Source organism: Oncorhynchus kisutch, unplaced genomic scaffold (genome assembly GCF_002021735.2).
Source record: "Oncorhynchus kisutch isolate 150728-3 unplaced genomic scaffold, Okis_V2 Okis09a-Okis19a_hom, whole genome shotgun sequence".
Classification (NCBI taxonomy): Eukaryota; Metazoa; Chordata; class Actinopteri; order Salmoniformes; family Salmonidae; genus Oncorhynchus; species Oncorhynchus kisutch.
Genome location: NW_022261985.1, coordinates 13,685,280 through 13,829,458, shown reverse-complemented (window position 1 = coordinate 13,829,458; position 144,179 = coordinate 13,685,280). Strand labels below are relative to the sequence as shown.

The 144,179-nt window shown below is 46.4% G+C and overlaps 1 protein-coding gene across 1 annotated transcript; it reads right to left on the bottom strand.

Moving 5' to 3' along the window:
* Positions 1-47,760: 47,760 nt before the first annotated feature.
* LOC109876912 (rho guanine nucleotide exchange factor 39-like) lies at positions 47,761-135,794 on the bottom strand. The gene is made up of 11 exons (XM_031815463.1): positions 135,668-135,794; positions 132,697-132,876; positions 129,468-129,562; positions 119,481-119,601; positions 113,820-113,938; positions 96,620-96,690; positions 73,575-73,703; positions 64,960-65,189; positions 52,648-52,736; positions 52,166-52,408; positions 47,761-50,184 (listed from the first exon to the last, which is right to left on the bottom strand). The coding sequence occupies exons 2-11, from the start codon at positions 132,844-132,846 to the stop codon at positions 50,151-50,153; spliced, it is 1,281 nt and encodes a 426-aa protein (XP_031671323.1). The 5' UTR covers positions 132,847-132,876; positions 135,668-135,794; the 3' UTR covers positions 47,761-50,150.
* Between the last annotated feature and the right edge of the window lie 8,385 nt (positions 135,795-144,179).

Sequence of the window (144,179 nt, the reverse complement as noted above, 5' to 3'; positions counted from 1 at the left end):
GGGGTGGTAGATGTATAGCCTCCCTTATGGCTCTAATCTGATAGTGGTAGTGGGGTGGTAGATGTCTATCCTCCCTTTTGGCTCTAATCTGATAGTGGTAGATGGCTAGCCTGCTTGATGGCTCTAATCTGATAGTGGTAGTGGGGTGGTAGATGTCAAGTCTCCCATATGGCTCTAATGTGATAGTGGTAGTAGGGTGGTAGATGTCTATTCTCCCTTTTGGCTATAATCTGATAGTGGTAGATTCCTAGTCTGATTTATGGCTCTAATGTGATAGTGGTAATGGGGTGGTAGATGTCTAGTTGCCCTTATGGCTCTAATCTGATAGTTGAAGTGGGGTGGTAGATGTCTATTCTCCCTTTTGGCTATAATCTGATAGTGGTAGTGTGGTGGTAGATGTCTAGTCTCCCTTATGGCTCTAATGTGATAGTGGTAAAGGGGTGGTAGATGTGAAGTCTCCCTTATGGTTTTAATCTGATAGTGGAAGTGGGGTGGAAGATGTCTATTCTCCCTTTTGGCTATAATCTGATAGTGGTAGATGCCTAGCCTGCTTTATGGCTCTAATCTGATAGTGGCAGTGGTGTGGTAGATCTCTAGACTCCCTTATGGCTGTAAACTGATAGTGGCATATGCCTAGTCCGCTTTATGGCTCTAAATTGATAGTGATAGTGGGGTGGTAGATGTCTATTTTCCCTTTTGGCTATAATCTGATAGTGGTAGATTCCTACTCTGATTTATGGCTCTAATCTGATAATGGTAGTGGGGTGGTAGATGTCTAGTCTCCCTTATGGCTCTAATGTGATAGTGGTAATGGTGTGGTAGATGTCTAGTAGCCCTTATGGTTCTAATCTGATAGTGGTAAAGGGGTGGTAGATGTCTAGTCTCCCTTATGGCTCTAATCTGATAGTTGTAGTGGGGTGGTAGATGTCTAGTTTCCGTTATGGCTCTAATCTGATAGTGGTAGATTCCTAGTCTGATTTATGGCTCTAATCTGATAATGGTAGTGGGGTGGTAGATGTCTAGTCTCCCTTATGGCTCTAATGTGATAGTGGTAGTGGGTTGGTAGATGTCTACTCTCCTTTCTGGCACTAATCTGATAGTGGTATTGGGTTGGTAGATGTCTAGTCTCCTTTATGGCTCTAATCTGATAGTGGTAGTGGGGTGCTAGATGTCTACTCTCCTTTCTGGCACTAATCTGATAGTGGTAGTGGGGTAGTAGATGTCTATTCTCCCTTTTGGCTATAATCTGATAGTGGTAAAGGGGTGGTAGATGTCTACTCTCCTTTCTGGCACTAATCTGATAGTGGTAGTGGGGTGGTAGATGTCTATTCTCCCTTTTGGCTATAATCTGATAGTGGTAAAGGGGTGGTAGATGTCTAGTCTCCCTTATGGCTCTAATCTGATAGTGGTAGTAGATGTCTAGTCTCCTTTATGGCTCTAATCTGATATTGTTGGTGGGCTGGTAGATGTCTAGTCTCCTTTATGGCTCTAATCTGATATTGTTAGTGGGTTGGTAGATGTCTAGTCTCCTTTATGGCTCTAATCCGATAGTGGTAGTGGGGTAGTAGATGTCTAGTCTCCCTTATGGCTCTAATGTGATAGTGGTAAAGGGGTGGTAGATGACTAGTCTCCCTTATGGCTCTAATCTGATAGTGGTAGTGGGGTGGTAGATGTCTATCCTCCCTTTTGGCTCTAATCTGATAGTGGTAGATGCCTAGCCTGCTTGATGGCTCTAATCTGATAGTGGTAGTGGGGTGGTAGATGTCAAGTCTCCCATATGGCTCTAATGTGATAGTGGTAGTAGGGTGGTAGATGTCTATTCTCCCTTTTGGCTATAATCTGATAGTGGTAGATTCCTAGTCTGATTTATGGCTCTAATGTGATAGTGGTAATGGGGTGGTAGATGTCTAGTTGCCCTTATGGCTCTAATCTGATAGTTGAAGTGGGGTGGTAGATGTCTATTCTCCCTTTTGGCTATAATCTGATAGTGGTAGTGTGGTGGTAGATGTCTAGTCTCCCTTATGGCTCTAATGTGATAGTGGTAAAGGGGTGGTAGATGTGAAGTCTCCCTTATGGTTTTAATCTGATAGTGGTAAAGGGGTGGTAGATGTGAAGTCTCCCTTATGGTTTTAATCTGATAGTGGAAGTGGGGTGGAAGATGTCTATTCTCCCTTTTGGCTATAATCTGATAGTGGTAGAAGCCTAGCCTGCTTTATGGCTCTAATCTGATAGTGGCAGTGGTGTGGTAGATCTCTAGACTCCCTTATGGCTGTAAACTGATAGTGGCATATGCCTAGTCCGCTTTATGGCTCTAAATTGATAGTGATAGTGGGGTGGTAGATGTCCATTTTCCCTTTTGGCTATAATCTGATAGTGGTAGATTCCTACTCTGATTTATGGCTCTAATCTGATAATGGTAGTGGGGTGGTAGATGTCTAGTCTCCCTTATGGCTCTAATGTGATAGTGGTAATGGGGTGGTAGATGTCTAGTAGCCCTTATGGTTCTAATCTGATAGTGGTAAAGGGGTGGTAGATGTCTAGTCTCCCTTATGGCTCTAATCTGATAGTTGTAGTGGGGTGGTAGATGTCTAGTTTCCCTTATGGCTCTAATCTGATAGTGGTAGATTCCTAGTCTGATTTATGGCTCTAATCTGATAATGGTAGTGGGGTGGTAGATGTCTAGTCTCCCTTATGGCTCTAATGTGATAGTGGTAGTGGGTTGGTAGATGTCTAGACTCCCTTATGGTTCTAATCTGATAGTGGAAGTGGGTTGGTAGATGTCTATCATCCCATATGGCTCTAATGTGATAGTGGTAGTAGGGTGGTAGATGTCTAGTCTCCTTTATGGCTCTAATCCGATAGTGGTATTGGGTTGGTAGATGTCTAGTCTCCCTTATGGATCTAATCTGATATTGGTAGTCGGTTGGTAGATGTCTACTCTCCTTTTTGGCTCTAATCCGACAGTGGTAGTGGGGTGGTAGATGTATAGTCTCCCTTATGGCTCTAATCTGATAGTGGTAGTGGGGTGGTAGATGTCTAGTCTCCCCTATGGCTCTAATGTGATAGTGGTAGTGGGTTGGTAGATGTCTAGTCTCCCTTATGGCTCTAATCTGATAGTGGTAGTAGGGTGGTAGATGTCTAGTCTCCCTTATGGCTCTAATCTGATAGTTGTAGTGGGGTGGTAGATGTCTAGTTTCCGTTATGGCTCTAATCTGATAGTGGTAGATTCCTAGTCTGATTTATGGCTCTAATCTGATAATGGTAGTGGGGTGGTAGATGTCTAGTCTCCCTTATGGCTCTAATGTGATAGTGGTAGTGGGTTGGTAGATGTCTACTCTCCTTTCTGGCACTAATCTGATAGTGGTATTGGGTTGGTAGATGTCTAGTCTCCTTTATGGCTCTAATCTGATAGTGGTAGTGGGGTGCTAGATGTCTACTCTCCTTTCTGGCACTAATCTGATAGTGGTAGTGGGGTAGTAGATGTCTATTCTCCCTTTTGGCTATAATCTGATAGTGGTAAAGGGGTGGTAGATGTCTACTCTCCTTTCTGGCACTAATCTGATAGTGGTAGTGGGGTGGTAGATGTCTATTCTCCCTTTTGGCTATAATCTGATAGTGGTAAAGGGGTGGTAGATGTCTAGTCTCCCTTATGGCTCTAATCTGATAGTGGTAGTAGATGTCTAGTCTCCTTTATGGCTCTAATCTGATATTGTTGGTGGGCTGGTAGATGTCTAGTCTCCTTTATGGCTCTAATCTGATATTGTTAGTGGGTTGGTAGATGTCTAGTCTCCTTTATGGCTCTAATCCGATAGTGGTAGTGGGGTAGTAGATGTCTAGTCTCCCTTATGGCTCTAATGTGATAGTGGTAAAGGGGTGGTAGATGACTAGTCTCCCTTATGGCTCTAATCTGATAGTGGTAGTGGGGTGGTAGATGTCTATCCTCCCTTTTGGCTCTAATCTGATAGTGGTAGATGCCTAGCCTGCTTGATGGCTCTAATCTGATAGTGGTAGTGGGGTGGTAGATGTCAAGTCTCCCATATGGCTCTAATGTGATAGTGGTAGTAGGGTGGTAGATGTCTATTCTCCCTTTTGGCTATAATCTGATAGTGGTAGATTCCTAGTCTGATTTATGGCTCTAATGTGATAGTGGTAATGGGGTGGTAGATGTCTAGTTGCCCTTATGGCTCTAATCTGATAGTTGAAGTGGGGTGGTAGATGTCTATTCTCCCTTTTGGCTATAATCTGATAGTGGTAGTGTGGTGGTAGATGTCTAGTCTCCCTTATGGCTCTAATGTGATAGTGGTAAAGGGGTGGTAGATGTGAAGTCTCCCTTATGGTTTTAATCTGATAGTGGTAAAGGGGTGGTAGATGTGAAGTCTCCCTTATGGTTTTAATCTGATAGTGGAAGTGGGGTGGAAGATGTCTATTCTCCCTTTTGGCTATAATCTGATAGTGGTAGAAGCCTAGCCTGCTTTATGGCTCTAATCTGATAGTGGCAGTGGTGTGGTAGATCTCTAGACTCCCTTATGGCTGTAAACTGATAGTGGCATATGCCTAGTCCGCTTTATGGCTCTAAATTGATAGTGATAGTGGGGTGGTAGATGTCCATTTTCCCTTTTGGCTATAATCTGATAGTGGTAGATTCCTACTCTGATTTATGGCTCTAATCTGATAATGGTAGTGGGGTGGTAGATGTCTAGTCTCCCTTATGGCTCTAATGTGATAGTGGTAATGGGGTGGTAGATGTCTAGTAGCCCTTATGGTTCTAATCTGATAGTGGTAAAGGGGTGGTAGATGTCTAGTCTCCCTTATGGCTCTAATCTGATAGTTGTAGTGGGGTGGTAGATGTCTAGTTTCCCTTATGGCTCTAATCTGATAGTGGTAGATTCCTAGTCTGATTTATGGCTCTAATCTGATAATGGTAGTGGGGTGGTAGATGTCTAGTCTCCCTTATGGCTCTAATGTGATAGTGGTAGTGGGTTGGTAGATGTCTAGACTCCCTTATGGTTCTAATCTGATAGTGGAAGTGGGTTGGTAGATGTCTATCATCCCATATGGCTCTAATGTGATAGTGGTAGTAGGGTGGTAGATGTCTAGTCTCCTTTATGGCTCTAATCCGATAGTGGTATTGGGTTGGTAGATGTCTAGTCTCCCTTATGGATCTAATCTGATATTGGTAGTCGGTTGGTAGATGTCTACTCTCCTTTTTGGCTCTAATCCGACAGTGGTAGTGGGGTGGTAGATGTATAGTCTCCCTTATGGCTCTAATCTGATAGTGGTAGTGGGGTGGTAGATGTCTAGTCTCCCCTATGGCTCTAATGTGATAGTGGTAGTGGGTTGGTAGATGTCTAGTCTCCCTTATGGCTCTAATCTGATAGTGGTAGTAGGGTGGTAGATGTCTAGTCTCCTTCATGGCTCTAATCCGATAGTGGTATTGGGTTGGTAGATGTCTATTCTCCCTTATGGATCTAATCTAATCTGATAGTGGTAGTGGGGTGGTAGATGTCTACTCTCCTTTCTGGCACTAATCTGATAGTGGTAGTGAGGTAGTAGATGTCTAGTCTCCCTTATGGCTCTAATGTGATAGTGGTAGTGGGGTGGTAGATGTCAAGTCTCCCATATGGCTCTAATGTGATAGTGGTAGTAGGGTGGTAGATGTGAAGTCTCCCTTATGGTTTTAATCTGATAGTGGAAGTGGGGTGGAAGATGTCTATTCTCCCTTTTGGCTATAATCTGATAGTGGTAGATGCCTAGCCTGCTTTATGGCTCTAATCTGATAGTGGCAGTGGTGTGGTAGATCTCTAGACTCCCTTATGGCTGTAATCTGATAGTGGCATATGCCTAGTCCGCTTTATGGCTCTAAATTGATAGTGATAGTGGGGTGGTAGATGTCTATTTTCCCTTTTGGCAATAATCTGATAGTGGTAGATTCCTACTCTGATTTATGGCTCTAATCTGATAATGGTAGTGGGTTGGTAGATGTCTAGTCTCCTTTATGGCTCTAATGTGATAGTGGTAATGGGGTTGTAGATGTCTACTCTCCTTTCTGGCACTAATCTGATAGTGGTAGTGGGGTGGTAGATGTCTAGTCTCCTTTATGGCTCTAATCTGATATTGTTAGTGGGCTGGTAGATGTCTAGTTCCCTTATGGTTCTAATCTGATAGTGGAAGTGGGGTGGTAGATGTCTAGTCTCCTTTATGGCTCTAATCTGATAGTTGTAGTGGGGTGGTAGATGTCTAGTCTCCTTTATGGCTCTAATCCGACAGTGGTAGTGGGGTGGTAGATGTATAGCCTCCCTTATGGCTCTAATCTGATAGTGGGGTGGTAGATGTCTAGTCTCCCTAATGGCTCTAATCTTTTAGTGGTTTATGCCTAGTCTGCTTTATGGCTCTAATCTGATAGTGGTAGTGGGGTGGTAGATGTCTAGTCTCCCATATGGCTCTAATGTGATAGTGGTAAAGGGGTGGTAGATGTCTAGGCTCCCTTATGGCTCTAATCTGATAGTGGTATGTGCCTAGTCTGCTTTATGGCTCTAATCTGATAGTGGTAGTGGGGTGGTAGATGTCTACTCTCCTTTCTGGCACTAATCTGATAGTGGTAGTGGGGTGGTAGATGTCTATTCTCCCTTTTGGCTATAATCTGATAGTGGTAGATTCCTAGTCTGATTTATGGCTCTAATCTGATAATGGTAGTGGGGTGGTAGATGTCTAGTCTCCCTTATGGCTCTAATGTGATAGTGGTAAAGGGGTGGTAGATGTCTAGTCTCCCTAATGGTTCTAATCTGATAGTGGTAGTAGATGTCTAGTCTCCTTTATGGCTCTAATCTGATATTGTTAGTGGGCTGGTAGATGTCTTGTCTCCCTAATGGCTCTAATCTTTTAGTGGTATATGCCTAGTCTGCTTTATGGCTCTAATCTGATAGTGGTCGTGGGGTGGTAGATGTCTAGTCTCCTTTATGGCTCTAATGTGATAGTGGTAGTGGTGTGGTAGATCTCTAGACTCCCTTATGGCTCTAATCTGATAGTGGTAGTGGGGTGGTAGATGTCTAGTTTCCCTTATGGTTCTAATCTTATAGTGGTAGTGGGGTGGTAGATTTGTAGTCACCTTTATGGCTGTAATCTGATAGTGGTAGTGTGGTGGTAGATGTCTAGTCTCCCATATTAATCTAATCTGATAGTTGTAGTGGGGTGTTAGATGTCTATCCTCCCTTTTGGCTATAATCTGATAGTGGTAGATGCCTAGTCTGCTTGATGGCTCTAATCTGATAGTGGTAGTGGGGTGGTAGATGTCTAGTCTCCCATATGGCTCTAATGTGATAGTGGTATATGCCTAGTCTGCTTTTTGGCTCTAATCTGATAGTGGTAGTGGGGTGGTAGATGTCTAGGCACCCGTATGGCTCTAATCTGATAGTGGTATATGCCTAGTCTGCTTTTTGGCTCTAATCTGATAGTGGTGGTGGGGTGGTAGATGTCTATTCTCCCTTTTGGCTATAGTCTGATAGTGGTAGATTCCTAGTCTGATTTATGGCTCTAATCTGATAATGGTAGTGGGGTGGTAGATGTCTAGTCTCCTTTATGGCTCTAATGTGATAGTGGTAATGGGGTGGTAGATGTCTAGTCTCCCTTATGGCTCTAATCTGATAGTGGTAGTAGGGTGGTAGATGTCTAGTCTCCTTTATGGCTCTAATCTGATATTGTTAGTGGGCTGGTAGATGTCTAGACTCCCTTATGGTTCTAATCTGATAGTGGAAGTGGGGTGGTAGATGTCTACTCTCCTTTCTGGCACTAATCTGATAGTGGTAGTGGGGTGGTAGATGTCTATTCTCCCTTTTGGCTATAATCTGATAGTGGTAGATTCCTAGTCTGATTTATGGCTCTAATCTGATAATGGTAGTGGGGTGGTAGATGTCTAGTCTCCCTTATGGCTCTAATGTGATAGTGGTAAAGGGGTGGTAGATGTCTAGTCTCCCTAATGGTTCTAATCTGATAGTGGTAGTAGATGTCTAGTCTCCTTTATGGCTCTAATCTGATATTGTTAGTGGGCTGGTAGATGTCTTGTCTCCCTAATGGCTCTAATCTTTTAGTGGTATATGCCTAGTCTGCTTTATGGCTCTAATCTGATAGTGGTCGTGGGGTGGTAGATGTCTAGTCTCCTTTATGGCTCTAATGTGATAGTGGTAGTGGTGTGGTAGATCTCTAGACTCCCTTATGGCTCTAATCTGATAGTGGTAGTGGGGTGGTAGATGTCTAGTTTCCCTTATGGTTCTAATCTTATAGTGGTAGTGGGGTGGTAGATTTGTAGTCACCTTTATGGCTGTAATCTGATAGTGGTAGTGTGGTGGTAGATGTCTAGTCTCCCATATTAATCTAATCTGATAGTTGTAGTGGGGTGTTAGATGTCTATCCTCCCTTTTGGCTATAATCTGATAGTGGTAGATGCCTAGTCTGCTTGATGGCTCTAATCTGATAGTGGTAGTGGGGTGGTAGATGTCTAGTCTCCCATATGGCTCTAATGTGATAGTGGTATATGCCTAGTCTGCTTTTTGGCTCTAATCTGATAGTGGTAGTGGGGTGGTAGATGTCTAGGCACCCGTATGGCTCTAATCTGATAGTGGTATATGCCTAGTCTGCTTTTTGGCTCTAATCTGATAGTGGTGGTGGGGTGGTAGATGTCTATTCTCCCTTTTGGCTATAGTCTGATAGTGGTAGATTCCTAGTCTGATTTATGGCTCTAATCTGATAATGGTAGTGGGGTGGTAGATGTCTAGTCTCCTTTATGGCTCTAATGTGATAGTGGTAATGGGGTGGTAGATGTCTAGTCTCCCTTATGGCTCTAATCTGATAGTGGTAGTAGGGTGGTAGATGTCTAGTCTCCTTTATGGCTCTAATCTGATATTGTTAGTGGGCTGGTAGATGTCTAGACTCCCTTATGGTTCTAATCTGATAGTGGAAGTGGGGTGGTAGATGTCTACTCTCCTTTCTGGCACTAATCTGATAGTGGTAGTGGGGTGGTAGATGTCTATTCTCCCTTTTGGCTATAATCTGATAGTGGTAGATTCCTAGTCTGATTTATGGCTCTAATCTGATAATGGTAGTGGGGTGGTAGATGTCTAGTCTCCCTTTTGGCTCTAATGTGATAGTGGTAATGGGGTGGTAGATGTCTAGTTTCCGTTATGGCTCTAATCTGATAGTGGTAGTAGGGTGGTCGATGTCTAGTCTCCTTTATGGCTCTAATCCGATAGTGGTATATGTTTGGTAGATGTCTAGGCTCCCTTATGGATCTAATCTGATAGTGGTAGTGGGGTGGTAGATGTCTACTCTCCCTTCTGGCACTAATCTGATAGTGGTATTGGGTTGGTAGATGTCTAGTCTCCTTTATGGCTCTAATCTGATAGTGGTAGTGGGGTGCAAGATGTCTACTCTCCTTTCTGGCACTAATCTGATAGTGGTAGTGGGGTGGTAGATGTCTATTCCCCCTTTTGGCTATAATCTGATAGTGGTAAAGGGGTGGTAGATGTCTATTCTCAATTATGGCTCTAATCTGATAGTGGTAGTAGATGTCTAGTCTCCTTTATGGCTCTAATCTGATATTGTTAGTGGGCTGGTAGATGTCTAGTTTCCCTTATGGCTCTAATCTGATAGTGGTATATGCCTAGTCTGCTTTATGTCTCTAATCTGATATTGTTAGTGGGCTGGTAGATGTCTAGTCTCCCCTATGGCTCTAATGTGATAGTGGTAGTGGGGTGGTAGATGTCTAGTCTCCCCTATGGCTCTAATGTGATAGTGGTAGTGGGGTGGTAGATGTCTAGTCTCCCTTATGGCTCTAATCTGATAGTGGTAGTAGGGTGGTAGATGTCTAGTCTCCTTTATGGCTCTAATCCGATAGTGGTATTGGGTTGGTAGATGTCTATTCTCCCTTATGGATATAATCTGATAGTTGTAGTGGGGTGGTAGATGTCTACTCTCCTTTCTGGCACTAATCTGATAGTGGTAGTGGGGTAGTAGATGTCTAGTCTCCCTTATGGCTCTAATGTGTTAGTGGTAAAGGGGTGGTAGATGTCTAGTCTCCTTTATGGCTCTAATCCGACAGTGGTAGTGGGGTGGTAGATGTCTATCCTCCCTTTTGGCTATAATCTGATAGTGGTAGATGCCTAGTCTGCTTGATGGCTCTAATCTGATAGTGGTAGTGGGGTGGTAGATGTCTAGTCTCCCATATGGCTCTAATGTGATAGTGGTATATGCCTAGTCTGCTTTTTGGCTCTAATCTGATAGTGGTAGTGGGGTGGTAGATGTCTAGGCACCCGTATGGCTCTAATCTGATAGTGGTATATGCCTAGTCTGCTTTTTGGCTCTAATCTGATAGTGGTGGTGGGGTGGTAGATGTCTATTCTCCCTTTTGGCTATAGTCTGATAGTGGTAGATTCCTAGTCTGATTCCTAGTCTGATAATGGTAGTGGGGTGGTAGATGTCTAGTCTCCTTTATGGCTCTAATGTGATAGTGGTAATGGGGTGGTAGATGTCTAGTCTCCCTTATGGCTCTAATCTGATAGTGGTAGTAGGGTGGTAGATGTCTAGTCTCCTTTATGGCTCTAATCTGATATTGTTAGTGGGCTGGTAGATGTCTAGACTCCCTTATGGTTCTAATCTGATAGTGGAAGTGGGGTGGTAGATGTCTACTCTCCTTTCTGGCACTAATCTGAGTGGTAGTGGGGTGGTAGATGTCTGTTCTCCCTTTTGGCTATAATCTGATAGTGGTAGATTCCTAGTCTGATTTATGGCTCTAATCTGATAATGGTAGTGGGGTGGTAGATGTCTAGTCTCCCTTTTGGCTCTAATGTGATAGAGGTAATGGGGTGGTAGATGTCTAGTTTCCGTTATGGCTCTAATCTGATAGTGGTATATGTTTGGTAGATGTCTAGTCTCCCTTATGGATCTAATCTGATAGTGGTAGTGGGGTGGTAGATGTCTACTCTCCCTTCTGGCACTAATCTGATAGTGGTATTGGGTTGGTAGATGTCTAGTCTCCTTTATGGCTCTAATCTGATAGTGGTAGTGGGGTGCTAGATGTCTACTCTCCTTTCTGGCACTAATCTGATAGTGGTAGTGGGGTGGTAGATGTCTATTCCCCCTTTTGGCTATAATCTGATAGTGGTAAAGGGGTGGTAGATGTCTATTCTCAATTATGGCTCTAATCTGATAGTGGTAGTAGATGTCTAGTCTCCTTTATGGCTCTAATCTGATATTGTTAGTGGGCTGGTAGATGTCTAGTTTCCCTTATGGCTCTAATCTGATAGTGGTATATGCCTAGTCTGCTTTATGTCTCTAATCTGATAGTGGTAGTAGATGTCTAGTCTCCTTTATGGCTCTAATCTGATATTGTTAGTGGGCTGGTAGATGTCTAGTCTCCCCTATGGCTCTAATGTGATAGTGGTAGTGGGGTGGTAGATGTCTAGTCTCGCCTATGGCTCTAATGTGATAGTGGTAGTGGGTTCGTAGATGTCTAGTCTCCCTTATGGCTCTAATCTGATAGTGGTAGTAGGGTGGTAGATGTCTAGTCTCCTTTATGGCTCTAATCCGATAGTGGTATTGGGTTGGTAGATGTCTATTCTCCCTTATGGATATAATCTGATAGTTGTGTAGTGGGGTGGTAGATGTCTACTCTCCTTTCTGGCACTAATCTGATAGTGGTAGTGGGGTAGTAGATGTCTAGTCTCCCTTATGGCTCTAATGTGTTAGTGGTAAAGGGGTGGTAGATGTCTAGTCTCCTTTATGGCTCTAATCCGACAGTGGTAGTGGGGTGGTAGATGTATAGCCTCCCTTATGGCTCTAATCTGATAGTGGTAGTGGGGTGGTAGATGTCTATCCTCCCTTTTGGCTCTAATCTGATAGTGGTAGATGCCTAGCCTGCTTGATGGCTCTAATCTGATAGTGGTAGTGGGGTGGTAGGTGTCAAGTCTCCCATATGGCTCTAATGTGATAGTGGTAGTAGGGTGGTAGATGTCTATTCTCCCTTTTGGCTATAATCTGATAGTGGTAGATTCCTAGACTGATTTATGGCTCTAATCTGATAATGGTAGTGGGGTGGTAGATGTCTAGTCTCCCTTATGGCTCTAATGTGATAGTGGTAATGGGGTGGTAGATGTCTAGTTGCCCTTATGGCTCTAATCTGATAGTTGAAGTGGGGTGGTAGATGTCTATTCTCCCTTTTGGCTATAATCTGATAGTGGTAGTGTGGTGGTATATGTCTGGTCTCCCTTATGGCTCTAATCTGATAGTGGTAGTGGGGTGGTAGATGTCTATCCTCCCTTTTGGCTCTAATCTGATAGTGGTAGATGCCTAGCCTGCTTGATGGCTCTAATCTGATAGTGGTAGTGGGGTGGTAGGTGTCAAGTCTCCCATATGGCTCTAATGTGATAGTGGTAGTAGGGTGGTAGATGTCTATTCTCCCTTTTGGCTATAATCTGATAGTGGTAGATTCCTAGACTGATTTATGGCTCTAATCTGATAATGGTAGTGGGGTGGTAGATGTCTAGTCTCCCTTATGGCTCTAATGTGATAGTGGTAATGGGGTGGTAGATGTCTAGTTGCCCTTATGGCTCTAATCTGATAGTTGAAGTGGGGTGGTAGATGTCTATTCTCCCTTTTGGCTATAATCTGATAGTGGTAGTGTGGTGGTAGATGTCTAGTCTCCCTTATGGCTCTAATGTGATAGTGGTAAAGGGGTGGTAGATGTGAAGTCTCCCTTATGGTTTTAATCTGATAGTGGAAGTGGGGTGGAAGATGTCTAATCTCCCTTTTGGCTATAATCTGATAGTGGTAGATGCCTAGCCTGCTTTATGGCTCTAATCTGATAGTGGAAGTGGGGTGGTAGATGTCTAGGCTTCCTTATGGCTCTAATCTTTTAGTGGTTTATGCCTAGTCTGCTTTATGGCTCTAATCTGATAGTGGTAGTGGGGTGGTAGATGTCTAGTCTCCCATATGGCTCTAATGTGATAGTGGTAAAGGGGTGGTAGATGTCTAGGCTCCCTTATGGCTCTAATCTGATAGCGGTATGTGCCTAGTCTGCTTTATGGCTCTAATCTGATAGTGGTAGTGGGGTGGTAGATGTCTACTCTCCTTTCTGGCACTAATCTGATAGTGGTAGTGGGGTGGTAGATGTCTATTCTCCCTTTTGGCTATAATCTGATAGTGGTAGATTCCTAGTCTGATTTATGGCTCTAATCTGATAATGGTAGTGGGGTGGTAGATGTCTAGTCTCCCTTTTGGCTCTAATGTGATAGTGGTAATGTGGTGGTAGATGTCTAGTTTACGTTATGGCTCTAATCTGATAGTGGTAGTAGGGTGGTCGATGTCTAGTCTCCTTTATGGGTCTAATCCGATAGTGGTATATGTTTGGTATATGCCTAGTCTGCTTTATGGCTCTAATCCGATAGTGGTAGTGGGGTGGTAGATGTCTAGTCTCCTTTATGGCTATAATCTGATATTGTTAGTGGGCTGGTAGATGTCTAGACTCCCTTATGGTTCTAATCTGATAGTGGAAGTGGGGTGGTAGATGTCTATCATCCCATATGGCTCTAATGTGATAGTGGTAAAGGGGTGGTAGATGTCTAGTCTCCCTTATGGCTCTAATCTGATAGTTGTAGTGGGGTGGTAGATGTCTAGTCTCCTTTATGGCTCTAATCCGACAGTGGTAGTGGGGTGGTAGATGTATAGCCTCCCTTATGGCTCTAATCTGATAGTGGGGTGGTAGATGTCTAGTCTCCCTAATGGCTCTAATCTTTTAGTGGTTTATGCCTAGTCTGCTTTATGGCTCTAATCTGATAGTGGTAGTGGGGTGGTAGATGTCTAGTCTCCCATATGGCTCTAATGTGATAGTGGTAAAGGGGTGGTAGATGTCTAGGCTCCCTTATGGCTCTAATCTGATAGTGGTATGTGCCTAGTCTGCTTTATGGCTCTAATCCGATAGTGGTAGTGGAGTGGTAGATGTCTACTCTCCTTTCTGGCACTAATCTGATAGTGGTAGTGGGGTGGTAGATGTCTATTCTCCCTTTTGGCTATAATCTGATAGTGGTAGATTCCTAGTCTGATTTATGGCTCTAATCTGATAATGGTAGAGGGGTGGTAGATGTCTAGTCTCCCTTATGGCTCTAATGTGATAGTGGTAAAGGGGTGGTAGATGTCTAGTCTCCCTAATGGCTCTAATCTGATATTGTTAGTGGGCTGGTAGATGTCTAGTCTCCCTAATGGCTCTAATCTTTTAGTGGTATATGCCTAGTCTCCTTTATGGCTCTAATCTGATAGTGGTCGTGGGGTGGTAGATGTCTAGTCTCCTTTATGGCTCTAATGTGATAGTGGTAGTGGTGTGGTAGATCTCTAGACTCCCTTATGGCTCTAATCTGATAGTGGTAGTGGGGTGGTAGATGTCTAGTTTCCCTTATGGTTCTAATCTTATAGTGGTAGTGGGGTGGTAGATTTCTAGTCACCTTTATGGCGATAATCTGATAGTGGTAGTGTGGTGGTAGATGTCTAGTCTCCCATATGAATCTAATCTGATAGTTGTAGTGGGGTGGTAGATGTCTAGACTCCCTTATGGTTCTAATCTGATAGTGGAAGTGGGGTGGTAGATGTCTATCCTCCCTTTTGGTTATAATCTGATAGTGGTAGATGCCTAGTCTGCTTGATGGCTCTAATCTGATAGTGGTAGTGGGGTGGTAGATGTCTAGTCTCCCATATGGCTCTAATGTGATAGTGGTATATGCCTAGTCTGCTTTTTGGCTCTAATCTGATAGTGGTAGTGGGGTGGTAGATGTCTAGGCACCCGTATGGTTCTAATCTGATAGTGGTGGTGGGGTGGTAGATGTCTATTCTCCCTTTTGGCTATAGTCTGATAGTGGTAGATTCCTAGTCTGATTTATGGCTCTAATCTGATAGTGGTAAAGGGGTGGTAGATGTCTAGTCTCCCTTATGGCTCTAATCTGATAGTGGTAGTAGGGTGGTAGATGTCTAGTCTCCTTTATGGCTCTAATCTGATATTGTTAGTGGGCTGGTAGATGTCTAGACTCCCTTATGGTTCTAATCTGATAGTGGAAGTGGGGTGGTAGATGTCTACTTTCCTTTCTGGCACTAATCTGATAGTGGTAGTGGGGTGTTAGATGTCTATTCTCCCTTTTGGCTATAATCTGAAAGTGGTAGATTCCTAGTCTGATTTATGGCTCTAATCTGATAATGGTAGTGGGGTGGTAGATGTCTAGTCTCCCTTTTGGCTCTAATGTGATAGTGGTAATGGGGTGGTAGATGTCTAGTTTCCGTTATGGCTCTAATCTGATAGTGGTAGTAGGGTGGTCGATGTCTAGTCTCCTTTATGGCTCTAATCCGATAGTGGTATATGTTTGGTAGATGTCTAGTCTCCTTTATGGCTCTAATCTGATAGTGGTAGTGGGGTGCTAGATGTCTACTCTCCTTTCTGGCACTAATCTGATAGTGGTAGTGTGGTGGTAGATGTCTATTCTCCCTTTTGGCTATAATCTGATAGTGGTAAAGGGGTGGTAGATGTCTATTCTCAATTATGGCTCTAATCTGATAGTGGTAGTAGATGTCTAGTCTCCTTTATGGCTCTAATCTGATATTGTTAGTGGGCTGGTAGATGTCCAGTTTCCCTTATGGCTCTAGTCTGATAGTGGTATATGCCTAGTCTGCTTTATGTCTCTAATCTGATAGTGGTAGTGGGGTGGTAGATGTCTAGTCTCCCCTATGGCTCTAATGTGATAGTGGTAGTGGGGTGGTAGATGTCTAGTCTCCCCTATGGCTCTAATGTGATAGTGGTAGTGGGTTCGTAGATGTCTAGTCTCCCTTATGGCTCTAATCTGATAGTGGTAGTAGGGTGGTAGATGTCTAGTCTCCTTTATGGCTCTAATCCGATAGTGGTATTGGGTTGGTAGATGTCTATTCTCCCTTATGGATATAAGCTGATAGTGGTATTGGGTTGGTAGATGTCTAGTCTCCCTAATGGATCTAATATGATAGTTGTAGTGGGGTGGTAGATGTCTACTCTCCTTTCTGGCACTAATCTGATAGTGGTAGTGTGGTGGTAGATGTCTAGTCTCCCTTATGGCTCTAATGTGATAGTGGTAAAGGGGTGGTAGATGTAAAGTCTCCCTTATGGTTTTAATCTGATAGTGGAAGTGGGGTGGAAGATGTCTAATCTCCCTTTTGGCTATAATCTGATAGTGGTAGATGCCTAGCCTGCTTTATGGCTCTAATCTGATAGTGGAAGTGGGGTGGTAGATGTCTAGGCTTCCTTATGGCTCTAATCTTTTAGTGGTTTATGCCTAGTCTGCTTTATGGCTCTAATCTGATAGTGGTAGTGGGGTGGTAGATGTCTAGTCTCCCATATGGCTCTAATGTGATAGTGGTAAAGGGGTGGTAGATGTCTAGGCTCCCTTATGGCTCTAATCTGATAGCGGTATGTGCCTAGTCTGCTTTATGGCTCTAATCTGATAGTGGTAGTGGGGTGGTAGATGTCTACTCTCCTTTCTGGCACTAATCTGATAGTGGTAGTGGGGGTGGTAGATGTCTATTCTCCCTTTTGGCTATAATCTGATAGTGGTAGATTCCTAGTCTGATTTATGGCTCTAATCTGATAATGGTAGTGGGGTGGTAGATGTCTAGTATCCCTTTTGGCTCTAATGTGATAGTGGTAATGGGGTGGTAGATGTCTAGTTTCCGTTATGGCTCTAATCTGATAGTGGTAGTAGGGTGGTCGATGTCTAGTCTCCTTTATGGGTCTAATCCGATAGTGGTATATGTTTGGTATATGCCTAGTCTGCTTTATGGCTCTAATCCGATAGTGGTAGAGGGTTGGTAGATGTCTACTCTCCTTTCTGGCACTAATCTGATAGTGGTAGTGGGGTGGTAGATGTCTAGTCTCCTTTATGGCTCTAATCTGATATTGTTAGTGGGCTGGTAGATGTCTAGACTCCCTTATGGTTCTAATCTGATAGTGGAAGTGGGGTGGTAGATGTCTATCATCCCATATGGCTCTAATGTGATAGTGGTAAAGGGGTGGTAGATGTCTATTCTCCCTTATGGCTCTAATCTGATAGTTGTAGTGGGGTGGTAGATGTCTAGTCTCCTTTATGGCTCTAATCCGACAGTGGTAGTGGGGTGGTAGATGTATAGCCTCCCTTATGGCTCTAATCTGATAGTGGGTTGGTAGATGTCTAGTCTCCCTAATGGCTCTAATCTTTTAGTGGTTTATGCCTAGTCTGCTTTATGGCTCTAATCTGATAGTGGTAGTGGGGTGGTAGATGTCTAGTCTCCCATATGGCTCTAATGTGATAGTGGTAAAGGGGTGGTAGATGTCTAGGCTCCCTTATGGCTCTAATCTGATAGTGGTATGTGCCTAGTCTGCTTTATGGCTCTAATCCGATAGTGGTAGTGGAGTGGTAGATGTCTACTCTCCTTTCTGGCACTAATCTGATAGTGGTAGTGGGGTGGTAGATGTCTATTCTCCCTTTTGGCTATAATCTGATAGTGGTAGATTCCTAGTCTGATTTATGGCTCTAATCTGATAATGGTAGAGGGGTGGTAGATGTCTAGTCTCCCTTATGGCTCTAATGTGATAGTGGTAAAGGGGTGGTAGATGTCTAGTCTCCCTAATGGCTCTAATCTGATATTGTTAGTGGGCTGGTAGATGTCTAGTCTCCCTAATGGCTCTAATCTTTTAGTGGTATATGCCTAGTCTGCTTTATGGCTCTAATCTGATAGTGGTCGTGGGGTGGTAGATGTCTAGTCTCCTTTATGGCTCTAATGTGATAGTGGTAGTGGTGTGGTAGATCTCTAGACTCCCTTATGGCTCTAATCTGATAGTGGTAGTGGGGTGGTAGATGTCTAGTTTCCCTTATGGTTCTAATCTTATAGTGGTAGTGGGGTGGTAGATTTCTAGTCACCTTTATGGCGATAATCTGATAGTGGTAGTGTGGTGGTAGATGTCTAGTCTCCCATATGAATCTAATCTGATAGTTGTAGTGGGGTGGTAGATGTCTAGACTCCCTTATGGTTCTAATCTGATAGTGGAAGTGGGGTGGTAGATGTCTATCCTCCCTTTTGGTTATAATCTGATAGTGGTAGATGCCTAGTCTGCTTTTTGGCTCTAATCTGATAGTGGTAGTGGGGTGGTAGATGTCTAGGCACCCGTATGGTTCTAATCTGATAGTGGTGGTGGGGTGGTAGATGTCTAATCTCCCTTTTGGCTATAGTCTGATAGTGGTAGATTCCTAGTCTGATTTATGGCTCTAATCTGATAATGGTAGTGGGGTTGTAGATGTCTAGTCTCCTTTATGGCTCTAATCTGATAGTGGTAAAGGGGTGGTAGATGTCTAGTCTCCCTTATGGCTCTAATCTGATAGTGGTAGTAGGGTGGTAGATGTCTAGTCTCCTTTATGGCTCTAATCTGATATTGTTAGTGGGCTGGTAGATGTCTAGACTCCCTTATGGTTCTAATCTGATAGTGGAAGTGGGGTGGTAGATGTCTATTCTCCCTTTTGGCTATAATCTGATAGTGGTAGATTCCTAGTCTGATTTATGGCTCTAATCTGATAATGGTAGTGGGGTGGTAGATGTCTAGTCTCCCTTTTGGCTCTAATCTGATAGTGGTAATGGGGTGGTAGATGTCTAGTTTCCGTTATGGCTCTAATCTGATAGTGGTAGTAGGGTGGTCGATGTCTAGTCTCCTTTATGGCTCTAATCCGATAGTGGTATATGTTTGGTAGATGTCTAGTCTCCTTTATGGCTCTAATCTGATAGTGGTAGTGGGGTGCTAAATGTCTACTCTCCTTTCTGGCACTAATCTGATAGTGGTAGTGGGGTGGTAGATGTCTATTCTCCCTTTTGGCTATAATCTGATAGTGGTAAAGGGGTGGTAGATGTCTATTCTCAATTATGGCTCTAATCTGATAGTGGTATATGCCTAGTCTGCTTTATGTCTCTAATCTGATAGTGGTAGTGGGGTGGTAGATGTCTAGTCTCCCCTATGGCTCTAATGTGATAGTGGTAGTGGGGTGGTAGATGTCTAGTCTCCCCTATGGCTCTAATGTGATAGTGGTAGTGGGTTCGTAGATGTCTAGTCTCCTTTATGGCTCTAATCCGATAGTGGTATTGGGTTGGTAGATGTCTATTCTCCCTTATGGATATAATCTGATAGTGGTATTGGGTTGGTAGATGTCTAGTCTCCCTAATGGATCTAATATGATAGTTGTAGTGGGGTGGTAGATGTCTACTCTCCTTTCTGGCACTAATCTGATAGTGGTAGTGGGGTAGTAGATGTCTAGTCTCCCTTATGGCTCTAATGTGTTAGTGGTAAAGGGGTGGTAGATGTCTAGTCTCCCTTATGGCTCTAATCTGATAGTGGTAGTGGGGTGGTAGATGTCTATCCTCCCTTTTGGCTCTAATCTGATAGTGGTAGATGCCTAGCCTGCTTGATGGCTCTAATCTGATAGTGGTAGTGGGGTGGTAGGTGTCAAGTCTCCCATATGGCTCTAATGTGATAGTGGTAGTAGGGTGGTAGATGTCTATTCTCCCTTTTGGCTATAATCTGATAGTGGTAGATTCCTAGACTGATTTATGGCTCTAATCTGATAATGGTAGTGGGTTGGTAGATGTCTAGTCTCCCTAATGGCTCTAATCTTTTAGTGGTTTATGCCTAGTCTGCTTTATGGCTCTAATCTGATAGTGGTAGTGGGGTGGTAGATGTCTAGTCTCCCATATGGCTCTAATGTGATAGTGGTAAAGGGGTGGTAGATGTCTAGGCTCCCTTATGGCTCTAATCTGATAGTGGTATGTGCCTAGTCTGCTTTATGGCTCTAATCCGATAGTGGTAGTGGAGTGGTAGATGTCTACTCTCCTTTCTGGCACTAATCTGATAGTGGTAGTGGGGTGGTAGATGTCTATTCTCCCTTTTGGCTATAATCTGATAGTGGTAGATTCCTAGTCTGATTTATGGCTCTAATCTGATAATGGTAGAGGGGTGGTAGATGTCTAGTCTCCCTTATGGCTCTAATGTGATAGTGGTAAAGGGGTGGTAGATGTCTAGTCTCCCTAATGGCTCTAATCTGATATTGTTAGTGGGCTGGTAGATGTCTAGTCTCCCTAATGGCTCTAATCTTTTAGTGGTATATGCCTAGTCTGCTTTATGGCTCTAATCTGATAGTGGTCGTGGGGTGGTAGATGTCTAGTCTCCTTTATGGCTCTAATGTGATAGTGGTAGTGGTGTGGTAGATCTCTAGACTCCCTTATGGCTCTAATCTGATAGTGGTAGTGGGGTGGTAGATGTCTAGTTTCCCTTATGGTTCTAATCTTATAGTGGTAGTGGGGTGGTAGATTTCTAGTCACCTTTATGGCGATAATCTGATAGTGGTAGTGTGGTGGTAGATGTCTAGTCTCCCATATGAATCTAATCTGATAGTTGTAGTGGGGTGGTAGATGTCTAGACTCCCTTATGGTTCTAATCTGATAGTGGAAGTGGGGTGGTAGATGTCTATCCTCCCTTTTGGTTATAATCTGATAGTGGTAGATGCCTAGTCTGCTTTTTGGCTCTAATCTGATAGTGGTAGTGGGGTGGTAGATGTCTAGGCACCCGTATGGTTCTAATCTGATAGTGGTGGTGGGGTGGTAGATGTCTAATCTCCCTTTTGGCTATAGTCTGATAGTGGTAGATTCCTAGTCTGATTTATGGCTCTAATCTGATAATGGTAGTGGGGTTGTAGATGTCTAGTCTCCTTTATGGCTCTAATCTGATAGTGGTAAAGGGGTGGTAGATGTCTAGTCTCCCTTATGGCTCTAATCTGATAGTGGTAGTAGGGTGGTAGATGTCTAGTCTCCTTTATGGCTCTAATCTGATATTGTTAGTGGGCTGGTAGATGTCTAGACTCCCTTATGGTTCTAATCTGATAGTGGAAGTGGGGTGGTAGATGTCTATTCTCCCTTTTGGCTATAATCTGATAGTGGTAGATTCCTAGTCTGATTTATGGCTCTAATCTGATAATGGTAGTGGGGTGGTAGATGTCTAGTCTCCCTTTTGGCTCTAATCTGATAGTGGTAATGGGGTGGTAGATGTCTAGTTTCCGTTATGGCTCTAATCTGATAGTGGTAGTAGGGTGGTCGATGTCTAGTCTCCTTTATGGCTCTAATCCGATAGTGGTATATGTTTGGTAGATGTCTAGTCTCCTTTATGGCTCTAATCTGATAGTGGTAGTGGGGTGCTAAATGTCTACTCTCCTTTCTGGCACTAATCTGATAGTGGTAGTGGGGTGGTAGATGTCTATTCTCCCTTTTGGCTATAATCTGATAGTGGTAAAGGGGTGGTAGATGTCTATTCTCAATTATGGCTCTAATCTGATAGTGGTATATGCCTAGTCTGCTTTATGTCTCTAATCTGATAGTGGTAGTGGGGTGGTAGATGTCTAGTCTCCCCTATGGCTCTAATGTGATAGTGGTAGTGGGGTGGTAGATGTCTAGTCTCCCCTATGGCTCTAATGTGATAGTGGTAGTGGGTTCGTAGATGTCTAGTCTCCTTTATGGCTCTAATCCGATAGTGGTATTGGGTTGGTAGATGTCTATTCTCCCTTATGGATATAATCTGATAGTGGTATTGGGTTGGTAGATGTCTAGTCTCCCTAATGGATCTAATATGATAGTTGTAGTGGGGTGGTAGATGTCTACTCTCCTTTCTGGCACTAATCTGATAGTGGTAGTGGGGTAGTAGATGTCTAGTCTCCCTTATGGCTCTAATGTGTTAGTGGTAAAGGGGTGGTAGATGTCTAGTCTCCCTTATGGCTCTAATCTGATAGTGGTAGTGGGGTGGTAGATGTCTATCCTCCCTTTTGGCTCTAATCTGATAGTGGTAGATGCCTAGCCTGCTTGATGGCTCTAATCTGATAGTGGTAGTGGGGTGGTAGGTGTCAAGTCTCCCATATGGCTCTAATGTGATAGTGGTAGTAGGGTGGTAGATGTCTATTCTCCCTTTTGGCTATAATCTGATAGTGGTAGATTCCTAGACTGATTTATGGCTCTAATCTGATAATGGTAGTGGGGTGGTAGATGTCTAGTCTCCCTTATGGCTCTAATGTGATAGTGGTAATGGGGTGGTAGATGTCTAGTTGCCCTTATGGCTCTAATCTGATAGTTGAAGTGGGGTGGTAGATGTCTATTCTCCCTTTTGGCTATAATCTGATAGTGGTAGTGGGGTGGAAGATGTCTATTCTCCCTTTTGGCTATAATCTGATAGTGGTAGATGCCTAGCCTGCTTTATGGCTCTAATCTGAGAGTGGCAGTGGTGTGGTAGATCTCTAGACTCCCTTATGGCTGTAAACTGATAGTGGCATATGCCTAGTCCGCTTTATGGCTCTAAATTGATAGTGATAGTGGGGTGGTAGATGTCTATTTTCCCTTTTGGCTATAATCTGATAGTGGTAGATTCCTACTCTGATTTATGGCTCTAATCTGATAATGGTAGTGGGGTGGTAGATGTCTAGTCTCCCTTATGGCTCTAATGTGATAGTGGTAATGGGGTGGTAGATGTCTAGTAGCCCTTATGGTTCTAATCTGATAGTGGAAGTGGGGTGGTAGATGTCTATCATCCCATATGGCTCTAATGTGATAGTGGTAAAGAGGTGGTAGATGTCTAGTCTCCCTTATGGATCTAATCTGATAGTTGTAGTGGGGTGGTAGATGTCTAGTTTCCCTTATGGCTCTAATGTGATAGTGGTAATGGGGTGGTAGATGTCTAGTTTCCCTTATGGCTCTAATCTGATAGTGGTATATGCCTAGTCTGCTTTATCGCTCTAATCTGATAGTGGTAGTGGGGTGGTAGATGTCTAGTCTCCCTTATGGCTCTAATGTGATAGTGGTAGTGGGTTGGTAGATGTCTAGACTCCCTTATGGTTCTAATCTGATAGTGGAAGTGGGTTGGTAGATGTCTATCATCCCATATGGCTCTAATGTGATAGTGGTAGTAGGGTGGTAGATGTCTAGTCTCCTTTATGGCTCTAATCCGATAGTGGTAGATTCCTAGAGTGATTTATGGCTCTAATGTGATAGTGGTAATGGGGTGGTAGATGTCTAGTCTCCTTTTTGGCTCTAACCCGACAGTGGTAGTGGGGTGGTAGATGTATAGTCTCCCTTATGGCTCTAATCTGATAGTGGTAGTGGGGTGGAATATGTCTAGTCTCCCTAATGGCTCTAATCTTTTAGTGGTATATGCCTAGTCTGCTTTATGGCTCTAATCTGATAGTGGAATTGGGGTGGTAGATGTATAGTCTCCCATATGGCTCTAATGTGATAGTGGTAAAGGGGTGGTAGATGTCTAGTTTCCCTTATGGCTCTAATCTGATAGCGGTATTGGGTTGGATAGATGTCTAGACTCCCTTATGGATCTAATATTATAGTGGTAGTGGGGTGGTAGATGTCTACTCTCCTTTCTGGCACTAATCTGATAGTGGTAGTGGGGTGGTAGATGTCTAGTCTCCTTTATGGCTCTAATCTGATATTGTTAGTGGGCTGGTAGATGTCTAGACTCCCTTATGGTTCTAATCTGATAGTGGAAGTGGGATGGTAGATGTCTATCATCCCTTATGGCTCTAATCTGATAGTTGTAGTGGGGTGGTAGATGTCTAGTCTCCTTTATGGCTCTAATCCGACAGTGGTAGTGGGGTGGTAGATGTCTAGTCTCCCTAATGGCTCTAATCTTTTAGTGGCATATGCCTAGTCTGCTTTATGGCTCTAATCTGATAGTGGTCGTGGGGTGGTAGATGTCTAATCTCCTTTATGGCTCTAATCTGATAGTGGAAGTGGGGTGGTAGATGTATAGTCTCCCATATGGCTCTAATGTGATAGTGGTAAAGGGGTGGTAGATGTCTAGTTTCCCTTATGGCTCTAATCTGATAGCGGTATTGGGTTGGATAGATGTCTAGACTCCCTTATGGATCTAATATTATAGTGGTAGATGTCTACTCTCCTTTCTGGCACTAATCTGATAGTGGTAGTGGGGTGGTAGATGTCTAGTCTCCTTTATGGCTCTAATCTGATATTGTTAGTGGGCTGGTAGATGTCTAGACTCCCTTATGGTTCTAATCTGATAGTGGTCGTGGGGTGGTAGATGTATAGTCTCCCATATGGCTCTAATGTGATAGTGGTAAAGGGGTGGTAGATGTCTAGTTTCCCTTATGGCTCTAATCTGATAGCGGTATATGCCTAGTCTGCTTTATGGCTCTAATCCGATAGTGGTATTGGGTTGGTAGATGTCTAGCCTCCCTTATGGATCTAATATTATAGTGGTAGTGGGGTGGTAGATGTCTACTCTCCTTTCTGGCACTAATCTGATAGTGGTAGATTCCTAGTCTGATTTATGGCTCTAATCTGATAATGGTAGTGGGGTGGTAGATGTCTAGTATCCCTTATTGCTCTAATGTGATCGTGGTAATGGGGTGGTAGATGTCTAGTTTTCCTTATGGCTCTAATCTGATAGTGGTATATGCCTCGTCTGCTTTATGGCTCTAATCTGATAGTGTACAATATAGCAAAACACAGCTTAGCTTGTTGTTAATCCACCTGGTGTGTCAGATTTCAAAAAAGCTTTTTGGCGAAAGCGATCCAAGCGTTTATGTCAGGACATCTCTCTCAGCAGACAAAACATTACAAACAGCTAGCAGCAAAGTAGATTGGTCACAAAAGTCAGAAAAGCAATAAAATTAATCGCTTACCTTTGATGATCTTCGGATGTTTGCACTCACGAGACTCCCAGTTACACAATAAATGTGGCTTTTGTTTCATAAAGATCATTTTATATCCAAAATACCTCCATTTGGTTGGCGTGTTTTGTTCAGAAATCCACAGGCTCAAGCGATCACAACGGGCAGATGAAAATTCCAAATAGTATCCGTAAAGTTCGTAGAAACATATCAAACGTTTTTTATAATCAATCCTCAGGTTGTTTTTACAATATATAATCCATTATATTTCAACCGGACAGTAGCTTCTTCATTAGGAGAGAGAGAGTAAATGTCTGCTCCACTCTGTTGGCGCATGCAAAACGCTGCTGGCACCCAGCCATACAATGACGCAATGTTTTCTTTCTCGCTTATTTTTAAAAATAAAAGCCTGAAACTATGTCTAAAGACTGTTCACACCATGTGGAAGCCATAAGAAAATGAATCTGGTTGATATCCCTTTAAATGGAGGATAGGCATGCAATGGAACAGGAAGATTTGTTTCTCTTAGGCACTTCCTGGTTGGATTTTCCTCAGGTTTTCGCGTGCAATATCAGTTTTGTTATACTCACAGACAATATTTTGACAGTTTTGCGAAAAGTGCAAATCAATCCCAGAACAGCAGCAAAGGACCTTGTGAAGATGGAGGAAACGGGTACAAAAGTATCTTTATCCACAGTAAAATGAGTTATATATCGACATAACCTGAAAGGCCGCTCAGCAAGGAAGAAGCAACTGCTCCAAAACCGCCATAAAAAAGCCAGACTATGGTTTGCAACTGCACATGGGGACAAATATCGTACTTTTTGGAGAAATGTCCTCTGGTCTGATGAAACAAAAATAGAACTGTTTGGCCCTGATGACCGTTGTTATGTTTGGAGGAAAAGGGTGAGGCTTGCTAGCCGAAGAACACCATACTTCCAAAGTTGTGGCAAAATGGCTTAAGGACAACAAAGTCAAGGTATTGGAGTGGCCATCACAAAGCCCTGACCTCAATCCTATAGAACATTTGTGGGCAGAACTGAAAAAGCTTGTCCAAGCAAGGAGGCCTACAAACCTGACTCAGTTACAGCAGCTCTGTCAGGAGGAATGGGCCAAAATTCACCCAACTTATTGTGGGAACCTTGTGGAAAGCTACCCGAAACATTTGACCCAAGTTAAACAATTTAAAGGCAATGCTACCAAATACTAATTGAGTGCATGTAAACTTCAGACCCACTGGGAATGTGATGAAAGAAATAAAAGCTGAAATAAATCACTCTCTACTATTATTCTGACATTTCATCTTCTTAAAATAAAGTGGTGATCCTAACTGACCTAAGACAGGGAATTGTGAAATCCTGAATTTAAATGTATTTGGCTAAGGTGTATGTAAACTTCTGAGTTCAACTGTATCTTCATACCATTCTATGGGAATATGTGTTTTACTGATTCAGTGAGGGGCAACATAACATTACCGGTCATATGACTCATCTGCAGTCTGATTCAGTGAGGGGCAACATAACATTACCGGTCATATGACTCATCTGCAGTCTGGAATTCAAACTGAATATTTGGTGTGTATTCCAGGCCAGTTCATATGGATATTTATTGTAGACGATAAATCACCTCAAGGTGTCAAGAGACAAACCTCTTTGTCCTTATTCTCCCCGCTCTGACAGGAAACTAATGCCACTTTGATCCAGATTCAATCAGAGCAAGCGTTAACCGGGCGATAGCAGACACCAGCGTAGCTGTTGTGTTCGTGGTGTTGGAGGTGAGTAACGATTGTCGTCAGGAGAAGGAGATGAGGACCAAAGAGCAGCGTTGTTCGTATTCATAATCATTTTAATAAAGATGAATACTGAACAAAAACAACAAACCGACAAATTAACAGTTTTGTAAAGGTGCAACAAAAACACTAAACAGAAAATAACTACCCACAAATCATAGTGGGGAAACAGGCTACCTAAATACGGTTCTCAATCAGAGAAACGATAAACAGCTGCCTCTCATTGGGAACCATACCAGGACAAACACATAGAAATACAAAAACATAGAACAACAACATAGAATGCCCGCCCCAACTCACGCCCTGACCAAACTAAAACAGAGACATAAAAAAGGAACTAAGGTCAGGATGTGACAAGGTGGAACTGCGTATGAGCTGTCAAATCGGTGAGCAGGCTGTTCGTGATCATTGTCACGAAGCTCAGAAGGAGAAAGTGTAGAGTATATAAACATAAATCATGCTCAAATTGAAAAACCATCATTCAACAAAAATAATGAGGATTTCTATCAACCTTAATGGAGCTGTGGTTTACCTCACAATTTACTGTGAAGAAAAAGGCTGGATTCTGTTATTGTGACTGTGCAACGAATGGCACTGTCCTCTTCAGGTATAATGCTGGGAGCCACTTGTGGATTGAACAGCTCTAATGCAGTTCACCTCCGATACCACCCAAAACAACCACTGTGAGGATGTTGGCTGAAAGCGGATCTGATTGATTCGAGCCCTGAGTGTTTGATTATCAACACTAGGTTTATGGTCTGCCTGCCTGTTGTGGTCTGCTTTACGGCGAGTCACCTAATGGTGGCCTGTTGTGGTCTGCTTTACAGTGAGTCACCTAATGGCTGCCTGTTGTAGTCTACTTTACAGTGAGTCACCTAATGGCTGCCTGCCTAATGGCTGCCTGATGATATACTCCATCCACTTTGCACTAAGACGTACGTCCAGTCCAACAGAGATGATATACTCCATCCACTTTGCACTAAGACGTACGTCCAGCCCAACAGAGATGATATACTCCATCTGTTTCCATGCGTACATCATGTTTTTACTTCAGCCCTCCAACCTCCTTTGTACAGATGATACTTCAGTTTGTGTTTCTGACCAGTTAATGTTGTTGGTATGTTGTACCAGAGATTTTAAGAGATTAATTACTTGCTGAGTAAGTGTCCAAATTGTGTTGCATAAGAGTAATTCATCTATAATCGCCATGTAATGTCCATTACTAACATTGCTTGGTGAGCCGTACATTTTGTTCAACAGAGGCTGAGATGTTGTAGTCAACCATTGCAGTGGATCTACGTATGGCTTGTCACATGAGCCAATGACAATGAAAGGTTGACCAGAACCACAGCTTCTTAGTCATGAGTCAATAGAGATGTCATCAATTAAAGTTTGGAGTTGGTTAATAATAACCGTTTGAAAGAATATTCCTGTCACAACAAATTGACAAGTAATAGGGTCAAACTGTGTTTTAGCATCTCTGTTGTCCAGGCATCTCTTCATGTTGTAGCATCTCTGTTGTCCAGGTATCTCTTCATGTTGTAGCATCTCTGTTGTCCAGGTATCTCTTCCTGTTGTAGCATCTCTGTTGTCCAGGTATCTCTTCCTGTTGTAGCATCTCTGTTGTCCAGGTATCTCTTCATGTTGTAGCTATGAGGGTGTTCTGTATGTCCAGGTATCTCTTCCTGTTGTAGCATCTCTGTTGTCCAGGTATCTCTTCCTGTTGTAGCATCTCTGTTGTCCAGGTATCTCTTCATGTTGTAGCTATGAGGGTGTTCTGTATGTCCAGGTATCTCTTCCTGTTGTAGCATCTCTGTTGTCCAGGTATCTCTTCCTGTTGTAGCATCTCTGTTGTCCAGGTATCTTGTCATGTTGTAGCATCTCTGTTGTCCAGGTATCTCTTCATGTTGTAGCATCTCTGTTGTCCAGGTATCTCTTCCTGTTGTAGCATCTCTGTTGTCCAGGTATCTCTTCCTGTTGTAGCACCTCTGTTGTCCAGGTATCTCTTCATGTTGTAGCATCTCTGTTGTCCAGGCATCTCGTCATGTTGTAGCTATGAGGGTGTTCTGTATGTCCAGGTATCTCTTCCTGTTGTAGCATCTCTGTTGTCCAGGTATCTCTTCCTGTTGTAGCATCTCTGTTGTCCAGGTATCTCATCATGTTGTAGCTATGAGGGTGTTCTGTATGTCCAGGTATCTCTTCATGCTGTAGCATCTCTGTTGTCCAGGTATCTCTTCCTGTTGTAGCATCTCTGTTGTCCAGGCATCTCGTCATGTTGTAGCTATGAGGGTGTTCTGTATGTCCAGGTATCTCTTCATGTTGTAGCTATGAGGGTGTTCTGTATGTCCAGGTATCTCTTCATGTTGTAGCTATGAGGGTGTTCTGTATGTCCAGGTATCTCTTCATGTTGTAGCTATGAGGGTGTTCTGTATGTCCAGGTATCTCTTCATGTTATAGCTATGAGGGTGTTCTGTATGTCCAGGTATCTCTTCATGCTGTAGCATCTCTGTTGTCCAGGTATCTCTTCCTGTTGTAGCATCTCTGTTGTCCAGGTATCTCTTCCTGTTGTAGCATCTCTGTTGTCCAGGTATCTCTTCCTGTTGTAGCATCTCTGTTGTCCAGGTATCTCTTCCTGTTGTAGCATCTCTGTTGTACAGGTATCTCTTCCTGTTGTAGCATCTCTGTTGTCCAGGTATCTCTTCATGTTGTAGCATCTCTGTTGTCCAGGTATCTCTTCCTGTTGTAGCATCTCTGTTGTCCAGGTATCTCTTCATGTTGTAGCATCTCTGTTGTCCAGGTATCTCTTCGTGTTGTAGCATCTCTGTTGTCCAGGTATCTCTTCCTGTTGTAGCATCTCTGTTGTCCAGGTATCTCTTCCTGTTGTAGCATCTCTGTTGTCCAGGTATCTCTTCATGCTGTAGCATCTCTGTTGTCCAGGCATCTCTTCGTGTTGTAGCTATGAGGGTGTAGGGTGCTACTTGATGGTAGTTTCACAGCTGGCCTCAAGTGACACACGTCCCAAATGACACTTCATTCCCCATATAGTACACTACCTTTGACCAGAGACCTTATGAACCAGATCCTAGAGCCTTTACAGGCCCTGGTTAAACACAGTGTACAACACAGGGACTAGGCAGCCATTTGAGATGCATTCACAGTGCAGTCCAGGTCTGTTTGATGAAAGTGTGTCTCAGCGTGGGTCCAGAGCTGGCTAACGTCACCACAGCTCTCTTCCTAAAGGTCACCTGGGCATGGGGTCAACGGGAGGTAGTCATAGTGCAGGCACAAACACACTCTAAGCATGCTGGGATAGCATGAAAGAGAACTGAACAGGAACACATTATAGGACGATTATTTCAGTGTTCTAGGACTCTGTTAAACATCTCATAAATAGTAGTACAACTTTCAGTTGTACATTCGCCTACTACCATTCACATACTACCATTCACATACTACCATTCACATACTACCATTCACATACTACCATTCACATACTACCATTCACATACTACCATTCACATACTACCATTCACATACTACCATTCACCTACTACCATTCACATACTACCATTCACATACTACCATTCACATACTACCATTCACATACTACCATTCGCATACTACCATTCGCATACTACCATTCGCATACTACCATTCGCATACGACCATTCGCATACTACCATTCGCATACTACCATTCGCATACTACCATTCGCTTACTACCATTCGCTTACTACCATTCGCTTACTACCATTCGCCTACTACCATTCACTTACTACCATTCACTTACTACCATTCACTTACTACCATTCCCTTACTACCATTCGCCTACTACCATTCACTTACTACCATTCACTTACTACCATTCACATACTACCATTCACTTACTACCATTCACTTACTACCATTCACTTACTACCATTCACTTACTACCATTCACTTACTACCATTCACTTACTACCATTCACTTACTACCATTCACTTACTACCATTCACTTACTACCATTCACTTACTACCATTCACTTACTACCATTCGCCTACTACCATTCACTTACTACCATTCACTTACTACCATTCACATACTACCATTCACTTACTACCATTCACTTACTACCATTCACTTACTACCATTCACTTACTACCATTCACTTACTACCATTCGCTTACTACCATTCGCTTACTACCATTCGCTTACTACCATTCGCTTACTACCATTCGCTTACTACCATTCGCTTACTACCATTCGCTTACTACCATTCGCTTACTACCATTCGCTTACTACCATTCGCTTACTACCATTCGCTTACTACCATTCGCTTACTACCATTCGCTTACTACCATTCGCCTACTACCATTCACTTACTACCATTCACTTACTACCATTCACTTACTACCATTCACTTACTACCATTCACTTACTACCATTCACTTACTACCATTCACTTACTACCATTCACTTACTACCATTCACTTACTACCATTCACTTACTACCATTCACTTACTACCATTCACTTACTACCATTCACATACTACCATTCACATACTACCATTCACATACTACCATTCACATACTACCATTCACATACTACCATTCACCTACTACCATTCACTTACTACCATTCACTTACTACCATTCACTTACTACCATTCACTTACTACCATTCACTTACTACCATTCACTTACTACCATTCACTTACTACCATTCACATACTACCATTCACATACTACCATTCACCTACTACCATTCACCTACTACCATTCACCTACTACCATTCACTTACTACCATTCACTTACTACCATTCACTTACTACCATTCACTTACTACCATTCACTTACTACCATTCACTTACTACCATTCACTTACTACCATTCACTTACTACCATTCACTTACTACCATTCACTTACTACCATTCACTTACTACCATTCACTTACTACCATTCACTTACTACCATTCACTTACTACCATTCACATTACTACCATTCACTTACTACCATTCACATACTACCATTCACATACTACCATTCACATACTACCATTCACATACTACCATTCACATACTACCATTCACATACTACCATTCACTTACTACCATTCACTTACTACCATTCACTTACTACCATTCACTTACTACCATTCACTTACTACCATTCACTTACTACCATTCACTTACTACCATTCACTTACTACCATTCACATACTACCATTCACTTACTACCATTCACATACTACCATTCACTTACTACCATTCACATACTACCATTCACTTACTACCATTCACATACTACCATTCACTTACTACCATTCACTTACTACCATTCACATACTACCATTCACTTACTACCATTCACATACTACCATTCACTTACTACCATTCACTTACTACCATTCACTTACTACCATTCACTTACTACCATTCACTTACTACCATTCACTTACTACCATTCACTTACTACCATTCACTTACTACCATTCACTTACTACCATTCACTTACTACCATTCACTTACTACCATTCACTTACTACCATTCACTTACTACCATTCACTTACTACCATTCACTACTACCATTCACATACTACCATTCACATACTACCATTCACATACTACCATTCACATACTACCATTCACATACTACCATTCACATACTACCATTCACTTACTACCATTCACTTACTACCATTCACTTACTACCATTCACTTACTACCATTCACTTACTACCATTCACTTACTACCATTCACTTACTACCATTCACTTACTACCATTCACTACTACCATTCACATACTACCATTCACTACTACCATTCACCTTACTACCATTCACTTACTACCATTCACTTACTACCATTCACTTACTACCATTCACTTACTACCATTCACTTACTACCATTCACTTACTACCATTCACTTACTACCATTCACTTACTACCATTCACTTACTACCATTCACTTACTACCATTCACTTACTACCATTCACTTACTACCATTCACTTACTACCATTCACTTACTACCATACCATTCACTTACTACCATTCACTTACTACCATTCACTTACTACCATTCACTTACTACCATTCACTACTACCATTCACATACTACCATTCACATACTACCATTCACATACTACCATTCACATACTACCATTCACATACTACCATTCACATACTACCATTCACATACTACCATTCACATACTACCATTCACTTACTACCATTCACTTACTACCATTCACTTACTACCATTCACTTACTACCATTCACTTACTACCATTCACTTACTACCATTCACTTACTACCATTCACTTACTACCATTCACTTACTACCATTCACTTACTACCATTCACTTACTACCATTCACTTACTACCATTCACTTACTACCATTCACTACTACCATTCACTTACTACCATTCACATACTACCATTCACATACTACCATTCACATACTACCATTCACATACTACCATTCACATACTACCATTCACATACTACCATTCACATACTACCATTCACATACTACCATTCACATACTACCATTCACTACTACCATTCACTTACTACCATTCACTTACTACCATTCACTTACTACCATTCACTTACTACCATTCACTTACTACCATTCACTTACTACCATTCACTACTACCATTCACTTACTACCATTCACATACTACCATTCACATACTACCATTCACTTACTACCATTCACTTACTACCATTCACTTACTACCATTCACTTACTACCATTCACTTACTACCATTCACTTACTACCATTCACTTACTACCATTCACTTACTACCATTCACTTACTACCATTCACTTACTACCATTCACTTACTACCATTCACATACTACCATTCACTTACTACCATTCGCTTACTACCATTCGCTTACTACCATTCGCTTACTACCATTCGTTACTACCATTCGCTTACTACCATTCGCTTACTACCATTCGCTTACTACCATTCACTTACTACCATTCACTTACTACCATTCACTTACTACCATTCACTTACTACCATTCACTTACTACCATTCACTTACTACCATTCACTTACTACCATTCACTTACTACCATTCACTTACTACCATTCACTTACTACCATTCACATACTCACCATTCACTTACTACCATTCACTTACTACCATTCACTTACTACCATTCACTTACTACCATTCACTACTTACCTCATACTACCATTCACTTACTACCATTCCTTACTACCATTCACTACTATACCATTCACTTACTACCATTCCTACTACCCATTCGCCTACTACCATTCACATACTACCATTCACTTACTAACCATTCACATACTACCATTCACTACTACCATTCACTTACTACCATTCACATACTACCATTCACTTACTACCATTCACTTACTACCATTCACTTACTCATTCACTTACTACCATTCACTTACTACCATTCACTTACTACCATTCACTTACTACCATTCACTTACTACCATTCACTTACTACCATTCACTTACTACCATTCACTTACTACCATTCACTTACTACCATTCACTGACTACCATTCACTTACTACCATTCACTTACTACCATTCACTTACACCATTCACTTACTACCATTCACTTACTACCATTCACTTACTACCATTCACTTTACTACCATTCACTTACTACCATTCACTTACTACCATTCACTTACTACCATTCACGTACTACCATTCACTTACTACCATTCACTTACTACCATTCCTTACCTACAATTCCTCATACTACCATTCACTACGACCATTCACTACTACCATTCACATACTACCATTCACAGTTACTACCATTCACTACTACCATTCACATACTACCCATTCACATAACTACCATTCACATACTACCATTCACATACTACCATTCACACTACCATTCACATACTACCATTCACATACTACATTCACTACTACCATTCACATTACGTACTACCATTCACTTACTACCATTCACTTACTACCATTCACTTACTACCATTCACTTACTACCATTCACTTACTACCATTCACATACTACCATTCACATACTACCATTCACTTACTACCATTCGCCTACTACCATTCGCCTACTACCATTCGCTTACTACCATTCACTTACTACCATTCACATACTACCATTCACTTACTACCATTCACATACTACCATTCACATACTATCATTCACCTACTACCATTCACATACTACCATTCACATACTACCATTCACATACTACCATTCACATACTACCATTCACATACTACCATTCACATACTACCATTCACATACTACCATTCACATACTACCATTCACATACTACCATTCACATACTACCATTCACTTACTACCATTCACTTACTACCATTCACTTACTACCATTCACTTACTACCATTCACTTACTACCATTCACTTACTACCATTCACTTACTACCATTCACTTACTACCATTCACATACTACCATTCACATACTACCATTCACTTACTACCATTCACCTACTACCATTCGCCTACTACCATTCACTTACTACCATTCACTTACTACCATTCACATACTACCATTCACTTACTACCATTCACATACTATCATTCACTTACTACCATTCACCTACTACCATTCACTTACTACCATTCACATACTACCATTCACATACTACCATTCACACACTACCATCCACATACTACCAATCACCTACTACTTCCAATATACTACCATCCATCTACTACCAATCACAGACTACCAATCACGGACTACCAATCGCATACTACCAATCACGTACCACCATTCGCATGCCACCATTTGCGTACCACCAATCACGTACTACTATTCTCACAGCTCTCACCTGCTAACCACTAACATTAGTTGATTGTGTGGACAGAGCTCTGATAGGTTGGAGGACATCCTTCGGAGGTTGTCATCATAACTGTGTAAGTCTACGGAAGGGGATGAGAACCATGGTTCTCCATCCTAGGTTTTGTATGGTGGGTAAAGAGAAAGAGAAACACTAGATGGGTTGTAGAGGGAAACACTAGATGGGTTGTAGACAGGGAAACACTAGATGGGTTGTAGACAGGGAGACACTAGATGGGTTGTAGACAGGGAGACACTAGATGGGTTGTAGACAGGGAGACACTAGATGGGTTGTAGACAGGGAAACACTAGATGGGTTGTAGACAGGGAAACACTAGATGGGTTGTAGACAGGGAAACACTAGATGGGTTGTAGACAGGGAAACACTAGATGGGTTGTAGACAGGGAAACACTAGATGGGTTGTAGACAGGGAAACACTAGATGGGTTATAGACAGGGAACACTAGATGGGTTGTAGACAGGGAAACACTAGATGGGTTGTAGACAGGGAAACACTAGATGGGTTGTAGACAGGGAAACACTAGATGGGTTGTAGAGGGAAACACTAGATGGGTTGTAGACAGGGAAACACTAGATGGGTTGTAGACAGGGAAACACTAGATGGGTTGTAGACAGGGAAACACTAGATGGGTTGTAGACAGGGAAACACTAGATGGGTTGTAGACAGGGAAACACTAGATGGGTTGTAGACAGGGAAACACTAAATGGGTTGTAGACAGGGAAACACTAGATGGGTTGTAGACAGTGAAACACTAGATGGGTTGTAGACAGGGAAACACTAGATGGGTTGTAGAGGGAGACACTAGATTGGGTGTAAACAGGGAAACACTGGATGGGTTGTAGAGAGGGCCTATTTGAGGAGAGATGTCTGGTTCCTGTAGTAAAGATTCAGATTTCTACATAATGAAAACTTGTTACAGAGTTTCTCTGTTTGGAGTCGTTTGGATACATGATCACATAATGTCACCACCACCATCATCATCATCATCATGTCCACTCCATCCTATCGGTTACCTAACTGACATTTGGAATATTACCCACAGAGGATCAGAATGGCTCGACCTTGGTTAGGTAACAGCTCTGCTATCATGATGTGCTTATTGTATTGTTGACAGGAATCTGTCATAAACACCATGTTTGTTCTTGTGAGTCAATTTTCTAAAACAACGTATCACTTTACCCAGAGTGCTTTCAGGTAATGACTGTTCAATTTCTCCACTCAGAAACGGTGTGGATTCCCTGTTGTATTAGTGACTGGTCATTCATGATACACAATCATTTGGTGTGGGTTATTCTAAAGCATTTTACAGCCAAACCAGAAAGAGACAGACAGACCATCAGATAGGACTCTGGTCAAACGTAGGGGATAGAGTGCCATTTTGGATGCAGATTTACGAGCTGAAACGTCCACCCTGATCTGATCATTAAAGGAAGTGGACGTTGTTGATCTATAGACAAACGCTACAATAACAAGAGGTTAATGAGATATGTCTGATGGATGACGGTTGGTTGTTATGACAACCATGTAGAGGGATGGATTCATTTTTGGTCACGTCCCTGTACGATTTGGACAGGGGTCAGAGGTTAGACATACCACCGTGACAAAGAATAGAGCTCTCAGTATTAACATAGAGATGAACAATATCACTGTGTAGAGAGAGAGAGACAGAGAGAGGAGAGAGAGAGAGAGACGAAGAGAGAGAGACAGGGAGCTAGACAGAGAGAGAGAGTGAGGAGAGTGAGGAGAGAGAGAGAGAGAGACAGGGAGAGAGAGAGAACGAACGAGAGTGGAGAGAGAGAGAGAGAGAGAGAGAGAGAGAGACAGGGAGAGAGAGAAAACAAACGAGAGTGGAGAGAGATAAAGAACGAGAGAGACAAAGAGCGAGTGGAGAGCAAAAAAACAGAGAAAGATGAAGAGATTCTCCCCCTCAGTCTGTCGTCTTTGCTTCCACAATGAATATAAGCAATGATCATCTATACTGAATGCAGATCAGCAGTGTTGAGCTGAATGTTATCATCTATACTGAACGCAGATCAGCAGAGTTGAGCTGAATGTGGTCACCACCACATGATTCTATATCTAAGCTGGAGCTGCCATCTTGTGGCGCTGCTTGGTACTGCATACGGATAACCTCAGAGCACACTGGTAACAGCAACACGGACAGTAGGTTAGCTGAGCTGCTAGACACACAATTCAACACTAACAGCAGGACTTCAGACAGTGTGGCTGGCTGGTATACTGGGCTAACAGCAGGACTTCAGACAGTGTGGCTGGCTGGTATACTGGGCTAACAGCAGGACTTCAGACAGTGTGGCTGGCTGGTATACTGGGCTAACAGCAGGACTTCAGACAGTGTGGCTGGCTGGTATACTGGGCTAACAGCAGGACTTCAGACAGTGTAGCTGGCTGGTATACTGGGCTAACAGCAGGACTTCAGACAGTGTGGCTGGCTGGTATACTGGGCTAACAGCAGGACTTCAGACAGTGTGGCTGGCTGGTATACTGGGCTAACAGCAGGACATACTGGGTTAACAGCTAAGGACAGCTCTTAGCTGAGAGGTCAGATAGATGCCAGTAAACTGGTGTTATGGACCAGTCAGCTGTTAGCTGAGAGGTCAGATAGATGCCAGTAAACTGGTGTTATGGACCAGACAGCTCTTAGCTGAGAGGTCAGATGCCAGTAAGCTGGTGTTATGGACCAGACAGCTCTTAGCTGAGAGGTCAGATGCCAGTAAGCTGGTGTTATGGACCAGACAACTCATAGCTGGGAGGTCAGATAGATGCCAGTAAACTGGTGTTATGGACCAGACAGCTCTTAGCTGAGAGGTCAGATGCCAGTAAGCTGGTATTATGGACCAGACAGCTCTTAGCTGAGAGGTCAGATGCCAGTAAGCTGGTATTATGGACCAGACAGCTTTTAGCTGAGAGGTCAGATGCGAGGGCCCATCGGTCTACAGTCGGTCTACAGTAGTCTGGTCGGTCTACAGTAGTCTGGTTCCTCTGGAGGTTTCTACCAGGACAGGCATCCTCCGCTCTTCAGTCTGGTTCCTCTGGAGGTTTCTACCAGGACAGGCCTCCTCCTCCTCTCTTCAGTCTGGTTCCTCAGGAGGTTTCTACCAGGACAGGCCTCCTCCTCCTCTCTTCAGTCTGGTTCCTCTGGAGGTTTCTACCAGGACAGGCCTCCTCCTCCTCTCTTCAGTCTGGTTCCTCTGGAGGTTTCTACCAGGACAGGCCTCCTCCTCCCTTCAGTCTGGTTCCTCTGGAGGTTGCTACCAGGACAGGCCTCATCCGCTCTTCAGTCTGGTTCCTCAGAAGCTTTCTCCAGGACAGGCCTCCTCCTCTCTTCAGTCTGGTTCCTCTGGAGGTTTCTACCAGGACAGGCCTCCTCCGCTCTTCAGTCTGGTTCCTCAGAAGGTTTCTCCAGGACAGGCCTCCTCCTCTCTTCAGTCTGGTTCCTCTGGAGGTTTCTACCAGGACAGGCCTCCTCCGCTCTTCAGTCTGGTTCCTCAGAAGGTTCTCCAGGACAGGCCTCCTCCTCTCTTCAGTCTGGTTCCTCTGGAGGTTTCTACCAGGACAGGCCTCCTCCCATCAGTCTGGTTCCTCTGGAGGTTTCTACCAGGACAGACCTCCTCCGCTCTTCAGTCTGGTTCCTCAGAAGGTTTCTCCAGGACAGGCCTCCTCCTCTCTTCAGTCTGGTTCCTCTGGAGGTTTCTACCAGGACAGGCCTCCTCCTCCTCCCATCAGTCTGGTTCCTCTGGAGGTTTCTACCAGGACAAGCCTCCTCCGCTCTTCAGTCTGGTTCCTCAGAAGGTTTCTCCAGGACAGGCCTCCTCCTCTCTTCAGTCTGGTTCCTCAGAAGGTTTCTCCAGGACAGGCCTCCTCCGCTCTTCAGTCTGGTTCCTCTGGAGGTTTCTACCAGGACAGGCCTCCTCCTCTCTTTAGTCTGGTTCCTCAGAAGGTTTCTCCAGGACAGGCCTCCTCCTCTCTTCAGTCTGGTTCCTCTGGAGGTTTCTACCAGGACAGGCCTCCTCCTCTCTTCAGTCTGGTTCCTCAGAAGGTTTCTACCAGGACAGGCCTCCTCCGCTCTTCAGTCTGGTTCCTATGGAGGTTTCTCCAGGACAGGCCTCCTCCTCTCTTCAGTCTGGTTCCTCTGGAGGTTTCTCCAGGACAGGCCTCCTCCTCCTCTCTTCAGTCTGGTTCCTCTGGAGGTTTCTCCAGGACAGGCCTCCTCCTCCTCTCTTCAGTCTGGTTCCTCTGGAGGTTTCTCCAGGACAGGCCTCCTCCTCCTCTCTTCAGTCTGGTTCCTCTGGAGGTTTCTCCAGGACAGGCCTCCTCCGCTCTTCAGTCTGGTTCCTCTGGAGGTTTCTACCAGGACAGGCCTCCTCCTCTCTTCAGTCTGGTTCCTCTAGAGGTTTCTACCAGGACAGGCCTCCTCCGCTCTTCAGTCTGGTTCCTCTGGAGGTTTCTACCAGGACAGGCCTCCTCCGCTCTTCAGTCTGGTTTCTCTGGAGGTTTCTACCAGGACAGGCCTCCTCCGCTCTTTAGTCTGGTTCCTCTGGAGGTTTCTACCAGGACAGGCCTCCTCCTCCTCTCTTCAGTCTGGTTCCTCAGAAGGTTTCTACCAGGACAGGCCTCCTCCTCTCTTCAGTCTGGTTCCTCTGGAGGTTTCTACCAGGACAGGCCTCCTCCTCCGCTCTTCAGTCTGGTTCCTCTGGAGGTTTCTCCAGGACAGGCCTCCTCCTCTCTTCAGTCTGGTTCCTCAGAAGGTTTCTCCAGGACAGGCCTCCTCCGCTCTTCAGTCTGGTTCCTCTGGAGGTTTCTACCAGGACAGGCCTCCTCCTCCACTCTTCAGTCTGGTTCCTCTGGAGGTTTCTACCAGGACAGGCCTCCTCCTCCACTCTTCAGTCTGGTTCCTCTGGAGGTTTCTACAAGGACAGGCCTCCTCCTCTCTTCAGTCTGGTTCCTCTGGAGGTTTCTACCAGGACAGGCCTCCTCCTCTCTTCAGTCTGGTTCCTCTGGAGGTTTCTACCAGGACAGGCCTCCTCCTCTCTTCAGTCTGGTTCCTCTGGAGGTTTCTACCAGGACAGGCCTCCTCCTCTCTTCAGTCTGGTTCCTCTGGAGGTTTCTACCAGGACAGGCCTCCTCCTCTCTTCAGTCTGGTTCCTCTGGAGGTTTCTACCAGGACAGGCCTCCTCCTCTCTTCAGTCTGGTTCCTCTGGAGGTTTCTACCAGGACAGGCCTCCTCCTCTCTTCAGTCTGGTTCCTCTGGAGGTTTCTACCAGGACAGGCCTCCTCCTCTCTTCAGTCTGGTTCCTCTGGAGGTTTCTACCAGGACAGGCCTCCTCCTCTCTTCAGTCTGGTTCCTCTGGAGGTTTCTACCAGGACAGGCCTCCTCCTCTCTTCAGTCTGGTTCCTCTGGAGGTTTCTACCAGGACAGGCCTCCTCCTCTCTTCAGTCTGGTTCCTCAGAAGGTTTCTCCAGGACAGGCCTCCTCCTCTCTTCAGTCTGGTTCCTCAGAAGGTTTCTCCAGGACAGGCCTCCTCCTCTCTTCAGTCTGGTTCCTCAGAAGGTTTCTCCAGGACAGGCCTCCTCCTCTCTTCAGTCTGGTTCCTCTGGAGGTTTCTACCAGGACAGGCCTCCTCCTCTCTTCAGTCCGGTTCCTCTGGAGGTTTCTACCAGGACAGGCCTCCTCCTCTCTTCAGTCTGGTTCCTCTGGAGGTTTCTACCAGGACAGGTCCTCCTCCTCTCTTCAGTCTGGTTCCTCTGGAGGTTTCTACCAGGACAGGCCTCCTCCTCTCTTCAGTCTGGTTCCTCTGGAGGTTTCTACCAGGACAGGCCTCCTCCTCTCTTCAGTCTGGTTCCTCTGGAGGTTTCTACCAGGACAGGCCTCCTCCTCTCTTCAGTCTGGTTCCTCTGGAGGTTTCTACCAGGACAGGCCTCCTCCTCTCTTCAGTCTGGTTCCTCTGGAGGTTTCTACCAGGACAGGCCTCCTCCTCCTCTCTTCAGTCTGGTTCCTCTGGAGAATTTTTCCTTGCCACTGCGCTGCTGTTTGTTCCCTGATGTCTAGACAGGGTTTCTGTTATACACTTTGTGACAACTGATATAAAAAGATCTTTAGAAATACATTGGATTAATCTAGTTCAACAGCTCTAGATTTATTAGAGGCTAAAGAGAAGCAAGCTCGAAGCCCGTTTTACCCGTACCTGGCCACAAATCTAGCTGACGAATATATAAAAATGGACCTGTATCACCTTGTCGATATTAATCCTCTCCGACCAAGTGACCGCTCATCAACTGTTAAAATAGAACCAGATCAGTCTTTCTCTAAAGCGCTCGCTCCTCATATAGAACATATTGAATATTTAAAATGTCTTCATCAACATGGTTGGCGATATTAACCCTGTCCTCTGTGTCGGGGGGGGGGGGGGGGAGAACGTTAGGTTATCACAATGAACAGCTGATTCAGTTACCAACTCTTATATGGACTAGAGGATAATCAACTGCTAATGTCCACATCCTGACTATTCAACCTTGTGTCAGTTCTTGGAATTATCCAATCATTGGAGGTTACGGCCGAGATATCGTTTCACCACGTAAAACACATTGTTCTCCGCATACTAATTATTTAGCAGCTCTGACATCATATGAATAATGTAAGTTTAAATTAAAATTAAATTAAATTCCTTCGTTTTCACTTTTATTTTCCTATCAAAAGGTTTCTACATGTTGGTGCTGCCCTCTAGTGGCGATTGAGTGTATGGCACCTCTCTCAAGTCAACTCTATGGATACATCCCACAATGCCATACAAAACACGAGTTGACCCCTAGACTCTGATCTCGGGTCAGTTTGACATTTTACCCACTAATGGTTCAGGTTAGAATCTAGGGGAAAAGGAAGCTGATCCTAGATCTGTCCCGAGGGGGGAAACGTCACCCAGAAGCTATAAAACAAGTTGACCGAAGACCTTCTGGAATCCAGCAGAGCTTTATTGACTTAATCTGGAGTAACAGCTGGATAGCAGTCCATTGTACTGGGGGGGGGACGGGGACAGTATAACAGTCCATTGTACTGGGGGGCGGGGGGGAGGACAGTATAACAGTCCATTGTACTGGGGGGGGGGGGGGAGGACAGTATAACAGTCCATTGTACTGGGGGGGGGGGGGGGAGGACAGTATAACAGTCCATTGTACTGGGGGGGGGGGGGGGGGACGACGACAGTATAACAGTCCATTGTACTGGGGGGGGGACGACGACGACGACAGTGTAACAGTCCATTGTACTGGGGGGGGGACGGACGACGACAGTGTAACAGTCCATTGTACTGGGACAACGACAGTATAACAGTCCATTGTACTGGGGGGGGGGGGGGAGGACGACAGTATAACAGTCCATTGTACTGGGACGACGACAGTATAACAGTCCATTGTACTGGGGGGGGGGGGGGGGGAGGACAGTATAACAGTCCATTGTACTGGGGGGGGGGGGGACGACGACAGTATAACAGTCCATTGTACTGGGGGGGGGGGACAGTATAACAGTCCATTGTACTGGGGGGGGGGGGGGGGGACAGTATAACAGTCCATTGTACTGGAGGGGGACGACAGTATAAACAGTCATTGTACTGGGGGGGGGGGGGACAGTATAACAGTCCATTGTACTGGGGGGGGGGGACAGTATAACAGTCCATTGTACTGGGGGGGGGACAGTATAACAGTCCATTGTACTGGGGGGACAGTATAACAGTCCATTGTACTGGGGGGGACAGTATAACAGGCCATTGTACTGGGGGGACAGTATAACAGTCCATTGTACTGGGGGGGGGAACAGTATAACAGTCCATTGTACTGGGGGGGGGCAGTATAACAGTCCATTGTACTGGGGGGGGGGGGGGACGACGACAGTATAACAGTCCATTGTACTGGGGGGGGGGGGGGGGGGGGGGGAGGACAGTATAACAGTCCATTGTACTGGGGGGGGGGGGGACGACGACAGTATAACAGTCCATTGTACGGGGGGGGGGGGGGGGGGGGCGGACAGTATAACAGTCCATTGTACTGGGGGGGGGGGGGGGGGGACAGTATAACAGTCCATTGTACTGGGGGGGGGGGGGGGGGGACAGTATAACAGTCCATTGTACTGGGGGGGGGGGGGGGGGGACAGTATAACAGTCCATTGTACTGGGGGGGGGACAGTATAACAGTCCATTGTACTGGGGGGGGGACAGTATAAACAGTCCATTGTACTGGGGGGGGGACGACAGTATAACAGTCATTGTACTGGGGGGGGGGGGGGGGACAGTATAAACAGTCCATTGTACTGGGGGGGGGGGCAGTATAACAGTCCATTGTACTGGGGGGACAGTATAACAGTCCATTGTACTGGGGGGGACAGTATAACAGTCCATTGTACTGGGGGGACAGTATAACAGTCCTTGTACTGGGGGGGACAGTATAACAGGCCATTGTACTGGGGGGACAGTATAACAGTCCATTGTACTGGGGGGACAGTATAACAGTCCATTGTACTGGGGGGGGAACAGTATAACAGTCCATTGTACTGGGGGGGGACAGTATAACAGTCCATTGTACTGGGGGGGGACAGTATAACAGTCCATTGTACTGGGGGGGGGACAGTATAACAGTCCATTGTACTGGGGGGGGGGGGCCACAGTATAACAGTCCATTGTACTGGGGGGGACAACAGTATAACAGTCCATTGTACTGGGGGGACAACAGTATAACAGTCCATTGTACTGGGGGGGACAGTATAACAGTCCATTGTACTGGGGGGGACAGTATAACAGGCCATTGTACTGGGGGGACAGTATAACAGTCCATTGTACTGGGGGGGACAGTATAACAGTCCATTGTACTGGGGGGGGAACAGTATAACAGTCCATTGTACTGGGGGGGGGAACAGTATAACAGTCCATTGTACTGGGGGGGGGGGCAGTATAACAGTCCATTGTACTGGGGGGGACAGTATAACAGTCCATTGTACTGGGGGGGGCAGTATAACAGTCCATTTGTACTGGGGGGGGGCAGTATAACAGTCCATTGTACTGGGGGGGGGGCAGTATAACAGTCCATTGTACTGGGGGGGACAGTATAACAGTCCATTGTACTGGGGGGGACAGTATAACAGTCCATTGTTACTGGGGGGGGGGGCAGTATAACAGTCCATTGTACTGGGGGGGGGAGGGGCAAACCAGAAGAAAACAGACATGACTAAATAGTAACAAAACGAAAACACATCAGAAATTTAGAAATACAAAGGAATGTTTAATGCTTTTGGTAATATATTGGACGGGGTACATGACTATAGAGGGAACGTGGACGGGGTACATGACTATAGAGGGAACGTGGACGGGGTACATGACTATAGAGGGAACGTGGACGGGGGGTACATGACTATAGAGGGAACGTGGACGGGGTACATGACTATAGAGGGAACGTGGACGGGGTACATGACTATAGAGGGAACGTGGACGGGGTACATGACTATAGAGGGAACGTGGACGGGGTACATGACGACTATAGAAGGAACGTGTCATCATATGAGTAGACCATCGACTCACAAGGCTCAGAATGGTAGACCATCGACTCACAAGGCTCAGAATGGTAGACCATCGACTCACAAGGCTCAGAATGGTAGACCATCGACTCACAAGGCTCAGAATGGTAGACCATCGACTCACAAGGCTCAGAATGGTAGACCATCCATTCATAAGGCTCAGAATGGTAGACCATCGATTCATAAGGCTCAGAATGGTAGACCATCCATTCACAAGGCTCAGAATGGTAGACCATCCATTCACAAGGCTCAGAATGGTAGACCATCCATTCACAAGGCTCAGAATGGTAGACCATCGACTCATAAGGCTCAGAATGGTAGACCATCGACTCATAAGGCTCAGAAAGGTAGACCATCGATTCATAAGGCTCAGAATGGTAGACCATCGACTCATAAGGCTCAGAATGGTAGACCATCGACTCATAAGGCTCAGAATGGTAGACCATCGATTCATAAGGCTCAGAATGGTAGACCATCCATTCACAAGGCTCAGAATGGTAGACCATCCATTCACAAGGCTCAGAATGGTAGACCATCAACTCATAAGGCTCAGAAAGGTAGACCATCGACTCATAAGGCTCAGAATGGTAGACCATCGACTCATAAGGCTCAGAATGGTAGACCATCCATTCATAAGGCTCAGAATGGTAGACCATCCATTCATAAGGCTCAGAATGGTAGACCATCGATTCATAAGGCTCAGAATGGTAGACCATCCATTCACAAGGCTCAGAATGGTAGACCATCCATTCACAAGGCTCAGAATGGTAGACCATCCATTCATAAGGCTCAGAATGGTAGACCATCGATTCATAAGGCTCAGAATGGTAGACCATCCATTCACAAGGCTCAGAATGGTAGACCATCCATTCACAAGGCTCAGAATGGTAGACCATCCATTCACAAGGCTCAGAATGGTAGACCATCCATTCACAAGGCTCAGAATGGTAGACCATCCATTCACAAGGCTCAGAATGGTAGACCATCCATTCACAAGGCTCAGAATGGTAGACCATCGATTCACAAGGCTCAGAATGGTAGACCATCGATTCACAAGGCTCAGAATGGTAGACCATCCATTCACAAGGCTCAGAATGGTAGACCATCCATTCACAAGGCTCAGAATGGTAGACCATCGATTCACAAGGCTCAGAATGGTAGACCATCCATTCATAAGGCTCAGAATGGTAGACCATCGACTCATAAGGCTCAGAATGGTAGACCATCGACTCATAAGGCTCAGAATGGTAGACCATCCATTCATAAGGCTCAGAATGGTAGACCATCGATTCATAAGGCTCAGAATGGTAGACCATCCATTCACAAGGCTCAGAATGGTAGACCATCCATTCACAAGGCTCAGCTCCTAGTCCTGCACTCCATAATGCTATAATATACTGTCTATAGTCCTAGTCCTGCACTCCATATATCTCCATAACGCTATAATATACTGTCTATAGTCCTAATCCTGCACTCCATATATCTCCATAATGCTATAATATACTGTCTATAGTCCTAATCCTGCACTCCATATATCTCCATAACGCTATAATATACTGTCTATAGTCCTAGTCCTGCACTCCATATATCTCCATAACGCTATAATATACTGTCTATAGTCCTAGTCCTGCACTCCATATATCTCCATAATGCTATAATATACTGTCTATAGTCCTAATCCTGCACTCCATATATCTCCATAATGCTATAATATACTGTCTATAGTCCTAATCCTGCACTCCATATATCTCCATAACGCTATAATATACTGTCTATAGTCCTAGTCCTGCACTCCATATATCTCCATAACGCTATAATATACTGTCTATAGTCCTAGTCCTGCACTCCATAATGCTATAATATACTGTCTATAGTCCTAGTCCTGCACTCCATATATCTCCATAACGCTATAATATACTGTCTATAGTCCTAGTCCTGCACTCCATATATCTCCATAATGCTATAATATACTGTCTATAGTCCTAGTCCTGCACTCCATATATCTCCATAATGCTATAATATACTGTCTATAGTCCTAGTCCTGCACTCCATATATCTCCATAACGCTATAATATACTATAGTCCTAGTCCTGCACTCCATATATCTCCATAACGCTATAATATACTGTCTATAGTCCTAGTCCTGCACTCCATATATCTCCATAACGCTATAATATACTGTCTATAGTCCTAGTCCATGCAGTCCTAGTAATCCTAGTAGTACTAATATTATAATATACTGTATATTACCATAGAGACAAGCATGATATTATATTATACTGTATATTACCATAGAGACAAGCATGATATGTTACCATTATAATATACTGTAAATTACCATAGAGACAAGCATGTTACTAATATTATAATATACTGTATATTACCATAGAGACAAGCATGATATTATAATATACTGTATATTACCATAGAGACAAGCATGTTACTAATATTATAATATACTGTATATTACCATAGAGACAGGCATGATATTATAATATACTGTATATTACCATAGAGACAGGCATGATATTATAATATACTGTATATTACCATAGAGACAGGCATGATATTATAATATACTGTATATTACCATAGAGACAAGCATGATATTATAATATACTGTATATTACCATAGAGACAAGCATGTTACTAATATTATAATATACTGTATATTACCATAGAGACAAGCATGATATTATATTATACTGTATATTACCATAGAGACAAGCATGATATGTTACCATTATAATATACTGTAAATTACCATAGAGACAAGCATGTTACTAATATTATAATATACTGTATATTACCATAGAGACAAGCATGATATTATAATATACTATATATTACCATAGAGACAAGCATGTTACTAATATTATAATATACTGTATATTACCATAGAGACAAGCATGTTACTAATATTATAATATACTGTATATTACCATAGAGACAAGCATGTTACTAATATTATAATATACTGTATATTACCATAGAGACAAGCATGATATTATAATATACTGTATATTACCATAGAGACAAGCATGTTACTAATATTATAATATACTGTATATTACCATAGAGACAAGCATGTTACTAATATTATAATATACTGTATATTACCATAGAGACAAGCATGTTACTAATATTATAATATACTGTATATTACCATAGAGACAAGCATGTTACTAATATTATAATATACTGTATATTACCATAGAGACAAGCATGTTACTAATATTATAATATACTGTATATTACCATAGAGACAAGCATGTTACTAATATTATAATATACTGTATATTACCATAGAGACAAGCATGATATTATAATATACTGTATATTACCATAGAGACAAGCATGTTACTAATATTATAATATACTGTATATTACCATAGAGACAAGCATGTTACTAATATTTCAGCTCTTGTATGAATTAAATGTAAATAGACAGACAAATCACGATTTAACATTCAGATGACATTGGGTTATGCTGCCAAAATATCCCAGGGGACAGTTTTGATTCCCAATCTACTAATACAGTATTTTCCTGTTGAGCTTTTGCTCTGTCATATAAATGGCAACATTCTATTCAGGACAAAACATTCATTTCTTTCAGAGTCAAATCTCACATTTTCCATCTGCTTGAGCTTCTATCGTGAAGGTGTTTCAAAGTGTGTCTTTGGCATCAGTGTTAAAATCTTCACATTTCATATCTTCTAACTACCTCCCATCTCTCCTCATATCCCACCGTTAACCTGATTCTCCAGTATCTACCTCCCATCTCTCCTCATATCTAACTACCTCCCATCTCTCCTCATATCCCACCGTTAACCTGATTCTCCAGTATCTAACTACCTCCCATCTCTCCTCATATCCCACCGTTAACCTGATTCTCCAGTATCTAACTACCCCCCCATTAACCTGATTCTCCAGTATCTACCTCCCATCTCTCCTCATATCTAACTACCTCCGATCTCTCCTCATATCTAACTACCTCCCATCTCTCCCCATTAACCTAATTATCCAGCATCTAAATACCTCCCATCTCTCCTCATATCCCCTCGTTAACCTGATTCTCCAGTATCTAACTACCTCCCGTCTCTCCCATTAACCTGATTCTCCAGTAACTACCTCCCATCTCTCCCCATTAACATGATTCTCCAGTATCTAACTACCTCCCATCTCTCCCCATTAACCTAATTCTCCAGTATCTAACTACCTCCCATCACTCCTCATATCCCCTCGTTACCCTGATTCTCCAGTATCTAACTACCTCCCATCTCTCCTCATATCCCCTCGTTACCCTGATTCTCCAGTATCTAACTACCTCTCATTTATCTTCATATCCCTCGTTAACCTGATTCTCCAGTATCTAACTACCTCCCATCTCTCCTCATATCCCCTCGTTAACCTGATTCTCCAGTATCTAACTACCCCATCTCTCCTCATATCCCCTCGTTAACCTGATTCTCCAGTATCTAACTACCTCCCATCTCTCCTCATATCCCCTCGTTAACCTGATTCTCTAGTATCTAACTACCTCCCATCTCTCCTCATATCCCCTCGTTAACCTGATTCTCCAGTATCTAACTACCTCCCATCTCTCCCCATTAACCTGATTCTCCAGTATCTAACTACCTCCCATCTCTCCCCATTAACCTGATTCTCCAGTATCTAACTACCTCCAATCGCTCCTCATATCCCCTCGTTACCCTGATTCTCCAGTATCTAACTACCTCCCATCTCTCCTCGTTAACCTGATTCTCCAGTATCTAACTACCTCCCATCTCTCCTCATATCCCCTCGTTAACCTGATTCTGCAGTATCTAACTACCTCCCATCTCTCCCATTAACCTGATTCTCCAGTATCTAACTACCTCCCATCTCTCCTCATATCCCCTCGTTACCCTGATTCTCTAGTATCTAACTACCTCCCATCTCTCCCATTAACCTGATTCTCTAGTATCTAACTACCTCCATTCTCTCCCCATTAACCTGATTCTCCAGTATCTAACTACCTCCCATCTCTCCCATTAACCTAATTCTCCAGTATCTAACTACTAACTAGCGGCCTCCAATCTCTCCTCATACACCCCCCCATTAACGCGTATCTGTCAGACTTGATTGGTTTGTGTGAAAGAACAAGGATCTCTGAAGTTCTTGGTCCTTCACAGGATCACACAGCTTGACCTGGCCGATTCACTGAGGAGAGAACGAAGAAGAATGTGAAAAATGTGTTGTTCACCTCTGCTCGATATCAGGGTAATTACACTGTAATAACATCAGGATAGAGTGGACAGAGGGTTCTAGTTCCTCTACCCTATATCAGGGTAATTACACTGTAATAACATCAGGATAGAGTGGACAGAGGGTTCTAGTTCCTCTGCCCTATATCAGCGTAATTACACTGTAATAACATCAGGATAGAGGGTTCTAGTTCCTCTGCTCGATATCAGGGTAATTACACTGTAATAACATCAGGATAGAGTGGACAGAGGGTTCTAGTTCCTCTGCCCTATATCAGGGTAATTACACTGTAATAACATCAGGATAGAGTGGACAGAGGGTTCTAGTTCCTCTGCCCTATATCAGGGTAATTACACTGTAATAACATCAGGATAGAGGGTTCTAGTTCCTCTGCTCGATATCAGGGTAATTACACTGTAATAACATCAGGATAGAGTGGACAGAGGGTTCTAGTTCCTCTGCCCTATATCAGGGTAATTACACTGTAATAACATCAGGATAGAGTGGACAGAGGGTTCTAGTTCCTCTGCCCTATATCAGGGTAATTACACTGTAATAACATCAGGATAGAGTGGACAGAGGGTTCTAGTTCCTCTGCCCTATATCAGGGTAATTACACTGTAATAACATCAGGATAGAGTGGACAGAGGGTTCTAGTTCCTCTGCCCTATATCAGGGTAATTACACTGTAATAACATCAGGATAGAGTGGACAGAGGGTTCTAGTTCCTCTGCCCTATATCAGGGTAATTACACTGTAATAACATCAGGATAGAGTGGACAGAGGGTTCTAGTTCCTCTGCCCTATATCAGGGTAATTACACTGTAATAACATCAGGATAGAGTGGACAGAGGGTTCTAGTTCCTCTGCCCTATATCAGGGTAATTACACTGTAATAACATCAGGATAGAGTGGACAGGGGGTTCTAGTTCCTCTGCCCTATATCAGGGTAATTACACTGTAATAACATCAGGATAGAGTGGACAGAGGGTTCTAGTTCCTCTGCCCTATATCAGGGTAATTACACTGTAATAACATCAGGATAGAGTGGACAGAGGGTTCTAGTTCCTCTGCCCTATATCAGGGTAATTACACTGTAATAACATCAGGATAGAGTGGACAGGGGGTTCTAGTTCCTCTGCCCTATATCAGGGTAATTACACTGTAATAACATCAGGATAGAGTGGACAGAGGGTTCTAGTTCCTCTGCCCTATATCAGAATATTTCATTCATTCAGATCTAGGACGTGTTATTTTAGTGTTCCCTTTATTTTTTTGAGCAGTGTATATACTGTACATTCTGTACGACCCCACCTCTGAATGACAGCATTATCACATATATACTGTACATTCTGTACGACCCCACCTCTGAATGACAGCATTATCATATATATACTGTACATTCTGTACGACCCCACCTCTGAATGACAGCATTATCATATATATACTGTACATTCTGTACGACCCCACCTCTGAATGACAGCATTATCATATATATACTGTACATTCTGTACGACCCCACCTCTGAATGACAGCATTATCATATATATACTGTACATTCTGTACGACCCCACCTCTGAATGACAGCATTATCATATATATACTGTACATTCTGTACAACCCCACCTCTGAATGACAGCATTATCACATATATACTGTACATTCTGTACGACCCCACCTCTGAATGACAGCATTATCACATATATACTGTACATTCTGTACGACCCCACCTCTGAATGACAGCATTATCACATATATACTGTACATTCTGTACGACCCCACCTCTGAATGACAGCATTATCACATATATACTGTACATTCTGTACGACCCCACCTCTGAATGACAGCATTATCATATATATACTGTACATTCTGTATGACCCCACCTCTGAATGACAGCATTATCATATATAATGTACATTCTGTACAAACCCACCTCTCAGCTGGCCCCCCAGTCAGCTTCATCCTCTTGGAGGCGCTGCCCTCTGCTTCTGCTGGAGCGGTAGGTCTGGAGGGGGTCTGGGGTGGAGGGGGGGCCACCCTCTTCCTCCCTGGGGTGGTGGTGGCGGGTGGTGTGGAGGGGGTAGTTTGGTTCTTCTGGTCCTCTACAAAGCAGCGTAGAGGTCTCCTGACCAGATCATCTCTCTGATGGACCACTGTGTTCCTGGAGTTTAACTGACTGTAGAGACCACAGACAACAACTGACTGTAGAGACCACAGACAACAACTGACTGTAGAGACCACAGACAACAACTGACCGGAGAGACCACAGGCAACACATTACAACAACTGACCAACTGACAACTGAGAGAGAGAGAGAGAGAGAGAGAGAGACAGAGAGACAGAGAGAGAGAGAGACAGAGAGAGAGACAGAGAGAGAGACAGAGAGAGAGAGATGGGGTGTCTGTGTTAACGTACCCTACAGCAGAGCTCAGGCTGTAATACCAGTCGTTGATATCTTCCTGATCGCTGGACATCAGCAGCAGCTTGGCTTTAGGGAAGGTCAACTAGGAGACAGAAAGAGGGGGATGAGTAAGAGAGAAATATGGGGGAGGGCGAGGAGGGGGGGTTAGGGACATAAAGAGGGAGGGAGGGAGAGGAGGGGGGGTTAGGGACATAAAGAGAGAGGGAGGGAGGGAGAGAAGGGGGGGTTAGGGACATAAAGAGAGAGGGAGAGAAGGGGGGGTTAGGGACATAAAGAGGGAGGGAGGGAGAGGAGAGGAGGGGGGGTTAGGGACATAAAGAGGGAGGGAGGGAGAGGAGGGGGGGGTTAGGGACATAAAGAGGGAGGGAGAGGAGGGGGGTTAGGGACATAAAGAGGGAGGGAGAGGAGGGGGGGGGTTTGGGACACAAAGAGGGAGGGAGGGAGGGAGGGAGAGGGGGGGTTAGGGACATAAAGAGGGAGGGAGGGAGAGGAGGGGGGGGTTAGGGACATAAAGAGGGAGGGAGGGAGAGGAGGGGGGGGTTAGGGACATAAAGAGGGAGGGAGGGAGAGGAGGGGGTTAGGGACATAAAGAGGGAGGGAGGGAGAGGAGGGGGGGGGTTAGGGACATAAAGAGGGAGGGAGGGAGAGGGGGGGTTAGGGACATAAAGAGGGAGGGAGAGGAGGGGGGGTTAGGGACATAAAGAGGGAGGGAGGGAGAGGAGGGGGGGGTTAGGGACATAAAGAGGGAGGGAGGGAGAGGGGGGGTTAGGGACATAAAGAGGGAGGGAGAGGGGGGGTCAGGGACATAAAGAGGGAGGGAGAGGAGGAGGGGGTTAGGGACATAAAGAGGGAGGGGGAGGAGGGGGGGTTAGGGACATAAAGAGGGAGGGAGAGGAGGAGGGGGTTAGGGACATAAAGAGGGAGGGAGGGAGAGGAGGGGGGGTTAGGGACATAAAGAGAGAGGGAGGGAGGGAGAGGAGGGGGGGGTTAGGGACATAAAGAGGGAGAGGAGGGAGGGAGGGAGAGGAGGGGGGGTTAGGGACATAAAGAGAGAGGGAGGGAGGTAGAGGAGGGGGGGTTAGGGACATAAAGAGGGAGGGAGGGAGAGGAGGGGGGGTTTGGGACATAAAGAGAGAGGGAGGGAGGGGAGGGGGGGTTAGGGACATAAAGAGGGAGGGAGGGAGAGGAGGGGTGGTTAGGGACATAAAGAGGGAGGGAGGGAGAGGAGGGGGGGTTAGGGACATAAAGAGGGAGGGAGGGAGAGGAGGGGGGGGTTAGGGACATAAAGAGGGAGGGAGGGAGAGGAGGGGTGGTTAGGGACATAAAGAGAGAGGGAGAGGAGGGGGGGTTAGGGACATAAAGAGGGAGGAGGGAGAGGAGGGGGGTTAGGGACATAAAGAGGGAGGGAGAGGAGGAGGGGTTAGGGACATAAAGAGGGAGGGAGGGAGAGGAGGGGGGTTAGGGACATAAAGAGAGAGGGAGGGAGGGAGAGGAGGGGGGGGGTTAGGGACATAAAGAGGGAGAGGAGGGAGGAGGGAGAGGAGGGGGGGTTAGGGACATAAAGAGAGAGGGAGGGAGGTAGAGGAGGGGGGGTTAGGGACATAAAGAGGGAGGGAGGGAGAGGAGGGGGGGTTTGGGACATAAAGAGAGAGGGAGGGAGGGGAGGGGGGGTTAGGGACATAAAGAGGGAGGGAGGGAGAGGAGGGGTGGTTAGGGACATAAAGAGGGAGGGAGGGAGAGGAGGGGGGGTTAGGGACATAAAGAGGGAGGGAGGGAGAGGAGGGGGGGTTAGGGACATAAAGAGGGAGGGAGGGAGAGGAGGGGTGGTTAGGGACATAAAGAGAGAGGGAGAGGAGGGGGGTTAGGGACATAAAGAGGGAGGGAGGGAGAGGAGGGGGGGTTAGGGACATAAAGAGGGAGGGAGGGAGAGGAGGGGGGGTTAGGGACATAAAGATAGAAGTGAGACTGAGGGAGAGGAGGGGGGAGAGTCTGCATGTCTGTCTGTTCCTCTCAGCCGGTCTGTCAAGAAATGGCTGGGGTTCTTCCAGCTTCCCCTCAATCAACGACTAGAAGTCTAGAAAATGGTTGACAATTGTATCCTTGTATTAGGACATCGTATTACAGTAAGGTTCCTTATGGCTCCTTCATTCAAAGAGCTGCTGCAATGACCCAGCCTGAACACTAGAGGGCAGGGCAGGCCCAGAAATAAACCACTAACACCTCAGACAGTAACATATTACTGTGACAGTCCTCTGTTAGTTCTCCACCTCTGACTACATGGATGTCCTCTCTGTCTATGAGGGTAGAGGACACCGATGGATGTCCTCTGTCTATGAGGGTAGAGGAGACAGATGGATGTCCTCTCTGTATATGAGGGTAGAGGAGACAGATGGATGTCCTCTCTGTATATGAGGGTAGAGGAGAGAGATGGATGTCCTCTCTGTATACGAGGGTAAAGGAGACAGATGGATGTCCTCTCTGTTAATGAGGGAAGAGGACACCGATGGATGTCCTCTCTGTATATGAGGGTAGAGGAGACAGATGGATGTCCTCTCTGTATATGAGGGTAAAGGAGACAGATGGATGTCCTCTCTGTTAATGAGGGAAGAGGACACCGATGGATGTCCTCTCTGTATATGAGGGTAGAGGAGACAGATGGATGCCCTCTCTGTATATGAGGGTAGAGGAGACAGATGGATGTCCTCTCTGTATATGAGGGTAGAGGAGACAGATGGATGTCCTCTCTGTATATGAGGGTGGAGGAGACAGATGGATGTCCTCTCTGTTAATGAGGGTAGAGGACACCGATGGATGTCCTCTCTGTATATGAGGGTAGAGGAGACAGATGGATGTCCTCTCTGTATATGAGGAGACAGATGGATGTCCTCTCTGTATATGAGGGTAGAGGAGACAGATGGATGGTCTCTCTGTATATGAGGAGACAGATAGATAGTCTCTCTGTATATGACGGTAAAGGAGAAAGATGGATAGTCTCTGTATATGAGGAGACAGATGGATGTCCTCTCTGTATATGAGGAGAGAGATGGATGGTCTCTCTGTATATGAGGAGGCAGATGGATGGTCTCTCTGTATATGAGGAGACAGATGGATGTCCTCTCTGTATATGAGGAGAGAGATGGATGGTCTCTCAGTATATGAGGAGAGAGATGGATGGTCTCTCTGTATATGAGGAGGCAGATGGATGGTCTCTCTGTATATGAGGAGAAAGATGGATGGTCTCTCTGTATATGAGGGTAGAGGAGAAAGATGGATAGTCTCTGTATATGAGGAGTCAGATGGATGTCCTCTCTGTATATGAGGAGAGAGATGGATGGTCGCTCTGTATATGAGGAGGCAGATGGATGGTCTCTCTGTATATGAGGAGACAGATGGATGGTCTCTCTGTATATGAGGGTAGAGGAGAAAGATGGATAGTCTCTGTATATGAGGAGAGAGATGGATGGTCGCTCTGTATATGAGGAGGCAGATGGATGGTCTCTCTGTATATGAGGAGACAGATGGATGTTCTCTCTGTATATGAGGGTAGAGGAGACAGATGGATGTCCTCTCTGTATATGAGGGTAGAGGAGACAGATGGATGTCCTCTCTGTATATGAGGAGAGAGATGGATGGTCTCTCTGTATATGAGGAGACAGATGGATGTCCTCTCTGTATATGAGGGTAGAGGAGACAGATGGATGGTCTCTCTGTATATGAGGAGACAGATAGATAGTCTCTCTGTATATGACTGTAAAGGAGGAAGATGGATAGTCTCTGTATATGAGGAGACAGATGGATGTCCTCTCTGTATATGAGGAGAGAGATGGATGGTCTCTCTGTATATGAGGAGGCAGATGGATGGTCTCTCTGTATATGAGGAGACAGATGGATGTCCTCTCTGTATATGAGGAGAGAGATGGATGGTCTCTCTGTATATGAGGAGAGAGAGATGGATGGTCTCTCTGTATATGAGGAGGCAGATGGATGGTCTCTCTGTATATGAGGAGAAAGATGGATGGTCTCTCTGTATATGAGGGTAGAGGAGAAAGATGGATAGTCTCTGTATATGAGGAGACAGATGGATGTCCTCTCTGTATATGAGGAGAGAGATGGATGGTCTCTCTGTATATGAGGAGAGAGATGGATGGTCTCTCTGTATATGAGGAGGCAGATGGATGGTCTCTCTGTATATGAGGAGAAAGATGGATGGTCTCTCTGTATATGAGGGTAGAGGAGAAAGATGGATAGTCTCTGTATATGAGGAGACAGATGGATGTCCTCTCTGTATATGAGGAGAGAGATGGATGGTCTCTCTGTATATGAGGAGGCAGATGGATGTTCTCTCTGTATATGAGGGTAGAGGAGACAGATGGATGTCCTCTCTGTATATGAGGGTAGAGGAGACAGATGGATGTCCTCTCTGTATATGAGGAGAGAGATGGATGGTCTCTCTGTATATGAGGAGACAGATGGATGGCCTCTCTGTATATGAGGGTAGAGGAGACAGATGGATGGTCTCTCTGTATATGAGGAGACAGATAGATAGTCTCTCTGTATATGACGGTAAAGGAGAAAGATGGATAGTCTCTGTATATGAGGAGACAGATGGATGTCCTCTCTGTATATGAGGAGAGAGATGGATGGTCTCTCTGTATATGAGGAGACAGATGGATGTCCTCTCTGTATATGAGGAGAGAGATGGATGGTCTCTCTGTATATGAGGAGAGAGATGGATGGTCTCTCTGTATATGAGGAGAGAGATGGATGGTCTCTCTGTATATGAGGAGGCAGATGGATGGTCTCTCTGTATATGAGGAGAAAGATGGATGGTCTCTCTGTATATGAGGGTAGAGGAGAAAGATGGATAGTCTCTGTATATGAGGAGACAGATGGATGTCCTCTCTGTATATGAGGAGAGAGATGGATGGTCTCTCTGTATATGAGGAGGCAGATGGATGGTCTCTCTGTATATGAGGAGACAGATGGATGTTCTCTCTGTATATGAGGGTAGAGGAGACAGATGGATGGTCTCTCTGTATATGAGGAGACAGATAGATAGTCTCTCTGTATATGAGGGTAAAGGAGAAAGATGGATAGTCTCTGTATATGAGGAGAGAGATGGATGGTCGCTCTGTATATGAGGAGGCAGATGGATGGTCTCTCTGTATATGAGGAGACAGATGGATGGTCTCTCTGTATATGAGGGTAGAGGAGAAAGATGGATAGTCTCTGTATATGAGGAGAGAGATGGATGGTCGCTCTGTATATGAGGAGGCAGATGGATGGTCTCTCTGTATATGAGGGTAGAGGAGAAAGATGGATAGTCTCTGTATATGAGGAGACAGATGGATGTCCTCTCTGTATATGAGGGTAGAGGAGGGAGATGGATGTCCTCTCTGCATATGAGGAAAGAGATGGATGGTCTCTCTGTATATGAGGAGACAGATGGATGGTCTCTCTGTATATGAGGAGACAGATGGATATCCTCTCTGTATATGAGGGTAGAGGAGACAGATGGATGGTCTCTGTATATGAGGGTAGAGGAGACAGATGGATATCCTCTCTGTATATGAGGGTAGAGGAGACAGACGGATGGTCTCTCTGTATATGAGGGTAGAGGAGACAGATGGATGTCCTCTCTGTATATGAGGGTAGAGGAGACAGATGGATGTCCTCTCTGTATATGAGGGTAGAGGAGACAGATGGATGGTCTCTCTGTATATGAGGGTAGAGGAGACAGATGGATGGTCTCTGTATATGAGGAGACAGATGGATGGTCTCTCTGTATATGAGGAGGCAGATGGATGGTCTCTCTGTATATGAGGAGACAGAAGGATGGTCTCTGTATATGAGGAGACAGATGGATGGTCTCTCTGTATATGAGGAGACAGATGGATGGTCTCTCTGTATATGAGGATAGAGGAGACAGATGGATGGTCTCTCTGTATACAGTGGGGCAAAAAAGTATTTAGTCAGCCACCAATTGTGCAAGTTCTCCCACTTAAAAAGATGAGAGAGGGCTGTAAGTTTCATCATAGATACACTTCAACTATGACAGACAAAATGAGATTTCTTTCCCCAGAAAATCACATTGTAGGATTTTTTATTTATTTATTTGCAGGGGGAAGGAGAGGCAGACAGGGAGAGGAAGAGAGAGAGTGAGGGGATAGTTAGACAGGGAGAAGGAGAGGCAGACGAGGAGCGGAAGAGAGAGAGTGAGGGGATAGTTAGACAGGGGGAAGGAGAGGCAGACGAGGAGAGGAAGAGAGAGAGTGAGGGGATAGTTAGACAGGGGGAAGGAGAGGCAGACGAGGAGAGGAAGAGAGAGAGTGAGGGGATAGTTAGACAGGGGGAAGGAGAGGAAGGGAGAGAGAGAGTGAGGGGATAGTTAGACAGGGGGAAGGAGAGGCAGACGAGGAGAGGAAGAGAGAGAGTGAGGGGATAGTTAGACAGGGGAAAGGAGAGGCAGACGAGGAGCGGAAGAGAGAGAGTGAGGGGATAGTTAGACAGGGGGAAGGAGAGGCAGACGAGGAGAGGAAGAGAGAGAGTGAGGGGATAGTTAGACAGAGGGAAGGAGAGGCAGACGAGGAGAGGAAGAGAGAGTGAGGGGATAGTTAGACAGGGGGAAGGAGAGGCAGACAGGGAGAGGAAGAGAGAGAGTGAGGGGATAGTTAGACAGGGGGAAGGAGAGGCAGACGAGGAGAGGAAGAGAGAGATAGTGAGGGGATAGTTAGACAGAGGGAAGGAGAGGCAGACGAGGAGAGGAAGAGAGAGAGTGAGGGTATAGTTAGACAGAGGAAAGGAGAGGCAGACGAGGAGCGGAAGAGAGAGAGTGAGGGGATAGTTAGACAGAGGGAAGGAGAGGCAGACGAGGAGAGGAAGAGAGGAGAGTGAGGGGATAGTTAGACAGGGGGAAGGAGAGGCAGACAGGGAGAGGAAGAGAGGGAGAGTGAGGGGATAGTTAGACAGGGGGAAGGAGAGGCAGACAGGGAGAGGAAGAGAGAGAGTGAGGGGATAGTTAGACAGGGGGAAGGAGAGGCAGACAAGGAGAGGAAGAGAGAGAGTGAGGGGATAGTTAGACAGAGGGAAGGAGAGGCAGACGAGGAGAGGAAGAGAGAGAGTGAGGGTATAGTTAGACAGAGGAAAGGAGAGGCAGACGAGGAGCGGAAGAGAGAGAGTGAGGGGATAGTTAGACAGGGGGAAGGAGAGGCAGACGAGGAGAGGAAGAGAGAGAGTGAGGGGATAGTTAGACAGAGGGAAGGAGAGGCAGACGAGGAGAGGAAGAGAGAGAGTGAGGGGATAGTTAGACAGGGGGAAGGAGAGGAAGGGAGGAAGGGAGAGAGAGAGTGAGGGGATAGTTAGACAGGGGGAAGGAGAGGCAGACGAGGAGAGGAAGAGAGAGAGTGAGGGGATAGTTAGACAGGGGGAAGGAGAGGCAGACTGGGAGAGGAAGGGAGAGAGTGAGGGGATAGTTAGACAGGGAGAAGGAGAGGCAGACGAGGAGAGGAAGAGAGAGAGTGAGGGGATAGTTAGACAGAGGGAAGGAGAGGCAGACGAGGAGAGGAAGAGAGAGAGTGAGGGGATAGTTAGACAGAGGGAAGGAGAGGCAGACGAGGAGAGGAAGAGAGAGAGTGAGGGGATAGTTAGACAGGGGGAAGGAGAGGAAGGGAGAGAGAGAGTGAGGGGATAGTTAGACAGAGGGAAGGAGAGGCAGACGAGGAGAGGAAGGGAGAGAGAGAGTGAGGGGATAGTTAGACAGGGGGAAGGAGAGGCAGACAGGGAGAGGAAGGGAGGAAGAGGAAGAGAGAGAGTGAGGGGATAGTTAGACAGGGGGAAGGAGAGGAAGACGAGGAGAGGAAGAGAGAGAGTGAGGGGATAGTTAGACAGGGGGAAGGAGAGGAAGACTGGGAGAGGAAGAGAGAGAGTGAGGGGATAGTTAGACAGGGGGAAGGAGAGGAAGGGAGAGAGAGGGGATAGTTAGACAGGGGGAAGGAGAGGCAGACGAGGAGAGGAAGGGAGAGAGTGAGGGGATAGTTAGACAGAGGGAAGGAGAGGAAGGGAGAGAGTGAGGGGATAGTTAGACAGGGGGAACGAGAGGCAGACGAGGAGAGGAAGGGAGAGAGTGAGGGGATAGTTAGACAGGGGGAAGGAGAGGAAGGGAGGAAGGGAGAGAGAGAGTGAGGGGATAGTTAGACAGGGGGAAGGAGAGGAAGACGAGGAGAGGAAGAGAGAGAGTGAGGGGATAGTTAGACAGGGGGAAGGAGAGGAAGACGAGGAGAGGAAGAGAGAGAGTGAGGGGATAGTTAGACAGGGAGAAGGAGAGGAAGACGAGGAGAGGAAGGGAGGAAGAGAAAGAGTGAGGGGATAGTTAGACAGGGGGAAGGAGGGGCAGACGAGGAGAGGAAGGGAGAGAGTGAGACAGGGAGAAGGAGAGGAAGACGAGGAGAGGAAGGGAGGAAGAGGAAGAGAAAGAGTGAGGGGATAGTTAGACAGGGGGAAGGAGAGGCAGACAGGGAGAGGAAGAGAGAGTGAGGGGATAGTTAGACAGGGAGAAGGAGAGGAAGACGAGGAGAGGAAGGGAGGAAGAGGAAGAGAAAGAGTGAGGGGATAGTTAGACAGGGGGAAGGAGAGGCAGACGAGGAGAGGAAGAGAGAGAGTGAGGGGATAGTTAGACAGGGGGAAGGAGAGGAAGACTGGGAGAGGAAGAGAGAGAGTGAGGGGATAGTTAGACAGGGGGAAGGAGAGGAAGGGAGAGAGAGGGGATAGTTAGACAGGGGGAAGGAGAGGCAGACGAGGAGAGGAAGGGAGAGAGTGAGGGGATAGTTAGACAGAGGGAAGGAGAGGAAGGGAGAGAGTGAGGGGATAGTTAGACAGGGGGAACGAGAGGCAGACGAGGAGAGGAAGGGAGAGAGTGAGGGGATAGTTAGACAGGGGGAAGGAGAGGAAGGGAGGAAGGGAGAGAGAGAGTGAGGGGATAGTTAGACAGGGGGAAGGAGAGGAAGACGAGGAGAGGAAGAGAGAGAGTGAGGGGATAGTTAGACAGGGGGAAGGAGAGGAAGACGAGGAGAGGAAGAGAGAGAGTGAGGGGATAGTTAGACAGGGAGAAGGAGAGGAAGACGAGGAGAGGAAGGGAGGAAGAGAAAGAGTGAGGGGATAGTTAGACAGGGGGAAGGAGGGGCAGACGAGGAGAGGAAGGGAGAGAGTGAGACAGGGAGAAGGAGAGGAAGACGAGGAGAGGAAGGGAGGAAGAGGAAGAGAAAGAGTGAGGGGATAGTTAGACAGGGGGAAGGAGAGGCAGACAGGGAGAGGAAGAGAGAGTGAGGGGATAGTTAGACAGGGAGAAGGAGAGGAAGACGAGGAGAGGAAGGGAGGAAGAGGAAGAGAAAGAGTGAGGGGATAGTTAGACAGGGGGAAGGAGAGGCAGACGAGGAGAGGAAGGGAGAGAGTGAGGGGATAGTTAGACAGGGGGAAGGAGAGGAAGACTGGGAGAGGAAGGGAGGAAGAGGAAGAGAAAGAGTGAGGGGATAGTTAGACAGGGGGAAGGAGAGGCAGACGAGGAGAGGAAGGGAAAGAGTGAGGGGATAGTTAGACAGGGGGAAGGAGAGGAAGACGAGGAGAGGAAGAGAGAGAGTGAGGGGATAGTTAGACAGGGAGAAGGAGAGGAAGACGAGGAGAGGAAGGGAGGAAGAGGAAGAGAAAGAGTGAGGGGATAGTTAGACAGGGGGAAGGAGAGGCAGACAGGGAGAGGAAGAGAGAGAGTGAGGGGATAGACAGGGAGAAGGAGAGGAAGACGAGGAGAGGAAGGGAGGAAGAGAAAGAGTGAGGGGATAGTTAGACAGGGGAAGGAGAGGCAGACGAGGAGAGGAAGGGAGAGAGTGAGGGGATAGTTAGACAGGGGGAAGGAGAGGAAGACTGGGAGAGGAAGGGAGGAAGAGGAAGAGAAAGAGTGAGGGGATAGTTAGACAGGGGGAAGGAGAGGCAGACGAGGAGAGGAAGGGAAAGAGTGAGGGGATAGTTAGACAGGGGGAAGGAGAGGCAGACGAGGAGAGGAAGGGAGATAGTGAGGGGATAGTTAGACAGGGGGAAGGAGAGGCAGACGAGGAGAGGAAGGGAGGAAGGGAGAGAGTGAGGGGATAGTTAGACAGGGGGAAGGAGAGGCAGACGAGGAGAGGCAGACGGAGAGAGGAAGGGAGAGTGAGGAGTGTTCCCCAAACACAGATGAGAAAAAGTAAACAGGAAGAGCTATTTTCATAAAAGCTCTTCCTTCTCCCTCCCCCCCTCCAACTGCATATAGAGATATCCGTGGTATTTAGCGCTGTCTAATTGAGTCTGTGTTTAATTCTTCATGATGTGGAGGAGGAGGGATTCAGGGACTGCTGACAGACACGTTTCTAGAGCGCCAGGCAGACCGGCCCAAACGCCACCTGATACACTAAAAGTAGTGCACTACCCCTATAGATCCTGGTCAAAAGTAGTGCACTACATAGGGAATAGGGTGCCGTTTGGGACGCAACTGTAGAGTAGGGCCCGGGACAAGCCCAGGATCAATAATGTGTCTTTATGAGAAATTACCCATAATGCTATTGAGCGTACAGCGTTCAGGCCTCCGCGGGGATAACAAGCTAATGAAATGCCATTTGTGGCGTTAGATAATGCTGAGTGGTTAGTGGGCCCGGCAGAGGAGTCGGCCGACGTACGGGAGGCCTGGAGGAGAGACAGGAAACGACTTGAGGAAGATGTATTTACTGGGGACGGAGGAGGAGAAGAAGAAGTAGAGACGGATCTAATCTGACAGAGAGAGAGAGAGAGAGGAGAACTTCTCCCACCATCCTGAAGAAGAGACAGATCTAATCTGACGGAGAGAGAGAGAGAGAGAGAGAGAGAGAGGAGCACTTCTCCCACCATCCTGAAGAAAAGAGAGAGAGAGAGAGAGAGAGAGAGAGAGACAGAGAGAACTTCTCCCACCGTCCTGTCCCATCTGTCTCTCACCAGAGACAAGCAGCCCACCATCACATCAGACGGTGGAGAGACGTCTGACGTCAGACTGATGAGACAGACGTACCCAGGAGAGGAATCTCTATTCAGTACATGTTCTCTGGTCATTAGTACTGCACTATACAGGGAACAGACATCACCCTCGGTTCTCTGGTCATTAGTACTGCACTATACAGGGAACAGACATCAACCCTCGGTTCTCTGGTCATTAGTACTGCACTATACAGGGAACAGACATCACCCTCGGTTCTCTGGTCATTAGTACTGCACTATACAGGGAACAGACACCACCCTCGGTTCTCTGGTCATTAGTACTGCACTATATGGGGGCAGCAGGGTAGCCTAGTGGTTGGAGCGTTGGACTAGTAACCGGAAGGTTGCAAGTTCAAACCCCCGAGCTGACAAGGTACAAATCTGTCGTTCTGCCCCTGAACAGGCAGTTAACCCACTGTTCCTAGACCAGTTAACCCACTGTTCCTAGACCAGTTAACCCACTGTTCCTAGACCAGTTAACCTCACTGTTCCTAGACCAGTTAACCCACTGTTCCTAGACCAGATAACCCCACTGTTCCTAGACCAGATAACCCCACTGTTCCTAGACCAGATAACCCCACTGTTCCTAGACCAGTTAACCCCACTGTTCCTAGACCAGTTAACCCACTGTTCCTAGACCAGTTAACCCCACTGTTCCTAGACCAGTTAACCCACTGTTCCTAGACCAGTTAACCCACTGTTCCTAGACCAGTTAACCCCACTGTTCCTAGACCAGTTAACCCCACTGTTCCTAGACCAGTTAACCCACTGTTCCTAGACCAGTTAACCCACTGTTCCTAGACCAGTTAACCCCACTGTTCCTAGACCAGTTAACCCACTGTTCCTAGACCAGTTAACCCACTGTTCCTAGACTAGTTAACCCACTGTTCCTAGACCAGTTAACCCACTGTTCCTAGACCAGTTAACCCCACTGTTCCTAGACCAGTTAACCCCACTGTTCCTAGACCAGTTAACCCCACTGTTCCTAGACCAGTTAACCCCACTGTTCCTAGACCAGTTAACCCCACTGTTCCTAGACCAGTTAACCCACTGTTCCTAGACCAGTTAACCCACTGTTCCTAGACCAGTTAACCCACTGTTCCTAGACCAGTTAACCCACTGTTCCTAGAGAGAGAGAGACGGAAAGAGCAGTATGGAGGGAGAGAGAGAGTATTTTATTGGGAGGTTTGACACAGTGCTCTAATCCACCATCACAGACAGCAGGGGGGTAAAGACTGATATCTACACCAGCAAATCATTAAACATATGTCACTCACACTGAGGAGGCCGCCCTGGCTCTGGGTGTGCCCAAACACCTTGTCCACAGTACAGTCCTTCAGTGGGTAGACTCTCTGGCCAGCAAACTTATCTCCGTTGGTGGGATGGAGAGGGTGGCAGGGCTTGGCTTGGAGAAGGACATCACTAAACAGGAAGAACATCTTGGGTTTGACCTCTGCTCCTTTAGGGGGGACGGTGCGCAGCCAGCCCTCACGCAGGTACCAGCGTCCTGTGGGGTACAGAGAGAGACAGAGGAGAGAGGGAGAGACAGAGGAGTGAGGGAGTGAGTGAGTGAGGGGAGAGGAGAAAGAGAGAGAGGAGGTGAGAGAGGAGGTGAGAGGAGGAGGGAGAGAGCGAGAGAGGAGGAGCGAGAGAGCGAGAGAGGAGGAGCGAGAGAGGGAGAGAGCGAGAGAGGAGGGAGAGAGAGGGAGGGGAGGGAGAGGGGAGGTGAGAGGAGCTTGCTACCAGTCTGTCAAGTTGTCATTCATTCCTAAGAAGGTGTTTCTTCTGTTGTCACCTTGCTAATTGCCTTGTCAATCTAACCGTCCTCCAAATGAAGCGTAATTAACTAACGTAATTAGGAACATTATTTAAGGACAGAGAGAAGAGAGTGAGACAAAACAAAGGATGACAGGTGGAATATAAGAGAAATAATATAGGAGAGGGATGGAGAGAAACAAAGGATGACAGTTGGAATATAAGAGAAATCATATTTAACAAAGGTAGACAAATGGAGACAGAGACACACAGAGAGAGAGAGAGAGAGAGAGAGAGAGGAGAGAGAGAGAGAGAGAGAGAGAGAGAGAGAGAGAGAGAGAGAGAGAGAGAGACAGAGAGAGAGAGAGAGAGAGAGACAGAGAGAGAGAGAGAGAGAGAGAGAGAGAGAGAGAGAGAGAGAGAGAGAGAGAGAGAGAGAGAGAGAGAGAGAGAGACAGAGAGAGAGAGAGAGAGAGAGAGAGAGACAGAGAGAGAGAGAGAGAGAGAGAGAGAGAGAGAGAGAGACAGAGAGAGAGAGAGAGAGACAGAGAGAGAGAGAGAGAGACAGAGAGAGAGAGAGAGAGAGAGACACACAGAGAGAGAGACACACACAGAGAGAGAGAGAGACACAGAGAGAGAGAGAGACACAGAGAGAGAGAGAGGACACAGAGAGAGAGAGAGAGACACAGAGAGAAGAGAGAGACACACAGAGAGAGAGAGAAGACACAGAGAGAGAGAGACATAGGAGAGACACAAGAGAGAGAGACACAGAGAGAGAGAGAGACACAGAGAGAGAGAGAGAGAGAGAGAGAGAGAGAGAGAGAGAGAGAGAGAGAGAGAGAGAGAGGAGAGAGAGAGAGAGAGAGAGAGAGAGAGAGAGAGGGAGAGAGAAAGACACAGAGAGAGAGAGAAAGACACAGAGAGAGAGAGAAAGACACAGAGAGAGAGAGAGAGAGAGAGAGAGAGGGAGAGACACAGAGAAAGAGACAAAGAGAGAGGCAGGCAGGCAGGCAGACAGGGGTTGATATGCTGTGTTGTTAGATTGAAGTAGCTGGGGCACACCAGGGTCAGGGGTCAACTCAATGTAAATCCTAGTCCATTCAGAGAGTAAACCATTTTCAAATTCCAATTCATAAATTGTTCTTATTGAAGAGCATTGAAGAGATTTAAATGTACATTTCAGTGTACTTCCAGCTCCAATTTCAAATGGAATTGACCACGACACACACACACACACACACACACACACACACACACATTACAAACAGGGCTATCCTCCCTACACACACCTCCAGCCATCCGGGCCCCTGATCTGTGCAGAACCATCAACAGCCCTCTGAGCCTCCAGCCGGGCCCCTGGTCTGTGCAGTACAGAGTACAGACCCATCAACAGCCCTCTGAGCCCCCAGCCAGCCGGGCCCCGTGTCTGTAAAGTACAGAACCATCAACAGTCCTCTGAGCCTCCGGGCCCCGTGTCTGTACAGTACAGAGTACAGACCCATCAACAGCCCTCTGAGCCTCCAGCCAGGCTCCTTGTCTGTACAGACCCATCAACAGCCCTCTGAGCCTCCAGCCAGGCCCCTTGTCTGTACAGACCCATCAACAGCCCTCTGAGCCTCCGGGCCCCTGGTCTGTACAGTACAGAGTACAGACCCATCAACAGCCCTCTGAGCCCCCAGCCATCCGGGGGTTCAAAGAGCAGGAACTGTGAGCTCCCCTCTCCATGTCCTCTCCTTTCAACCTCCGCTGTCAAAGAGTTAACTATTCTCTACTACAAAGACCTGTCGGTCAGTCGGCTGGCACCAGGGGGAGAGGAGCCCTGTGTGTGTGTGTGTGTGTAGGGAGGATAGCCCTGTTTGTGCGTGTGTGTGTGTGTGTGTGTGTGTGTGTGTGTGTGTGTGTATGTATATATATACAGTGCCTTGCGAAAGTATTCGGCCCCCTTGAACTTTGCGACCTTTTGCCACATTTCAGGCTTCAAACATAAAGATATAAAACTGTATTTTTTTGTGAAGAATCAAGAACAAGTGGGACACAATCATGAAGTGGAACGACATTTATTGGATATTTCAAACTTTTTTAACAAATCAAAAACTGAAAAATTGGGCGTGCAAAATTATTCAGCCCCCTTAAGTTAATACTTTGTAGCGCCACCTTTTGCTGCGATTACAGCTGTAAGTCGCTTGGGGTATGTCTCTATCAGTTTTGCACATCGAGAGACTGACATTTTTTTCCATTCCTCCTTGCAAAACTGCTCGAGCTCAGTGAGGTTGGATGGAGAGCATTTGTGAACAGCAGTTTTCAGTTCTTTCCACAGATTCTCGATTGGATTCAGGTCTGGACTTTGACTTGGCCATTCTAACACCTGGATATGTTTATTTTTGAACCATTCCATTGTAGATTTTGCTTTATGTTTTGGATCATTGTCTTGTTGGAAGACAAATCTCCGTCCCAGTCTCAGGTCTTTTGCAGACTCCATCAGGTTTTCTTCCAGAATGGTCCTGTATTTGGCTCCATCCATCTTCCCATCAATTTTAACCATCTTCCCTGTCCCTGCTGGAGAAAAGCAGGCCCAAACCATGATGCTGCCACCACCATGTTTGACAGTGGGGATGGTGTGTTCAGGTGATGAGCTGTGTTGCTTTTACACCAAACATAACGTTTGTTGTTGTTGCCAAAAGTTCAATTTTGGTTTCATCTGACCAGAGCACCTTCTTCCACATGTTTGGTGTGTCTCCCAGGTGGCTTGTGGCAAACTTTAAACGACACTTTTTATGGATATCTTTAAGAAATGGCTTTCTTCTTGCCACTCTTCCATAAAGGCCAGATTTGTGCAATATACGACTGATTGTTGTCCTATGGACAGAGTCTCCCACCTCAGCTGTAGATCTCTGCAGTTCATCCAGAGTGATCATGGGCCTCTTGGCTGCATCTCTGATCAGTCTTCTCCTTGTATGAGCTGAAAGTTTAGAGGGACGGCCAGGTCTTGGTAGATTTGCAGTGGTCTGATACTCCTTCCATTTCAATATTATCGCTTGCACAGTGCTCCTTGGGATGTTTAAAGCTTGGGAAATCTTTTTGTATCCAAATCCGGCTTTAAACTTCTTCACAACAGTATCTCGGACCTGCCTGGTGTGTTCCTTGTTCTTCATGATGCTCTCTGCGCTTTTAACGGACCTCTGAGACTGTCACAGTGCAGGTGCATTTATACGGAGACTTGATTACACACAGGTGGATTGTATTTATCATCATTAGTCATTTAGGTCAACATTGGATCATTCAGAAATCCTCACTGAACTTCTGGAGAGAGTTTGCTGCACTGAAAGTAAAGGGGCTGAATAATTTTGCACGCCCAATTTTTCAGTTTTTGATTTGTTAAAAAAGTTTGAGATATCCAATAAATGTCGTTCCACTTCATGATTGTGTCCCACTTGTTGTTGATTCTTCACAAAAAAAGACAGTTTTATATCTTTATGTTTGAAGCCTGGAATGTGGCAAAAGGGCGCAAAGTTCAAGGGGGCCGAATACTTTCGCAAGGCACTGTATATACACAGGAACGATCCCGTGTGTGTGTGTGTGTGTGTGTGTGTGTGTGTGTGTAGCAAGGCCCAGGTGAAGAAGGTTGAACAACAAAGGACCATGGTACCCCCTGCCGTGACCATGGTGAGAGGAAGGGATGGGGACACTGGACTGGGGTGACATGGTACGGGGGGAGAGATTCATTTGAAGTGGACTTTGTCCCACAGCACTGTCGTGTATGATTGGATGAACGGGATCGTTCCTGAGTTGTTTCAGGTTAGGTACGGGATCGTTCCTGGGTTGTTTCAGGTTAGGTACGGGATCGTTCCTGTGTTGTTTCAGGTTAGGTACGGGATCCAGCCTCCATCCCGCCTGCCTCTCTCCATCCTCCCTCCCTCCCTCCAGCCTCCCTCTCTCCATCCTCCCTGCCAGCCTCCAGACATCTCTCCAGCCCCCACCTTCTCTACACCCCCCCCCAACCTCCCAGGATAACTCCGTCCAGCCAGACTGTCTGTGGTATCGATGTCTCATTGATTCCTCTCTTTTTAATTCTTATCTCACAATCAGCCTCTATCTTTTGCTGGGCTACTCCATGTGCTCCATCTCTCTGCCTGGCTACCTCCTCATCTGATGGCCTACTCAATATAATCTAGGGGCTCCATCTCTCTCTGCCTGGCTACCTCATCTGATGGGCTACTCTATGGGCTCCATCTCTCTGCCTGGCTACCTCCTCACCTCTGGTTAAACACAATGTAGGAGAAAGGGTGTCATTTGGGACCAATCACTGGAGAAGCAGCTAGCCTTTCTTTTAGCCACAGTAGAAGTGCTGGAGGTTGAAGGAGAGGCTTTGAGGGCTGGGGTGGCGGGACTGTGAGGGAGGGGCCGAGTCAGACTGGTGCTTGTCTTGATGTTAGTTAGGAAGGATTCAGACCTGATTGGCTGAAAGAGAGGAAAGAGGCTCAGTAGAGAGTTGAAAGGGGCCTGAGAACCACGGATCTGATGAAAAACCTCCTCCACACGAACAGAGAGACCTGCTGCTCACTAGCTATTCACAGCCATGCTTATGGCAGCCTCCCGAACACCTTTTGTGCTAAGTACACACACACACACACACACACACACACACACACACACACACATAAAAGACACAGCAGTGTCCATAGACGCATTTGTGTGTGTGTGTGTGTGTGTTCATATACACACAGCTTCCTTTTCATGTGCCGGTCCACTAGATGAGTCTGTAATTGGTCCGTGGGGAGACAGGCAGGGTGAGGGAGGCACGAGGACGACGTCTCTCTGTTGTTCCTTCTACATGTGGACCACTCCCTCGGGAGAAGAGGAGGAGGAGAAGATAGGACGGGAGAGGAGGAAGAGAGGACGGAGGAGACGAGGAGAGGACAGGAGGGGAGAGAGGTAAAGAAGTAGAGAGAGAGAGAGGAGAAAGGTAGAGAAGTAGAGAGAGAGATGAGAGAGGTAGAGAAGTAGAGAGAGAGAGGAGAGAGGTAGAGAAGTAGAGCGAGAGATAGAGAAGTAGAGAGGAGATGTAGAGAAGTAGAGAGAGAGAGGAGAGAAGTAGAGAGAGAGGAGAGTGGTAGAGAGAGAGAGGAGAGAGGTAAAGAAGTAGAGAGAGAGAGGAGAGAGGTAAAGAAGTAGAGAGAGAGAGGAGAGAGGTAAAGTAGAGAGAGAGAGGAGAGAGGTAGAGAAGTAGAGAGAATAGTAGAGAAGAGACAGGTACACAAACAAGTGTGCGGTTAAAATAGGAATGAACTTCTTCCCACAGGGCCGTGGAGTGAGACAGGGATGCAGTTTGAGCATCACTCTCCTCAACATACATATCAACGAACTGGTGAGGGACAGTCTAGAACAGTCTGCAGCACCCGGCCTCACCCTACTAGAAGTAAAATGTCTACAGTTTGCTGATCATTTGGTGCTTCCATCCCCAACCAAGGAGGGCCTACAACAGCACCTAGATCTTCTGCACAGATTCTGTCAGACCTGGGCCCTGACAGACCTGGGCCCTGACAGACCTGGGCCCTGACAGACCTGGGCCCTGACAGACCTGGGCCCTGACAGACCTGGGCCCTGACAGACCTGGGCCCTGACAGACCTGGGCCCTGACAGACCTGGGCCCTGACAGACCTGGGCCCTGACAGACCTGGGCCCTGACAGACCTGGGCCCTGACAGACCTGGGCCCTGACAGTAAATCTCAGTAAGACCAAAATAATGGTGATCCAAAAAAGGTCCAGTTTCCAGGACCACAAATACAAATTCCATCTAGACACCATTGTCCTAGAGCACACACAACTATACATATCTTGGCCTAAACATCAGCGCCACAGGTAACTTCCACAAAGCCGTGAACCATCCCAGAGACAAGTCAAGAAGGACCTTCCAGGCCATCAAAAGAAACATAAAATTCAACACACCAATTAGGATCTGGCTAAAAATACTTGAATCAGTCATAGAGCCCATTGCCCTTTATGGCTGTGAGGTCTGGGGTCCGCTCACCAACCAAGACTTCACGAAATGGGACAAACTCCCAATTGAGAGACTGCATACAGAACTCTGCTAAAATATCCTCAGTGTACAATGTAGAACACCAAACAATGCATGCAGAGCAGAATTAGGCCGATACCAACTAATTATCAAAATCCAGAAAGGAGACGTTCAATTCTACAACCACCTAAAAGGAAGCGATTCCCAAACCTTCCATAACAAAGCCATCACCTACAGAGAGATGAACCTGGAGAAGAGTCCCCTAAGCAAGCTGGTCCTGGGTCTCTGTTCACAAACACAGAAGGAAAACCTGGCTCTCAAGAGAAGACAGGCTATGTGCACACTGCCCACAAAATGGAGGTGAAAACTGAGCTGTTGTTTTTGTTGCCTTACAACCTGGAATTAAAATAGATTTTTTGGGGGGGTTTTGTATCATTTGATTTACACAACATGCCTACCACTTTGAAGATGAATATTTTTTTTTTGTGTAAATCAAACAAGAAATATGACCAAAGAAAATAGAAAACTTGAGCATGCTTGACCCCAAGGTGAATACTTTGTAGAGACACCTTTTGCAGCAATTACAGCTGCAAGTCTCTTGGGGTATGTCTCTATAAGCTTGGCACATCTAGCCACTTGAGCGTTGCTTTAGCAGTAGGCTTAGGGTCATTGTCCTGCTGGAAGGTGAACCTCCGTCCCAGTCTCAAATCTCTGTAAGACTGAAACAGGTTTCCCTCAATAATTTCCCTGTATTTTGCGCCATCCATCATCCCTTCAATTCTGACCAGTTTCCCAGTCCCTGCAGCATGATGCTGCCACCACCATGCTTCACTGTGGGGATGGTGTTCACGGGGTGATGAAAGGTGTTGGGTTTGCGCTCTTCATGTTGACGCTTGCTTGGTGGTGCCCCTTGATTAGTGGTGTTGTAGACTCTGGGGCCATTCAGAACAGGTGTATCAGATACACACAGACCATGTGACACTTAAATCAAGTCCACCTGTTTGCAGTCTAACTAATTAGGTGACTTCTGAAGGTAAATGGTTGCACCAGATCTTATTTAGGGGCTTCATAGCAAAGGGGGTGAATACATACAGCACCACTTTTCCGGTTAGAATTTCTTTAGATTCTTTGAAACAAGCTATTTCACTTTCACTTGATTAGTGGTGTTGTAGACTCTGGGGCCATTCAGAACAGGTGTATCAGATACACACAGACCATGTGACACTTAAATCAAGTCCACCTGTTTGCAGAAAGTGAACAAGCTATTTCACTTTCACTTCACCAATTTGGACTATTTTGTGTTTGTCCATTAGATGAAATCCATAATAAAACTCCATTTACATTACAGGTTGTAATGGGAAGGCTGGTTCCGACAGATCAACGCCGAACAAAGGCGTTCGCACGTAAATACAGTCATGATTTCTTATTCCAAAAAACGGCCGGCGGTTCGTGTGAAAACTATATGATTCATGTGAGAATAGTTCTGAAATGTATCAACGATAAGTCTCCATGTCGATGTGTACAAGCAGACATATTTTGTCAATCCACTAGGGACCTCGGTTCCATCTAAAGGGTGTATGGTTATTCTGTGTTATTATGTAGTTAGCTAGTAAATAATTAAACCAATGTGTGTAGTACTGAATCATAAGGCTGGGGTTTCTGCAGATCCAAGGTTACGACTGGTCAGAATGATGATTAATCAGATGACTGTTTATCGAGGAAATATATATATCTTCTCGAGTTTAATTCTCGAGATGGTAACGCTTCCGTGGTTCTCTTCCGTGGTGCCCCAAATCCTAATGAAGTAATTGTTATATGATTCGGTTAAAAAAAGGGTAACAATTAAACATATTTAGTTGATTAAATAAATAAGTCATCAGATTAAAGTAAAGTCACAACACCAAAAAAGCACTTTGAATTTAATTGAAAGAGAGAGTGAGAGGGGTAGAGGGTGAGAGGGGTAGAGGGTGAGAGGGACAGAGGGTGAGAGGGGCAGAGGGTGAGAGGGCCAGAGGGTGAGAGGGGCAGAGGGTGAGAGGGGCAGAGGGTGAGAGGGGCAGAGGGTGAGAGGGGCAGAGAGTGAGAGGGGTAGAGAGTGAGAGGGGCAGAATCAGAACCAACCTGGAGCTTCCACCTTGGTCTTTCTCCCCTTCAGCAGTCTCTGCACCCGCCGCAGCTGCAGGTGGTTGTCATGGCTGCGGGCGTTGTCCTGGATACGCTGGGATACCTCAGAGATCAGCTTCACCGACCCTAAAGCATCATGGGTAGACAGATGAGGGTTAGCTGCCAGAATGGATTACTGAAACACCCCGGAAGTAGCTAACAGTGCCTTCAGGAAGTACTCATACTCCTTGACCTACTCCACATTGTTTTGTGTTAAAGCCTGAATTCATTATAGATAGTAGTGCCACCCATCTACACACAATACCCCATGAAGACAGTCTTTTTTTTTGTGTGTTGCAAATGAAATACAGAAATCTAATTTACACAAGTATTCACACTCCTCAGTCAATACTTTGTAGAAGTAACTTTGTCAAAGATTACAGCTGTGTCTTTCTGGGTAAATCACACCTGAATTCAGTCACACCTGGTAAATCACACCTGAATTCAGTCACACCTGGTAAATCACACCTGAATTCAGTCACACCTGGTAAATCACACCTGAATTCAGTCACACCTGGTAAATCACACCTGAATTCAGTCACACCTGGTAAATCACACCTGAATTCAGTCACACCTGGTAAATCACACCTGAATTCAGTCACACCTGGTAAATCACACCTGAATTCAGTCACACCTGGTAAATCACACCTGAATTCAGTCACACCTGGTAAATCACACCTGAATTCAGTCACACCTGGTAAATCACCCCTGAATTCAGTCACACCTGGTAAATCACCCCTGAATTCAGTCACACCTGGTAAATCACCCCTGAATTCAGTCACACCTGGTAAATCACCCCTGAATTCAGTCACACCTGGTAAATCACACCTGAATTCAGTCACACCTGGTAAATCACACCTGAATTCAGTCACACCTGGTAAATCACACCTGAATTCAGTCACACCTGGATTGCCTATAATTATTATTATTTGATTATTCTTCAAGCTCTGTCAAATCGGTTGTGGATCATTGCTAGACAACCATTTTCAGTTTTTACCATAGATTTTGAAGTAGATTTAAATCAAAACTGTAACTCGGACACTCAGGAATATTCAATGTCTTCTACTCCAGAGTAGATTTGGCCTTGTGTTTTAGGTTATTGTCCTGCTGAAAGGTGACTTCATCTCCCAGTGTCTGACTCCCAGTGTCTGGTGGAAAGCAGACTGAACCAGGTTTTCCTTCATGATTTTGACAGTGCTTAGCTTTATACAGTTTATTTTGTTTATCATGAAAAACTCCCCATTCCTTAACAATTACAACGCTGGAAAATATGGAGTGGTACTCAATGATGTGTTGCACAGGATTTGCCCCCAAACATAACATCCTGTCTGGGGTCCATCTACCTATTCATCCTGTCTGGGTCCGGCTACCTGTTGATCCTGTCTGGGGTCCGGCTACCTGTTCATCCTGTCTGGGTCCGGCTACCTGTTGATCCTGTCTGGGGTCCAGCTACCTATTCATCCTGTCTGGGTCCGGCTACCTATTCACCCTGTCTGGGTCCTTTTCCCTGTTCACCCTGTCTGGGTCCGGCTACCTATTCACCCTGTCTGGGTCCGGCTACCTATTCATCCTGTCTGGGTCCTTTTCCCTATTCATCGTGTCTGGGTCCGTCTACCTGTTCATCCTGTCTGGGTCCGGCTACCTGTTCATCCTGTCTGGGGTCCGGCTACCTATTCATCCTGTCTGGGTCCGGCTACCTATTCATCCTGTCTGGGTCCGGCTACCTATTCATCCTGTCTGGGTCCGGCTACCTATTCATCCTGTCTGGGTCCGGCTACCTATTCATCCTGTCTGGGTCCGTCTATCTGTTCATCCTGTCTGGGTCCATCTACCTGTTCATCCTGTCTGGGTCCATTTCCCTATTCATCGTGTCTGGGTCCGTCTACCTGTTCATCCTGTCTGGGTCCGGCTACCTGTTCATCCTGTCTGGGGTCCGGCTACCTATTCATCCTGTCTGGGTCCGGCTACCTATTCATCCTGTCTGGGTCCGGCTACCTATTCACCCTGTCTGGGTCCTTTTCCCTGTTCACCCTGTCTGGGTCCGGCTACCTATTCACCCTGTCTGGGTCCGGCTACCTATTCATCCTGTCTGGGTCCTTTTCCCTATTCATCGTGTCTGGGTCCGTCTACCTGTTCATCCTGTCTGGGTCCGGCTACCTGTTCATCCTGTCTGGGGTCCGGCTACCTATTCATCCTGTCTGGGTCCGGCTACCTATTCATCCTGTCTGGGTCCGGCTACCTATTCATCCTGTCTGGGTCCGTCTACCTGTTCATCCTGTCTGGGTCCATCTACCTGTTCATCCTGTCTGGGTCCGGCTACCTATTCATCCTGTCTGGGTCCGTATACCTATTCATCCTGTCTGGGTCCGTCTACCTGTTCATCCTGTCTGGGTCCATCTACCTATTCATCCTGTCTGGGTCCGTATACCTATTCATCCTGTCTGGGTCCGTATACCTATTCATTCTGTCTGGGTCCATCTACCTGTTCATCTTGTCTGGGTCCATCTACCTATTCATCCTGTCTGGGTCCGGCTACCTATTCATCCTGTCTGGGTCCTTTTCCCTGTTCATTCTGTCTGGGTCCATCTACCTGTTCATTCTGTCTGGGTCCATCTACCTGTTCATCTTGTCTGGGTCCGGATACCTATTGACCCTGTCTGGGTCCTTTTCCCTATTCATCCTGTCTGGGTCCTTTTCCCTGTTCATCCTGTCTGGGTCCATCTACCTGTTCATCCTGTCTGGGTCCATCTACCTGTTCATCCTGTCTGGGTCCGGATACCTATTCACCCTGTCTGGGTCCGGATACCTATTCACCCTGTCTGGGTCCGGATACCTATTCACCCTGTCTGGGTCCGGATACCTATTCATCCTGTCTGGGTCCGGATACCTATTCATCCTGTCTGGGTCCGGATACCTATTCATCCTGTCTGGGTCCGTCCACCTGTTCATCCTGTCTGGGTCCGGATACCTATTCATCCTGTCTGGGTCCGGATACCTATTCATCCTGTCTGGGTCCGGATACCTATTCATCCTGTCTGGGTCCGGATACCTATTCATCCTGTCTGGGTCCGGATACCTATTCATCCTGTCTGGGTCCGGATACCTATTCATCCTGTCTGGGTCCGGATACCTATTCATCCTGTCTGGGTCCGGATACCTATTCATCCTGTCTGGGTCCGGATACCTATTCATCCTGTCTGGGTCCGGATACCTATTCATCCTGTCTGGGTCCGGATACCTATTCATCCTGTCTGGGTCCGGATACCTATTCATCCTGTCTGGGTCCGGATACCTATTCATCCTGTCTGGGTCCGGATACCTATTCATCCTGTCTGGGTCCGGATACCTATTCATCCTGTCTGGGTCCGGTCCGGATACCTATTCATCCTGTCTGGGTCCGGATACCTATTCATCCTGTCTGGGTCCGGATACCTATTCATCCTGTCTGGGTCCGGATACCTATTCATCCTGTCTGGGTCCGGATACCTATTCATCCTGTCTGGGTCCGGATACCTATTCATCCTGTCTGGGTCCGGATACCTATTCATCCTGTCTGGGTCCGGATACCTATTCATCCTGTCTGGGTCCGGATACCTATTCATCCTGTCTGGGTCCGGATACCTATTCATCCTGTCTGGGTCCGGATACCTATTCATCCTGTCTGGGTCCGGATACCTATTCATCCTGTCTGGGTCCGGATACCTATTCATCCTGTCTGGGTCCGGATACCTATTCATCCTGTCTGGGTCCGGATACCTATTCATCCTGTCTGGGTCCGGATACCTATTCATCCTGTCTGGGTCCGGATACCTATTCATCCTGTCTGGGTCCGGATACCTATTCATCCTGTCTGGGTCCGGATACCTATTCATCCTGTCTGGGTCCGGATACCTATTCATCCTGTCTGGGTCCGGATACCTATTCATCCTGTCTGGGTCCGGATACCTATTCATCCTGTCTGGGTCCGGATACCTATTCATCCTGTCTGGGTCCGTCCACCTGTTCATCCTGTCTGGGTCCGTCCACCTGTTCATCCTGTCTGGGTCCGTCCACCTATTCATCCTGTCTGGGTCCAGCTACCTATTCATCCTGTCTGGGTCCGGCTACCTATTCATCCTGTCTGGGTCCAGCTACCTGTTCATCCTGTCTGGGTCCGTCCACCTGTTCATCCTGTCTGGGTCCGTCCACCTGTTCATCCTGTCTGGGTCCGTCCACCTGTTCATCCTGTCTGGGTCCGTCCACCTGTTCATCCTGTCTGGGTCCGGATACCTATTCATCCTGTCTGGGTCCGGATACCTATTCATCCTGTCTGGGTCCGGATACCTATTCATCCTGTCTGGGTCCGGATACCTATTCATCCTGTCTGGGTCCGGATACCTATTCATCCTGTCTGGGTCCGGATACCTATTCATCCTGTCTGGGTCCGGATACCTATTCATCCTGTCTGGGTCCGGATACCTATTCATCCTGTCTGGGTCCGGATACCTATTCATCCTGTCTGGGTCCGGATACCTATTCATCCTGTCTGGGTCCGGATACCTATTCATCCTGTCTGGGTCCGGATACCTATTCATCCTGTCTGGGTCCGGATACCTATTCATCCTGTCTGGGTCCGGATACCTATTCATCCTGTCTGGGTCCGGATACCTATTCATCCTGTCTGGGTCCGGATACCTATTCATCCTGTCTGGGTCCGGATACCTATTCATCCTGTCTGGGTCCGTCCACCTGTTCATCCTGTCTGGGTCCGTCTACCTATTCATCCTGTCTGGGTCCAGCTACCTATTCATCCTGTCTGGGTCCGGCTACCTATTCATCCTGTCTGGGTCCAGCTACCTATTCATCCTGTCTGGGTCCAGCTACCTATTCATCCTGTCTGGGTCCGTCCACCTGTTCATCCTGTCTGGGTCCGTCTACCTATTCATCCTGTCTGGGTCCGGATACCTATTCATCCTGTCTGGGTCCGGATACCTATTCATCCTGTCTGGGTCCGGATACCTATTCATCCTGTCTGGGTCCGGATACCTATTCATCCTGTCTGGGTCCGGATACCTGTTTATCCACAACTATCAAGCTCTACGTGGTGCAGTATGTTCTCTACATGGTTCAGTATGTTCTCTACGTGGTGCAGTATTTTCTCTACATGGTTCAGTATGTTCTCTACGTGGTGCAGTATGTTCTCTACGTGGTGCAGTATGTTCTCTACGTGGTGCAGTCTGTTCTCTACATGTAACCAGACAACAACACGTGGTGCAGTATGTTCTCTACGTGGTGCAGTATGTTCTCTATATGGTGCAGTATGTTCTCTACATGTAACCAGACAACACATGGTGCAGTATGTTCTCTACGTGGTGCAGTATGTTCTCTATGTGTAACCAGACAACAACACATGGTGCAGTATTTTCTCTACGTGGTGCAGTCTGTTCTCTACATGTAACCAGACAACACATGGTGCAGTATGTTCTCTACGTGGTGCAGTATGTTCTCTACGTGGTGCAGTATGTTCTCTACGTGGTGCAGTATGTTCTCTACGTGGTGCAGTATGTTCTCTACGTGGTGCAGTATGTTCTCTATGTGTAACCAGACAACAACACATGGTGCAGTATGTTCTCTACGTGGTGCAGTATGTTCTCTATGTGTAACCAGACAACAACACATGGTGCAGTATGTTCTCTACGTGGTGCAGTATGTTCTCTACAGGGTGCAGTATGTTCTCTACGTGGTGCAGTATGTTCTCTATGTGTAACCAGACAACAACACATGGTGCAGTATGTTCTCTACGTGGTGCAGTATGTTCTCTACATGGTGCAGTATGTTCTCTACATGGTGCAGTATGTTCTCTACATGGTGCAGTCTGTTCTCTACATGGTGCAGTCTGTTCTCTACATGGTGCAGTCTGTTCTCTACGTGGTGCAGTATGTTCTCTATGTGTAACCAGGCAACAACACATGGTGCAGTATGTTCTCTACGTGGTGCAGTATGTTCTCTACGTGGTGCAGTATGTTCTCTACATGGTGCAGTATGTTCTACGTGGTGCAGTATGTTCTCTACGTGGTGCAGTATGTTCTCTATGTGTAACCAGACAACAACACATGGTGCAGTATTTTCTCTACGTGGTGCAGTATGTTCTCTACAGGGTGCAGTATGTTCTCTATGTGTAACCAGACAACAACACATGGTGCAGTATTTTCTCTACATGGTGCAGTATTTTCTCTACGTGGTGCAGTATGTTCTCTATGTGTAACCAGGCAACAACACATGGTGCAGTATGTTCTCTACGTGGTGCAGTATGTTCTCTACATGGTGCAGTATGTTCTCTACATGGTGCAGTATGTTCTCTATGTGTAACCAGACAACAACACTGCTTTCATCCAGTCAGAGTGACTCTTTTGATGAATGGTTTGTTTGAGTCTAAGGCCTCATTCGCGCACACACACAGATGTGTTTGATTGCATCATCACCCCCTGTTGAGAGCTGACCAGGGGTGCACAAATTAAACCGTGAAAACACTCCTGATTGGCTTAGATATGCCTACCGCAATGCTGTGTAGCCAGCCACATAATTAGAGTGCTTCTGGTCTGTGCCACGGGCGGGCGGGTAGGTGGGCGCGCGCGCACACACACACACACACACACACAGGTTGGGCCCTCAGCAGTCACAGCCTAACTGTGTGAAAACACAGGACCACCTCTCCTCTCCTTATGAAGTCTTTCATAATCAGAAGCACTCGTTTGGTTAAACAAGCCACTCTCCTTATTGACCTCAACAGGACACCTCTCCTCTCCTTAGCGACCTCAACAGGACACCACCTCTCCTTATCGACCTCAACAGGACACCACCTCTCCTTATCGACCTCAACAGGACACCACCTCTCCTTATCGACCTCAACAGGACACCTCTCTTCTCCTTATTGACCTCAACAGGACACCTCTCCTCTCCTTATTGCCTTATTGACCTCAACAGGACACCTCTCCTCTCCTTATTGACCTCAACAGGACACCTCTCCTCTCCTTATTGACCTTAACAGGTCACCTCTCCTTATTGACCTCAACAGGACACCTCTCCTCTCCTTATTGATCTCAACAGGTCACCTCTCCTCTCCTTATTGACCTCAACAGGTCACCTCTCCTCTCCTTATTAACAAGCTCTGCGAGGAACTGAACCCGAAACAAAGCAGACCAATCAACTACACCAGGGGTCATCAACTAGATTCAGCCGCGGGTCATTTGTATGTGATCACATACAGGGCCTTCATAAACCCCCCAAAATCTGAGGGGGGTAACAAAGTAGGTGTGGATGGCTGGTGGGCGGTCTGGGGGAGGACAAAGTAGGTGTGGATGGCTGGTGGCCGGTCGGGGGGGGGGGGGGGGGGGGGACAAAGTAGGTATGGATGGCTGGTGGGCGGTCTGGGGGGGCGACAAAGTAGGTGTGGATGGCTGGTGGGGGGGGACAAAGTAGGTGTGGATGGCTGGTGGCCGGTCGGGGGGACAAAGTAGGTGTGGATGGCTGGTGGGCGGTCTGGGGGGGCGACAAAGTAGGTGTGGATGGCTGGGGGGCGGTCTGGAGGGGGACAAAGTAGGTGTGGATGGCTGGTGGGCGGTCGGGGGGGGGGGGGGGGGGGGGGGGGGACAAAGTCACTACTTTTGACCAGAATGACACCCTAATCCCTATGTAGTGCACTACTTTTGACCAGAACGGCACCCTAATCCCTATGTAGTGCACTACTTTTGACCAGAACGGCACCCTAATCCCTATGTAGTGCACTACTTTTGACTAGGGGGAGGGCTCTAAAATAGTGCATTTGTGATGTAAACCCAGCGTATGATCACGATGATGCTCGAGCCTCGAGGCGGTCTGCGTCTTTTTTTCCCTCTACGATAGATGAAATAATCCGGTCCTAATTGCGGCCGCTTATCTTCACAACAAATTACAACGTTACGAAACCAACAACAACAAAGAAGACCCAAAACAAAGCCATCTGTGGGTTGGAGAGAGAGGCGGTTATGGTTTCTGAATCTTCTTCATTAAAATGGGTCTTTATTGCCTCTTTTAATAAAAACAACAACTTGGTAATTGCTGTTGCCTCAGATCAGTTCGGTTGTGGGAGTGCATCCCAGCTGGCACCCTATTCCCTCCATAGTGCACTACTGGCACCCTATTCCCTCCATAGTGCACTACTGGCACCCTATTCCCTCCATAGTGCACTACTGGCACCCTATTCCCTCCATAGTGCACTACTGGCACCCTATTCCCTCCATAGTGCACTACTGGCACCCTATTCCCTCCATAGTGCACTACTGGCACCCTATTCCCTCCATAGTGCACTACTGGCACCCTATTCCCTACATAGGGCACTACTGGCACCCTATTCCCTACATAGGGCACTACTGACACCCTATTCCCTACATAGGGCACTACTGACACCCTATTCCCTACATAGGGCACTACCGACACCCTATTCCCTACATAGGGCACTACCGACACCCTATTCCCTACATAGGGCACTACCGACACCCTATTCCCTACATAGGGCACTACCGACACCCTATTCCCTACATAGGGCACTACCGACACCCTATTCCCTACATAGGGCACTGCCGACACCCTATTCCCTACATAGGGCACTGCTGACACCCTATTCCCTACATAGGGCACTACTGACACCCTATTCCCTACATAGGGCACTACTGACACCCTATTCCCTACATAGGGCACTACTGACACCCTATTCCCTCCATAGGGCACTACTGACACCCTATTCCCTCCATAGGGCACTACTGACACCCTATTCCCTCCATAGGGCACTACTGACACCCTATTCCCTACATAGGGCACTACTGACACCCTATTCCCTACATAGGGCACTACTGGTACCCTATTCCCTACATAGGGCACTACTGACACCCTATTCCCTACATAGGGCACTACTGACACCCTATTCCCTACATAGTACACTACTGGCACCCTATTCCCTACATAGTGCACTACTGGCACCCTATTCCCTCCATAGTACACTACTGGCACCCTATTCCCTACATAGTGCACTACTGGCACCCTATTCCCTACATAGTACACTACTGGCACCCTATTCCCTCCATAGTACACTACTGGCACCCTATTCCCTACATAGTACACTACTGGCACCCTATTCCCTACATAGTGCACCCTATTCCCTACATAGTACACTACTGGCACCCTATTCCCTCCATAGTGCACTACTGGTACCCTATTCCCTCCATAGTACACTACGGGCACCCTATTCCCTACATAGTGCACCCTATTCCCTACATAGTACACTACTGGTACCCTATTCCCTCCATAGTATACTACTGGCACCCTATTCCCTACATAGTACACTACTGGTACCCTATTCCCTCCATAGTACACTACTGGCACCCTATTCCCTCCATAGTACACTACTGGCACCCTATTCCCTCCATAGTACACTACTGGCACCCTATTCCCTCCATAGTACACTACTGGCACCCTATTCCCTCCATAGTACACTACTGGCACCCTATTCCCTACATAGTGCACTACTGGCACCCTATTCCCTACATAGTACACTACTGGCACCCTATTCCCTCCATAGTACACTACTGGCACCCTATTCCCTCCATAGTACACTACTGGCACCCTATTCCCTCCATAGTACACTACTGGCACCCTATTCCCTACATAGGGCACTACTGGCACCCTATTCCCTACATAGTGCACTACTGGCACCCTATTCCCTACATAGTGCACTACTGGCACCCTATTCCCTACATAGTGCACTACTGGCACCCTATTCCCTACATAGTGCACTACTGGCACCCTATTCCCTCCATAGTACACTACTGGCACCCTATTCCCTACATAGTGCACTACTGGCACCCTATTCCCTACATAGTACACTACTGGCACCCTATTCCCTCCATAGTACACTACTGGCACCCTATTCCCTACATAGTGCACTACTGGCACCCTATTCCCTCCATAGTACACTACGGGCACCCTATTCCCTATAGTGCACCCTATTCCCTACATAGTACACTACTGGCACCCTATTCCCTCCATAGTGCACTACTGGTACCCTATTCCCTCCATAGTACACTACGGGCACCCTATTCCCTACATAGTGCACCCTATTCCCTACATAGTACCCTACTGGTACCCTATTCCCTCCATAGTACACTACTGGCACCCTATTCCCTACATAGTACACTACTGGCACCCTATTCCCTACATAGTGCACTACTGGCACCCTATTCCCTACATAGGGCACTACTGGCACCCTATTCCCTACATAGGGCACTACTGGCACCCTATTCCCTACATAGTGCACTACTGGCACCCTATTCCCTACATAGTGCACTACTGGCACCCTATTCCCTACATAGTGCACTACTGGCACCCTATTCCCTACATAGTGCACTACTGGCACCCTATTCCCTCGATAGTACACTACTGGCTCCCTATTCCCTCCATAGTGCACTACTGGCACCCTATTCCCTACATAGTGCACTACTGGCACCCTATTCCCTCGATAGTACACTACTGGCACCCTATTCCCTACATAGTGCACCCTATTCCCTCCATAGTACACTACTGGCACCCTATTCCCTACATAGTGCACCCTATTCCCTACATAGTACACTACTGGTACCCTATTCCCTCCATAGTATACTACTGGCACCCTATTCCCTACATAGTACACTACTGGTACCCTATTCCCTCCATAGTACACTACTGGCACCCTATTCCCTCCATAGTACACTACTGGCACCCTATTCCCTCCATAGTACACTACTGGCACCCTATTCCCTCCATAGTACACTACTGGCACCCTATTCCCTCCATAGTACACTACTGGCACCCTATTCCCTACATAGTGCACTACTGGCACCCTATTCCCTACATAGTACACTACTGGCACCCTATTCCCTCCATAGTACACTACTGGCACCCTATTCCCTCCATAGTACACTACTGGCACCCTATTCCCTCCATAGTACACTACTGGCACCCTATTCCCTACATAGGGCACTACTGGCACCCTATTCCCTACATAGTGCACTACTGGCACCCTATTCCCTACATAGTGCACTACTGGCACCCTATTCCCTACATAGTGCACTACTGGCACCCTATTCCCTCCATAGTACACTACTGGCACCCTATTCCCTACATAGTGCACTACTGGCACCCTATTCCCTACATAGTACACTACTGGCACCCTATTCCCTCCATAGTACACTACTGGCACCCTATTCCCTACATAGTGCACTACTGGCACCCTATTCCCTCCATAGTACACTACGGGCACCCTATTCCCTATAGTGCACCCTATTCCCTACATAGTACACTACTGGCACCCTATTCCCTCCATAGTGCACTACTGGTACCCTATTCCCTCCATAGTACACTACGGGCACCCTATTCCCTACATAGTGCACCCTATTCCCTACATAGTACCCTACTGGTACCCTATTCCCTCCATAGTACACTACTGGCACCCTATTCCCTACATAGTACACTACTGGCACCCTATTCCCTCCATAGTACACTACTGGCACCCTATTCCCTCCATAGTACACTACTGGCACCCTATTCCCTACATAGTGCACTACTGGCACCCTATTCCCTACATAGGGCACTACTGGCACCCTATTCCCTACATAGGGCACTACTGGCACCCTATTCCCTACATAGTGCACTACTGGCACCCTATTCCCTACATAGTGCACTACTGGCACCCTATTCCCTACATAGTGCACTACTGGCACCCTATTCCCTACATAGTGCACTACTGGCACCCTATTCCCTCGATAGTACACTACTGGCTCCCTATTCCCTCCATAGTGCACTACTGGCACCCTATTCCCTACATAGTGCACTACTGGCACCCTATTCCCTCGATAGTACACTACTGGCACCCTATTCCCTACATAGTGCACCCTATTCCCTCCATAGTACACTACTGGCACCCTATTCCCTACATAGTGCACCCTATTCCCTCCATAGTACACTACTGGCACCCTATTCCCTCCATAGTACACTACTGGCACCCTATTCCCTACATAGTGCACCCTATTCCCTCCATAGTACACTACTGGCACCCTATTCCCTACATAGTGCACCCTATTCCCTCCATAGTGCACTACTGGCACCCTATTCCCTCCATAGTACACTACTGGCACCCTATTCCCTCCATAGTACACTACTGGCACCCTATTCCCTCCATAGTACACTACTGGCACCCTATTCCCTCCATAGTACACTACTGGCACCCTATTCCCTCCATAGTACACTACTGGCACCCTATTCCCTCCATAGTACACTACTGGCACCCTATTCCCTCCATAGTACACTACTGGCACCCTATTCCCTACATAGTACACTACTGGCACCCTATTCCCTACATAGTACACTACTGGCACCCTATTCCCTCCATAGTACACTACTGGCACCCTATTCCCTACATAGTGCACTACTGGCACCCTATTCCCTACATAGTGCACTACTGGCACCCTATTCCCTCCATAGTACACTACTGGCACCCTATTCCCTACATAGGGCACTACTGGCACCCTATTCCCTACATAGTGCACTACTGGCACCCTATTCCCTACATAGTGCACTACTGGCACCCTATTCCCTCCATAGTACACTACTGGCACCCTATTCCCTCCATAGTACACTACTGGCACCCTATTCCCTACATAGTGCACTACTGGCACCCTATTCCCTACATAGTACACTACTGGCACCCTATTCCCTCCATAGTACACTACTGGCACCCTATTCCCTACATAGTGCACTACTGGCACCCTATTCCCTCCATAGTACACTACGGGCACCCTATTCCCTACATAGTGCACCCTATTCCCTACATAGTACACTACTGGCACCCTATTCCCTCCATAGTGCACTACTGGTACCCTATTCCCTCCATAGTACACTACGGGCACCCTATTCCCTACATAGTGCACCCTATTCCCTACATAGTACACTACTGGTACCCTATTCCCTCCATAGTATACTACTGGCACCCTATTCCCTACATAGTACACTACTGGTACCCTATTCCCTCCATAGTACACTACTGGCACCCTATTCCCTCCATAGTACACTACTGGCACCCTATTCCCTCCATAGTACACTACTGGCACCCTATTCCCTCCATAGTACACTACTGGCACCCTATTCCCTACATAGTGCACTACTGGCACCCTATTCCCTACATAGTGCACTACTGGCACCCTATTCCCTCCATAGTACACTACTGGCACCCTATTCCCTCCATAGTACACTACTGGCACCCTATTCCCTACATAGGGCACTACTGGCACCCTATTCCCTACATAGTGCACTACTGGCACCCTATTCCCTACATAGTGCACTACTGGCACCCTATTCCCTACATAGTGCACTACTGGCACCCTATTCCCTACATAGTACACTACTGGCACCCTATTCCCTCCATAGTACACTACTGGCACCCTATTCCCTCCATAGTACACTACTGGCACCCTATTCCCTACATAGGGCACTACTGGCACCCTATTCCCTACATAGTGCACCCTATTCCCTCCATAGTACACTACGGGCACCCTATTCCCTATAGTGCACCCTATTCCCTCCATAGTACACTACGGGCACCCTATTCCCTGCATAGTGCACCCTATTCCCTACATAGTACACTACTGGTACCCTATTCCCTCCATAGTACACTACTGGCACCCTATTCCCTACATAGTACACTACTGGTACCCTATTCCCTCCATAGTACACTACTGGCACCCTATTCCCTACATAGTGCACTACTGGCACCCTATTCCCTACATAGTGCACTACTGGCACCCTATTCCCTCGATAGTACACTACTGGCACCCTATTCCCTCGATAGTACACTACTGGCACCCTATTCCCTACATAGTGCACCCTATTCCCCCCATAGTACACTACTGGCACCCTATTCCCTACATAGTGCACCCTATTCCCTCCATAGTACACTACTGGCACCCTATTCCCTCCATAGTACACTACTGGCACCCTATTCCCTACATAGTGCACCCTATTCCCTCCATAGTACACTACTGGCACCCTATTCCCTACATAGTGCACCCTATTCCCTCCATAGTGCACTACTGGCACCCTATTCCCTCCATAGTACACTACTGGCACCCTATTCCCTACATAGTGCACCCTATTCCCTCCATAGTGCACTACTGGCACCCTATTCCCTCCATAGTACACTACTGGCACCCTATTCCCTACATAGGGCACTACTGGCACCCTATTCCCTACATAGTGCACCCTATTCCCTCCATAGTACACTACTGGCACCCTATTCCCTACATAGTGCACCCTATTCCCTCCATAGTGCACTACTGGCACCCTATTCCCTACATAGTGCACTACTGGCACCCTATTCCCTCCATAGTACACTACGGGCACCCTATTCCCTACATAGTGCACCCTATTCCCTACATAGTACACTACTGGCACCCTATTCCCTCCATAGTGCACTACTGGTACCCTATTCCCTCCATAGTACACTACGGGCACCCTATTCCCTACATAGTGCACCCTATTCCCTACATAGTACACTACTGGTACCCTATTCCCTCCATAGTACACTACTGGTACCCTATTCCCTCCATAGTACACTACTGGCACCCTATTCCCTACATAGTACACTACTGGCACCCTATTCCCTCCATAGTACACTACTGGTACCCTATTCCCTCCATAGTACACTACTGGTACCCTATTCCCTCCATAGTACACTACTGGCACCCTATTCCCTACATAGTACACTACTGGCACCCTATTCCCTCCATAGTACACTACTGGCACCCTATTCCCTCCATAGTACACTACTGGCACCCTATTCCCTACATAGTGCACTACTGGCACCCTATTCCCTACATAGTGCACTACTGGCACCCTACTCCCTACATAGTACACTACTGGCACCCTATTCCCTCCATAGTACACTACTGGCACCCTATTCCCTACATAGGGCACTACTGACACCCTATTCCCTACATAGTGCACTACTGACACCCTATTCCCTACATAGTGCACTACTGGCACCCTATTCCCTCCATAGTGCACTACTGGCACCCTATTCCCTCCATAGTGCACTACTGGCACCCTATTCCCTCCATAGTACACTACTGGCACCCTATTCCCTACATAGTGCACTACTGGCACCCTATTCCCTACATAGTACACTACTGGCACCCTATTCCCTCCATAGTACACTACTGGCACCCTATTCCCTACATAGTGCACTACTGGCACCCTATTCCCTCCATAGTACACTACGGGCACCCTATTCCCTATAGTGCACCCTATTCCCTCCATAGTACACTACTGGCACCCTATTCCCTCCATAGTGCACCCTATTCCCTCCATAGTGCACTACTGGCACCCTATTCCCTCGATAGTACACTACTGGCACCCTATTCCCTATAGTGCACCCTATTCCCTCCATAGTACACTACTGGCACCCTATTCCCTACATAGTGCACCCTATTCCCTCCATAGTACACTACTGGCACCCTATTCCCTCCATAGTACACTACTGGCACCCTATTCCCTACATAGTGCACCCTATTCCCTCCATAGTGCACTACTGGCACCCTATTCCCTCCATAGTACACTACTGGCACCCTATTCCCTACATAGGGCACTACTGGCACCCTATTCCCTACATAGTGCACCCTATTCCCTCCATAGTACACTACTGGCACCCTATTCCCTACATAGTGCACCCTATTCCCTCCATAGTGCACTACTGGCACCCTATTCCCTCCATAGTACACTACTGGCACCCTATTCCCTACATAGTGCACCCTATTCCCTCCATAGTGCACTACTGGCACCCTATTCCCTCCATAGTACACTACTGGCACCCTATTCCCTACATAGGGCACTACTGGCACCCTATTCCCTACATAGTGCACCCTATTCCCTCCATAGTACACTACTGGCACCCTATTCCCTACATAGTGCACCCTATTCCCTCCATAGTGCACTACTGGCACCCTATTCCCTCCATAGCACACTACTGGCACCCTATTCCCTACATAGGGCACTACTGGCACCCTATTCCCTACATAGTGCACCCTATTCCCTCCATAGCACACTACTGGCACCCTATTCCCTACATAGTGCACTACTGGCACACTATTCCCTCCATAGCACACTACTGGCACCCTATTCCCTCCATAGTGCACTACTGGCACCCTATTCCCTCCATAGTGCACTACTGGCACCCTATTCCCTACATAGTGCACTACTGGCACCCTATTCCCTACATAGGGCACTTCTTCTGACCAGGGTCACATACCATTTCAGATGCAGCACAGCCTTCACATTAATAATACAAACAGTAAACCCCAATAGTCATTCTGAGAACACTCCTCCACTACATGTTTGTGAACACGTCATGATTTCATTTATCAATTATGTTGAAATAGTACGCAGTTATAAAAAGGGTGCTTCGTGACGTTAACTCCTCCATATTTTGACAGGGAGTGTTTTTTTTAAAGGGGGGGGGGGGGTGTTGTGTTGAGTGGTTTGTGGTGCGGGTTGGTGGTTCACGGGGAGCATATTAAGAGTGCAGTGTGAGGTCACATTAACACACACACACACAGAGTGGATGAGGAAAACTCTTGAAGTACGGTAATTACAACAATTCTAACCGACGCTGTTGATTCCACACACAGAAAGATAAACAAAACAACAAGAGGGGAATTAAAACAACAAAGCCTCCTGAGTTCTCTCTCAACTCGTTAGTTTGATAATCAGATACAATGTGATCTGGCTGGGGCTATTTCTAAATCATTCCCTTTACAATACAACCAGGATAACTAACAAAACAGATTTTTTTCTCATAAAAAGATGAAGAGTTTAGAAAAGCAGCGCTAATGAGGGAGAGGGGGAGGAAGAGGATGGAGGGGAGGAGAGGGGAGGAAGAGGATGGAGGATAGGAAGAGGGGAGGAAAGAGGGGAGAGAGACGGAGGAGAGGAAGAGTATGGAGGAGAGTGGGAAGGAAGAGGATGGAGGAGAGGGGAGAGGAAGAGGGGAGGAAGAGGGAAGGAGAAGAGGGGAGGAAGAGGGAAGGAGGAGAGGAGAGAGGGAAGGAGGAGAAGAGAGAGGGACGGAGGAGAAGAGAGAGGGACGGAGGAGAAGAGAGAGGGACGGAGGAGAAGAGAGAGGGACGGAGGAGAAGAGAGGGACGGAGGAGAAGAGAGAGGGACGGAGGAGAAGAGAGAGGGACGGAGGAGAAGAGAGAGGGACGGAGGAGAAGGGGACGGAGGAGAGAGAGGGGACGGAGGAGAAGAGAGGGGGACGGAGGAGAAGAGAGGGGGGACGGAGGAGAAGAGAGGGGGACGGAGGAGAAGAGAGGGGGATGGAGGAGAAGAGAGGGGGACGGAGGAGAAGAGAGGGGGACGGAGGAGAAGAGAGGGGGACGGAGGAGAAGAGAGGGGGACGGAGGAGAAGAGAGGGGGACGGAGGAGAAGAGGGGGACGGAGGAGAAGAGAGGGAAGGAGGAGAAGAGAGAGGGAAGGAGGAGAAGAGAGAGGGACGGAGGAGAAGAGAGAGGGACGGAGGAGAAGAGAGAGGGGCGGAGGAGAGGAGAGCGGGGCGGAGGAGAAGAGAGGGACGGAGGAGAAGAGAGGGACGGAGGAGAAGAGAGAGGGACGGAGGAGAAGAGAGAGGGAAGGAAGAGGACGGAGGAGAGGAGAGAGGGACGGAGGAGAGGAGAGAGGGACGGAGGAGAGGAGAGAGGGACGGAGGAGAGGAGAGAGGGACGGAGGAAAAGAGAGAGGGACGGAGGAGAGGGGAGAGGAAGAGGGGAGGAAGAGGGAAGGAGGAGAGGAGAGAGGGACGGAGGAGAGGAGAGAGGGACGGAGGAGAGGAGAGAGGGACGGAGGAGAAGAGAGAGGGATGGAGGAGAGGAGAGAATGATGGAGGAGAGGAGAGAATGATGGAGGAGAGGGGAGAGGAGAGGAAGAGGGAAGGAGGAGAGGAGAGAGGGACGGAGGAGAGGAGAGAGGGACGGAGGAGAGGAGAGAGGGACGGAGGAGAAGAGAGAGGGACAGAGGAGAAGAGAGGGGGACGGAGGAGAAGAGAGAGGGACGGAGGAGAAGAGAGAGGGACGGAGGAGAGGAGAGAGGGACGGAGGAGAGGAGAGAGGGACGGAGGAGAGGAGAGAGGGACGGAGGAGAAGAGAGAGGGATGGAGGAGAGGAGAGAATGATGGAGGAGAGGAGAGAATGATGGAGGAGAGGGGAGAGGAAGAGGGGAGGAAGAGGGAAGGAGGAGAGGAGAGAGGGACGGAGGAGAGGAGAGAGGGACGGAGGAGAGGAGAGAGGGACGGAGGAGAAGAGAGAGGGACAGAGGAGAAGAGAGGGGGACGGAGGAGAAGAGAGAGGGACGGAGGAGAAGAGAGAGGGACGGAGGAGAGGAGAGAGGGACGGAGGAGAAGAGAGAGGGACGGAGGAGAAGAGAGAGGGACGGAGGAGAAGAGAGAGGGACGGAGGAGAAGAGAGAGGGACGGAGGAGAAGAGAGAGGGACGGAGGAGAAGAGAGAGGGACGGAGGAGAAGAGAGAGGGACGGAGGAGAAGAGAGAGGGAAGGAGAAGAGAGAGGGACGGAGGAGAAGAGAGAGGGAAGGAGAAGAGAGAGGGACGGAGGAGAAGAGAGAGGGACGGAGGAGAAGAGAGAGGGACGGAGGAGAAGAGAGAGGGACGGAGGAGAAGAGAGAGGGACGGAGGAGAAGAGAGGGAGGAGGAGAGAGAGGGAGGAGGAGAAGAGAGAGGGACGGAGGAGAAGAGAGAGGGACGGAGGAGAAGAGAGAGGGACGGAGGAGAAGAGAGAGGGACGGAGGAGAGGAGAGAGGGACGGAGGAGAAGAGAGAGGGACGGAGGAGAAGAGAGAGGGACAGAGGAGAAGAGAGAATGATGGAGGAAAGAAGAGAGAGCATTCAGAGACGTACCTTCATCTTACCAGTGAGAGGCTGTTTTAATTTGTAAGCAAAAGCAGCACGCAGCCAATGAAGATTTTAATTGATACCCATAAATAATTCCTTGTGTACATTTGTGCTTATGTCGGATTTGCTGTTTATTTGACGATTGGAATTATCCGGGTGGTGTGCTTCTCTCTGTTGATGTTGGAGATCAGACGAAGATTTTATTTATTAATATAATCGCTTAATATCCTCAGATCTGGTCCCCATTAATTAAGTTAAAATCCACATTGAGAATTTAGACGAACGTTGCCACAGTGCTTTCATCCTATCCTCACAGAACAGCCTGTACTGAGCCCGCCGCTATCTCCCCCAAGCCTGTATAGCCTGTACTACTGTGACAGCAACATCAACCAGCTCTTCACACAATGTGCTACTGAGTCTGCATTCCAAATGGCACCCTATGGGTCATTCCAAAGCTACCCACGAACCACGCGCACACCAATCCCAAGTAGTATGGAGCTGTGGCTTGGAGTATTGTTTCTTCATCCTATGTAATGCGCACACCAATCCCACCCCAACAGTGAGTATAGAGTATCAGTTCTCTGTCCGACAAGTAGTATGGAGCTGTGGCTTGGAGTATTGTTTCTTCATCCCATGTAATGCGCACACCAATCCCAAGTAGTATGGAGCCGTGGCTTGGAGTAGTGTTTCTTCATCCTATGTAATGCACACAGCAATCCCAAGTCGTATGGAGTTGTGGCTTGGGGTATTGTTTCTTCATCCTATGTAATGCGCACACCAATCCCACCCCAGCAGTGACTGTATGCGGCAGGTAGCCTAGTGGTTAGAGCATTGGACCGAAAGGTTGTAAAATCGAAGCCCCGAGCTGACAAGGTAAAAATCTGTCGTTCTGCCTCTGAACAAAGCAGTTAACCCACTGTTCCTAGACCAGTTAACCCACTGTTCCTAGACCAGTTAACCCACTGTTCCTAGACCAGTTAACCCACTGTTCCTAGACCAGTTAACCCACTGTTCCTAGACCAGTTAACCCACTGCTCCTAGACCAGTTAAACCCACTGTTCCTAGACCAGTTAACCCACTGTTCCTAGACCAGTTAACCCACTGTTCCTAGACCAGTTAACCCACTGTTCCTAGACCAGTTAACCCACTGTTCCTAGACCAGTTAACCCACTGTTCCTAGACCAGTTAACCCACTGTTCCTAGACCAGTTAACCCACTGTTCCTAGACCAGTTAATCCACTGTTCCTAGACCAGTTAACCCACTGTTCCTAGACCAGTTAACCCCACTGTTCCTAGACCAGTTAACCCCACTGTTCCTAGACCAGTTAACCCCACTGTTCCTAGACCAAGACCAGTTAACCCCACTGTTCCTAGACCAGTTAACCCCACTGTTCCTAGACCAGTTAACCCCACTGTTCCTAGACCAGTTAACCCCACTGTTCCTAGACCAGTTAACCCACTGTTCCTAGACCAGTTAACCCACTGTTCCTAGACCAGTTAACCCACTGTTCCTAGACCAGTTAACCCACTGTTCCTAGACCAGTTAACCCACTGTTCCTAGACCAGTTAACCCACTGTTCCTAGACCAGTTAACCCACTGTTCCTAGACCAGTTAACCCACTGTTCCTAGGCCAGTTAACCCACTGTTCCTAGGCCAGTTAACCCACTGTTCCTAGGCCAGTTAACCCACTGTTCCTAGGCCAGTTAACCCACTGTTCCTAGACCAGTTAACCCCACTGTTCCTAGACCAGTTAACCCACTGTTCCTAGACCAGTTAACCCACTGTTCCTAGACCAGTTAACCCACTGTTCCTAGACCAGTTAACCCACTGTTCCTAGACCAGTTAACCCACTGTTCCTAGACCAGTTAACCCACTGTTCCCAGACCAGTTAACCCACTGTTCCTAGACCAGTTAACCCACTGTTCCTAGACCAGTTAACCCACTGTTCCTAGACCAGTTAACCCACTGTTCCTAGGCCGTCATTGAAAATAAGAATTAGTTCTTAAAACTGACTTGCCGAGTTAAATAAAGGTAAAATAAATAAGAGTATCAGATCCCTGTCTGACAAGTAGTATGGAGTTGTGGCTTGGAGTATTGTTTCTTCATCCTATGTAATGCGCACACCAATCCCACCCCAACAGTGAGTATAGAGTATCAGTTCTCTGTCTGACAAGTAGTACGGAGCTGTGGCTTGGAGTATTGTTTCTTCATCCTATGTAATGCATTCCCAGAGGAATTTAGTTTTTTCCCCTCTTGTTCAGATAAATTAGTCATTAGTCAAGTTATGTTCCCATCCTACATCCTAATATTACCATGTTCTGACCACTAGATGGCGCTGTCCCGAGTGATTAAAATACAGTATATACACTTTAGGACGATTCTGACATGAAGCATGAAAATGCTAGTACAGGTACCATTGACTTGCATTGGATTTTTGCAACAAATGCTTTTAATATTTTTTTTTACAAATTGTATTACCTGGAACAGTACCATCTAAAATGGTCAGAATATCAGGATGTATTGGCGTCATGCAGCGCGACACATCTCCTTCACATAGAGTTGATCAGGCTGTTGATTGTTGCATGTTGTTGTCCCCGCTCCTCTTCAATGGCTGGGGGAAGCTGCTGGATATTGGCGGCAACTGGAACATGTCGATCCAGAGCATCCCAAACATGCTCACTGTGGGTGACATGTCTAGTGAGTATTCAGGCCATGGAAGAACTGGGACATTTTCAGCTTCCAGGAGTTCTGTAGAGATCCTAGCGACATGGGGCTGTGCATTATCATGCTGAAACATGAGGTGATGGAGGAGGATGAATGGCCCGACAATGGGCTTCAGGATCTCGTCACGGTATCTCTGAGCATTCAAATTGCCATGGATAAAATGCAATTGTGTTTGTTGTCCATAGCTTATGCCTGCCCCATACCATAACCCCACCACTACCATGAGGCACTTTGTTCACAACGTTGACATCAGCAAACCGCTCTCCCACACATGGTCTGTGGTTGTGAGGCCGGTTGGACTTACTGTCAAATTCTCAAAAACGACGGAGGCGGCTTATGGTAGAGAAATTACATTTCCGTGACCTTTATTTTCAGCTTGTGAAACATGGGACCAAAACTTTACATGTTGTGTTGATATTTTTGTTCAGTGTACGAACCCCCTATGAAATAAATAAACGGCCAATTCGGGTGCAATCGATTAGCTTCAAATTTATAGTTCAACTAAATAAATGTTTCAGTAACTATAAATATGATCTGTTTTCTAACTACAGGATTTCAGAACCATCTGAGTTGGTGGGGGTCATGGCCTGGAATGTCCCGACCACTACGTAGTGCACTACCCTTAACCACGGCCAGTAGGGCTCTCAGCAAAAGTAGTGCACCACCCTTAACCACGGCCCATAAGGGCTCTCAGCAAAAGTAGTGCACTACCCTTAACCACGGCCCATAGGGCTCTCAGCAAAAGTAGTGCACTACCTTTAAACCACGGCCCATAGGGCTCTCAGCAAAAGTAGTGCACTACCCTTAACCACGACCCATAGGGCTCTCAGCAAAAGTAGTGGACCACCCTTAACCACGACCCATAGGGCTCTCAGCAAAAGTAGTGCACTACAAATTGGATAGGGTGCCATTTGGGACGAAGCTCGAAGTCTTCAGCGTCGAGACAGACCTCTCGACTACGACAGACTATAAACGGCGCCGAGGTTAATCCATTGATACTGTATTTACCTCGGGAAGAATCGCAGTGGCTCCGTCCCAAATGACACACACCTTATTCCCTATACGGTGATAGGGTTCTGGTCAAAAGTAGTGCACTATATAGGGTGCCAGGGCCCATAGGGTTCTGGTCAAAAGTAGTGAACTATATAGGGTGCAAGGGCCCATAGGGTTCTGGTCAAAAGTAGTGCACTAAAATAGGTGAATAGGATGTAATTTGGGATGCAGGAACAGTGATGATTGATCGAGCTGAGCAGTGTGTGCAGCAGGGAGATGAGAGACACTTACTTGAAAGCGGTTGGAACTCTGGGTAATCTGGACTCGTGTTCTCTGACAGATCCCGTAAGAAATGCTTGTACCTGACAAAAAGAGAGAAGAGACACAGATAAACAAGGTCAATGTGAACTCGGTACACTTCTGGATCTAAAACAGTAAAACAAACCTAAAAACCACAGACAGTTTAGAGTAAACAGATGGGACAGGGCTTTGTCATTTAGATACAGTACTATTCAAGCAACCAGACAGTAGGGTGTGTGTGTGTGTGTGTGTTCAGAGAAGACAATATTTGTCAACATGCTCTCTGACACGTCCTGTCAGTGTAAACATTCAAACAGACACCAACTACTCTACCGTGGAGTTGTCTGGTTTAGTTTAATGACACCGTCACAGGACTAGGTAAATAGATCATCTATTGTCTATAATGACACCATTACAGGACTAGGTAAATAGATCATCTATTGTCTATAATGACACCATTACAGGACTAGGTAAATAGATCATCTATTGTCTATAATGACACCATTACAGGACTAGGTAAATAGATCATCTATTGTCTATAATGACACCATTACAGGACTAGGTAAATAGATCATCTATTGTCTGGTTTAGTTTAATAAAATGACTAGGTAAATAGATAATCTATTGTCTGGTTTAGTTTAATAACATGACTAGGTAAATAGATAATCTATTGTCTGGTTTAATAACATGACTAGGTAAATAGATAATCTATTGTCTGGTTTAATAACATGACTAGGTAAATAGATAATCTATTGTCTATAATAACACCATCACAGGACTAGGTAAATAGATCATCTATTGTCTATAATGCCACCATCACACGTAAAACATAGTAGCAGTGGAAAGCTCCACGCTGAATGATAAAGTAGAGGCTTTGAATTCCTTTACCAGCAGCTACAGTATGTTACACACCGCTGGAGGGTCTTAGGAGACTATTACAGTAGTCTACACACCGCTGGAGGGCCTTAGGAGACTATTATAGTAGTCTACATACTGCTGGAGGGGAGTAGAGACTATTACAGTAGTCTACACACTGCTGGAGGGGATTAGAGACTATTACAGTAGTCTACACACTGCTGGAGGGGATTAGAGACTATTATAGTAGTCTACACAATGCTGGAGGGGCTAGAGACTATTACAGTAGACTACACACCGCTGGAGGGCCTTACAGACGATTACAGTAGACTATACACCACTGGAGGGCTTAGAGACTATTACAGTAGACTACACACTGCTGGAGGTGTTAGAGACTATTACAGTAGACTACACACCACTGGAGGGATTTACAGACTATTACAGTAGACTACACACCGCTGGAGGGATTTACAGACTATTACAGTGGTCTACACACCGCTGGAGGGCTTAGAGACTATTACAGTAGACTACACACCACTGGAGGGATTTACAGACTATTACAGTAGACTACACACCGCTGGAGGGATTTACAGACTATTACAGTAGTCTACACACTGCTGGAGGTGTTAGAGACTATTACAGTAGACTACGCACCGCTGGAGGGATTTACAGACTATTACAGTAGTCTACACACTGCTGGAGGGGATAGAGACTATTACAGTAGACTACACACCGCTGGAGGGCCTTACAGACTGTTACAGTAGACTACACACCACTGGAGGGGTTTACAGACTATTACAGTAGTCTACACACCGCTGGAGGGCCTTACAGACTATTACAGTAGTCTACACACTGCTGGAGGTGTTAGAGACTATTACAGTAGACTACGCACCGCTGGAGGGGATAGAGACTATTACAGTAGACTACACACCGCTGGAGGGCCTTACAGACTGTTACAGTAGACTACACACCACTGGAGGGGTTTACAGACTATTACAGTAGTCTACACACCGCTGGAGGGCCTTACAGACTATTACAGTAGTCTACACACCGCTGGAGGGATTTACAGACTATTACAGTAGACTACACACCGCTGGAGGGCCTTACAGACTATTACAGTAGACTACACACCGCTGGAGGGGCTAGAGACTATTACAGTAGTCTACACACCACTGGAGGGATTTACAGACTATTACAGTAGACTACACACCGCTGGAGGGCCTTACAGACTATTACAGTAGACTACACACCACGGGAGGGATTTACAGACTATTTAATTCCCTTCATCTGAACACTGTCAGACACAATCATGCATGTCAGTTCAGTGCACACAGCGTAACAGAGAAAATAAAATATTTCACAATACATATTTGAGAAGTGTCTGTATTAGGCCATGTCATCTCCAAACCAGCCCCCCCCCCACACCCTCCAGAATCTATAATATGGAAATCTGAGAGAGGGAGAGAGGGGGAGAGAGAGAGAGGGGGAGAGAGAGAGGAGGAGAGGGAGAGGAGGAGAGGGAGAGAGAGGGAGAGGAGGAGAGAGAGGAAGAGAGAGGGGGAGAGAGAGAGGGAGAGAGAGGGAGAGAGAGGAAGAGAGAGGGGGAGAGAGAGAGGGAGAGAGAGGGAGAGAGAGAGAGAGGGGGAGAGAGAGAGGAGAGGGAGAGAGAGGGAGAGAGAGAGGAGGAGAGGGAGAGAGAGAGAGGAGGAGAGAGAGAGAGAGGGAGAGAGAGAGAGAGAGAGAGAGAGAGAGAGAGAGAGGAGGAGAGGGAGAGAGAGGAGGAGAGGGAGAGAGAGGGGGAGAGAGAGAGAGGAGGAGAGAGGGGGAGAGGGAGAGAGAGGGGGAGAGAGAGAGAGGAGGAGAGGGGGAGAGAGAGAGGGAGAGAGAGGGAGAGAGAGAGAGGGGGAGAGAGAGAGGAGAGGGAGAGAGAGGGAGAGAGAGAGGAGGAGAGGGAGAGAGAGAGAGGAGAGAGAGAGAGGGAGAGAGAGAGAGAGAGAGAGAGAGAGAGAGAGAGAGAGAGAGAGAGAGAGAGAGAGGAGGAGGAGAGGGAGAGAGAGGAGGAGAGGGAGAGAGAGGGGGAGAGAGAGAGAGGAGGAGAGAGGGGGAGAGGGAGAGAGAGGGGGAGAGAGAGAGAGGAGGAGAGGGGGAGAGAGAGAGGGAGAGAGAGGGAGAGAGAGAGAGGGGGGGAGAGAGAGAGGAGAGGGAGAGAGAGGGAGAGAGAGAGGAGGAGAGGGAGAGAGAGAGAGAGGAGGAGAGAGAGAGGGAGAGAGAGAGAGAGAGAGAGAGAGGAGGAGAGGGAGAGAGAGGAGGAGAGGGAGAGAGAGGAGGAGAGGGAGAGAGAGGGGGAGAGAGAGAGAGGAGGAGAGAGGGGGAGAGGGAGAGAGAGGGGGAGAGAGAGAGAGGAGGAGAGGGGGAGAAGGGGGGGCAGTAAACAGAGGAACCCCACTAAGTTAGGGGGGGGGTCCAAACGGTCAGAAAGTAGGAACAGCAGCGTTGCCGCCTTCTCAGAAGAAAAAAAAACAAGTCGTCAAAGAAAGAAGATTCCCATTTTAAAAAGTACAGAATAAGAGCATTGTGATCAATGTGTGATACATTAGAGTAACCTATCCCCTTCTAAAAGGGAGACCGAACGCCAGCTTTCCAACGACAGAAATCTTTACCCTGGCGTTTGGAGAGGGACAGCGGGACCTTGGAAGTGCATTGACAATTTACATTGATTTCCAGTGTCTCTCTCCCCTACTCTTCCTCCCAGTCTCCTCCCCGTCTCCCCCCTACTCTCCTCCCCCTAATGTCCTGCCCCCCTACTCTCCTCCCCCCTACTCTCCTCCCCCTAATGTCCTGCCCCCCTACTCTCTCCTCTACCCCTACTCTCTCCTCCTCCCCCCTACTCTCTCCTCTACCCCTACTCTCTCCTCCTCCCCCCTACTCTCTCCTCTACCCCTACTCTCTCCTCCTCTACCCCTACTCTCTCCTCCTCCCCCCTAGTCTCTCCTCTACCCCTACTCTCTCCTCCTCCCCCCTACTCTCTCCTCTACCCCTACTCTCTCCTCCTCTACCCCTACTCTCTCCTCTACCCCTACTCTCTCCTCCTCCCCCCTACTCTCTCCTCCTCCCCCCTACTCTCTCCTCCCCTACTCTCTCCTCCTCCACCCTACTCTCTCCTCCTCCCCTACTCTCTCCCCCTCCCCTACTCTCTCCCCCTCCCCTACTCTCTCCTACTCTCTCCTCCCCTACTCTCTCATCCTCCCCTACTCTCTCCTCCTCCCCCCTACTCTCTCCCCCTCCCCCGAACTCTCTCCCCCTCCCCTACTCTCTCCTCCTCCCCCCTACTCTCTCCCCCTCCCCCCTACTCTCTCCCCCTCCCCTACTCTCTCCTCCCCCCCTACTCTCTCCTCCCCCCCTACTCTCTCATCCTCCCCTACTCTCTCATCCTCCCCTACTCTCTCATCCCCTACTCTCCCCCCCTCTGTGTTGTCTGGTCTTGATTTTAAGAGACACACAGGTGCCAGAGAGGTCATTAGCCATGCTAGCAGACTGCCATATTCCACTCCAGAAGTCAGCCATTAGCCATGCTAGCTGACTGCCATATTCCACTCCAGAAGTCAGTCATTAGCCATGCTAGCAGTCAGCCATATTCCACTCCAGAAGTCAGCCATTAGCCATCCTAGCAGACTGCCATATTCCACTCCAGAAGTCAGCCATTAGCCATGCTAGCAGACTGCCATATTCCACTCCAGAAGTCAGCCGTTAGCCATGCTAGCAGACTGACTGCCATATTCCACTCCAGAAGTCAGCCGTTAGTCATGCTAGCAGTCAGCCATTAGCCATGCTAGCAGTCAGCCATTAGCCATGCTAGCAGTCAGCCATTAGCCATGCTAGCAGACTGACTGCCATATTCCACTCCAGAAGTCAGCCATTAGCCATGCTAGCTGACTGCCATATTCCACTCCAGAAGTCAGTCATTAGCCATGCTAGCAGTCAGCTATTAGCCATGCTAGCAGACTGCTATATTCCACTCCAGAAGTCAGCCATTAGCCATGCTAGCAGACTGACTGCCATATTCCACTCCAGAAGTCAGCCATTAGCCATGCTAGCTGACTGCCATATTCCACTCCAGAAGTCAGTCATTAGCCATGCTAGCAGACTGCCATATTCCACTCCAGAAGTCAGCCATTAGCCATGCTAGCAGACTGACTGCCATATTCCACTCCAGAAGTCAGCTATTAGCCATGCTAGCAGACTGACTGCCATATTCCACTCCAGAAGTCAGCCATTAGCCATGCTAGCAGACTGACTGCCCTATTCCACTCCAGAAGTCAGCCGTTAGTCATGCTAGCAGTCAGCCATTAGCCATGCTAGAAGTCAGCCATTAGCCATGCTAGCAGACTGCTATATTCCACTCCAGAAGTCAGCCGTTAGCCATGCTAGCAGTCAGCAATTAGCCATGCTAGCAGACTGCTATATTCCACTCCAGAAGTCAGCCATTAGCCATGCTAGCAGACTGACTGCCCTATTCCACTCCAGAAGTCAGCCGTTAGTCATGCTAGCAGTCAGCCATTAGCCATGCTAGAAGTCAGCCATTAGCCATGCTAGCAGACTGCTATATTCCACTCCAGAAGTCAGCCGTTAGCCATGCTAGCAGTCAGCTATTAGCCATGCTAGCAGACTGCTATATTCCACTCCAGAAGTCAGCCATTAGCCATGCTAGCAGACTGACTACCATATTCCACTCCAGAAGTCAGCCATTAGCCATGCTAGCAGACTGACTACCATATTCCACTCCAGAAGTCAGCCGTTAGCCATGCTAGCAGTCAGCCGTTAGCCATGCTAGCAGTCAGCTATTAGCCATGCTAGCAGACTGCTATATTCCACTCCAGAAGTCAGCCATTAGCCATGCTAGCAGACTGCCATATTCCACTCCAGAAGTCAGCCGTTAGCCATGCTAGCAGTCAGCCGTTAGCCATGCTTGCAGTCAGCCATGCTAGCAGTCAGCCGTTAGCCGTGCTAGCAGTCAGCCATTAGCCATGCTAGCAGTCTACCATATTCCACTCCAGAAGTCAGTACACTACTGATACGGTACCACACCAGCAGCCTTGTGAAAGGGGAGGAAGAGCAACATTGTTCAACTCATTAGGAAACTAAAAAGAAAAGAAACAAGAGTCCAATTAAACCCTCCTTCAATTAGGAGACACTTAAACAGGAAGTAATCATTCCACTCCTTTATTCTCTCATCTGGTAATAACAAATACATGACAGGCTTTATCAGCAGAGGGAGCATGCCCTCATCCTTATTAGAGAGGGAAGGAGAGGGAGGGGAGGGGAGGGGGGGAGGGAGGGGAGAGGAGAGGAGAGGAGAGGAGAGGAGAGGAGAGGAGAGGAGAGGAGAGGAGAGGAGAGGAGAGGAGAGGAGAGGAGAGGAGAGGAGAGGAGAGGAGGAGAGGAGAGGAGAGGAGAGGAGAGGAGAGGAGAGGAGAGGAGAGGAGAGGAGGAGAGGAGAGGAGAGGAGAGGAGAGGAGAGGAGAGGAGAGGGAGAGGGGAGGAGAGGGGGAGAGGGAGGAGAGGGGAGAGGGGAGAGGGAGAGGGGGGGAGAGGGGAGGGAGGTAGAGCGGAGGGGAGAGGGGAGAGGGGAGAGGGGGAGAGGGGAGGAGAGGAGAGGAGAGGGGAGAGGGGAGGGAGGTAGAGGAAAAGAGGGAGGGAGAGAGGGAGAGAGGGAGAGAGGGAGGGAGGGAAGAAGAGAGGGAGGGAGATAGGTAGAGGCAAAGAGGGAGGGAGAGAGGGAAGGAGAGGGAGGGGAGGGGAGGGGGGGAGGGGAGGGGGGGGGGGAGAGGGGAGGGAGGAAGGGATGTAATTAAAGAGACGGCGCTACAAAAGAAAGAGGGAGAGTTTCTCCTCTCTAATGAGAGTTTATTACCCAGCATTCCCAAATAATGTAAAACGGAAACGCGCCCGTTTAGCCGCGCTGTCACGCTCATTAGCAGCTGAGCAAAGACAAGATAACGACGAGACAACAATAACATAATCTGAACCGGATTTATAACAGCTCACATATTCTAATGGAAAAGGGAGGGGAGAAGAATGCTAGCATATTTAGAAAGCAAGCATGTGGTTGGGGACCACTGTGTTGGCCTAGTTAGTGAGAATGTGACTGCTGTGGCTACGGCGCTAATGCTAATTCCTTTTGTAATATGCAGATGATATGCAGATCGCTCTCTTTCCTATTCTCAGCAGACATGTTGGGTCATTCGGGCACTTCCACTCACGTCAGAAACGAAGAGAGCGAGAGGGAGAGCGAGAGAGGGAGAGCGAGAGAGGGAGAGCGGGAGAGCGGGAGAGGGAGAGAGGGAGAGCGAGCGAGAGAGGGAGAGCGAGCGAGAGAGGGAGAGCGAGCGAGAGAGGGAGAGCGAGCGAGCGAGAGAGGGAGAGCGAGAGCGAGAGAGCGAGAGAGGGAGGGAGCGAGCGAGAGAGGGAGGGAGCGAGCGAGAGAGGGAGGGAGAGAACGAGAGAGGGAAAGAGAATAAAGTCAAATTATTTGCCTTTAAATACATTACATTAAAGATTCAGAATCCTAATTAAGAGACAACAGGCAGCCTATAACACGGGTTAGTGAACACGGTGCAGGCCTTCATTTCTACCACTAACAGCTTCAAAAGGAAAGAAAGAACCAAGGAAATGAACACAGAACATCTCAATATAGTACTGGGAGGCATTGTGTGTGTGTGTGTGTGTGTGTGTGTGTGTGTGTGTGTGTGTGTGTGTGTGTGTGTGTGTGTATGCGTGCGGAGATACACTCTTCTCTCTAAACTTTCGGCAATTAAAAGCGAATATGAAGTGATTGTAAAGAGACGTATCTTATCTCCCTCTCTGAATGGGTAAGTGTGTAATAGGGATTAGATGAAAGAAAATTATAATTATATATATATATATATGGCTTGGTATAAAAATGAGAATATGCGAGAGTTTGTTTAGTTTAAATATGGGGAATGTAGTGGTGTCTTCATCACAGAGCAGGAGGTACGAGAAGAGCAGGAGGTACGAGAAGAGCAGGAGGTACGAGAAGAGCAGGAGGTACGAGAAGAGCAGGAGGTACGAGAAGAGCAGGAGGTACGAGAAGAGCAGGAGGTACGAGAAGAGCAGGAGGTACGAGAAGAGCAGGAGGTACGAGAAGAGCAGGAGGTACGAGAAGAGCAGGAGGTACGAGAAGAGCAGGAGGTACGAGTGGTGCAGTGGTCTACGGCACTGCCTCGCAGTGTTAGCTGTATCGCAGTGTTAGCTGGGCCTCTCGAGTGGTGCAGTGGTCTAAGGCACTGCACCGCAGTGCTAGCTGGGCCTCTCGAGTGGTGCAGTGGTCTAAGGTACTGCCTCGCAGTGTTAGCTGGGCCTCTCGAGTGGTGCAGTGGTCTAAGGTACTGCATCGCAGTGTTAGCTGTGCCTCTCGAGTGGTGCAGTGGTCTAAGGCACTGCATCGCAGTGTTAGCTGGGCCTCTCGAGTGGTGCAGTGGTTTAAGGCACTGCATCGCAGTGTTAGCTGGGCCTCTCGAGTGGTGCAGTGGTCTAAGGCACTGCATCACAGTGTTAGCTGGGCCTCTCGAGTGGTGCAGTGGTCTAAGGTACTGCCTCGCAGTGCTAGCTGTGCCTCTCGAGTGGTGCAGTGGTCTAAGGTACTGCCTCGCAGTGCTAGCTGTGCCTCTCGAGTGGTGCAGTGGTCTAAGGTACTGCCTCGCAGTGCTAGCTGTGCCTCTCGAGTGGTGCAGTGGTCTAAGGTACTGCCACGCAGTGCTAGCTGTGCCACTAGAGATTCTGAGCTCTCGGGAGACCCATGGGGGGCAGCGCACAATTGGTCCAGCGTCGTCCGGGTTAGAGGAGGGTTTGTCCGGCAGGGATGTCCTTGTCCCATCGCGCTCCTAGCGACTCCTGTGGCGGGATGGGCGTAGTGCACGCTGACACGGTCACCAGGTGTACGGTGTTTCCTCCGACACATTGGTGCGGCTGGCTTCCTGGTTAAGCGGGCATTGTGTCAAGAAGCAGTTGCGGCTTGGTTGGGTTGTGTTTCGGAGGACGCACGGCTCTCGACCTTTGCCCCTCCCGAGTCCGTACGGGAGTCGCAGCGATGAGACAAGACTAACTACCAATTGGAAACCACGAAATTGAGGAGAGAAAAAAAGGGAGTAAAAGTAAAAAAAATAAAAATTGTAATAAAAAGTATTGATCTACTTGAGAATGTTCAATGAAGATTCTTTCTAAAACATAAATACATAATAATAATCCACTTCAAATGTAAAGTTTTATTAGTCGTACCTGCGGGATACACGCCGTCCAAATAAACTCTGACTTGCAATGAAACAACAATAAGAAATAATACAAGTGTAGCCCGTCCTTTCAGCGAGCCATCAGGAAGCTAGGAAGAGGAGGCTGTGTAGCCCAAACTTTTCAGCGAGCCATCAGGAAGCTAGGAAGAGGAGGCTGTGTAGCCCAAACTTTTCAGCTAGCCATCAGGAAACTAGGAAGAGGAGGCTGTGTAGCCCAAACTTTTCAGCGAGCCATCAGGATACTAGGAAGAGGAGGCCGTGCAGCCCGTCCTTTCAGCGAGCCATCAGGAAACTAGGAAGAGGAGGCTGTGTAGCCCAAACTTTTCAGCGAGCCATCAGGATACTAGGAAGAGGAGGCTGTGTAGCCCAAACTTTTCAGCTAGCCATCAGGAAACTAGGAAGAGGAGGCTGTGTAGCCCAAACTTTTCAGCGAGCCATCAGGAAACTAGGAAGAGGAGGCTGTGTAGCCCAAACTTTTCAGCGAGCCATCAGGATACTAGGAAGAGGAGGCTGTGTAGCCCAAACTTTTCAGCGAGCCATCAGGATACTAGGAAGAGGAGGCCGTGTAGCCCGTCCTTTCAGCGAGCCATCAGGATACTAGGAAGAGGAGGCTGTGCAGCCCGTCTTCTCAGCTAGCCATCAGGAAACTAGGAAGAGGAGGCCGTGCAGCCCGTCTTTTCAGCGAGCCATCAGGAAACTAGGAAGAGGAGGCCGTGCAGCCTGTCTTTTCAGCTAGACATCAGGACTAGCCATCAGGAAACTAGGAAGAGGAGGCCGTGTAGCCCAAACCTTTCAGCTTGGACTCCCACTTTCCTTTTAATATGTCAATGAAGATTCTTTCGAAAGCACAACAAAGTATTAATCCAAACAATGACTCTTTGACCCAGTCACTGGCGGCAACGGGAACATGTTGAAGATGAAAGCATCACGTCCTATCACAACGCACGATATACCATCACGTCCTATCACAACGCACGATATACCATCACGTCCTATCACAACGCACGATATAGCATCACGTCCTATCACAACGCACGATATACCATCATGTCCTATCACAACGCACGATATACCATCACGTCCTATCACAACACATGATTTAACATCACGTCCTATCACAACGCACGATATACCATCACGTCCTATCACAACGCACGATATACCATCACGTCCTATCACAACGCACGATATACCATCACGTCCTATCACAACGCACGATATACCATCATGTCCTATCACAACGCACGATATACCATCATGTCCTATCACAACGCACGATATACCATCATGTCCTATCACAACGCATTATATAACATCACGTCCTATCACAACACACGATATACCATCATGTCCTATCACAACGCACTATATAACATCACGTCCTATCACAACGCACGCTATAACATCTTGTCCAATCAGAACGCACGATATACCATCATGTCCTATCACAACGAACGATATACCATCATGTCCTATCACAACGCACTATATAACATCTTGTCCTATCACAACGCACGCTATAACATCTTGTCCAATCACAACGCATGCTTTAACATCTTGTCCTATCACAACGAACGATTTAACAAATCATTTTTTTTTATCCATCGTTCACATAAAGGAGGACTAAAGCGAGCGTGGTCATTGGTTGCCCAAACTAAAGCATAGGTCTTAGTTTCCCTCCCCTCGATGTTCACGAGTCCGCAGCCTTTAACCCGTTTCACTTCCTCATGTTCTGTCCGTACTGCTCTCATCCTCGTCACCACCAGGTTAACATTCCCTCAGGCACAAAATGGCCCCCAACTCAGAGCCATTGTGGATTCCGGAATCCTCCAGTTGTCAACGTGAAGACGGGTGGCATGCTACATCCCCATTACGGACACGATAACATGGGTAACACAGACCGAGAGAGAGCAGAGGAGCTATTCACCATCACACACACAGCCCCAGTCAACTCCAGAACCCATCGCTGTCATCTCCGGGGAGAGAGAACGGAAAGAGAAGGTCCGCTTTCAGCCAGCCAAGATCCACGTCCCAAACGGCCCCGTATTCCCTACATAGTGCACTACGTTTGACCAGAGCCCAATGGGGCCCTAACGCTGCACTATACAGGGGAATAGGGTGCCATTAAGGATCCAGGCCAGATCCAGACAGTAAATACCACTTAATAAAAGGCAATGATTTTAGTCCCCCCCCACCCCCCCCACAACCCCCCCACCCCCCTCCCGTATCTCCTTAAGTATCCAGCACTTCAGCCACACTCACCATCAATCATCGTCCAACAGCCATAAGTGACATCCATTTCCTGCTATTACCAGACAGCAGGGAGAGCTCTGTGTGTGTTCGTTCACGCGTGAACGTGTGTGTGTGTCGAGTCACCTAACATCATCGTACTATTACGAGAGGTCCCTGGAGTCTCCGAGAGTTTCACGGAGGAAGAGCAAAAGGTGAATCTATTGCCATTGTCCCAGTCTGTCAGTCCTGCAGCCTCAAAATGTCTGCTGCATTTGGGGGGGGGGGGGGGGGGAGCACAAGACACACGCAAAGAATAGTGGGACACGAAACTCGTCCGAAGTTGGACGATAACTGACGCCAGACTCTACGGATGGACAGATGTTGGGAGGTGTAAAGGCACAGCAGGACAGACTTACCGTCTTCGTGATGGATGGACACGCGTCAAGGAGGTACAGCAGGAGACATACTGTCTTTGTGACGGATGGACACGCGTCAAGGAGGTACAGCAGGACAGACATACTGTCTTTGTGACGGATGGACACGCGTCAAGGAGGTACAGCAGGACAGACATACTGTCTTTGTGACGGATGGACACGCGTCAAGGAGGTACAGCAGGAGACATACTGTCTTTGTGACGGATGGACACGCGTCAAGGAGGTACAGCAGGACAGACATACTGTCTTTGTGACGGATGGACACGCGTCAAGGAGGTACAGCAGGACAGACATACTGTCTTTGTGACGGATGGACACCACACATCAAGGAGGTATAGCAGGACAGACATACTGTCTTCGTACGTGACGGATGGACAGATGTTGGGAGGCTTAAAGACATACTGTCTTCGTACGTGACGGATGGACAGATGTTGGGAGGCGTAAAGACATACTGTCTTCGTGCGTGACGGATGGACACCACACATCAAGGAGGTCGCTGTGAGAATCATCTCCGTACTACACGAGACAAGAAAGCCTCATTAAGAAAACAGATGAGCAGCTTGATGAAACCCATAGCAGCGTATTTTCATCCCAGCTCCTGTGTTTATGGCCCATTCCCCCTCCCCCTGATACACTAATTAACGACAGGGATCAGGACCGCATAAAATTACAGCCAACACTAACGGCTAGTTAACACAGGGGATTGTGACAGATCTGTGACAGTCTGAGAGTGTGTGTGTGTGTGTGTCTGTGTCTGTGTGTGTGCGTGTGTCTGTGTGTGTGTGTGTGTCTGTGTCGGTGTGTGTGCGTGTGTGTGTGTGTGTCTGTGCGTGTGTCTGTGTGTGTGCGTGTGTCTGTGTCTGTGTGTGTGTCTGTGTGTGTGTGTGTGTCAAAGTTTTACCAACAGGCGCTACATCAAATAATAACCACGTCTGTCATCGCAGCTAAAAAACAACAACAGGAAAAGGAGAAGCCAGGCATGAATAGCGTGACGCTACAGGGGTCGTCTATGGTGGCGTTTACAGTACGCAACACTACCCTCTCAACACACACTGTTCTGTTACCCACTCGGAACGTTCCCACCAACACCTTCAGGAAGTCACATGGTTCAGAGTAGGAAATGTAGAACTTTGTCGAGCGCCAATCAAAAAAAAGTCCAAACTACTGGGTCAGTGGAAACCCAGATCACATGACCACCAGCAGCCGTATTACCTCAATCAACGGGTGGGAAAGTGGATGGGAAAATGGAAGCAGGTATTGTTTGATGTAGTAGGTGTGGGGTGGAGGGTGTTTTACAGTAGTTGGTGATTTAGAACAATGTGCTTTTACAGTAGTTGGTGGTTTAGAACGATGTGCTGTTGAATTGTGTTTTACAGTAGTTGGTGGTTTAGAACGATGTGCTGTTGAACTGTGTTTTACAGTAGTTGGTGTTTTGGACCATGTGCTGTTGAATTGTGTTTTACAGTAGTTGGTGGTTTAGAATGATGTGCTGTTGAACTGTGTTTTACAGTAGTTGGTGTTTTGGACCATGTGCTGTTGAATTGTGTTTTACAGTAGTTGGTGGTTTAGAACGATGTGCTGTTGAATTGTGTTTTACAGTAGTTGGTGGTTTAGAATGATGTGCTGTTGAACTGTGTTTTACAGTAGTTGGTGGTTTAGAATGATGTGCTGTTGAACTGTGTTTTACAGTAGTTGGTGGTTTAGAATGATGTGCTGTTGAACTGTGTTTTACAGTAGTTGGTGGTTTAGAACGATGTACTGTTAGACTGTTAAATCAGCCGGGCTAGACAATCTGGACCCTTTCTTTCTAAAAATTATCTGCCGAAATTGTTGCCACCCCTATTACTAGCCTGTTCAACCTCTCTTTCGTGTCGTCTGAGATTCCCAAAGATTGGAAAGCAGCTGCGGTCATCCCCCTCTTCAAAGGGGGGGACATTCTTGACCCAAACTGCTACAGACCTATATCTATCCTACCGTGCCTTTCTAAGGTCTTCGAAAGCCAAGTCAACAAACAGATTACCGACCATTTCGAATCTCACCATACCTTCTCTGCTATGCAATCTGGTTTCAGAGCTGGTCATGGGTGCACCTCAGCCACGCTCAAGGTCCTAAACGATATCTTAACCGCCATCGATAAGAAACATTACTGTGCAGCCGTATTCATTGATCTGGCCAAGGCTTTCGACTCTGTCAATCACCATATCCTCATCGGCAGACTCGACAGCCTTGGTTTCTCAAATGATTGCCTCGCCTGGTTCACCAACTACTTCTCTGATAGAGTTCAGTGTGTCAAATCGGAGGGTCTGCTGTCCGGACCTCTGGCAGTCTCTATGGGGGTGCCACAGGGTTCAATTCTTGGACCGACTCTCTTCTCTGTATACATCAATGAGGTCGCTCTTGCTGCTGGTGAGTCCCTGATCCACCTCTACGCAGACGACACCATTCTGTATACTTCCGGCCCTTCTTTGGACACTGTGTTAACAACCCTCCAGGCAAGCTTCAATGCCATACAACTCTCCTTCCGTGGCCTCCAATTGCTCTTAAATACAAGTAAAACTAAATGCATGCTCTTCAACCGATCGCTACCTGCACCTACCCGCCTGTCCAACATCACTACTCTGGACGGCTCTGACTTAGAATACGTGGACAACTACAAATACTTAGGTGTCTGGTTAGACTGTAAACTCTCCTTCCAGACCCATATCAAACATCTCCAATCCAAAGTTAAATCTAGAATTGGCTTCCTATTTCGCAACAAAGCATCCTTCACTCATGCTGCCAAACATACCCTTGTAAAACTGACCATCCTACCAATCCTCGACTTTGGCGATGTCATTTACAAAATAGCCTCCAATACCCTACTCAACAAATTGGATGCAGTCTATCACAGTGCAATCCGTTTTATCACCAAAGCCCCATATACTACCCACCATTGCGACCTGTACGCTCTCGTTGGCTGGCCCTCGCTTCATACTCGTCGCCAAACCCACTGGCTCCATGTCATCTACAAGACCCTGCTAGGTAAAGTCCCCCCTTATCTCAGCTCGCTGGTCACCATAGCATCTCCCACCTGTAGCACACGCTCCAGCAGGTATATCTCTCTAGTCACCCCCAAAACCAATTCTTTCTTTGGCCGCCTCTCCTTCCAGTTCTCTGCTGCCAATGACTGGAACGAACTACAAAAATCTCTGAAACTGGAAACACTTATCTCCCTCACTAGCTTTAAGCACCAACTGTCAGAGCAGCTCACAGATTACTGCACCTGTACATAGCCCACCTATAATTTAGCCCAAACAACTACCTCTTTCCCAACTGTATTTCATTTTTATTTATTTATTTATTTTGCTCCTTTGCACCCCATTATTTTTTTATTTCTACTTTGCACATTCTTCCATTGCAAAACTACCATTCCAGTATTTTACTTGCTATATTGTATTTACTTTGCCATCATGGCCTTTTTTGCCTTTACCTCCCTTCTCACCTCATTTGCTCACATTGTATATAGACTTGTTTATACTGCATTATTGACTGTATGTTTGTTTTTACTCCATGTGTAACTCTGTGTCGTTTTATCTGTCGAACTGCTTTGCTTTATCTTGGCCAGGTCGCAATTGTAAATGAGAACTTGTTCTCAACTTGCCTACCTGGTTAAATAAAGGTAAAATAAATAAAATAAATAAATAAAATAAATGGGGTGTATAAGGTGTATGGAAACAGAGTAACATACTGTTAGATGGGGTGTATAAGGTGTATGGAAACAGAGTAACATACTGTTAGAAGGGGTGTATAAGGTGTATGGAAACAGAGTAACATACTGTTAGATGGGGTGTATAAGGTGTATTGAAACAGAGTAACATACTGTTAGATGGGGTGTATAAGGTGTATGGAAACAGAGTAACATACTGTTAGATGGGGTGTATAAGGTGTATTGAAACAGTAACATACTGGTAGATGGGGTGTATAAGGTGTACGGAAACAGAGTAACATATTGTTAGATGGGGTGTATAAGGTGGTAGTGAAACAGAGTAACATACTGTTAGATGGGGTGTATGGAAACAGAGTAACATACTGTTAGAAGGGGTGTATAAGGTGTATGGAAACAGAGTAACATACTGTTAGATGGGGTGTATAAGGTGTACGGAAACAGAGTAACATATTGTTAGATGGGGTGTATAAGGTGTACGGAAACAGAGTAACATACTGTTAGATGGGGTGTATGGAAACAGAGTAACATACTGTTAGATGGGGTGTATAAGGTGTATGGAAACAGAGTAACATACTGTTAGATGGGGTGTATAAGGTGTATTGAAACAGAGTAACATACTGTTAGATGGGGTGTATAAGGTGTATGGAAACAGAGTAACATACTGTTAGATGGGGTGTATAAGGTGTATGGAAACAGAGTAACATACTGTTAGATGGGGTGTATAAGGTGTATTGAAACAGAGTAACATACTGGTAGATGGGGTGTATAAGGTGTACGGAAACAGAGTAACATATTGTTAGATGGGGTGTATAAGGTGGTAGTGAAACAGAGTAACATACTGTTAGATGGGGTGTATAAGGTGTATGGAAACAGAGTAACATACTGTTAGATGGGGTGTATAAGGTGTATTGAAACAGAGTAACATACTGTTAGATGGGGTGTATAAGGTGTATGGAAACAGAGTAACATACTGTTAGATGGGGTGTATAAGGTGTATTGAAACAGAGTAACATACTGTTAGATGGGGTGTATAAGGTGTATGGAAACAGAGTAACATACTGTTAGATGGGGTGTATAAGGTGTATGGAAACAGAGTAACATACTGTTAGATGGGGTGTATAAGGTGTATTGAAACAGAGTAACATACTGGTAGATGGGGTGTATAAGGTGTACGGAAACAGAGTAACATATTGTTAGATGGGGTGTATAAGGTGGTAGTGAAACAGAGTAACATACTGTTAGATGGGGTGTATGGAAACAGAGTAACATACTGTTAGAAGGGGTGTATAAGGTGTATGGAAACAGAGTAACATATTGTTAGATGGGGTGTATAAGGTGTACGGAAACAGAGTAACATACTGGTAGATGGGGTGTATAAGGTGTACGGAAACAGAGTAACATACTGTTAGATGGGGTGTATGGAAACAGAGTAACATACTGTTAGAAGGGGTGTATAAGGTGTATGGAAACAGAGTAACATACTGTTAGATGGGGTGTATAAGGTGTATGGAAACAGAGTAACATACTGTTAGATGGGGTGTATAAGGTGTATTGAAACAGAGTAACATACTGTTAGATGGGGTGTATAAGGTGTATGGAAACAGAGTAACATACTGTTAGATGGGGTGTATAAGGTGTACGGAAACAGAGTAACATACTGTTGGATGCGCTGTATGGGCAGTGGGAGGAGGTCCTCTAGTTTACAGTTGAGGAACTCTGGTCTGGACTCCTGGAGCTTCTTAAACCTTCTAAAGGCTTTGTTCTTCTTTACCTGGAGCTGAGGACAGAGAACAGACCATTTAATATCACCCCGAGTCCTCCACTAAACAGATCTTTACCTGAAGCTGAGGACAGAGAACAGACACCACTAATATCACCCCGAGTCCTCCACTAAACAGATCTTTACCTGGAGCTGAGGACAGAGAACAGACCATTTAATATCACCCCGAGTCCTCCACTAAACAGATCTTTACCTGAAGCTGAGGACAGAGAACAGACACCACTAATATCACCCTGAGTCCTCCACTAAACAGAGGAGACCGAAGACTTGGACAGAGAACCTGTCTGTCTGTCTGCGCCGCCTGTCTGTCTGTCTGTGCCGCCGCCTGTCTGTCTTTCTGTGCCGCCTCTCTGTCTGTCTGTGCCGCCTGTCTGTCCGCGCCGCCGCCGTCCGTCTGTCTGTCCGCGCCGCCGTCCGTCTGTCTGTCCGCGCCGCCGTCCGTCTGTCTGTCCGTGCCGCCGTCCGTCTGTCTGTCCGCGCCACCGTCCGTCTGCACCGCCGTCTGTCCGACTGTCTGCGCCTCCGTCTGTCTGTCTGCGAGGCCGTCTGTGTACTCCCCCCAACACCAATCACCTCTATGTCAGTCATTATCTCTCTGGGTTGGCAGTCAGAGTGGAGGAGGAGGAAGTCTGTGTGCGAGAGTGACAATGTGTGTGTGTGAAAGTGTGTGATTGTGTTTGAGCACGCTCTCATTAAATATGCATGTTGTAAATCATGTCAACATGAGCGTGAACAATACGACAGCAGAGAGAGAGACTCATCTTGTCAGCCATCAAAACAAGCATGGCAGCCGTAAGGCCCAAGAAAACCTGCGTTTGTAGAAGACGCGGACAGAATCACCTAATCCAGACATTACAAAACTGAACGAAACAATAATTCAAAAACAAAAAATCGGTTGAACTTCTTCCGAGAGAACCATAAGTATTGACCATAATGCATCAGCTTTCTGAAACGCCACAGGAAATCCCCTGCCTGTGTGTGTGTGTGTGTGTGTGTGTGTGTGTGTGTGTGTGTGTGTGTGTGTGTGTGTGTGTGTCTACACTTTGTGTAACAGCCATTAGAGATAATGTCAATGATTACCAGTCTTCTGGTAGAGCCGGAAAGGCTCAATTAAAATGTTAACTACAAAAGTAGCCGACCTGTCAGAATGGCATCGTGATTTATTTGCATCCATTTTGTTTTGCAAAACTCTGCAATCACAGGAGCACCACAGCACCACAGCAACACAGCACCACAGCAGCACAGCAACACAGCAACACAGCACCACAGCACCACAGCACCACAGCACCACAGTCCGTGCTATCTGGGATCCTCGGGACCTCCTGACCACTTTGAAATGTAAAAACAGTTATGGTAAGCGTTATGGTTAGGGAAAGGGAAAGGGTTCCCGAAGTGGCGCAGCGGTCTAAGGCACTAGCATCTCAGCGCTAGAGGCTTCACTACAGACCCTGGTTCGATTCCAGGCTGTATCACTACCGGGCCGTGATTTGGAGTACCATAGGGCTGCGACAAAATTGACCCAGCGTCATCCGGGTTTGGCCAGGGTAGGCCGTCATTGTAAATAAGAATTTGTTCTTAACGGCCTTGCCTAGTTAAATAAAGGGTTAAGGCTACGTTTTAGGGTAGTGACATCCCAAAGATCCCAGATAGCACTGACAACAGCAACACCCCTTAACCAATCAACAGTCTCTTCCTGGTGCACACTGACCACAGCAACACCCCTTAACCAATCAACAGTCTCTTCCTGGTGCACACTGACCACAGCAACACCCCTTAACCAATCAACAGTCTCTTCCTGGTGCACACTGACCACAGCAACACCCCTTAACCAATCAACAGTCTCTTCCTGGTGCACACTGACCACAGCAACACCCCTTAACCAATCAACAGTCTCTTCCTGGTGCACACTGACCACAGCAACACCCCTTAACCAATCAACAGTCTCTTCCTGGTGCACACTGACCACAGCAACACCCCTTAACCAATCAACAGTCTCTTCCTGGTGCACACTGACCACAGCAACACCCCTTAACCAATCAACAGTCTCTTCCTGGTGCACACTGACCACAGCAACACCCCTTAACCAATCAACAGTCTCTTCCTGGTGCACACTGACCACAGCAACACCCCTTAACCAATCAACAGTCTCTTCCTGGTGCACACTGACCACAGCAACACCCCTTAACCAATCAACAGTCTCTTCCTGGTGCACACTGACCACAGCAACACCCCTTAACCAATCAACAGTCTCTTCCTGGTGCACACTGACCACAGCAACACCCCTTAACCAATCAACAGTCTCTTCCTGGTGCACACTGACCACAGCAACACCCCTTAACCAATCAACAGTCTCTTCCTGGTGCACACTGACCACAGCAACACCCCTTAACCAATCAACAGTCTCTTCCTGGTGCACACTGACCACAGCAACACCCCTTAACCAATCAACAGTCTCTTCCTGGTGCACACTGACCACAGCAACACCCCTTAACCAATCAACAGTCTCTTCCTGGTGCACACTGGAATTAAAAGGTAATCAAAATATCTTACATTTTTCCGAGACCTAAAAAACGGTCTCCTGATGTGGTCTAAACATTTAAACATTGTTGTGGACTTAAAAATATACATTTGTGTTTTTCTTTAAAAAAAAAATAAGAAGAATCATTCTGAGAGCCAAAAACCAGGAAAAACCAAACTGAGACAATGGAATTGGGAGTCGTCCCGGGTGAAGGGGTGTGTGTGTGTGCGTTTACACTGAGTCGTCCCGGGTGAAGGGGTGTGTGTGTGTGCGTTTACACTGAGTCGTCCCGGGTGAAGGGGTGTGTGTGTGTGCGTTTACACTGAGTCGTCCCGGGTGAAGGGGTGTGTGTGTGTGCGTTTACACTGAGTCGTCCCGGGTGAAGGGGTGTGTGTGTGTGCGTTTACACTGAGTCGTCCCGGGTGAAGGGGTGTGTGTGTGTGCGTTTACACTGAGTCGTCCCGGGTGAAGGGGTGTGTGTGTGTGCGTTTACACTGAGTCGTCCCGGGTGAAGGGTGTGTGTGTGTGCGTTTACACTGAGTCGTCCCGGGTGAAGGGGTGTGTGTGTGTGCGTTTACACTGAGTCGTCCCGGGTGAAGGGGTGTGTGTGTGTGCGTTTACACTGATTCGTCCCGGGTGAAGGGGTGTGTGTGTGTGCGTTTACACTGAGTCGTCCCGGGTGAAGGGGTGTGTGTGCGTTTACACTGAGTCGTCCCGGGTGAAGGGGTGTGTGTGCGTTTACACTGAGTCGTCCCGGGTGAAGGGGTGTGTGTGCGTTTACACTGAGTCGTCCCGGGTGAAGGGGTGTGTGTGCGTTTACACTGAGTCGTCCCGGGTGAAGGGGTGTGTGCGTTTACACTGAGTCGTCCCGGGTGAAGGGGTGTGTGTGCGTTTACACTGAGTCGTCCCGGGTGAAGGGGTGTGTGTGCGTTTACACTGAGTCGTCCCGGGTGAAGGGGTGTGTGTGCGTTTACACTGAGTCGTCCCGGGCGAAGGGGTGTGTGTGTGTTTACACTGAGTCGTCCCGGGTGAAGGGGTGTGTGTGTGTTTACACTGAGTCGTCCCGGGTGAAGGGGTGTGTGTGTATTTCCACTGCGATGATGAGCTCAATGTGAGAGGAATCACTGATGAATACCAACAAGAGGAAAATCAGAAACTAACATTTCATCACTACGGCGCTAAAACGTCACTACGGCGCTAAAACGTCACTACGGCGCTAACGTCACTACGGCGATAAAACGTCACTACGGCGATAAAACGCCACTACGGCGCTAACGTCACTACGGCGATAAAACGTCACTACGGAGCTAACGTCACTACGGAGCTAACGCCGCTATGGAGCTAACGCCGCTACGGAGCTAACGCCGCTACGGAGCTAACGCCGCTACGGAGCTAACGCCGCTACGGAGCTAACAACACTATGGAGCTAAACTAAAACACTACTTACTGAAGAGCCACTGCATCTCTACCTACCTAGCATCCTCTCCTAGTTACCTGTGGTTGGTTACCTGTGGTTAATCCTGCACGGAGCCGACAGCTGCAGTGATATGAATGTCTTGGTTAAGAGGAAGGATGAGTCTGTCTGCAGAGAGACCATTGACTGATCTCATTGATTAGGGACAGAGGAGGGGAGTTGGAATTGATTCTTCCACCGGGTCTACTTTGCTAACACGCCTGTAATTGCTGAAACATGGGGCTGTGTGTTATTAGCGTGTTAGGAAAATCGTTAGCATGCTAACAGAGGTGCATCACTTAGGCTGAGGTGATTAAACAGTGCCTTCTGAAAGTATTCATACCCCTTGACTTATTCCACATCGTGTTGTGTTATAGTCTGAATTAAACATGGATTTACACACCCACCAACACACAATACCAGATCATGACAAAATGAAAAACATTTTTTTTTTTAATTGTTGCAAATGTATTGAAAATGAAATACAGAAATATCATTTCAGTATTCACATCCAGAGGCAACACTTTGTAGAAACACATTAGGCATCAATTACAGCTGTGTCTTTCTGGGTAAGTCTCTAAGAGCGATTACAGCTGTGAGTCTTTCTGGGTAAGTCTCTAAGAGCGATTACAGCTGTGAGTCTTTCTGGGTAAGTCTCTAAGAGCGATTACAGCTGTGAGTCTTTCTGGGTAAGTCTCTAAGAGCGATTACAGCTGTGAGTCTTTCTGGGTAAGTCTCTAAGAGCGATTACAGCTGTGAGTCTTTCTGGGTAAGTCTCTAAGAGTGATTACAGCTGTGAGTCTTTCTGGGTAAGTCTCTAAGAGCGATTACAGCTGTGAGTCTTTCTGGGTAAGTCTCTAAGAGCGATTACAGCTGTGTCTTTCTGGGTAAGTCTCTAAGAGCGATTACAGCTGTGAGTCTTTCTGGGTAAGTCTAAGAGCTTTGCACACATGGTTTGTACAATATTAGCCCATTATTCTTTAAAAAAATTATCCAAGCTCTGTCAAGTTGGTTGTTGATCATTGCTAGGCACCCATTTTCAAGTCCTGCCATCGATTGTCAACCTACTCACTCAAGGGTTTTTATTAATTGTTTCTATTTTCTACATTGTAGAATAATAGTGAAGACAACAAAACTATGAAATAACACATATGGAATCATGTAGTAACCAGAAAAGTGTAACAAATAAATAAATACATCTATTTTATATTTGAGATTCTTCTCAGTAGCCACTCTTTGCTTTGATAGCTTTCCACACTTGGCATTCTCTCAACCAGCTTCATGAGGTAGTCACCTGGAATGTATTTCAATTAAACAGGTGTGTCTTCTTAAAAGTTAATTTGTGAAATAGCTTTCCTTCTTAATAACCTCGTCGGGCTAGGGGGCAGTATTTTCACGTCCGGATGAAAAGCGCACCCAAAGTTCTTACCGGAACACTGAACCTCACAGGGTTCTGAGAGTTGTAGTTCACAACAATACAATAAGAAGTGGTGTTCTTACCGGAACACAGAACCTCACAGGGTTCTGAGAGTTGTTCATCACAACAATACAATAAGAAGTGTTCTTACCGCCAGGACCTTGTTGGCGTTCTGGATGTTGTCTACGTAGGTAACATAGTGGTGGAGGTGAGGACAGAAGTCATCAAATCCATGTCCCAAGTCCCCGTTCTCCAGATGGACCAACAACGTCCTGCAGAGCAGAGAGAGAGACAATTAACAATGGTGATCAGCATCGACAACACATCCTCATGCAAGATAACATGTCAAGATAATCACAATATAGCATTGGCAACTAAGTATTCTGGGAATATCGTATCGTGACGTCCCTGGAAATTCCCAGCCCTAGAAATATAGCAATGGACATCACAGTACGATATTCTCACAATACTTAGATGCCAATACGATATGTAAATGTGATTCTATACGTCAAGCCGATTCCACACGTCGAGTCGATTAGGTCTAGTCGGTATAGTCGACTAGCGCTATCAATCGGATGCCAAATCCATATTTGGAGTAAAAGCAGCATTATAATATCATCCAAAATAATATTGTGATATGTAACAGCATCGACCCCCCCCCCCTAACCGCATCGATTTCTCCCCCCAACCGCATCGACCCCCCCCCCCCCCCAACAGCATCGATCCCCCCCCCCCCCCCAACAACATCAATCCCCCCCCCCCCCCCCAACAGCATCAATCTCCCCCCCCCCCCCCCCCAACAGCATCAATCCCCCCCCCCCAACAGCATCAATCCCCCCCCCCCCCAACAGCATCAATCCCCCCCCCCCCCAAACAGCATCAATCCCCCCCCAACAGCATCAATCCCCCCCCCCCCAACAGCATCAATCCCCCCCCCCCCCCAACAGCATCAATCCCCCCCCCCCCCCCAACAGCATCAATCCCCCCCCCCCCCCAACAGCATCAATCCCCCCCCCCCAAACAGCATCAATCCCCCCCCCCCCCAAACAGCATCAATCCCCCCCCCCCCCCAACAGCATCAATTCCCCCCCCCCCCAACAGCATCAATCTCCCCCCCCCCCCAACAGCATCAATCTCCCCCCCCCCCCAACAGCATTGACCCCCCCCCCCCCCCCAACAGCATCGACCCCCCCATCACTAAATATTACCACATAGAACCATCTGATCACCACAGTAAGAAATAACACGAATAAATGAAAAGAGTGTTCAACCATTAGACATGTACACCTCCTGACTGGTCTAATGATGTTCAACCATTAGACATGTACACCTCCTGACTGCACTGGTCTAATGATGTTCAACCATTAGACATGTACACCTCCTGACTGGTCTAATGATGTTCAACCATTAGACATGTACACCTCCTGACTGGTCTAATGATGTTCAACCATTAGACATGTACACCTCCTGACTGGTCTAATGATGTTCAACCATTAGACATGTACACCTCCTGACTGGTCTAATGATGTTCAACCATTAGACATGTACACCTCCTGACTGGTCTAATGATGTTCAACCATTAGACATGTACACCTCCTGACTGGTCTAATGATGTTCAACCATTAGACATGTACACCTCCTGACTGGTCTAATGATGTTCAACCATTAGACATGTACACCTCCTGACTGGTCTAATGATGTTCAACCATTAGACATGTACACCTCCTGACTGGTCTAATGATGTTCAACCATTAGACATGTACACCTCCTGACTGGTCTAATGATGTTCAACCATTAGACATGTACACCTCCTGACTGGTCTAATGATGTTCAACCATTAGACATGTACACCTCCTGACTGCACTGGTCTAATGATGTTCAACCATTAGACATGTACACCTCCTGAATGCACTGGTCTAATGATGTTCAACCATTAGACATGTACACCTCCTGACTGCACTGGTCTAATGATGTTCAACCATTAGACATTTACACCTCCTGACTGCACTGGTCTAATGATGTTCAACCATTAGACATGTACACCTCCTGACTGCACTGGTCTAATGATGTTCCCAGAGATATTACATCCTCACGTCGCTGGAAAGAAGGAGCTCTGAAGTTGATTTGAATGGATTGTAATGAAGCATCGGGCCGAGGTAGACCTGTTGGTCATCAGAAGACTCAGAGACAGCCAGGAGACACACACACACACAGCCAGGAGAGAGAGACACACACAGCCAGGAGACACAAGCGCGCACACACACACACACACACACTTAGCAGGAGAGTTGGGCTAACGAGGGCAAAGGGCAAGAAAAATCATGTTTCCGCTTCTTCCCTCCTCTCACAGCCAGAGGATATTATGATAAATATACAACTACAAATTACAACTTCCAGACTGTTTTCAGGGTGATTAAATAGTGTGGCCTTCAGGAAGAAGAGAACGAGAAGATAGGAGAGTAGAGTAGAGGGGAAGGAAAGGAAAGGAAAGGGAGGAGGAGAAGAGAGGGAGGAAAGGGAGGAGGAGAAGAGAGAGTGGAAAGGGAGGAGGAGAAGAGAGAGTGGAAGGGAGGAGGAGAAGAGAGAGTGGAAGGGAGGAGGAGAAGAGAGAGTGGAAGGGAGGAGGAGAAGAGAGAGTGGAAGGGAGGAGGAGAAGAGAGAGTGGAAGGGAGGAGGAGAAGAGAGAGTGGAAGGGAGGAGGAGAAGAGAGAGTGGAAGGGAGGAGGAGAAGAGAGAGTGGAAGGGAGGAGGAGAAGAGAGAGTGGAAGGGAGGAGGAGAAGAGAGAGTGGAAGGGAGGAGGAGAAGAGAGAGTGGAAGGGAGGAGGAGAATAGAGAGTGGAAGGGAGGAGGAGAAGAGAGAGTGGAAGGGAGGAGGAGAAGAGAGAGTGGAAGGGAGGAGGAGAATAGAGAGTGGAAGGGAGGAGGAGAATAGAGAGTGGAAGGGAGGAGGAGAATAGAGAGTGGAAGGGAGGAGGAGAATAGAGAGTGGAAGGGAGGAGGAGAATAGAGAGTGGAAGGGAGGAGGAGAATAGAGAGTGGAAGGGAGGAGGAGAATAGAGAGTGGAAGGGAGGAGGAGAATAGAGAGTGGAAGGGAGGAGGAGAATAGAGAGTGGAAGGGAGGAGGAGAATAGAGAGTGGAAGGGAGGAGGAGAATAGAGAGTGGAAGGGAGGAGGAGAATAGAGAGTGGAAGGGAGGAGGAGAATAGAGAGTGGAAGGGAGGAGGAGAATAGAGAGTGGAAGGGAGGAGGAGAATAGAGAGTGGAAGGGAGGAGGAGAATAGAGAGTGGAAGGGAGGAGGAGAATAGAGAGTGGAAGGGAGGAGGAGAATAGAGAGTGGAAGGGAGGAGGAGAATAGAGAGTGGAAGGGAGGAGGAGAATAGAGAGTGGAAGGGAGGAGGAGAATAGAGAGTGGAAGGGAGGAGGAGAATAGAGAGTGGAAGGGAGGAGGAGAATAGAGAGTGGAAGGGAGGAGGAGAGGGGGAGGAAAGGTAAGGGAGGAGGAGAATAGAGAGTGGAAGAGAGGAGGAGAATAGAGAAGTAGTTATTGATCACACACATAAAACTAAAACAAAGCAGAACTTTGTCTCAGGTTTTCAACAGTGAAAAGGATGTACTTCCATCACCATGGATACAGTTTAATCTGTATCACACTACAAATCACACCACGTTACATGCTCATTAAACTCCCCAGACACACCCTGGATACAGTTTAATCTGTATCACACTACAAATCACACCACGTTACATCCTCATTCAACTCCCCAGACACACCTGGGAGGGAATATCAATCTCTCCAAATAGCTTTGTGATTCTGCTCTAGTTCCTCTGGGTGACGTGACGATGTCTTTGGCGTTGGTTATTACAGTCTGTTACAGTGGAACAGGGAGGAGGGATAATTAGGTTTTTCTCATCTACATACTATCACTGTCTTGGTCACAACTCCTCATAAACTGCCTGAACCATGATGAACGGCACGGGAGGATCATCAACACACTAAATATTCCTATTATTAAATATATACGTCGGCTAGTGTTTAATTACAGTGGAATTCCTGATTAGTGTGCGGTGTTGTTCCCCTGGAGGAAAGTCCTTCCTACATTTACCTCAACACACTACGCCCAACGATAGAGACATGATACCTGACAGAAAAGCCTGTTGTCGTCCCTCTATATCAACACACTACGCCCAACGATAGAGACATGATACCTGACAGAAAAGCCTGTTGTCGTTCCTCTATATCAACACACTACGCCCAACGATACAGACATGATACCTGACAGAAAAGCCTGTTGTCGTTCCTCTATATCAACACACTACGCCCAACGATACAGACATGATACCTGACAGAAAAGCCTGTTGTCGTTCCTCTATATCAACACACTACGCCCAACGATACAGACATGATACCTGACAGAAAAGCCTGTTGTCGTCCCTCTATATCAACACACTACGCCCAACGATACAGACATGATACCTGACAGAAAAGCCTGTTGTCGTCCCTCTATATCAACACACTACGCCCAACGATACAGACATGATACCTGACAGAAAAGCCTGTTGTCGTCCCTCTATATCAACACACTACGCCCAACGATACAGACATGATACCTGACAGAAAAGCCTGTTGTCGTCCCTCTATATCAACACACTACGCCCAACGATACAGACATGATACCTGACAGAAAAGCCTGTTGTCGTTCCTCTATATCAACACACTACGCCCAACGATACAGACATGATACCTGACAGAAAAGCCTGTTGTCGTCCCTCTATATCAACACACTACGCCCAACGATAGAGACATGATACCTGACAGAAAAGCCTGTTGTCGTCCCTCTATATCAACACACTACGCCCAACGATAGAGACATGATACCTGACAGAAAAGCCTGTTGTCGTCCCTCTATATCAACACACTACGCCCAACGATACTGACATGATACCTGACAGAAAAGCCTGTTGTCGTTCCTCTATATCAACACACTACGCCCAACGATACAGACATGATACCTGACAGAAAAGCCTGTTGTCGTCCCTCTATATCAACACACTACGCCCAACGATACAGACATGATACCTGACAGAAAAGCCTGTTGTCGTTCCTCTATATCAACACACTACGCCCAACGATACAGACATGATACCTGACAGAAAAGCCTGTTGTCGTCCCTCTATATCAACACACTACGCCCAACGATACAGACATGATACCTGACAGAAAAGCCTGTTGTCGTTCCTCTATATCAACACACTACGCCCAACGATACAGACATGATACCGACAGAAAAGCCTGTTGTCGTCCCTCTATATCAACACACTACGCCCAACGATACCTGACAGAAAAGCCTGTTGTCGTCCCTCTATATCAACACACTACGCCCAACGATACCTGACAGAAAAGCCTGTTGTCGTTCCTCTACATCAACACACTACGCCCAACGATACCTGACAGAAAAGCCTGTTGTCGTTCCTCTACATCAACACACTACGCCCAACGATACCTGACAGAAAAGCCTGTTGTCGTTCCTCTACATCAACACACTACGCCCAACGATACCTGACAGAAAAGCCTGTTGTCGTTCCTCTACATCAACACACTACGCCCAACGATAGAGACATGATACCTGACAGAAAAGCCTGTTGTCGTCCCTCTATATCAACACACTACGCCCAACGATACAGACATGATACCTGACAGAAAAGCCTGTTGTCGTCCCTCTATATCAACACACTACGCCCAACGATACAGACATGATACCTGACAGAAAAGCCTGTTATCGTTCCTCTATATCAACACACTACGCCCAACGATAGAGACATGATACCTGCCTGTTGTCGTGCCTCTATATCAACACACACTACGACCAACGATAGAGACATGATACCTGCCTGTTGTCGTCCCTCTATATCAACACACTACGCCCAACGATACAGACATGATACCTGCCTGTTGTCGTCCCTCTACATCAACACACTACGACCAACGATACCTGACAGAAAAGCCTGTTGTCGTTCCTCTATATCAACACACTACGCCCAACGATACCTGACAGAAAAGCCTGTTGTCGTTCCTCTACATCAACACACTACGCCCAACGATACCTGACAGAAAAGCCTGTTGTCGTTCCTCTACATCAACACACTACGCCCAACGATACCTGACAGAAAAGCCTGTTGTCGTTCCTCTACATCAACACACTACGCCCAACGATAGAGACATGATACCTGCCTGTTGTCGTCCCTCTATATCAACACACACTACGCCCAACGATACAGACATGATACCTGACAGAAAAGCCTGTTGTCGTTCCTCTACATCAACACACTACGACCAACGATACCTGACAGAAAAGCCTGTTGTCGGTCCTCTATATCAACACACTACGCCCAACGATACCTGACAGAAAAGCCTGTTGTCGTTCCTCTACATCAACACACTACGCCCAACGATAGAGACATGATACCTGCCTGTTGTCGTCCCTCTATATCAACACACACTACGCCCAACGATACAGACATGATACCTGACAGAAAAGCCTGTTGTCGTTCCTCTACATCAACACACTACGACCAACGATAGAGACATGATACCTGCCTGTTGTCGTCCCTCTATATCAACACACACTACGCCCAACGATACAGACATGATACCTGACAGAAAAGCCTGTTGTCGTTCCTCTACATCAACACACTACGACCAACGATACCTGACAGAAAAGCCTGTTGTCGGTCCTCTATATCAACACACTACGCCCAACGATACCTGACAGAAAAGCCTGTTGTCGTTCCTCTACATCAACACACTACGCCCAACGATACCTGACAGAAAAGCCTGTTGTCGTTCCTCTACATCAACACACTACGCCCAACGATAGAGACAGAAAAGCCTGTTGTCGTCCCTCTATAATTTATACTCTACAATTTTTTTAAATTTAAAGTATTTCTGTGTGTTTATACGGTCAAATCCAGAAACTATCATTTCGAAAACAAAACATTTATTCTTTCAGTGAAATACGGAACCGTTCCGCATGTTATCTAACGTGTGGCATCCCTAAGTCTAAGTATTCCTGTTACATTGCACAACCTTCAATGTTATGTCATAATTATGTAAAATGATGACATATTAGTTCGCAACGAGCCAGGCGGCCCAAACTGTTGCATATACCCTGACTCTGCTTGCACCAAACGCAAGAGAAGTGACACAATTTCCCTAGTTAATATTCCCTGCTAACATTAAATTATTTGAACTAAATATGCAGGTTTAAAAATATATTCCGCCTGTGTATTGATTTTAAGATAGGTGTTTACGGTTAGGTACATTTGTGCAAAGATTGTGCTTTTCGGCAATGCGCTTTTGTTAAATCATCAACCTTTTGGCGAAGTTGAAGTAAGCTGTGATTCGATGATAAATTAACAGGCCCCGATTGATTATATGGAACGCAGGACAAGCTAGTTAAACCTAGTAATATCATCAACCATGTGTAGTTAACTAGTGATTATGATTGATTGTTTTTATAAGTTTAATGCTAGCTAGCAACTTACCTTGGCTCCACGTGGCGTAACAGGTGGTCAGCCTGCCACCCAGTGCATTACCCTCTCTCCCTCAGTGACATATCCTGACATAATGTAAACATTACCCTCTCTCCCTCAGTGACATATCCTGACATAATGTAAACATTACCCTCTCTCCCTCAGTGACATATCCTGACATAATGTAAACATTACCCTCTCTCCCTCAGTGACATATCCTGACATAATGTAAACATTACCCTCTCTCCCTCAGTGATATATCCTGACATAATGTAAACATAATGCATTACCCTCTCTCCCTCAGTGACATATCCTGACATAATGTAAACATTACCCTCTCTCCCTCAGTGACATATCCTGACATAATGTAAACATTATACATTACCCTCTCTCCCTCAGTGACATATCCTGACATAATGCATTAAACCTCTCTCCCTCAGTGACATATCCTGACATCATGTAAACATTACCCTCTCCCTCAGTGACATATCCTGACATAATGTAAACATAATGCATTAAACCTCTCTCCCTCAGTGACATATCCTGACATAATGTAAACATTATACATTACCCTCTCTCCCTCAGTGACATATCCTGACATAATGTAAACATTATACATTACCCTCTCTCAGTGACATATCCTGACATAATGTAAACATTACACATTACCCTCAGTGACATATCCTGACATAATGTAAACGCTATACATTACCCTCTCTCCCTCAGTGACATATCCTGACATAATGTAAACATACATTACCCTCTCTCCCTCAGTGACATATCCTGACATAATGTAAACATTATACATTACCCTCTCTCCCTCAGTGACATATCCTGACATAATGTAAACGTAATGCATTACCCTCTCTCCCTCAGTGACATATCCTGACATAATGTAAATGTAATGCATTACCCTCTCTCCCTCAGTGATATATCCTGACATAATGTAAACGTTATACATTACCCTCAGTGACATATCCTGACATAATGTAAATGTAATGCATTACCGTCTCTCCCTCAGTGACATATCCTGACATAATGTAAATGTAAACATTACCCTCTCTCCCTCAGTGATATATCCTGACATAATGTAAACGTTATACATTACCGTCTCTCCCTCAGTGACGTGAATCAGTATGTTTCATATTCCCCTCAGCAGCCTCCACTGATAGAGACGAACCAGTTTATCCAATGCAGTCACACTCTACCCACGTCCAAAATGACACCCTATTCCCTTTATAGAGCACTACATTCGACCAGGGCCCATAGTGCACTATATAGGGAGTGGTTTGGGACAGACCCTCAGTAATACACCCTCTGTCTTCATCATGCCACTCTCAGGAAGAAAGCCTGTCAGTCTCAGAGTGGAGATGAGGACCTGTGGGACTCAACACCTGATCATTATTCAACACAGTACGATGCTCATTCTGTGAAGCTATAAACCACATGATTAAATAGAACACGACTATGTTGTAATGTCTACGGCTCTATTGGAACCATACGGAACACAGAACACTACCAACACTCTAGAACACGACTATGTTGTCATGTCTACGGCTCTATTGGAACCATACGGAACACAGAACACTACCAACACTCTAGAACACGACTATGTGGTCATGTCTACGGCTCTATTGGAACCATACGGAACACAGAACACTACCAACACTCTAGAACACGACTATGTTGTAATGTCTACGGCTCTATTGGAACCATACGGAACACAGAACACTACCAACACTCTAGAACACGACTATGTTGTAATGTCTACGGCTCTATTGGAACCTTACGGAACACAGAACACTACCAACACTCTAGAACACGACTATGTTGTAATGTCTACGGCTCTATTGGAACCATACGGAACACAGAACACTACCAACACTCTAGAACACGACTATGTTGTCATGTCTACGGCTCTATTGGAACCATACGGAACACAGAACACTACCAACACTCTAGAACACGACTATGTTGTCATGTCTACGGCTCTATTGGAACCATACGGAACACAGAACACTACCAACACTCTAGAACACGACTATGTTGTCATGTCTACGGCTCTATTGGAACCATATTCCATACGGAACACGGAACACTACCAAAACAGGGGGTACTCAACTCTGACCCTACGGAGGTCTGGTTTTCTGTTCGACCTGATCATTCATTTTACACCCACAGCTGGTGTCTCAGGTCTAAAAATTCTGATCCTGATTAGATGCAGTAGAACTGGTTTCCAGGACCAGAGTTGAGTTGGAGGGTTCAAGAACATAGCTGGTTGTAGAAATCCAAATCTCACATTGTTGTTATTTACACAGAGATAGTAAACATGGCGAGGAGGACAGCGGTTAGGTTTGGTTCACTTTGTTCATGCCGTCACGCTGGCCTGAAGGTTTTCAGTGAAGTCGGTGATTTGTTTATTTTCTTGAGGATATATTTTTATCTACATTTGGAATCGGATTGTGTGTAGGCTTTCAGTAGACAAGGCCCTCAGCTGTCTGAGGCCTGTCAAACCAACACTCTGAACTACTAGTGAGAGCCAAGGAGGGTGCCAATTAATGTCCCCCCCCCCCTCCCCATCATTAATTATTAAAGAGATACTTACTGGTTTACTGAATAGACGGATGGAATGGAACTAAAGATGCTTTCTCTAATGTCCTGCCTCAGGGTGCCTTTGGCCTTCAGAATCTCCACAAAGTACTGCAAGAGAGAGCACACATACACACAGAGACGTACACACACGCAGACACACACACGCAGACACACACACACACGGAGACACACACGGAGACAAGAAAGAAGAACATAGTATTTGTCTCACCATTTGTCTAGCTAAGCCTGTCTGCTATCTAGCTGCATTGGTTCCATTGGATTCCCATGAGACAAACGGTTTAGGAGATTACACCACCGACAACTCAATTACTCCTAGTCCGCGTCCCCAATGGTACTCTAGTCTAGGGTTGGCCGATTTTACCATTGCATCATCTAAACATTTTTTTTTGAAATCGACAATGTTTGTGGGCCATCGTCGACGGTGACGACATCGTGATGTCACCAACAACGGATTAGCATATTGGAACTTGACTGCAATACCGGAGTCTGGCAGCGCACAACAGAGCAGGTCGACATGCCAAATGGCCTGTTTCCTATTGGTTCAATAGACAGCAGGTCGACATGCCAAATGGCCTGTTTCCTATTGGCCGTAGCCTACACGGTCAATAGACAGCAGGTCGACATGCCAAATGGCCTGTTTCCTATTGGCCGTAGCCTACACGGTCAATAGACAGCAGGTCGACATGCCAAATGGCCTGTTTCCTATTGGCCGTAGCCTACACGGTCAATAGACAGCAGGTCGACATGCCAAATGGCCTGTTTCCTATTGGCCGTAGCCTACACGGTCAATAGACAGCAGGTCGACATGCCAAATGGCCTGTTTCCTATTGGCCGTAGCCTACACGTTCAATAGACAGCAGGTCGACATGCCAAATGGCCTGTTTCCTATTGGCCGTAGCCTACACGATCAGGTCGGTGTACTGAACTTGTGTATTCAACATAATGCAAGAGTACAATGTAGATTGTAGAGAGAGTGGAGAACACCCCTCTCCTCTCCAATGTGGGGGTCACCATGGGCCTGTTGTTGTCCCCCCCTCCCCATCTATGTAATCTGATTCATTATGATCTAGGATCAGGTCCCCCCCACATCTATGTAATCTGATTCATTATGATCTAGGATCAGGTCCCCCCCACATCTATGTAATCTGATTCATTATGATCTAGGATCAGCCCCCCCTGTCCATGTAATCAGATTCATTATGATCTAGGATCAGCCCCTCCTGTCTATGTAATCTGATTCATTATGATCTAGGATCAGGTCCCCCACCCCGCATCTATGTAATCAGATTCATTATGATCCAAAACACTGATCCTAGATCAGCACTCCTACTCTGAGACACTATGAATAAGGGCAGTTGGTAGCCAAGAGGTTAAGCGCGTCGGGCCAGTAACCAAAAGGTCGCTGGTTCGAATCCCAGAGTCAGCAAGGCGGACAAATCTGCCGTTATGCCCTTGAGCAAGGCAGTTAACCCCCAACATCAACTGGGCATGGATGAGGATGAGGAAGACACCTCTGTTGAACGCATTCAGTTGTACAATTGACTAGGTATCCCCTTTCCTGTTCCTGTTTCAGCAGACAAATGGTCGAGTCCCAAAATGGCCCCCTATTCTACACACAGTTCACTACGGTTGAACAGAGCCCCATGGGTCCACATCAAAACTAGAACACAATATAGGGAATAGGGTGTAATTTGGGACATACAGTGGGGCAAAAAAAGTATTTAGTCAGCCACCAATTGTGCAAGTTCTCCCATCTTAAAAAGATGAGAGGCCTGTAATTTTCATCATAGGTACACTTCAACTATGACAGACAAAATGAGGGGAAAAAATCCCATTGTAGGATTTTGTCAATTTATTTGCAAATTATGGTGGAAAATAAGTATTTGGTCAATAACAAAAGTTAATCTCAATCCTTTGTTGGCAATGACAGAGGTCAAACGTTTTCTGTAAGTCTTCACAAGGTTTTCACACACTGTTGCTGGTATTTTGGCCCATTCCTCCATGCAGATCTCCTCTAGAGCAGTGATGTTTTGGGGCTGTTGCTGGGCAACACGGACTTTCAACTCCCTCCAAAGATTTTCTATGGGGTTGAGAACGGGAGACTGGCTAGGCCACTCCAGGACCTTGAAATGCTTCTTACGAAGCCACTCCTGGCGGTGTGTTTGGGATCATTGTCATGCTGAAAGACCCAGCCACGTTTCATCTTCAATACCCTTGCTGATGGAAGTAGGTTTTCACTCAAAATCTCACGATACATGGCCCCATTCATTCTTTCCTTTACACGGATCAGTCGTCCTGGTCCCTTTGCAGAAAAACAGCCCCAAAGCATGATGTTTCCACCCCCATGCTTCACAGTAGGTATGGTGTTCTTTGGATGCAACTCTTTGTCCTCCAAACACAACGAGTTGAGTTTTTACCAAAAATATATATTTTGGTTTGATCTGACCATATGACATTCTCCCAATCTTCTTCTGGATCATCCAAATGCTCTCTAGCAAACTTCAGACGGGCCTGGACATGTACTGGCTTAAGTAGGGGGACACGTCTGGCAGTGCATGATTTGAGTCCCTGGCGGCGTAGTGTGTTACTGATGGTAGGCTTTGTTACTTTGGTCCCAGCTCTCTGCAGGTCATTCACTAGGTCCCCCCCGTGTGGTTCTGGGATCTTGCGTGGAGGCCCAGATCGAGGGAGATTATCAGTGGTCTTGTATGTCTTCCATTTCCTAATAATTGCTCCCACAGTTGATTTCTTCAAACCAAGCTGCTTACCTATTGCAGATTCAGTCTTCCCAGCCTGGTGCAGGTCTACAATTTTGGCCATAGTGGAGTTTGGAGTGTGACTGTTTGAGGTTGTGAACAGGTGTCTTTTATACTGAAAACAAGTTCAAACAGGTGCCATTAATACAGGTAACGAGTGGAGGACAGAGGAGCCTCTTAAAGAAGAAGTTACAGGTCTGTGAGAGCCAGAAATCTTGCTTGTTTGTAGGTGACCAAATACTTATTTTCCACCATAATTTGCAAATAAATTCATTAAAAATCCTACAATGTGATTTTCAGGAATTATTTTTCTCATTTTGTCTGTCATAGCTGAAGTGTACCTATGATGAAAATTACAGGCCTCTCTCATCTTTTTAAGTGGGAGAACTTGCACAATTGGTGGCTGACTAAATACTTTTTTGCCCCACTGCATAAGAGTATAAATAGCAGGTGCTGTTCACATACCGTGTTGACTAGTTGTAGTTGTTTACAGTATTTCTGTTCAGTTTGGACCAGGGCCCTGACTGTACGGGTTCTCTTCCTCTCCCACTTCTCTCTCTGCTCCTGGACACTACGGCTGCTGGGCGGGCCCACGGGGGTGGGGGAGAAACTCATCGTCTACTGGGGCGGACACTGACTGCAGATCTGTAGAGAATAAAACATTGGACATTTTCCTTACTTTTTCCAAAACATTATAGGTGTCTGAAATTCACTAGGCCTAGAAATCTCACCTGAAGTTTGTGAAAAAGCAATATCCAACAGCAATATTGACAATCACACAAATATTTTTTACATCGTCAAGGAATAAGTATTTCATAGAGCTCAATAACCAATAGTATTGCAGAAGACCCAAGGACACAGTGTTGACACTCCCTCGCACGCACGCTCGCTGACCCAGTCCTCCATCGCACACGCACGCTCTCTGACCCAGTCCTCCCTCGCACACTCTCTGACCCAGTCCTCCCTCGCACACACGCTCGCTCTCTGACCCAGTCCTCCCTCGCACGCACGCTCTCTGACCCAGTCCTCCCTCGCACGCACGCTCGCTGACCCAGTCCTCCCTCGCACGCACGCTCTCTGACCCAGTCCTCCCTCGCACAGACGCACGCACGCTCTCTCTGACCCAGTCCTCCCTCCCTCGCACGCTCTCTCTGACCCAGTCCTCCCTCCCTCGCACGCTCTCTCTGACCCAGTCCTCCCTCCCTCGCACGCTCTCTCTGACCCAGTCCTCCCTCCCTCGCACGCTCTCTCTCTCTGACCCAGTCCTCCCTCGCACGCACGCTCTCTGACCCAGTCCTCCCTCAAACGCACGCTCTCTCTCTGACCCAGTCCTCCCTCAAACGCACGCTCGCTCTCTGACCCAGTCCTCCCTCGCACGCTCGCTCTCTGACCCAGTCCATCCTCTCCCCCCCAGAAAGGCCCTCTGTGTGTCATCGATCAGACCCTGTTGTTTACAGTGTGTTAGTTAGTGGAAGGCTGTCGTTGACACTCGGGCACCCTGGGAGATGTCACTGGGGTTAATTGCTGCTAAAGCGCTGCCCTCAGACTAAGTAATGGCCCTGGATTCTAATGCTCGTCCCAAATGACACCCTATTCCCTATATAGTGCACTATGGGCCCTGGTCTAAAGTAGTGCACTATAAAAAGGGAATAGGGTGCCATTTGGGACACACAACCCAGGTGTCTCAGCCTGCTCCGTGGTGCTACAGAGGAGATGACACTAATGAGGGAGTTCAGGGAGGATTCCTGGTTAAGGGACAACAGGGGGAGAGGAGGGAGTCAGAGATAGCACTGGGTTACACACACACACACCCAGAGAGAGGGAAAGGGAGGACACCTCTTAGCCAGGGGACATGAAGGGAGAGAGAAAGGGAGGACACCTCTTAGCCAGGGGACATGAGGGGAGAGAGAAAGGGAGGACACCTCTTAGCCAGGGGACATGAGGGGAGAGAGAAAGGGAGGACACCTCTTAGCCAATAAGAAGCAGACATGGCTGTCTTCCATTCCTCCTTGTGTTATGACATGTTGGAGGTCTTCCCCATTAGCATGAGGGGAGGACACCTCTTAGCCAATAAGAAGCAGACATGTCTGTCTTCCATTCCTCGTTGTGTTATGACACGTTGGAGGTCTTCCCCATTAGCAGTAAAAACCTTTTCAGACTGTACGTCAGATTCAGTCTATTACGATCATCACGTCACACTGTGGGACAGAACCAGATTCAAATCTGCATATCAGCCTGGCCAGATTGTAAATTACAAAATTGAAGCAAAAATCGTACGTTCTGCGATTGGCTTGCGAGGCAAGGTCGACTGAAATGTAGCCAATGTATTAATTACTCAAATGTAGCTAGATCGCTAATCCAGAGTCGTACCGTTGCCTCAATGTGGAAGGCTTGTCCAGATCATATGTAGCTCTTTATGATAATTAGCATTTTTAGCATTTTTTTTTATTTAGTTATCAAAAACGTTGTGCCAGGTTAAGCATAAACTAAAACACAGACATTTAAAAAAATATATATTTCACCTTTCTTTAACCAGGTAGGCTAGTCGAGAACAAGTTCTCATTTACAACTGCGACCTGGCCAAGATAAAGCATAGCAGTGCGACAGAAACAACACAGAATACACATGGAATAAACAAACATACAGTCAATAACACAATAGAAGAAAAAAGGTCTACCTTATTTTAAATCAAATCAAATGTATTTATAAAGCCCATCGTACATCAACTGATATCTCAAAGTGCTGTACAGAAACCCAGACTAAAACCCAAAACAGCAAGCAATGCAGGTGTAGAAGCACCCTTAAGGGTTTCGAAAAATCTGTTATGGGAAAAATGAATGTTGGAAAAACATGTTTGACCCTTAGGTTATATGAGTATTATGACTGTGGTACTCTATTCAAAGACCATGGCGGAAGTCGGCTCAAAACAACAGTGACGCAAGAGCATGTGGAATGAGTGGGATTCTGTGTTCACACGTGTACAAGTGATTCCTTTTGATAAACACGACTTATCTGCATTCCAAATGAAAAGTCGTTTGGAAAAGGGAGATGCGTTTCAGGACGATGCATCATGCTGCCTTGTTGACAACATAACCGAGCAGATTACTGAGCACTCCTCCCTCACCGCTTTTGCGCGTTCAAATGTGTCTTGCATGCGACAAAGTAACACGTTTTCTATAACCTACAGGACAACAGTGCTACAAAAAAAGTTTTTAAAAAATAACTGAAATGTTTCTCGACGTGAGCACCGCAAATAACGTTTAGCTTTAACAAACAAACAAACAGTGAACGTAGCTGGCCCTGTTTTCTGCAAAGTTCCACGACAACGTCGAGGAAAACTACATGGTTAAAGGTAGCGACTCGAATTACACATTTACAGCGATATAACTGTACACACGACATTAAAATGTTGCTTAGGTTGAAAAGATAAACGAACCTGTCAATGTCTTCGTATCTGTTCTAAAATTGAAATCCAGGCGCTCTTTTCGGGCTGCTGTTTCTTCCGGGTTGTCGAGCGACGCTATTGGCTCCCGGTCCCTCAGGGGATATGACGGCATGGAAACGGACCCGCCCAGCCTTGTGACGTAGGCAGGTGCGTCAACAAGGCAGCGTGTTGCGACGTCCAGAAACACGTCTCTTTTCCTTACAATAAATATGTTCGACTTTTACAAACTAGTTTTCATTGGGAAGGTAAATACAGCGTTTTAATCAAAACGCACGTGAAAACACAGAATCCGAACTCATTTACCAGGGGTTGCGGAGTAACAGATTTACATGTAATCTGAGTAGGGAAAAAATATAATCATTTACATTACCATATTTTTTTTTATTATTGTAATCGGATTACAGATACTTTTGAAAAACAGGATGTTTACTTTTAAATTTAGAAAGGATGTTTGTGGGGGGAAAAAATACATTACGACACCTTTCTGTTTTCTCAATGACATTCAATTCAGCACTGGAAGAAAAAAAACGACCGCAAATTTAAATTTGTTCCACCTGAGCGAGTCTAACCACAAGTTAGAGACCACTGTGATGACACACGGTGTGTTTGATGGATCCTGTCTTCCAATGCTACTTAAAGTGGAACTGACAGCACTTTAACAGCATGACATCTTGTTCAAATCTGTCCAACTACACCCCCAGGAAGAATAGGGTGCCTTTTGTTTTTGTTTTTACATTTTCTGACAAGCGAGAGCTTAGATTTGGTCATTTTCACGTTTTCATAAATTCATAGAATGTTTGGGAATGACGTAGAATATGACATTTGTGAACATTCTAATATAGAACTTCATAGAATTTCATACATTTTATAGAATGTTTGGGCATTTGTGAAAATTCTATAGCAATATAGAGGGAACGTGGCCGTGCGTTTGGACAATTAATAAACACTGCAGTAAATAAACCATCTGTCTCGTCCAGGACCAGAGTCTACGCAGACTGGTGCCCCATAGCCAATCAGAACTACAGTAGGCTTATATACAAATAAGCCATTTGCACAGAGGCCTGTCATCATTCACTTTGAACTGGACTGTGTGTTTACAGACAGTTGGTCCTGTCATCATTCACTATGAACTGGACTGTGTGTTTACAGGCAGTAGGACCTAGCATCATTCACTATGAACTGGACTGTGTGTTTACAGGCAGTAGGGCCTGGCATCATTCACTATGAACTGGACTGTGTGTTTACAGGCAGTAGGGCCTGGCATCATTCACTTTGAACTGGACTCTGTGTTTACAGTCCCAAACGAATGAAAAACGAATGAAATCATTTTTCACCCTGTGTAATACCCACCCCCCCCCCCCCCAGCACGGTAACCTGGGCCAGATAATCAATCCCCCTCAGTCTCTCTCCTTCCCCATCTGTTTAGTGGAAGTGTGAAGATATATGTGACAATCACAGTTCTCAATCTCCCTGGTGATGCTAAATCCAGACATTCACATTGACAAAATACAACAATCAGATTCAGTACACAGATGAAAAGTCAATATACGGGGCTGAACACAGTCCACAATAATTTATTTATTTAACTAGGCAAGTCAGTTAAGAACAAATTCTTATTTTCAATGCGGCCTAGGAACTGTGGCTTAACTGCCTGTTCAGGGGCAGAACGACAGATTTGTACCTTGTCAGCTCAGGGATTTGAATTTGCAACCTTTCGGTTGCTAGTCCAACACTCTAACCACTAGGCTACCCTGCCGCCCCATGAACAGTATAGCTTTCGATCTGAATCTGTCATTTGTAGACCAACAACTGTAGTTGTGAAACCAGAATAACTGGTGATATGCAAATCGTGGATCTTGTTAGAGCTGTAGTAAAAAATCAAATTAAAAGTCTGTGAGTTGAAACACACGCTGGTCTCTTCTTGCCCCGTAGACTTAATTACCAACAAGTGGGCATGTGCTCTTCTCTGCCAGTGCGTCTATCTATACTGGGGAATTCAGTTACCCCCTTGGTGATTGGCTACATCCTAGTAGGAAATGAAGGAAAGAGAGAAAAACATATCAGCAGATTTCAACACTAATTATAAAACAGTGTTGGATATTAACATGAACGAGACGCCCCACTAAATCTTAGGAACAGTTATAGCCTCAGCAGCTCCCGGTAGAAGAAGGAACTGTCCCAAATTTGTCTTTATTTTTGTCTTTATTTCACCTTTATTTAACCAGGTAGACTAGTTGAGAACACCTTTATTTAACCAGGTAGGCTAGTTGAGAACACCTTTATTTAACCAGGTAGGCTAGTTGAGAACACCTTTATTTAGCCAGGTAGGCTAGTTGAGAACACCTTTATTTAACCAGGTAGGCTAGTTGAGAACAAGTTCTCATTTACAACTGCGACCTGGCCAACATAAAGCATAACAGTTCGACACATACAACAACACAGAGTTACACATGGAGTAAAACAAACATACAGTCAATAATACAGTAGAACAAAAGAAAACAAAAAGTCTATATACAGTGAGTGCAAATGAGGTAAGATAAGGGAGTTAAGGCAATAAATAGGCCATGGTGGAGAAGTAATTACAATATAGCAATTAAACACTGGAATGGTAGATGTGCAGAAGATGAATGTGCAAGTAGAGATACTGGGGTGCAAAGGAGCAAGATAAATAAATAAATACAGTATGGGGATGAGGTAGGTAGATAAATGGCCACCTATTCCCTATGGGGATGAGGTAGGTAGATAAATGGCCACCTATTCCCTATGGGGATGAGGTAGGTAGATAAATGGCCACCTATTCCCTATGGGGATGAGGTAGGTAGATAAATGGCCACCTATTCCCTATGAGGATGAGGTAGGTAGATAAATGGCTACCTATTCCCTATGGGGATGAGGTAGGTAGATAAATGGCCACCTATTCCCTATGGGGATGAGGTAGGTAGATAAATGGCCACCTATTCCCTATGAGGATGAGGTAGGTAGATAAATGGCCACCTATTCCCTATTGGGATGAGGTAGGTAGATAAATGGCCACCTATTCCCTATGGGATGAGAGAATAGACACTAGATGTCAGTGTTAGCGGCTACTGAGGGCGGACTCTCCGCTTTGTTTTATATGTTTAGAGCGCAGGGTGTTTGACGCTCCGCCGGGGACGTCCCAAATGGCTCTCTATTCTCTCTATAGTGCACTACTGTTGACCAGAGGCCATAGGGTAAGTAAGTGCACTATATAGTACATAGAAATAGGTGGCCATTTATCTACCTACCTCATCCCCATAGGGAATAGGTGGCCATTTATCTACCTACCTCATCCCCATAGGGAATAGGTGGCCATTTATCTACCTACCTCATCCCCATAGGGAATAGGTGGCCATTGATCTACCTACCTCATCCCCATAGGGAATAGGTGGCCATTTATCTACCTACCTCATCCCCATAGGGAATAGGTGGCCATTTATCTACCTACCTCATCCCCATAGGGAATAGGTGGCCATTTATCTACCTACCTCATCCCCATAGGGAATAGGTGGCCATTTATCTACCTACCTCATCCCCATAGGGAATAGGTGGCCATTTATCTACCTACCTCATCCCCATAGGGAATAGGTGGCCATTTATCTACCTACCTCATCCCCATAGGGAATAGGTGGCCATTTATCTACCTACCTCATCCCCATAGGGAATAGGTGGCCATTTATCTACCTACCTCATCCCCATAGGGAATAGGTGGCCATTTATCTACCTACCTCATCCCCATAGGGAATAGGTGGCCATTTATCTACCTACCTCATCCCCATAGGGAATAGGTGGCCATTTATCTACCTACCTCATCCCCATAGGGAATAGGTGGCCATTTATCTACCTACCTCATCCCCATAGGGAATAGGTGGCCATTTATCTACCTACCTCATCCTCATAGGGAATAGGTGGCCATTTATCTACCTACCTCATCCCCATAGGGAATAGGTGGCCATTTATCTACCTACCTCATCCCCATAGGGAATAGGTGGCCATTTATCTACCTACCTCATCCTCATAGGGAATAGGTGGCCATTTATCTACCTACCTCATCCCCATAGGGAATAGGTGGCCATTTATCTACCTACCTCATCCCCATACTGTATTTATTTATTTATCTTGCTCCTTTGCACCCCAGTATCTCTACTTGCACATTCATCTTCTGCACATCTACCATTCCAGTGTTTAATTGCTATATTGTAATTACTTCTCCACCATGGCCTATTTATTGCCTTAACTCCCTTATCTTACCTCATTTGCACTCACTGTATATAGACTTTTTGTTTTCTTTTGTTCTACTGTATTATTGACTGTATGTTTTGTTTATCCCATGTGTAACTCTGTGTTGTTGTATGTGTCGAACTGCTTTGCTTTATCTCAGTAGCCGCTAACACTGACATCTAGTGTTGTCAACGTGTCTGTCCGAGTTGTGCTGCTCATCACAATTACACAGGCAGGAGAATAGTGAATCGAGGAGGAGAGTGTGAGTGACTGAAACGGGAAATGATGTCAGAATACATCCTATGCATTAACCCGAGTGTCAGGTAAGGTTACTGTCAGGTAAGACAAAGAATTAGAGATATCCTATAGTTTACTATGGTTTCTATATCTCCTAGAGATATCCTATAGTTTACTATGGTTTCTATATCTCCTAGAGATATCCTATAGTTTACTATGGTTTCTATATCTTCTAGAGATATCCTATAGTTTACTATGGATTCTATATCTTCTAGAGATATCCTATAGTTTACTATGGATTCTATATCTTCTAGAGATATCCTATAGTTTACTATGGTTACTATATCTTCTAGAGATATCCTGTATATATCTTCTAGAGATATCCTATAGTTTACTATGGTTTCTATATCTCCTAGAGATATCCTATAGTTTACTATGGTTTCTATATCTTCTAGAGATATCCTATAGTTTATTATGGTTACTATATCTTCTAGAGATAGCCTATAGTTTACTATGGTTACTATATCTTCTAGAGATATCCTATAGTTTACTATGGTTACTATATCTTCTAGAGATATCCTATAGTTTACTATGGTTACTATATCTTCTAGAGATATCCTGTATATATCTTCTAGAGATATCCTATAGTAACTATGGTTTCTATATCTCCTAGAGATATCCTATAGTTTACTATGGTTTCTATATCTTCTAGAGATATCCTATGGTTTACTATGGTTTCTTTATTTTCTAGAGATATCCTGTATATATCTTATAGAGATATCCTATAGTTTACTATGGTTACTATATCTTCTAGAGATATCCTGTATATATCTTCTAGAGATATCCTATAGTTTACTATGGTTTCTATATAATTGAATAGCTACAGACTGTGAACAGTCTCTCTCAGAGAGTATTGTGAAATGTATGACGTAATGAAGACATAATATCAGAATGGATTACATGTGTTGTAGGCTCTAACGGACAGTAGCGTGATGAACACAGTCAACAAGTACAACAACTGATGAGCCCCAAGTACTTCAACTCACAAACAGAATCTAAACTAGTTTATTCAAATCTGTCTCATTTCAGTTCTCCACACCCTGCCTGGGAGTAAGTTAGCCACGTAATATCCACAAAATATGGAAGGTACTATCCGTGTAATGTCCAGGTAATATCCATGTAATATCCGTGTACTATCCATGTACTATCATGTAATATCCGTGTACTGTCCATATACTGTCCAGGTACTATCCGTGTACTGTCCATATACTGTCCAGGTAATGTCCAGGTACTGTCCAGGTAATGTCCAGGTACTGTCCAGGTACTATCCAGGTAATATCATGTAATATCCGTGTACTGTCCATATACTGTCCAGGTACTATCCGTGTACTGTCCAGGTAATGTCCAGGTACTGTCCAGGTAATGTCCAGGTACTGTCCAGGTACTATCCATGTACTATCCATGTACTATCATGTAATATCCGTGTACTGTCCATATACTGTCCAGGTACTATCCGTGTACTGTCCATATACTGTCCAGGTAATGTCCAGGTACTGTCCAGGTAATGTCCAGGTACTGTCCAGGTACTATCCAGGTAATATCATGTAATATCCGTGTACTGTCCATATACTGTCCAGGTACTATCCGTGTACTGTCCAGGTAATGTCCAGGTACTGTCCAGGTAATGTCCAGGTACTGTCCAGGTACTATCCATGTACTATCCATGTACTATCATGTAATATCCGTGTACTGTCCATATACTGTCCAGGTACTATCCGTGTACTGTCCATATACTGTCCAGGTAATGTCCAGGTACTGTCCAGGTAATGTCCAGGTACTGTCCAGGTACTATCCAGGTAATATCATGTAATATCCGTGTACTGTCCATATACTGTCCAGGTACTATCCGTGTACTGTCCAGGTAATGTCCAGGTACTGTCCAGGTAATGTCCAGGTACTGTCCAGGTAATGTCCAGGTACTATCCAGGTAATATCATGTAATATCCGTGTACTGTCCATATACTGTCCAGGTACTATCTGTGTACTGTCCAGGTACTATCCGTGTACTGTCCAGGTAATGTCCAGGTACTGTCCAGGTACTATCCGTGTACTGTCCAGGTAATGTCCAGGCACTATCCAGGTAATATCATGTAATATCCGTGTACTGTCCATATACTGTCCAGGTACTATCCGTGTACTGTCCAGGTAATGTCCAGGTACTATCCAGGTACTATCCGTGTACTGTCCAGGTACTATCCGTGTACTGTCCAGGTAATGTCCAGGTACTATCCAGGTAATATCCAGGTACTGTCCAGGTACTATCCGTGTACTATCCGTGTACTGTCCAGGTACTGTCCAGGTAATATCCAGGTAATATCTGTGTACTATCCAGGTACTATCCATATACTATCCATATACTATCCATATACTATCCAGGTACTATCCATATACTATCCAGGTACTAACCAGGTAATATCCCTGCACTATCCATATACTATCCAGATACTATCCATGTACTATCCAGTTAATATCTGTGTACTAACCAGGTACTATCCAGGTACTATCCATGTACTATCATGTAATATCCGTGTACTATCATGTAATATCCATGTACTATCTGTGTACTATCCATGTAATATCCGTGTACTCTCTGTGTACTGTCCGTGTACTATCTGTGTACTATCATGTAATATCCGTGTACTATCATGTAATATCCATGTAATATCCATGTACTATCCATATACTATCCATGTACTATCCGTGTACTATCATGTAATATCCATGTAATATCCATGTACTATCCATATACTATCCATATACTATCCATGTAATATCCGTGTACTGTCTGTGTACTATCCGTGTACTGTCCGTGTACTGTCTGTGTACTGTCCGTGTAAGGGGGGGTAGTAGAGGTCTGACTCAGCCCTCCACTCTTTATTGATTTCTATAGCTGCTTCCCTATATAGTGCTCTCCTTTTGATCAGGACCCATAGAGGCTCTGGTCCTATTTTAGAGAATAGGATTATATTTGGCACACAGCCTAAGTTTATTGTGTTTCCAGTTTCCAAGACATTTGATATTGTAATAATTGGGAACCCCACACAGAAGCTGTGCAAATTAGGGCCTATTTAGCCTGGGGGGGGGGTGAGATATAACTATAAACGGTACGGACACCTCACAAGACAAAGGATCCTTTTTTGTGTTGTTTTTTTGGCCTGAGGAAAGAAAGAGAGGAAAAGTGATAGAATATGCGTCAATAATCTACACCGGTGGTAGACGAGTAGAGGAGCAGCTAACTCTCTCAAGGTTTCCCTGCTGCTCCGTTGTACATTATTCATCTAGCAGAGAGCCAGAGGGCTCGTCATTGACCTCAGCACCTCGCAACACAAACCCTGCATATCAAATGGAGCCCTATTCCCTATATAGTACACTACTATAGACCAGGGCCCTATTCCCTATATAGTACACTGCTTTAGACCAGAGCCCTATTCCCTACATAGCACACTACTATAGACCAGAGCCCTATTCCCTATATAGTGCACTACTATAGACCAGAGCCCTATTCCCTATATAGTGCACTACTATAGACCAGAGCCCTATTCCCTATATAGTGCACTACTATAGACCAGAGCCCCATTCCCTATATAGTGCACTACTTTAGACCAGAGCCCTATTCCCTATATAGTGCACTACTATAGACCAGAGCCCTATTCCCTATATAGTGCACTACTATAGACCAGAGCCCTATTCCCTATATAGTGCACTACTATAGACCAGAGCCCTATTCCCTACATAGTGCACTACTATAGACCAGAGCCCTATTCCCTACATAGTGCACTACTATAGACCAGAGCCCTATTCCCTATATAGTGCACTACTTTAGACCAGAGCCCTATTCCCTATATAGTGCACTACTATAGACCAGAGCCCTATTCCCTATATAGTGCACTACTATAGACCAGGACCCTATATAGTCTAACGACATATTATGGGATCAGTACGGTTACTGTCGTCATGGAACCATACT

What these genes read in the sequence shown, in the direction of transcription:
- LOC109876912 (XM_031815463.1), bottom strand. Translation starts at nt 132,846, where the DNA reads ATGAGTTTCTCCCCCACCCCCGTGGGCCCGCCCAGCAGCCGTAGTGTC. An exon ending in AACTACAACTAGTCAACACG is followed by an intron (nt 129,563 to 132,696) that starts GTATGTGAACAG and finishes TCTCTCTTGCAG; the next exon opens with TACTTTGTGGAGATTCTGAA. An exon ending in GCCAGGGCGGCCTCCTCAGT is followed by an intron (nt 52,737 to 64,959) that starts GTGAGTGACATA and finishes TCTGTCTCCTAG; the next exon opens with TTGACCTTCCCTAAAGCCAA.